At 41.9% G+C, this 121,142-nt stretch overlaps 10 protein-coding genes across 21 annotated transcripts in view; 2 read left to right on the forward strand and 8 right to left on the reverse strand.

Annotated features, from left to right (window-relative positions):
* Window positions 1-240: 240 nt before the first annotated feature.
* LOC310956563 (uncharacterized protein) lies at window positions 241-4,672 on the reverse strand. Its single transcript, XM_083926837.1, has 2 exons — window positions 3,655-4,672; window positions 241-2,205 (listed from the first exon to the last, which is right to left on the reverse strand). The coding sequence occupies exons 1-2, from the start codon at window positions 4,061-4,063 to the stop codon at window positions 461-463; spliced, it is 2,154 nt and encodes a 717-aa protein (XP_083782963.1). The 5' UTR covers window positions 4,064-4,672; the 3' UTR covers window positions 241-460.
* Window positions 4,673-13,334: 8,662 nt separating this feature from the next.
* On the reverse strand, window positions 13,335-16,761 carry LOC310956859 (CAAX prenyl protease 2-like; the record flags this gene model as incomplete). Its single annotated transcript, XM_083927234.1, has 8 exons — window positions 13,335-13,546; window positions 13,632-13,694; window positions 13,976-14,047; window positions 14,276-14,443; window positions 14,538-14,616; window positions 15,169-15,252; window positions 16,354-16,456; window positions 16,652-16,761. The coding sequence occupies 8 exons, from the start codon at window positions 16,759-16,761 to the stop codon at window positions 13,335-13,337; spliced, it is 891 nt and encodes a 296-aa protein (XP_083783360.1).
* Window positions 16,762-18,381: 1,620 nt separating this feature from the next.
* LOC310956447 (uncharacterized protein) lies at window positions 18,382-47,395 on the reverse strand. Of its 8 annotated transcripts, XM_083926662.1 has the most exons (32): window positions 47,047-47,395; window positions 46,862-46,973; window positions 43,182-43,239; window positions 42,694-42,789; window positions 42,386-42,439; window positions 42,123-42,301; window positions 41,915-42,033; window positions 41,716-41,805; window positions 38,945-39,745; window positions 37,441-37,506; window positions 37,191-37,328; window positions 36,820-37,056; window positions 36,500-36,668; window positions 34,427-34,765; window positions 32,277-34,286; window positions 31,231-31,503; window positions 30,539-31,048; window positions 30,074-30,172; window positions 27,874-28,944; window positions 25,203-26,006; window positions 23,976-24,222; window positions 23,730-23,878; window positions 23,444-23,492; window positions 23,026-23,350; window positions 21,497-21,567; window positions 21,257-21,284; window positions 21,067-21,119; window positions 20,564-20,675; window positions 20,307-20,406; window positions 20,131-20,204; window positions 19,815-19,929; window positions 18,382-19,566 (listed from the first exon to the last, which is right to left on the reverse strand). In XM_083926662.1, exons 2-32 carry the CDS (start codon window positions 46,963-46,965, stop codon window positions 19,479-19,481), a joined length of 8,628 nt encoding a protein of 2,875 aa, XP_083782788.1. In that variant the 5' UTR covers window positions 46,966-46,973; window positions 47,047-47,395; the 3' UTR covers window positions 18,382-19,478. The 8 variants fall into 8 exon arrangements, with proteins under 8 accessions (XP_083782788.1, XP_083782791.1, XP_083782790.1 ...); XM_083926665.1 differs by lacking the exon at window positions 34,427-34,765 and having other exon boundaries at window positions 46,862-47,395; XM_083926664.1 differs by lacking the exon at window positions 31,231-31,503 and having other exon boundaries at window positions 46,862-47,395.
* A 1,375-nt stretch (window positions 47,396-48,770) lies between these two features.
* On the reverse strand, window positions 48,771-51,421 carry fam89b (family with sequence similarity 89 member B). Its single transcript, XM_083927387.1, has 2 exons — window positions 50,911-51,421; window positions 48,771-50,750 (listed from the first exon to the last, which is right to left on the reverse strand). The coding sequence occupies exons 1-2, from the start codon at window positions 51,163-51,165 to the stop codon at window positions 50,493-50,495; spliced, it is 513 nt and encodes a 170-aa protein (XP_083783513.1). The 5' UTR covers window positions 51,166-51,421; the 3' UTR covers window positions 48,771-50,492.
* A 577-nt stretch (window positions 51,422-51,998) lies between these two features.
* znrd2 (zinc ribbon domain containing 2) lies at window positions 51,999-54,526 on the reverse strand. The gene is made up of 4 exons (XM_083927672.1): window positions 54,491-54,526; window positions 53,762-53,913; window positions 53,581-53,665; window positions 51,999-53,420 (listed from the first exon to the last, which is right to left on the reverse strand). The coding sequence occupies exons 1-4, from the start codon at window positions 54,504-54,506 to the stop codon at window positions 52,981-52,983; spliced, it is 693 nt and encodes a 230-aa protein (XP_083783798.1). The 5' UTR covers window positions 54,507-54,526; the 3' UTR covers window positions 51,999-52,980.
* A 2,154-nt stretch (window positions 54,527-56,680) lies between these two features.
* On the reverse strand, window positions 56,681-60,737 carry arr3a (arrestin 3a, retinal (X-arrestin); the record flags this gene model as incomplete). Its single annotated transcript, XM_083927235.1, has 15 exons — window positions 56,681-56,736; window positions 57,017-57,066; window positions 57,166-57,189; window positions 57,271-57,354; window positions 57,497-57,634; window positions 57,747-57,819; window positions 57,914-57,998; window positions 58,143-58,278; window positions 58,389-58,465; window positions 58,584-58,643; window positions 59,223-59,413; window positions 59,520-59,564; window positions 59,740-59,800; window positions 59,960-59,990; window positions 60,730-60,737. The coding sequence occupies 15 exons, from the start codon at window positions 60,735-60,737 to the stop codon at window positions 56,681-56,683; spliced, it is 1,119 nt and encodes a 372-aa protein (XP_083783361.1).
* A 5,594-nt stretch (window positions 60,738-66,331) lies between these two features.
* mcf2b (MCF.2 cell line derived transforming sequence b) lies at window positions 66,332-79,156 on the forward strand (the record flags this gene model as incomplete). The annotated part of the gene is made up of 26 exons (XM_083927155.1): window positions 66,332-66,382; window positions 68,209-68,343; window positions 68,595-68,711; window positions 68,935-69,084; window positions 69,185-69,309; window positions 69,448-69,562; window positions 69,659-69,778; window positions 70,506-70,697; window positions 71,021-71,212; window positions 71,291-71,471; window positions 71,747-71,835; window positions 72,459-72,559; window positions 72,811-72,877; window positions 72,959-73,074; window positions 73,217-73,286; window positions 73,361-73,453; window positions 73,661-73,753; window positions 74,100-74,225; window positions 74,968-75,183; window positions 75,286-75,378; window positions 75,575-75,653; window positions 75,912-75,957; window positions 77,934-78,106; window positions 78,359-78,474; window positions 78,856-78,968; window positions 79,075-79,156. 26 exons carry the CDS (start codon window positions 66,332-66,334, stop codon window positions 79,154-79,156), a joined length of 3,051 nt encoding a protein of 1,016 aa, XP_083783281.1.
* A 2,827-nt stretch (window positions 79,157-81,983) lies between these two features.
* On the reverse strand, window positions 81,984-87,673 carry f9b (coagulation factor IXb; the record flags this gene model as incomplete). The annotated part of the gene is made up of 8 exons (XM_083927236.1): window positions 81,984-82,543; window positions 82,885-83,029; window positions 84,220-84,659; window positions 85,712-85,843; window positions 85,980-86,093; window positions 86,201-86,225; window positions 86,343-86,512; window positions 87,586-87,673. 8 exons carry the CDS (start codon window positions 87,671-87,673, stop codon window positions 81,984-81,986), a joined length of 1,674 nt encoding a protein of 557 aa, XP_083783362.1.
* Window positions 87,674-92,422: 4,749 nt separating this feature from the next.
* fgf13b (fibroblast growth factor 13b) lies at window positions 92,423-114,155 on the forward strand (the record flags this gene model as incomplete). Of its 3 annotated transcripts, none has more annotated exons than XM_083927360.1 (5): window positions 92,423-92,471; window positions 106,513-106,623; window positions 109,648-109,751; window positions 111,004-111,202; window positions 114,016-114,155. In XM_083927360.1, the coding sequence occupies 5 exons, from the start codon at window positions 92,423-92,425 to the stop codon at window positions 114,153-114,155; spliced, it is 603 nt and encodes a 200-aa protein (XP_083783486.1). The 3 variants fall into 3 exon arrangements, with proteins under 3 accessions (XP_083783486.1, XP_083783487.1, XP_083783485.1); XM_083927361.1 differs by lacking the exon at window positions 92,423-92,471 and adding an exon at window positions 101,465-101,495; XM_083927359.1 differs by lacking the exon at window positions 92,423-92,471 and adding an exon at window positions 105,812-106,013.
* Window positions 114,156-118,647: 4,492 nt separating this feature from the next.
* The window catches only part of LOC310956394 (actin filament-associated protein 1-like 1), a 17,486-nt gene continuing 14,991 nt past the window's right edge, over window positions 118,648-121,142 (reverse strand). For all 3 annotated transcript variants that reach the window (XM_083926595.1, XM_083926597.1, XM_083926596.1), the window contains exons 15-19: window positions 120,789-120,897; window positions 120,405-120,572; window positions 120,135-120,301; window positions 119,679-119,804; window positions 118,648-119,457 (exon numbers count right to left, since the gene is read on the reverse strand). In XM_083926595.1, the coding sequence (XP_083782721.1) occupies window positions 119,431-119,457; window positions 119,679-119,804; window positions 120,135-120,301; window positions 120,405-120,572; window positions 120,789-120,897 (597 nt within the window). In that variant the 3' untranslated portion in view covers window positions 118,648-119,430. The remainder of the gene's footprint in view (window positions 119,458-119,678; window positions 119,805-120,134; window positions 120,302-120,404; window positions 120,573-120,788; window positions 120,898-121,142) is intronic.

Here is a 121,142-nt window from a genome sequence, read left to right on the forward strand (position 1 = left end):
CTCTCCTCCCCACTCTCCCCATTCCTCCCCACTCTCCCCATTCCTCCCCCTCCCCTGCTGAACATGAATATTGGCCTAGGAAAATCACCAGAGCCATTCATTTATTTTTACTTTTACATGCATCGTCGAGCCATAACCACACATTCTTTCCACACACTTTCATCTGTTCACCCCCGTGATTATACATTATTGTCTGATATGACATAGGCTTACAAACCACACAGTATTTAATCAGTTTATTGGTTTTATTGAATTCTAAAAAAACATGACGAGAAAGTGACTTATTTACAAGAGATGGGCAACAGAAAATATTACGTTTTCTTGAATGATGAATGGGAGAACCAGCTAGCTGCACTATATCCAAATGGAAGGTTTAGTGAACAGCCCTGCACCAAAAAATGAGAAATGTTAACAGACGTGGAGTTTTAACACATCTGTGTTTGCTTGTTTATTTTAAGGTTCATGCTTGGGTTTTGCCATCCCTCCTGTCAGGAGGCGTTGTAGGGAGTATCCAGCGATAGCAGTTTGAGAAGCTCAGGCTCTTGTCCACAGCACAGCTGGTGCAGTAGACGATCCCCAGAGCCAGCATCACTACGAGGAACACGCACAGAGGCACCAGCAGGGCCACCAGTAACCAGCTCTTGTCATGCTTTTGTTTTCCTGCATCAGATCCAGCCCCTGCCTCTGCTGTGCCGCTGACATCCTTGGTACCATCTGCCTTAGATCCCTCCCCCTCCCTTGACCCAGTGGCTGACCCATTTGCAGTTTCAACACTCACCCCATGATCAGCATCTCTACCCTCTGTCTTAGTTTCAGCTTCATTACCAATGTCATTGCCTGTGTTGTCTTTTTGCGTTGGGGATGGGGCTGTCTGATATCGCTTTGGTGATAGGGCATCCCATTGGTTCAGGTGATTGTCTGATCCATGACCCATGTCAGGGGAGGGTATTTCCGGGGCTTCTGTCAACCAGTCAACGTCAAAGTTAGTGTCAGCTTCAAAGTTTGGGTCGGGGGTGAATGAGGTGGACCAGGGAATATCATGGTCAGGGTCCAAGTCAGATATGTCACTGGGGTAAGGGGTCAGGGTGGAATATTCTTCATCATCAGGCGAAGGCTGGCAGGTAAGCCCATCTGACTGCAGGTCATAGCCGTTGTCACAGTAACACTGGTACCCTCCCATATAGTTGAGACACTGCTGCTGGCAGGGAGACTCCCCCACACACTCATCTACATCTAAACACTCTCCTCCACTGCCTGACTCATACCCGGGATTACACAGGCACGTGAAGGACCCAACTGTGTTTTCACAAGTGCCTTCACAGCTGCCCTCATCGAGGCACTCGTCGGTGTCCACACACTCGCCCTCATCATCTGGCTGGTACCCGGAGTGGCAGGTGCAGTGGAAGGTGCCTGGGATGTTGACACAAAGTTGTGGGCATGGTTCCTGTTTACATTCATCTACATCAGAACATCTGCGGCCATCTGGACCCATTTGGTAGCCTGGTGGGCATGTGCAACGGATACCCCGCAGAGTCTCCACACAGTCATACTCACAACCCATCTCCACACACATCTCCTTGATGTGGGGCTGGACAGTGGGACCAGCGGAGTCAGCTGATAATTCAGGAGGGTCAGTTTTGCTCAGGGGATCAGGCTTGCAGCTATACCCGTCCTCATCTATTGTAAACCCCTCGGAGCAGTAACAGTAGTAGTCTGTGTCTGTGTTCTGACAGAACTGCTCACAGCCGTGGTCCCCGTTACACCAGTCCTGGTTCTGTGTAGCTCCACTGGATGAGCAGAGTGGGGCATCCCTGGACCAGCCCACTGTCTCATCGTCTCTCTCCATGCACAGTACTGTCTGCTCAGTGGGAGTATCTGGGTCTGAGCCATCTGCAAGGCACTGTAGAGTAGCTACAGACCCATAGGGCACATGGGTCAGCAGTGTGCTCACGAGATGAAATGGGGTGGTGTAAACAGCTGGACCACTGCCCTCGTCCTCCAGTGGTGAACACATTCCTTTGTAGTTGTACTGGCAAACATATCCGTCCAATGGCAGTGCGCATGAGCCGTCAAGCCACCGGAAATTGTCACTGCTCTCACGCCCGCTCTCAGAAGTGTGGACGGTCATGGCCACACAGCGAGGGGCCGCACAGGTCCCAGGGGTGTCTTCACGGAGCCAGTTAGTGAACTGGCCATCCTGGTCTCCTGTCGGAAAATAAAGACAAGGACCAGGTCAGTAAAAGTACAAACGCCCTCTTTTTAGTTTCCGTATTTTATACGTCATTTCTCTTCTAGTATTCAGTTTGCTTTTTCAGATCTATTTGACATATTTAAAGTATTAACCGTGATTAAAGCTGCCATGTGTAGACATTTTAATGTGACTTTATGGGGGAAAAAGGGTGCAGTAGTCCATGTGTTGCCACATTGTCACCACATTCATTGTAATTTTTTTCTAAATTGGCTCCAGGAGGGGTTACAGCAGCCTGCATTGTTGTCTGCTACAGTGTCTTTTTTTTTAAAATATCACCACTGGGAGTCGCCAAAGTCACACCTCATCTTTCTTGCTCATATTCTAGCAGCTGGGTCATAAGCAGGTTGTGGTGATATATGTTCTGTGTGTCTGTGTGGATGTCTTCACATTGGAATACATCTCACAATATATAATAATATATATATTAAAATATGCTGCGAGCACCATAAAGAAACGTCCATTCATCTGCATTGTATTGGGGAGAAAGAAGAAATCTCTAAATCAAACCCTGGTTAAATAAAAACAAAACAAACCGCATTGCTAGATACCACCAGGGTAAGTGAGTAAACTGTTTTTTTTTTGTAATTTGAGTAAACCAACCAAGTTTAAACAATGGTAGATAGGAAAAAAAACTAAGCTGGTCACATAACTCTGTCTGTTCTAACTCAAGACCAAGGCAGACACTATGAGTGATAAAAAAAAAAAAGTCTGGCTTTGTGTGGGTTTGCATAATGACTAAATCAGGTTGAGGACTAGCAGTAAGGTCAAAAAGGGATTGAACTTCCCTTGTCGCGCCAGCTCCGTCTGTGTGAAACAAAAGTAGCTAATGTAATAACCATCCAGTCTGTGCAGAGCTCCAGAGGCTCGCTCAGGTACCAAAGTCTGGCCAGAACAAAATCTGAAAGTGATTCATAAGCTCTTGATACATCTGATATGTGTTTGAAAGTAGTAATATTGAAGTGGGCCTAAATAAATAGATTTAATGATTGTTTAGGAAAGTCTGTTCACAATCCCAGATGTGTTTAATGGTTGGTGGATTTTAAATCTACAAACCCTGCCACAACCAATTTCATTTAGTAGGTGGTTAAGTAACTATTTATTAAAAAAACAGATTTAGCCTTAGTAAAACTGATCAACAGATTTTCCATTAGATAATAGTCAAAAGGTTTGCAGTCAAAGTGTTTTCTTTAATACGCTTTGACTGTAATGATCTTTGAAAAGTTGACTGGGGAAGGGAAACTTTGAGGTTTAATTATAAAAAATAAAATAAAAAAGGAAACAAAGCATACAATGATGTACTATCTCTATCTGGAGGCAGTGTTAAACTTAGTTATTAAAATCCAATAAAATGGTTGATGTCAATAATAGGAACACCGAGGGGTGAAATGTCTTAAAGGTGACACCTGTGACCCAGACGAATCCTCTGAGTGGTCGGGTGGATGAACACTGGCGTGGAGGTCTGTGCAGCCCAATCCAGAGGCGAAGCCTTGACCTGGTCCCCTCGATGGCCGACAGCAGCTCATGGACCACGCCCGCTGCCTCGTGAGTATGCATCGTTGCCAGGGTACCACCTCGCTCTCTGCAGCTCCGCCCAGCCTCCCTAAAGGTCCTTTTCTGGAGGAAAACAGCGTAGCATCCCTCCTGGTGGCAGAGTGCGTCTCTCTCTTCCAGCTGAGACCTGGCTGCTGGCTGCTCTCCATCCGTCTCCCTCAGCCTCTGGCCTTGGCTTCCAGGAGCCAGACAGACCATCAGTAGCCACAGGACACACATGAGAGTCATGCTGCCGCAGCTGCTACTGCTCCGGCTGGTCATTTGCTTCCTCCACCAAGTAATGGGGTTTAAACTAGGCCAACATTCAAATGAGCACTCCAACCTTACTGTCAAGATAAATAACCTAATAAAGCAATATAACTTTTTTTTCTGACTTTCTATTCAAACAAATCTTACCTGAATTCACCCAGTTAATTTGAGAAAAACTAAAACTTTTTTCTATATCTTGTTATGAGTGAATTATCTTGTCTAATTGGCCTTTTACTCAAAGTAATCTGAGGCAGCTAACTCCAAAACTGACATCGGATTACCTTAATTTACCTTGGATTGCCCAAACCTTTCGACAAATATCCCGACAGTGCAGAATCAGTCAAAGTCCATTCATCAGCAAACTGCTGCCACAGTAAAGCAGACTTACTGATCATATATAAAACTAATAGAAACCAATTCAATCCAGTGGGATCCCCTAGAAAGCCCAGTTGAGTCCAGTAAAGTCCAAAATAAGGTCCAGTGAAGTACCGGTAGAGTCCAGGGTTCCAAATTATTCAATGGAGCAATCTGCCTTTCAGCTGAGTCCAAAAGAGTTTAATAGAGTCCAGATATGAATGTGATGAAGTTCAGTGACAGAAACCCTCTCCTGTATCTGATCCGGCCGGGGCTTTCTTGCCTCTGCAAAGTTGGCTCTCTGACTGAACCTCAGAAAGAGAGAGAGAGATGGGGGAGGGTGGGAAGGGGGGGGGAGGCTACGTAGAGGAAAAAGAATTGTGTGTTTTTTGGAAGAGGGGGCTGGTAAAATGTGTGAGTGTATAAGGGAAGGCTGGAGGGGTTGAGTGTGTGTGTGTGTGTGTGTGTGTGGTAACAGAATTGAAAACCCTCGGAGAGTTATGAAAACCATACGGCACCGCTCTGTCCCCCCATCTTGCCTATGGCTTTAGACACGCACATGCACCCTCATATAACACACACACACACACACACACACACACACACACACACACACACACACACACACACACACACACACACACACACACACACACTCAGCCTTCATGCATGCACAGGAGTGGAAAGTGTTTGTCAGCTCTGTGAGATGCTGAGGTCGTCTCCCCTTTTTCTTCTTCTCCTCTCCTTTTTCTCCTTCATCTTTTGCCTTTGTCTGACTCTCCTGTCCCCGGTCAGCCTCTCATCGTCTCTGAATGTATCTCCCTTTTAATCTCATTCTTTCTTTATTGCCCCCACTCTATTTTCTCTTCTATTTTCCTGCCACCAGCCCCTTCTCTTTTTCTACCAAGTCCATACCAACTGGGACTTCTTATAGTCCAGTGGAAACGTTGGAGTATGCAACAGTAATACCTGTGTGTGTGTGTGTGTGTGTGTGTGTGTGTGTGTGTGTGTGTGTGTGTGTGCGTTCATTGTTACACTGTTATACAATAACTTCATATTGGCACAGATGTCTAAGCATATGCACAAGTGTTCTTCAGTGTGTATGTGTGTGTGTGCGTGTGTGTGGCTACCACTCAAGGGCATATGGAGAAGAGGAAACAGGAAATGCCAGATGTGCATCAGCCTGACCTCTTAGTAGCTGGGGAGCAGGAGTGTATACTGGGTACTGGGGTACCTCCACTGCTGTCACATGATCCGTTCGCCATGAATGGTACGCCTGGTGCAAAGTCAAAGGCTGAGTTTGGATTTTCCGAAGAAAAATATGATCTTTTTCTTCTTGTAGCCATTCTGCAAGCAAAACCAAAGAATATTAAATGAAGCCGACAACTGTGAGGACCTGAGGATTCAAGCCCTGATGGGAATGATTTAAAGATGATACAATGCTTATTTTTGTACGTTCATACTTGTATTTTAGATTTCTACTAGAACATGTTTAGGCTTTAATGTTCAAAGTTGTGACATCACAACCGTAAAGAAGTCCTGACGGCTAGTTTAAAGGCACAGTTTCTGAATAAGGCTGTGTGCATTTCTCTGTGGATTGAGTGTTTTGATCCTTTCACAGTAATTTTATAGCACCTAGACTCGCTTCATAATAAAAAAAGACACGGTAATCTTACTTTTTACAATATGGGACCTTTAAAGCTGCTGGGGGACAAAAAACTTGGCCAGAGACTTTAAATTAAGGTCAACCACACAAACAAGCTGACTTGTTGAACAATCCAAGTAACATAAGTGGAAAAGTGCTTGAGCAAACAATAGTCCTTCACATAAATGCTCATTTTCTCTGTGGAAAGTGTGACCTGCCACAACAAAATTTAGGACAGCTTGATGTCGTTATCATGTGCCGCTGTAGCTTCTTAACACAGGATGATGAGATGGAAAAGTCATGTTGTATGTGCAGCTGAATCAGTTATTAGCCACAGCCTGTGTGTGTGTGTGTGTGTGTGTGTGTGTGTGTGTGTGTTTGTGTGTTCTCTGTGTAGACCAGATGCGTCGGCTGGCTGTGGCATGTTGATTTTGGCAGACATAATATATACATTCGAACGATTCAGTAGTCTCTTCCAGTTATGTAACAATCAATCGGAACTAGAGAGAGAACAAACATAAAACCTCAGGATCCCGGAGAACCTAAAGAGCCTTTTGGTCTTGTTCCCCACCTCTTTCTCCTCCTCCACGTCTCTCATCTTATCCTCAGATTTTCTTTTCTTTGGACTACCCCCATCCTCCTCTCTCTTCTGTCTCCCATCTCCCTTTCTTTGTTATTTTTTCCTCCCCCCTGTCCCTCCTCTCCGTTCTTGCATCCTTTTGCTCACCTCCCTTTCCTTATCTTCTCCCTACTCCCCCACTTCTCTTTAAGTCTCATTATTTGGACTCCCAAGTCAGCAATCTCTTCCCGAGAAGCCTATCTTTTACCCCAAACTCCCCACTCTTGGTCTGTTTATTCTATCATTGAGACTGGTTGACCCCACCTCCTGCTCAGGCTGCCACGCCCCCTCAGAAGCACATTCCAGAAATGTAATTGATAGAACAGACAAAACTTCCCTTTTCCATAGTCCTGCACTCCTAATTCCCCTCTTCCACATTAATCTACCTACAGTACCTCCAATCTGCTCTATCTCCCAACCTAAAGGGCCTCTAATGGAACATACAGATTTCTTGATTTTACATTCACCACCTCCTAGGTCACAGCCTACTGTCTACCTCCTTGACTCCTAGCTGCTTGCCACATATCCTTACTGGCTCTGATATACTCTCAGCTTCAAGCTTCCAGGCAGCTGAACTGCACCTTCCAGCTCCAAAGCCTCTCCGTTTCACTTCAACCACTAATTCTATTTTTCAGCAGCTGAATAGGCTGTTCTTGATTTGATGTTCTTTAGTTTCCTCTAAAGCACTGGCATGTGGATCAATAATACTTGAATACATACTTTGGGCCCTTTTCTTTCACTCTAAGAACATGTGACATGTGTTTAAGACTAAAGTCTGGGTTATGCTACAAAAGAACATGTCGTGTGACCACGTTGGAAAGTAAAAGTGTTCACAAATGGCCACAATCGAGGGCAGGGTGTAAAGTTGGCCATCAGAGAGAGGGGGAGAAGAGATAATTATTGGATAAAGGCCTTTTGGAACTATCAAAAACCTTATCTTAAAGCCCATGAACACCCACACAGGTGTTTTCAGTTATTCTGGCTGATTAGACCTATGCTTGGGTTGGAGGTGGGCGGGGCTTTGATCTGAGTTTGATGGGAATTTATGAGGTCATAAATGTCCGTCTACCACTAAGACTGAAAAAGGTGTACTTTGTCCCGCCTTAACAGGTGAAACAAAGCTAACAGGAGACTCAGGAAGATGTCAATCAATCACAGTGGACACACCCACATAGTCCTGAACAGAGTTCTAGTCAACTAGTTAATTGAAAACACCTGTGTGGGTGTTCAGAGGCTTTAAGAAAGTTGTATGACCATTCAGAGGCACTGTACATTCAGACATTGTCAGCCATAATTACAGCTGATAAGCGAAAAGGGAAAAGATGCCGATTGTGGCAGGTGATTGCAGGACAGAATCGGGTGAGTCACCCGTTTTTCTAAAGCTGCTGATGCTGTATCTGCATGACGACAGCAAAGTAAATGCTGACTAACGGTTGGTGGCTAGTTGGGTTAGCAAGCTAGTAATGAGTAGTCTGTCTGCATTTAACTGCTTTTAAGTGCTAAATAAAGTTTTCACACTCAGCAGGGAAGTGGACACAACTAAAACAATAAATGGCCATAACTCTTGGTGGTGTGTCCCACTCCTACCATTACTGTTGTAGTTGGAAATTGCAGACTGGTCCTGTATCAATGGATTAGCTGTCACTATTGATTGATCAGCATTTGTTGATGAACTTGACCAACTACCTATCAGATCTTGGGTGGCCAGCAAGATTTCAGGTTTGACTCTGGCCACCCAAGGCCACCCCCTTAAAATCGCACATTGTTTGCACCCATGTAGTTGCGAGCAGCTCCTTTATCAGCAGGTGAAACTCTCCTGGCTCTTGATCCCTTCTCAGGATTGGATGGACCCAGTATTTTCTTTTCTCTACTGTCACAAAGTCAGAGGACCACAAAATCACCATCAACTTCTTGACGACTCCGTGCTGTCTGGTCTTGCGAATAGAACCATAAAACGCATGTGACTCAGTGAGCAGAATGTAGTGCACTCAGTGGTTTCTATGCAATTTTTATTGGATGACGGATTTAAAAAACACATGAGAAAAATTGTTACTTACAAAGACTTGCTTGCCCTGCTTACACAGGGCACATTTTCAGACAGATACAAAACATACCTACTACTGATTGTCAATATATTACCACTGCATGAGGCTGTGTACGACCGGCAGTCTGGCAAGTAATTTGGGTCAATACAAAGTGTCAATACTTTTGCAAAATAAAAAGAACTGCTGTTGGTCCTGACCGAGCTTCCACACTGATGTCAAAGGAAAAAGTATTTCCTTGTTTGGTCAGTGGAGTCGAGACTCACACCATTCAGACCTATTGAACTGTTTGTGCCATGTCAAATACAGAAGGACACGTCAGTTGTTCATTTTTCCTAACCGCTGGTGTCTTATGTCATGCACACACACACACACACACACACACACACACACACACACACACACACACACACACACACACACACACACACACACACACACACACACACACACACACACACACTGAAGCAATTAGCTGCGGCCTTGTGGTTAAATAATGGAGTGTAGGCATTCCTGGTGATTTCTGTGGACTAGAGGAAAAAGACGATACTTTTTATCCACTTCTTCTACAAGGTCCATATGTTTCATCTTTCATAGCAGACATGAATGCCCTCCATCCACACCCAGACTCTCAACAAATCCTCACCACAAATATCTGCGCAGTCTGAGGTCGCTATCAAGCGGATGAATCCAGAAGGAATAAATCCCTGCCAGATGAAGTCTATAGTTACTTGAATCGGCTAAACGGGTTTGGACACTTTTAGAGGTAGCTGCAAGCTGGTTGGTATCTCAGCTCAGTTTCTATATGCCAGGTGACCTTTATTCACCTTTATTTAACCCTGGAATAGTTTACTGAGCATGTTTTTCAGCCATGTCCTTATTCCTTCATGCTTAGTTTCACTCATGTTCACACCTGGGAGCTACCCAGTACAAACAGAGCCTCCTCTTATTATCCAATGAGCAGCTCCAGTGGAACAAGTTAAGATTTTCAGATTGTGAACTGGAACCCAACTGGGCTCCATGACAAAGGGGATCCAATCTTCATTTCATTTACTAACTTGGAAGAAATCTGAAGTCATTCTCATTTACAAGCATTCTTTAAACTGGCAAAAAAAAAAAAAAAAAGTATGGGGAACGGAAAAAAATGAAAATCATTGAACAGCTGCTACTGAATTTCCAGTAAGAAGTCATGTGGCAAGTTTAAAACAAACATGGTTGCTGATGGAAACTGCAGCGGCCGAGCTTGTATCTGTACCAAAGAATTTTCTTAGCTTTGGAGAAGAAGTAGCAAAGGATTGGGTGACACAAACGCGTGATTGTGTGCAAATGGGGACTCGCACGTGTATAAACAAACCTCAGACAAACAGAAACTCTGCTAGAAAATCACCAGAAAATGGTTAAGGGTTTAAAGAATGGCTGAGAGAGCACTGCGAGAGGATAATTCCTGACAGCGTATTCCTTTACCAGATGATAGGCTCAACTTTTCCATAGACACACACATGCACACATAGACATCTTACACATATTTGTAGTGTCTTTCATGATGCAGTCATTTTTCTCCAAGGACAAAGCCGCGTGTGTGTGTGTGTGTGTGTGTGCGTGCGCGTGTGTGTGCGCGTGTGCGTGTGTGCAATGGTGAATGCATTAACAGTGGGGAGAAAGGATGACAAATCCACAAGAAAGGGACTGGACACAAAGGCTCGACAGAGCACCAGAGACAGGCAGACAGACGTCGGATGTAGAGGACCTTTGAGGTAACCAACCGCACGTCTTTCTTCTCTCTGCACCATTTCCTCCTATTCTCTCAGGCCTTCTCCTGTTGAAACTCTACATTTTGTATCCCACATCGACATCCCTTATGTGACCTGACCTCAATTTTCCCCATGTGCTTCGCAATAAAAAAAAATGCAGAGAAATCTTAAAGTGCTTGACTCAGCATCAGTAATATAAGGTAAATCACTCCCTAACCACAAATGTTAACATCTTCTGCAGACCATTTATGTGCAGGGAAGTCGAATAACAGCCTGTTTTTCTTTGCTCTCTAGTATTATTGCAGTCTTCATTTTACGTTCCCAACTGTGAGAGCAGCTTGTCAACTCAGAAGGAGGCTGCCAAATCGGAGGTTGTTACAGTTAATCTCAGTGTAATTCTCGGCTAAAAACCTAGGGAAAGGTAAATAGGTGATACAGTTGCTTTTGCACAAAAACGTCTGTCAAGCTTGATCCAGAGCAACAGACTACCCCAAATCCCCAAACTCTGAAACCAGCAGCTGTAGGCTTTGTTGTACTGGAAAGAACCCAAGTATGACTGAGTTTAAATGTATGAAAGTGAAGCAGAAAGGGAGCATGATGAGGAGTCAGCAGTCTGTCCTTGAATAAATAAAGATTTGAAAAAAACCCTTCCTTGTTCCCTTTAAATCTTTCCAACATTTCACAGCAATGAGCAGAAGATAAACCCCAGCTTGTGAACGGAGGTTAGTTGGCATTAGAAGTAAGGAAGAACTGGTGTTGTTGCACGCTCTCTGCTCAAACACACAGCACACTCCAGCTAGCTTAGTGTAGAAAAATAGAAATAGAAATAGAAAATATCAGTACACTTGAGCATCGCAATATTATGTTTCATGATACTGTATTGATCTTTAATGAATAGTTTACATGCAAAAATTTGTGGCAGGATCATTTTGTGTAGAAGTATTGTGATGTATCTTCCACATCCACGTAAAATCTTATGCATATGGTGGTGTGTTCTTTATAGCCTACTATGACAGATTTCCTAAAATTGAATTAATTAATTTAATGTACTGTATCTGTTTCCTCCCACAATCCAAAGACATGCATGGGTTAGGTTCATTGATGACTCTAAAATTGCCCGTAGGTGTGAAAGGTTGTCTGTCTATGTTCGTCTCTATGTGCCCTGCGATAGACTGGCGTCCTGTCCAGGGTGTACCCCGCCTTACTCGCCCAATGTCAGCTGGGATCGGCCCCCCCGCGACCCCGACCCCGGGATAAGTGGTTGAAGATGAATGAATGTACTGTATCGGAATAAATCCCAATGTATTGATTCGTAACCCCGAGTATCATGATACAAATTGAATTCTTGCAAATACCCAGCCCTAAACATCACAGAATCTGTCCACCGGCAGCTCTGAAGCTGTTAACCTGTTATGGCATTATATTACTTTACACCAGTAATTCCAAAGAGTCAAGCCAATATGACCCCCCCCAAAACAATGCATTTTAAGTTTTCTGTGTTGTTTTTTGTATGGATTAGATACAATATGTTATTTACTGAGCTTTAGAGGTGCAGGTAGACCCATTCTTTTGACTTTGGACTTTTTGACTAGCCCCTGATTCCAGTCTCTATGCTAAGCTAGGCTAACTGGCTCTTGGTTTCAGCGTACATATGTACACATATATACCGTAGAGACACGAGAGTCTTCCCATCTATCATAAATATATCATAAAGAAATCATAGAGTGTGGTCTGCTCTATATGGAAAGTGTCTTGACAAAACTTTTGTTATGGCACTCGATTTGACACTATAAATGAAAATGAAATGAATTGCATCGAACACTTCACGTCAAGAAGATGACTGAACGTATTTGAAAACTTGTTTTGCTCAGGACCCACTGTATATTGAAACCAGACATTAAACCATTTGACGTGTGTGGGTGAGAAATGAGAAATGAGAATTGAAATAAATGATGCATGTTATTTGGATGGGAACGTACTTTATCTCCCTTGGTTTGGGTTGTAAACAACGTTTTTATAATTAGCTCATCAGCCTGTCTCATAAATCTCAATCGTCTGACACAACCTTTCACCTCTGCTCTCTAAGTCTCTCCTCTCTTCTCCTCCACTCTGCTACTCCACATTCTAAATTTCCTTGGGGACGCGCTAACGTTTCCCCCTTCCTCCCCCTCCATCTTTCCTTTGCTGTTCCCTATTTTTCTCTCCTTTTCTCTTAATGTCTGTTGGCATTGCCTGTGTTGCTTCTGGCTGTAACTATTCTTTCTCACAAGCCTGTCTTTCATAGCTGTATTTGTCCTAACATTGTGACTTTACATAGCTGTCTCTCTCTAATTTGGTTCCTTTTGAGTGTTTGTTGGCCTCTGTGTCTGTGTTTCTGTCTGTCTGCCTCTCTCTGTCTGCACATGTCTTTCTCTACGGCTGTCTCCTCCAGTGCTTTCCCTTCTCACTCATTCACTTTCACAGTTCATCTGCTTTTCTCTGCCACACACACATTTTTCTCTCTCTAAGCCAGGGAAAGTTGTACTGGTGTTGTGTTTCAAATACAGTAGGAAATATCCAACCATGCAGGAAATGTCTGACGTGCGAGAATCGTTCTCCTCTCACGCGCGCACACACACACACACACACACACACACACACACACACACACACACACACACACACACACACACACACACACACACACACACACACACACACACACACACACACACACACACACACACACACACACACACACACACACACACCTATAAATGCAGACACACTTAATATAAAACACTGTTTTATTTGAAAATCCAACACAAACTGAAATCCATCGTAAAAAAAAAATTAGTTTTAAGAGCGGGAGTATGATTTCATTTAATTGAATCTAGCATGCAGGGGCAGCCAGGCTGCAGACAGGAATGGCACCATAGAAGAAGGGGTCTGTCAGTGGGAAGAGTAGCACCAGAAACAGAAGTAGCCCCATCAGATATGACCAGAGTACAGCTGATCGTTGAGGGTGTCGCAGGGCAGCGCTGATGTCAGGCAGGCCCTGACTGTTACAGAAGGAATGGCACAGAACTGGACCCACAACATGACCTATACGTGTAGAACCAGATTACAGATGTAACGAAATGTGTACTGCTGGTGAGTGTGTTAGAAAGTTAATGTGTTCATCTCTCACCAGTTCTCATGAATATAAAGGCAGTGAAGGCACCAAACACAGTTGTGTACAAGAATTGCATCCCTGCAAAAGAACAGCAGAAAAAAAAACAATTTCCATCAAACGTGCCAAATCGTAAAATCCTCTGCATAATCAATATGATTACATCTATTTCTAACAATTCCATGTTAAAGTCTTTTAACGCTGATATGATATAAATATGCATAGCATTTGTGAAAGTTAACTCCTGTTGTGTGATGAACTAAAAGACAGTTTACAATGTGGATTCCCCAAATTACACATGTATTGTTGCATAACTTTATGATTATTATTAATTTTGATTAGTGTTTTGAAAGCCAACTGACCTGACACCAAGAGGATGACACTCATACTGTCCTTGTGGAGGCGCCGCTGCTCTATGATATGGTGGAAATGGGCTAGAATGACACAATCACATAGCTATGGTAAAAACTATTACTATTACTGTGGTAAAACTGGTAAAAAGGATAATTTGCTAACATGTATTTAGGCAAGAAGAACAAAAATGTTTAATTAATTCCAAAGTACAAATGCAGTAAGTTATATCTGTTATGATCATGTCAATTTTTTTAACTATAAAAGAGCTAAAAATATATATTTACAGCCTGTAAATCTGGTTGCCGTACCAACACCGAAGAACAGCGGAGCCAGGAAGATGGCAGCTGTGGGTCCAGTGCAGGGCACCAGCATGGGCAGCATCGCCCCTCTGAACACCAGCTCCTCCGTCACTGGTGCCACCACCTGGTTCCTCAGCCACACTGCATCCCCTACACACAAGCTCAGTGACTGAACATCTGGGAAAACAAAGTCTTATGATGATATACACATTGAAGACATGCAAGCAATCATGTAAAATCCTGTAGAACATTTAGTAGACACTAAACTCACCCAGTGCAGACTGCAGTTCCCCAGTGAAGCCTTCGGGGTTGTCCATCGCAGAATGAACCAGGGGGCCGAGGTAAAATACCTTCATAAAATCAGTCCTTCATTACATCCAGTGGAAACATATTAAAAATAATAAAATAAATAGGAGGATCTAGAGACTACAGGGCACTTTTTTTATTCAATATGTGGTTTGAACATGCACATGGAAATGTAATGGAGGTTGTAAAGCCATGCTACATCATAGGGAATGGGAATTAAATCTCTGAAATGTCAAAACTGCTTTATGGCACCATTAATAAAATGTTCAAAGATGGAAACAGGATCTACAAAGTAACTTAACCCTATGAGTTCTCAGGGTGACTTAATATTTAGGAGGCTGAGAAAAATATGGCAGTAAAAGTAGTTTTAAAAGGTGAATGCTGTTTTGTGGGAACATTGGATAATTTATTCTGGTCTTAGTTTTTCTGCGGACCCTGAATCGCATTTAAGACTTCACTATTCAAAAAATGCCCTGTGATAGGAAACATATTGTAAAATCAAGTGTTTATGGTCTTGTACATTTAGGAATATTCTCTATAAAAAGTTGGGGTAGAAACATCGTTTTTTTTGTCTGGGTTGAGACCCTCTGACGTACCATGGTTAGCAGTAGTGGCAGTATGGCTGCAGGAACCACACCTTCCAGACGAACTCCCATCAACTCCAACACAGACACATCGACCTGGAGGGGCAGAATAGCTTTATAAGAATAGTTTGGACACTAAAGTGATTATAAAGTTAAGCCTGTGTGACCCTGGGTTTAACCTCACAAAACACCTTATGTGTAGTGAATGTGCCCCCAGGAGTGAGGACACGGTCCTTCACCTGGGCGTCAGGGTTCAGTCCCCTCTGTAAAGTGTCCTGGGCAGTGAATCCCTTTCAGCTTAGCTGACCCTGACCTTTGAACCTCTACCTGCCTCTGGCTCTACTGTGGTGGTGATCATACTGTTTGATGCATATTATAAGTGTATATACACTTAGTTTCCAGTTTAGTAGGTACACCTTGCCAAGATGGATACAGTCTAATACAAAAGTTCTGCAATAAATCCGTCCTTCATGAAGGCTCTAATGTTTTATAAAGGTGTTGATCAAACGGTTTCATTTTGGATGAACTTTCTGAGGTGATTGAAATGTCAGTATAATGTAATAGAGCTAGTGTATATCGCCTGCTGATCAAAATGTTGCTCTGTTAAATTCATAGATAATTATCAGTTAAGGCTTCAGATTTTTGTGTCATTTTAGCCTATAGGTCAGTGGTGGAAAAAATATTCTTTCACTTAAGTAATAATGCTACAAAATAAAAAATACTCTTTTGTAAGTAAAAACCTTTTATTGAAAATATCACCAGGAAGTTGTGGTGTGTGACTGTTTAGTCATTTTGGATTTAGTTTGTAGCTCTACTTCATGAGTGCCAAATTCTGGTCCTGGAGGAGGGCCACTGTCCTGCATGTTTTAGGTTTCTCCCTGCTGTAACACACCTGAGTCTAACGCTTCAGCTGCTTGATAAAAATCACATCATTAGAATCAGGTATGTTAGGTAGGTAAGAGCAGGGAGAAACCTAAAACATGCAGGACAGTGGCACTCCAGGACCGGAATTCCTGCACTTGATATTTCCCTCAATTTTCCCTCAACTCATTCCGAATTATAGTGGAGTGTAGCAGAAAGTGGAATGAAACAGAAATACTATAGTGAAGTGTTAGGCCGTGTTTACTGCAGTAAACTATGGAGAACTGAAGAGAAGGCGGATGCAGAGAATGGCGTGTTTTGTTCATGTGTACTCACCCTGACGTCAGCCCAGTGCATCCATGCCTTCACCACAGCAGGTGACAGTGCAGAGACCAGCAGCACACTGCCACAGCGACGCCTTATCACACTAGGGTGGTCCCTGCACACACACACACACTGACGGACTGTATGTTCTCTTAAGATGTGTTAACTACAAGGAGTGGATACAAGAACCTCCTGTAAACTGCATATATATCTCATATATCGTAGATTACATGTCATTCACACACATAAAACAACAGTTTAATATTCCACTCTAACAGTGCTGTAACAGTTCTGCTGGTGAGTTGTATACCTTGGTAAGCTGCTTCTCCAGACGTACAAACTGCCAACGTACAGACAAGCGAGCAGAAAGCAGCTCAGCACACACAACCAACACCTCGTATGGGTGTGCTCCACCTGCATTAGAGGACCATGTTCTGGTTGCAGCATGACAGAAAGTGAAGGGCGCTATCAGAGCTTCAGGAGGTTCTTCAGGTGAGATACAGATAACAGAGGGGTTCTGTTCTGTCTGTCATTTCAGATTAGCAGATCCTGATGAGGTGGAGATCTGTGCTGCAGAGTCAAGCTGATTAGCTCTAATACTCTACCGGGACCAGACATACGCAGGTGTGCACGTAAATACACACACACACACACACACACACGCACACACACACACACACACACACGCACACACACACACACACACACACACACACACACACACACACACACACACACACACACACACACACACACACACACACACACACACACACACACTGACTGTATGTTCTCTTAAGATGTGTTAACTACAAGGAGTGGATACAAGAACCTCCTGTAAACTGCATATATATCTCATATATCGTAGATTACATTTACATGTTTGATTTGATATCGTTTAACTCACAAAAAAAAAATTTTTTTCCAATGGGTAAGTTTATCCTGAGTTGGTAACCTCGTCTGTAAAGTGAGCCCCATAATTTGTCTCTGCCCCCATAATTATCTTGCACAACTGACTTTATTACAACACAGTGACTGTTGCTGCGACTTTTGACTTCAGTTTACATGGACAAATACAGTCACCCAGACTGTGTTTTCAGATTATGTGTTCTGTTTGTGTTGTTTTTGCTTCATTACACAGCCAAGCTATTTTGCACTATGTCAAAACTGCCAGTTGCCATTTACAATGTTATATTTTACTGCCACTGTATTGCCATGTACTGACTTTAATACTATTTTCATTATTTTTATACAATACTGCCGGATGCTGTTGGTTATAACATTACTGGCATTTTATTGCAATTTTTTGTTTACCTATTTGGACTTTCACCTTGTTTAAAAAATGTTTACCTTGGGAGATTGTAATCTTAATCTTGTTGTACTTGTGCAATAAAATTTGGTCCGTTACGATTGCTCCATTCTTAAATAAATAAACATTTAAAGAGAAATTATAACAATGAAGAATAAAACTGAATAAAAATAAAGAATAACATAGAGGAAAGGGAAGTTTGGGGTCCCCTGCTAAAGCTGCTGCCCCCGCGACCCGACCCTGGATAAGCAGTTGAAGATGAGATGAGATGAGATGAGATAGAGTAGGAATATGAATACCTATGTACCTACTTCTATCAACTTGTTTATGTAAATAGGAGCAAGAAATAGGAATTGTAGATGTAAATAAAATGAATGCAATTATGTTACTATAGTAAGTAGCAGAAGGAAATATGTGAAATAGGTATACTAAAATACAATATACACAACCGTTTAACTGTAATCGAGCAGAAATGATAATGAATAAAATAAGCTATTGTGCAGTGTCACGTTAATGCAGTATAATGTAATTAAACGCAGTATAATGTAGGTATAACCGGGGTATGGAATGACAGTAAAGAGCTTTAAAAAAAAAGAATAGTGTATTTAATCCGATGTATTTTAATGTTTTAATTATCTACCATAATGGCAGGAACTTTTTCTTTAAACCTGATATATACTGCAATTAAATGCAAAATATTCAGCCTCAAAATTACATAACATTTTGAGACTTTTGAGATTATAAGTTTCACGAAACATGTTTGTTGCAATAGCACTGTATCTGACTGCATTAGATTTCAAAGGTCCATGTTGTGTCCAAAAAATAAAAATACAGAATACAAATGTGTACACAACCAACAGATGTTTATGTTTCATCCACACATTTATCAATATCATTCATCGTGTCTTCACCTCATAAATACAGACAGCAACATCAGGTATTCGGTGTGTGATGGTAACGTGATGAGAAGCAGAGTACCACTTTATCAGCACACCTCAAACAGCATGCACACAGTAGTCAGAAGACACAGAAGTGAGGAAACAGGTTCATTTCTGTAAATCAAGCAGGCATGAACATCACAACCGTACATGTTACGGGTGATTTAAGGCATTCAGGGTCTGTGTGCACACAAGGTTTAATAACAAATAAAAAAAACCTTTCAACATCTAATATCTAAAAAACAATCAATATTGCAATCGTTTTTTTTATAAAAATGTGATGTTAGAGATCCTCCCTTTGTTGAAAACATGTACTCTCCATATTGTGAGTCCAGCTCATGACTTGTCACGTTATTTTCATATCTAATATGTCTTGGCAGGTTACAACCAATTTTACTTTCAGGCTGGAAATGTCTGAAATAGAAACATAAGACGAACATCACCAGAGACAGCAGAAAGGAGAAAAAAGGCACATTTTGGTTTTTAATCCAGCAGATTCTTACAAGCTCTTGTCGTGACGTCAGGGGAACCTATTCTTTATAATTAAAAAAAAAAATCCAGTGTTCAAACACTGAACAAACTCACAGATGAATATAGACACAAACACACAAAACACATGTGCAATAGATGTACAACAATCAGACATCATTTAAATAAATAGGAATATGTGAAAAAAATCAAAATAATACTTAAGATAGACTGAAACTTCAACATGAACAGATATTCATTTTCAAGAAAACATTTCCATATCTTGTCTTTCCTCATGATGGGTTTTAACAGTTCCCGGGGAAAACAAAGGCACACAAAAAAAGAGAACTATGGAGCCCCAAAAGTCCTGAACGATAAAAACCTCTTTCAGGACTTCATGGTTGCAGTAGTAAATGTTGTTTTCACTGTAGGACACATTTGTCTTTATTACTGTATTTTTGTCTCCTCATCTCCAGGCCGCGCTCCAGACGCTCATCCTCCTCCATTGCTCTGCAAACACAAACATATATCAAAATACAGTGCATATGAAATCAACTCTTGGCCATCTACACCCACACCTGTCAATGAATAAAAATATACATCATTGAACTACATTGAACTAACCACAGTTTATGTATTTCAGGTCAGCATCACATATGTACACATGTATACAGTATATAAATGTGTTTTTTTATTTGCTATCTCCCTATGACTCGTCTTTTTCACACAACTATACACCTCCACACACACACACTCACCCTCTCTCTTTGGCGTCGATGTCTCTGATGATCTCGTCCCGCTGGTTGACCAAAGACACCAGCTCTTGGAGGAGCAGCTGCTCCCTCTGCTGCTGAGTGGATGACTTCTGCCAGTCTGCAGGACGAGCAGCAGAACTTTATGTTATAGTTCATACAACCATGTATATTAAGGAAATACAGCAGTATGTAAAATAGTTTACTAGCTCCACCTCATCCAGCTACAACATTAAAATGCATTTTAAATGGAGTATTTTGCACTGTGACATTGCTACTTTTACTTAAGTGTACGAATCTTCCACCTTTGTTGGTTACTAACCTTCTATCGCCATCATGACCCGAAGTTCCCTGTTCAGAAGCTCAAACCTCCTCTCCAGATCCTGCTCCTCTTGTCTGTGGACACAGTCGATAATCGGACAAATAAAAAGAGGTGAGCGTACTGTCTGTGTACGTACAGGTATATGTGTGCACTGTGTGGGTGTAGAGAGGCCTCACAGGAGCTCCAGGTTGTCCTGTCTACGTATCAGAGCGTTCTTCTTGTTCACCAGAGTGAACCACTCCTGGATTAGTCTCTCCTCTTCATCACGGTCGCTTCCTGCATGAACAGAAAAACAAAAGAAGAAAGTCTATACAACTGTATATAAGAAAAACCTAAACTATTGTCTCCTTCTCATTGACTACTTCCTGTTTATTATACGTCAAATACATATATTTTGTGTGCGTGTGTGTGTGTGTGTGTGTGTGAGACCCACCTGTTTCCATGAGGCTCCGCAGTCGTCTCTCCACAACAGCAGCTCTGCTGTCGATGTGCTTCTGTTCCGACTCCAACGCTGCCAGCTCACTAAGCACATACTGACTGGTGTCCTGAAGACACTGACCACATGCCCCATCGCATGCGCGCACACACACACACACACACACACACACACACACACACACACACACACACACACACACACACACACACACACACACACACACACACACACACACACATTCAAACACACACACAACCCCACATGAACACACACAAGACGTGGCAGACAGGAAAAAGGGGGAAAGGGTGATCAAAGGAAAGAGGGAGGGAGTGAAGAAGAAGAGGGTCAAATGATTAGAGAGTGATCAAAAGGATGGAATGAACAACTTCTGTCAAGGATGATGATGTTGATTTGATTTGATCTGAGGGTGAGAGTCAGTGATAAAGAAAAGAGGAAGGAGCGAAGAGAGAAAGTGAAGTGAGAAACACATAACTGACCATTGTTTCCTCTTCCTGTTTGGGAGGCTGGGTCTCAGCTGCACTCTGCACCTCTGCAAGCACATGGAAACACACATGGGACAAACCAAAGTGTAAAGGAGAAAGGAGATAAATGACCACGGGAAGTTGAAAGAACATTTAAAATGTTAAAGAGTATTGTCTGTGAGAGGCTCAGGCTTCAGGTACCGACCTGTGACACCTGTCTTAGTGTCTTCATCCTGGACAAGAAACACATGAAACCATCACATACAGTAACTTTGACAAGGCTGACACACAGAATACATAAAGAGTATGGAAGTGTTTTTCTCCAGAATACAATGTAAAGGCTTTTTTTTTAAATCATCTTTTAGAAAGTGCCATCACAGATTAAACATGTTACAGCTACAGTCAGTAACAGTTAAATAAAAGATATATTTAGTGTCCTCTTTACCTGAGCCAGTCCAGGTCTGACTGCTTTGTTTATCGCCCTTGGGGGCGGGACTGGGGTTATTGACTCGTCCGCTAAAAACAGATGAGAATAACGATCAGAAGCTGGAGTCTTGAACCTAATTATTCCACACAATTCCACAAGTAACCATTCATTCTTAAAGACAAAATAAACCTACCTATTTCCATTGTATTATTTAACATAATTAGGTATTATTTATTTATAATGTAACACTACTCACTTGGCTTTTGATGGGTGGTGGTCTGGAAACATAGGGCTGGATAGTATAAAATCTTTTATCCTGATTTAATTTCATATTTCTATAACGATATATATATGGCATAATATAGCATGTTTTCTGTTTATTCAATAAATGAATAGTCTATATGAAATAACCACATGGTAAAGCCTATTTTGTTTACTCCTGTGTGAGTATTTTCTCATTTTTGTGCAAAATATAGACTCAAAATATTTCTCGTCAGATTTTCTGATGGGTTAGTATGCGCTTGTTATTATCAATTTACATTATGTAACTGTCAATATCTCAATATATGGCTTCATAACGGTGTTCATGTAGGACCTCATCACTCACAGGAGGCTGACTGATTTCTGCTTCTCCTGTTTTTAGGAGCTTTGAAATCAGATTTATACTCTTTATGACTCTCATATTGAAATACACACAGTAGTTATATCCAAAATATTTAGGGCTGCACCATGCCATTAAATTGAAAACCCTACATGTGCATAATTTTATACACATGTCCATTAAGTTCAGCATGACATATTTGGTATCTTTGGGAACCTTGTGAAACCTACTAGAATCTGAACTGAGGTGCTGTGAACTTGATTTATTGATTTGTTTATCCCTCCTTCTTGTCTCCTTAGTTCAAACTGTGCTACTTCACATTCCTGAGTTCCCTGGAGACCACAGCTTTTTCTCTCTCAAGGTGCTAATAGGGAGCTTGACCAATGGGTGGGGTGCTAAGAAAATAGTCAATTTCATGACTTCAGAGTTAAGTTCTTGTTTTTTCAATAAAAGCAGATCTGGCAAACCACACATTTTTAAACTAAATAGCTATCGGCCTAATGCAAGTGACACAAGGCGATGGCAAAAAACGCCTTTCATGTGCAAAGGTTAAATAGTTGAGCACCGGCACCCATGCAACCACTAACAACAACATTACAGCACAACACATCCATAAAGTGCATTTACTTTCCATATGCATAATAAGACAACTGCACATTGGTAATAATGTTTGAAATGAATAATGTCCAAACAAGAAGTGCTTTTACCCTTTGCTTTTCACATACGTGGCATGAGCACGCAGCCACGGATCGGATACGGATAGGGATCAGTGCCGCTGATTATTAACTTTTAAATATTTCTTTATTCAGAAATGACAAAAACTGCACAACTTGTTATAGTGAACTCAATAAAAGGTCTATATAAGCTATGGGGTTAATTTACAGTATAATATAAAGGTAAAATATAAGAAAGCTGACATTTTTAAAGGTGGACTAGAGGCTCATACCTTTAACCAGTCGTTTGGTCCTCGGTGGCGGGACGACCAACGTGCTGCTCCCTCCTTCCTCAAGGCTCACCCCTTCGTTTAGTCTGGCCATGCAGAAAGCGGCAGCATCGACATTAGTTGGGCCTGGACCTGAGAGGGCGAGTCCGTAGCTAGACTGGCTGCTGTTGTGCTCAATCTGCAGCACGCTCAGCTCCTGGTTGGTGAAGTGTGAGCGGATCTGGCTGAGGTAGGTCATGACTATGAGCCTGTCAGGAACAGACAGGAGAACCATGTCGGACGGCTCCAACAGGCGAGAGATGCCCAGCGCCTCGAAACCGTCAAACGCCTGATGTTGTCAGAAGGGAGAGACATCATCAGCAAATAAACAAAAATAAATATATGTTGAATAGTAAACTAACGACATGAGTTTCTTCTTTACCTTCTTGTTGTTGAGCTTGATGTCATGAGAATCCAACTGGTCAAAATCTCTAATGGGATAAAAAAATGGAAGAATATAATGAGAACATAACTACAGCAGGTTTACAACATTCAAATTATTAAATGGAAAAGGGAAACAGATCTTCACAGTGTCTAATAGATTCTAACAATGAATGGACTAATTGTTTCAGATCTAAAATAATGGTTTAGGTACTGAGCTGATATTCCTAACATGAACATCTTAGCTCTAAAGCTGAGACGCAGGATATTTTGCATATATGTTGTACATTTTATCTGGATGGAAGTGATGTAGGATGGCACAGAAGGCCAGGCCATTTCTCCAGGACGTGCTGAAGTTGGTGACCTTTACCCCGCGGTACCCATTGGTGATGTCCTGACACCACTGGAGCAGCGACTGGCTGGAGTTCACTAAGCCCTGCAGGAGGAGGAAGAGATGAAGAGAAAGAAATTCTCTTGTGGTTGTTTGTTTGGTTTTATCTGTAATTGCGCACGTCGGCATTGTGTTTATTTACTTCAGTTGCATCGTCCTTCCCGTCAGCCTCCTCTCTGACCATTGGAGCAGGATGAGGAGACTTAAGGTCTGAGGTTTCTTCCTCTGGTAAAGTAGGAAGTCGAGATGTGGCCATCTCACAGTGATGGGGAGGACTGATGTGTGTGTCAGTGCATTTATCTCTGGTGTGTGTGCTGGAGGTGTCTCCAAGCTGCGATGGCGGTTTCTTCTCTACCCCATCAGGGAGGTCAGATGGTTGGCCTTTTAGCCTAAGAGGAGACACGACATAAATAATAGACGTGTGATGAACAGAAAGACAGACTTTGTTCAGAGGAACAAAGAGAGATCGGAAAGCAGCGATTCGTAAATGTGAGCCAGAAAAATGCAAGCTTGCTGACATGACGGGTGGCCGCATTGACTTGATGTTAGAGGAACAGGGAGCACACAGCATTCAAGAAAATGGGAACCTATATTTTCAGCATGATTTCCTCAACACAGGTCTATGCTGTTTGTCCAATTCTTTATCACCTCGGATCAAAGCAGATTCACCAAACACTTGTATGTCAAACAATTGTCCTTTGCTTTGGATATTCAGTTAAAAACATATACACAAAGCTGCTTTTCTACCAACCAGCCTGATGGTCTGTGACTGACATGATGATAATGAAAAGGTAGAAAGAAAGAGATCCCCTCATTTTCCCTCTGCTTTACAGTAAAGTGTCTTAACAAATATAGGATGGATTTCTGTGACATTTAGTACAGAGATTGTGTCCAATACTTTGATTTATCTCCAAATATCTGGAAAACTAATGTCATTCCCATCAGCCTCAACTGTACTTTGTGTTAAGCGCTTTTTAGCAAATGTTAGCATGCTAACGGGCTAAAGTAAGATGTTAAGCATCTGTTTTACAGCATTGTCCTTTAGCATGCTGATGTTAGCATTTAGCTTAAAACACGGTTTATCCGAAGCAGCTACAGCTTCACAGAGCTGCTATTTTGGCTGTACACCATATGCTTATTTATATTTTATTAACTATTTTTCTGGGATTTTACTAGGTCCAAATGTTATACTTGAATGTTTTCACTTTAGTCTCAAGTCAAGTCAAATCTTTATGGAGTCAAGTGTCAAGTCAAGAGCATTTTTGTGACTTAAGTGCGACTCAAGTTTACAGCTCTGCATATAACATGCCCAAACAAACACAAGGCTTCAGTGGCATCTCAATATCTAGAGCAGCACAGGTTGACTTACACATCCTCCTCTACTTCTCGATTTTGCCCCGATGGCTCTTCTGCCTTGGTTAGTGATATTTCCTGCAGGGTATCACAGCAGGGTATCAAGTGCTGACTGTGATCAACAAGCTCTGTGGTGTCACAGTCGATATCACGGGGGTCAGGGATGAGAAGCTTCATACTGCGAGGGCCTGAGACTGGGGATGTGTCACCTGTCATCAGATTTAATTTAGCCAGTAACAACCTCTCCTCGTCTTGGAGCAGTTGTTCTTTGGTGAGGTGGTTGATATCAGAGCTGTGTGATTGTGTGTGAGTGCTGTTAATCTGAGGACTCTTTGCGGCGAATGTGTCCTTGTTTAAACTGGGGTTGCTCTTGTCTTTATCGTCCCTTATTTCAAGACTCTTGTGTGACTCTGAAGCTGTTTTGGCCATTTTTGTGTCATTGTTGATGTTATTGACGTTCGTGTCTGTGCGTATCTTGGTGTGTGGGTGTATACTGGCAGTGTTTGTGCTCAGAGGAAGGGGCCAGGGCACCACAGATGATTGAACAAGTTCTCCCTCCTCCTCCTCATCTCTCTGTCCTTTAGTTGGCTGTTTTTGTGTTTCACTATACTGAGGAGCAGGTTTTGCTCTAGTTGTCTGATTGATTCCTTCCTCTTGCTTAGCCCCTGAAGGAGGCTTAGGATGAGGATGGTCTTCCTGACCGGTTAGAACGCGTTCAGGTTTATTTGGCTGACTGGCAGCAGAGCTCTGGTAAAAGGTTTGTCCACTGGAAGGGAGTGAGGAGGGCTTCTGGGTAACAGCAAGGGACGGGTGGCCTGGGCTGAAGACAGAAAAGGAGATTTCAGAGCTGAAGCTAAAGGCTGAGATGCTTTTGAAAAAACTTGATCCTTGTCATGCTCCATTCCCCTCTGGCAACAAACCACCATTCATCTCACGCAGCCAGAGCTCCGTCTTGTTAATCTCACAGAGGTCAGAGGAAATTCAAGCATTAAAGTTGTTTAGAAAAGACACTGTCGGTTTTTCAGCATCATTTAAACCAATTAAGGGTAAACTGAGGCTGAAGCATGGTGTTTGTTAAAGGAGGACACTCCAGCTAACCTCATGGCAGTCTGAAGCTTTCCAAAGGTCTTTACATCCCCATTGTTTCCACAAATTTGACAAGACGTCCTGCTATTCGAGATTATACCAAACTGGAAGTGTTGGACACATAAAAATATGCAAATCAACCAAATTTAAACATGCTCCAGCCGCCACTGAACTGATTTTCCAATGACCAATCCAATCTATTTATCCATGCTACTTAACATGCTTATCAGCTGCAATGAGTACTGAACAAGGAGCCTGGAAATATTCCTTGATGTCAGCCGTGTGACAATCACAGTAGACACACACAGTAGATGCCGATACGTCCAATACACTGCTGTCCTTTTTCATGCTTGCTGCACTTCTGCTGCATCTTTGACCAAATCCTTTCTTTGCTAATGACTACAACAGCAATATAGGACTCACTTTCCCTACACAGGTTCCCTTAATCAAACAGGCTTCATCAGGGGTTTTCAAAGAGACAGTGGGTCTCCCCTCAGACACAATCGAAACAACTGTGACCCTCCTAACCCCACAATGCTTTGGGGGATGTAAACAGGAAGTATAATTGTTAAGCATGTATTATTTGTTTACATTTTTGGCAAACTAGCACCATTAAAAGTATGCCGAATTAGCTATTAGCGGTTACTGTTCGGAACTTACAGATTACTATTACGTTACGTTGATACTGAAGACACTGATCATTCTACCGGAAAAGTTCTGGAGTTTCAACGAGTGGCTTTTTTTCTGTGATTTCTATCTATGATTTGATGTTGTTAATATCTTTGAAAAGTGTAAGTCTCACTGAATCTAAGTATCATGTCTGTGTGTTCAGATTTGATGAACAATTTATATAATTGGAAGCAAATTGTGCGTAGAGTTTTAAAACACCTACATTGTGTTGATGCGTGGGCCAAATCAGCGTCCAAAATACAATAGTGTTAGCTTCGTCCTACTTTGTATTCATGAAAAATGTATTAATTGAGTTTGTGTATAGTTTTTTTTCAACTTCATGTATTGTTACTTTGTTCTCTGTGTTTTTTTGTTTGTTTTTAATCTTTGTGTTTGTATTTATTGACATGCTCGAAACAAAAAAAAGAAGAATAACTAACTAACAGTTGTTTCTAGATCATCAGCAACACCCCGTCTCTTTCACATGATGCAGTATCTCACCCTGCCGCCCCCATAACTCACTCACCCCTCTCTATCCTCACTTTGAAAATTTCTGTTAGAAGTAATAACCAAGGCAAGATGGCAAGAGGAAATTCCAGTTTCCTTCACAAACAACATAGTAATTATGTTGTTGAGGGGGCAAATAAAGTGCATGACTCATATGCAAACACCGAACTCTTCTTGAGAAAGACCTGCAGCAAAAGGCTAAACCCTCAGCAAATGAAGGACAGTAAGGCTTAGCAATTATTATTTCCCTGGCGATAATGAGTCAAAGCCTCGGTTATGTGAGGACGCAGACACCGCAAATGCACAGGCAGTCCTCTGATCCACAAGAGGCAACAAGCAGATCTCTCTCATGTAGCCAACTCGTTACCGGTTACTCACCTCTCTCTCCCTGCAGCTATTTATCCCTCTCACCCACTCTTACTCACCCTGCTTCCCTTTCCATGTACAGCTCAGCCAGCCAGACGGAGCCGAGATCCTCCTGTCCTCTCTCATACTCCACCTCCTCGTCCTCCTCCTCCCTCAACCACACTGGGATGGCACCAGATTTCAGGTTGGAATTGCCTTTTTTGACTGATCCCAGACCAGGATTATCAAAGGCTTTCTTAACGGCAATTACAGAGTTGTCGGGTTTGACTGATCTGGAGTCGAGTGAGTTTCTTGGTCTTGCAGGGAGAGAATCTGCAGGTCTGCTCGAAACAAGTTTGACTTCAGTAGTCTTTTTCCCTTCTTTGGGATCCGACTTGTTTTGTGACTGCTCTTCATCACAGTGTAGCCTCTCATCATATGCAATATCATCCAACTCTGCTTCCCTTAGAGGAGGCCAGTCATTTGATTGGTTGTTCATGACTTCCTGTTTGTTTTGCAGTGACACAATGTTCTCTTGTTTCTGCTGTGGTTTCTCACCGTTGCTATCCTCTTCCCTTTGCCTAACAATGTCCTCCTCTACCTTCTTCTTCTTCTCCCTTTCCATCGTTCTCTTCCTCTCTTCAGTTTCTTTCTTTTCTTCCTCAGTATGCTGCTTCCTTTCTCTCACTGCCTTTTCCCTCTCCTCCCTTTGATTGTTCTCAAACTCATCCCTCTCCTTTTTCAACCTCTCTTTCCTCTCTGCCTCTTCTCTTTCCTTCCTGTCTCTCTCCTCCTTCTCTGCCCTCTCTCTTTCCTCCCTCTCCATGTTTTTGATCCTTTCCTTCTCCTGCTCACTCGCTGCCAGTCTCAGACTTGCCACCAGACTTAGCCCATGTGGAGGTTTCTGAGCCAATTCAGTCTCTTCACCAATTGTCTGGTTCACTGTTGCGTCAGAGAAGGCCGTGGGTGGAGAAATGTTCACAGCGATGGGAATCAGTGGGTCATCGTCTGGCTCAGAGGAATGCAGAATCTCTGCATCTACTTCATGTAAAGACGGCTGATCGTCATTACTTATAAGGAGGCATGGTTGGTGTGGATGACCTGCATCAGTGGGTCCAGTTGTCTGCAGCATGGAGGTCACTGTCTCATAGCTAAAGGGGATAGACACGAGGGACAGGAAATCTCTGAGACCCTGAAATGACCTCAGCATGCTCTGAACACTTTGACAGAAAGCCAGACAGCATGCTTGATTAAGTAGTTTCTTTTGGTCAGACTTTGTTTTGGTGCTTGTCCAAAGCACACAGAGGAAACATGTATTGTTGGTTGCACTGAGAACCACCCTACATTTCTTTTCAACCTAGTGCACAACACAGTTGAGTCCAGTGGCATTTCCACCACCTCTGGCACGATTAGGAGAAGGTAAAAAAACAGTCTGGTGCCATGCAGCTCAGAGAAAGATAACACAGCTAGCCAATAAATATGCACAAGACAAATTCCCTTTGACACGCTGAAATTAACAGCAACAATTGTGTACGGCAGCACACTGAGTGGATTATAACCAAATGATCGCAACAATGGGAGATCAACTACTGGGATCAACAGGATGGTGTATTATACTGGTAAATGGTGCTTTTAAGGGCATTTCTTAATCTACAGCGTAGGGCATTAAACCAGCGTTGAGCACTCACTGTATGTTTAATGGCAAATGTAGCAAGCAATCTAGAATAACTGCCATGGAGTCATCAAAATGTAATAAAATGTATGACAAGTTTTTTGAATACTGTAAAAACGTACTGCTACATTTACTGACCATTATTAGGGTGCAATGTTTATCTTTTAACACAACTTTTGATAAGCTCTGATATAATAATGACGAAAAACTAAAAATGTTTTTTTATCTTTTATCATCCTACTTCAGGGTTCCATCCATCCATCTTCAACCGCTTGTCCCTAATGGGGTCGCGGGAGGCTGGAGCCGATCCGAGCTGACATTAGTCGTGAGGGGGGGTACACCCTTGACCCTATCTATCACAGGGCACCCTCCCAGGTTGTATTTCATAAAGTAATAATACTTTGTTTTGTTTCTACCTGTTTTGTGCCACATTTAGAAGGATGTTTTATTGCATTTGACAAGTTACTGGATTATCCAAAATTATCTGATTATTAATAATAAATGGCAATATGTTCTGACTGTATTTAAGCTTCGTCTACAAAAACTTTTTGCATAATGCCTCACACTTTAACAATTTATTTGAAAGGCAGGCAGGCAGAGAGACTCACCCTCTATACAACACCCCAACCACTGCTGACATGAAGCCAGCAGGCGCCTCCATCTGCTGCTCTGCAACGCACACATCTGCCTCTGTGTGTGCACTACCACTACCCCCCCCCCCACACACACACACACACACAGACATACACACACACACACACACACACACACACACACACACACACACACACACACACACACACACACACACACACACACACACACAAAATTTACTCTCAGTAAGCTCTCATCAAATAGTGTCCGTTTAAAAAGCCAGTCTAACAGCATAGACAGAGGTTGAGATGAAGAGAACAGCATCAGATGAGGTTAATTGCAACTGAACACTGGATAGGCTGCAGCACTACAGAGGATCATTAGTCAGCACATGTGCAGGTGTGTGTGTGTGTGTGTGTGTGTGTGGTGCATAAGCGGACATTTCGTGCCGTGCTGCAAAGGAACCATCACTGACTCACCCCCCTATAACACCACCCTCCTCCTGCTTCTCATCTTTCTCTTCAGTGCTCTCACTACTTTCCATCCCTCCATCCGCTCTCGTCTCCGCTGTGGTCTCCTCCACCGTCGCCCAAAGCTGATTTTCTGCCTCGCACACTGGCTCCTTATTGTTAATGAAGCTCTCCTGACCACCAGCCACGACTTCGGCCGGTTTCTCCTCATCTGCTCCCTCCTGTTGTTGTTTTCCTGATAACTGGAGAAGTTGTTCTGGCTGCAGTCCTGGTTCTGGTTTTGAGGGAAGCAGCTCATCCAGTGCCAAAGCCATACGGTCGACGGCTGGTTTGGGGGAAACCTCGTGTGAGGTTTCTGGTTCCATGCTGGGTCTCTCTGGCTCTTCAGGCTCCTCTTTTACTGGTGGTGCGCCGGGTTGAGCAGGAGGTGGGACTATTTGATGTGCTTCTGAGTCTTTTGTTGTTATTGGCTGGTGCGCCTGCCTGACAGAGGTGTCCACCGCAGCAGCAGCATCTTCTCTGTGTGAGCCAGAAGAAAGGGATAAAACACATAAAAGATACAGCCGTTACAATTTTACATTTGCTATCTATGACATCATCAATAAGCTAGACCATCAGCAAAGAAGGCAAACACACAGATGGTCAGAAAGAAAGATAAAGCAGACAGACAGACAGACAGATGTCCCCTCATCCGTTCTTACCCTCTGCACAAAGGTTTTGTACCCTCCTTGGCAGAGATTTTGTCAGGTGTATCTTCCCCACATCTCCATTCTAGCGCTTTCCATAGAGGAACCTCTGCATCAGACAGCCTCTGTGGAGGTGGCACCAGGGTCAAGACCTCTAATGTGAATGGTTTATCCTGTACACTGGGGCCTGAACGGATGCCAGGCGGAGTACATGTGGCAGATATTTTCTTTTCAGGGGCGGCAATGTTTGACAATGAACCCTTCTTTAAGAGAGAGGGTTGCCCCAGACTGGAAGAAGGGGGTAGAAACAGAGGAAAATGTAAAAAAAAGGAAGAAAGGGGAGGCAGATGGAGGCAGAGGCAAATCAGAAAGAGTAGAAAGCCATACAAAAACAAAAGCAACAGATACAACGTATAGTAGGGGTGGTTGTGGCTATGTAATACCACAGCCACGGTCACAATTATCAATAATGTTTTATTATTAGAAGCTACTGTACGTGTGCCATGATTTATGAGGTGAATGCATTTTTAACAGGCTACTTCTAAATACATTTTAATCACTAAATATTTGGCGATTAGTCTAATCTTTTGCTTCATTAGCCACATGCATGGTTAAAGGCAAGACAGATTTTTATGCTAAATAGCTAATGTAAATTGTGAAAATACTCTGAGCTAACACATGCACACACAGCCTCAGTAGACAAGACTTAGTAGTGGTAGCATCATTACTTTGGGGCTCGATCTGCCCACCCCTACCATATAGATAATCAATAAAGTCGAACACGAGCAGAGAATAACAACACCATCACCACAGAAGAACAGAGAAATAATCAAAATAGAAATTTTGAATGATTCAGCCCGCTTCAGTACAGAGTAACAGCACAAAGGCTGATGTTTAAATCATTCGAAAGTGACTTTAAAGTGACTTTTTGCGCACAGATTGATTGACTTTATTTGCTGATTAAGAAAGCAGAACAACCATTTTAGGTATAAAAACAAAAAGAAATCAACACCCACAGTGAATTGCTTTTTTATTCTTATTATTTCAGTGGTGTAACTCACCGCTCATTGGAGGCAGAGCTTGGTTTATTATCTGACCGAAGGGCCGTCTCTCTGTCTCGTGATTGGCTGAGAATTTGTGAGGTCAGCTGTTCGGGTGTGACGCTGGTTTTGTCCGGAGGAGGGAGGTGGGGAGCAGGAAGTGTGTGTGTTCCAGCTTTAAGAGTCACGGACGACTGTGTGAAACTGGGAGGAGCTGGCGAAGAAGACGTTTTCATCTTCTGCTTGTCCTCGTCTGACTTGTTGGCCTCCAGACTGCAGACTAGAGCTGCTCGATCCTCCTTCCTCCTCTTGTCTTCCTCCTCCTCTTTCTTCTTCCTTCTTTCCATCTCTTCCTTCTCTCGGAGAAGCTTCCTCTTCCGTTCCTCCTCTCTCTTTTTCCAGTCTTCCTCCTCCTTCATTCTTTGTTCTGCCTTCTGTTTCTCCTCTCTCTGCCTCTTGTCCTCCTCTTCCCTCTTTTTCCTTTCCTCCTCTCTTTTCTTCTTTTCTGCGTCCTGCCTTCTCTGCTCCTCTTGCAGTCGTCTCTCCTTTTCTTTCTGCTCCTTCAAGAGTCTCTCTTTCCTCCTCTCCTCCTCTTCACGTCTTTTCTCATCCGCTTTTTTCATCCTCTCCATCCTCTCCTTCTCTTTCTTTAGGAGTCTCTCATTCTCTTTCTCCGCCCTCAATCTTTCCTCCTCTCTGAGTACCTTTTCATCCTCCTCCCTCTTTCTTCTCTCCTCTGCTTCTTTGACTCTCTCCTCCTCCTCCTTCCTCTTCCTCTCCTCATCTGCCTCCTTTTTCTTTCTCTCTTCCTCTTTCATTCTCTCCTCCTCCCTCCTCTTCCTCTCCTTCTCTGCCTCCTTTTTCTTTCTTTCTTCCTCTTTCATTCTCTCCTCCTCCCTCCTCTTCCTCTCCTTCTCTGCCTCCTTTTTCTTTATTTCTTCCTCTTTCATTCTCTCCTCCTCCTCCCTCCTCTTCCTCTCCTTCTCTGCATCATTTTTCTTTATTTCTTCCTCTTTCATTCTCTCCTCCTCCTCCCTCCTCTTCCTCTCCTTCTCTGCATCTTTTTTCTTTCTCTCTTCCTCTTGTAGACAGGTTTTCTCCTCCTCCCTCTTCCTTCTCTCCTCCTCCTCCTCTTCCATTTTCCTCAATAATTGCTCTGCCCCAAGTCTCTTCTCTTCCTCCCTCCTAAGTTTTTCCTTTTCCTCCTCCACCTCCAGGAGTCTCCTCTGCTGCTCTCTTTTCCTCTCCTGCTCATCTTGATTTCTCTTCTCTTCCTCTTCCCTCTTCTTCCTCTCCTTCTCTGCCTCATTTTTCTTTCTCTCCTCCTCCTGCAGATGTTTTTTCTCCTCCTCCCTCTTTCGTCTCTCTTCCTCCTCTTTCATTTTCTGTTCCTCCTTCTCTTTTTCCTCCTTCAAGCGTTTCCCTTCCATCTTCCTCCTCTCCGCCTCTTCCAGGAGCCTCTTTTTCTCTTCCTCCCTCCTCCTTCTTTGATCCTCAAACACTCTCCTCTCCTCCGTCCTTTTCTCCTCCTCCTCTTTCATTTTCCTCAAAAATCTCTCTCTCTCAAGTCTCCTCTCTTCCTCCCTCCTACGTTTGTCCTTTTCCTCCTCTACCTCCAGGAGTCTCCTCTGCTGCTCCCTTTTCATCCTCTCCTCCTCATACTGCTTCATCTTGTCCTCCTTCTCCCTCAGCTTCTCCTGTTTGTCTCTCTTCTCCTTCAGTAGTCTCTCCTCCTCATATTTCTTCCTTTCCTTCTCCTTCTTGACTTCCTCCTCCTCCTGTAAGAGCCTCTTCTTCTCCTCCTCTAACAGCCTCCTCTTCTCTTCCTCGTGTTTTCGCATCTCATCCTGCTTCTGGAGAATTACTTTTTGCTCTTCCTCTTTTCTCGTTCTTTCCTCTTCTTGTTTTTTCTCCCTCTGCTTCTCCTGCTCTGCCTTCACCATCACCTCCTTCTGTGCCGCTGCTCCCTCTAACTGCTCCGTCAGTGACGGCTTTTCTCCACCGGCCTTTTCACTGGTTTTCTGTTCAAGACTGCAGAACATATAAACAATATTCCTTAATCCTAAATATCTGTGCGTGTTTCTACTATCAGCACTATCAGTTGACATTTTCCAACACTTTTTTTTTCATATTCTGGATCTTGATTTTTAGCTGCGAATATAAATACTCACCCTCGAGGACACCTTTTGATAGTATCCTGCTTAGAGTCATCCTCTTCCAGAAACAAGCACCCTGATTCTTGTCTCTGGTTAAATGACTCAAAGATGATGTCGTCAAAGTCAGGCTCGAGCTCAGGCTGTGCCAAGGGCGGCTTTTCAGCCTTAAAGGTGCTACTATTACTCGTCTTATTGATTGGCTTTTTCAAATCGATTCCCCCCTGAGCATTTGGAGTTTTAGGAGTGATAAATGCTGCCAAAACATTGGTGGAGGGCTGCTGAGGGGTGGAGCTCTCACAGCAGGAGAAGGGCCATGGAGGGGGCGGGGCTATTATCAGCTCTGACTGGGCAGGACTGGGGACAGAAATATTGCAGGTCAGGCTCGAAAGACGAGTGGGGGAAGTTTCACAAGGCCGTGCGTGCAGGAGGCGATTAGGGGTGGAAACAGGCAGGCCACAGAGCAGACTAGACGTGATTATTCCACTGCTGTGTATTGGAAGGTCAGTGCAACAGGAAGCAGGGTACAAAACACTGCAACTGTTAGCACATGTTAGCATCAAGGAAGCCCAAATACCGAGCACATAGCAAATGTGAGGCATTGATTGACGAATCTCTTGATCAACAAACACAAATAAACTGGTACTCGACCACACACATGTCAGTACGCTGAAGCAGTCAGCACTAATGTGGGTTAGCTTGTGCTCATTTGAACCATAATGAGTTTGATTAGGTGATGAGGAGTCCAAATGGTGTTAAATTATTAATTACAATTAAATGGTGTTCCAAAATATAAATCATAAAATGTTGAAGGCGGAATAAGGATTCGCTAAATTTTCCTCCTAATCTGTGATGCGATCTGAAGCGCCTTTAATGATACGTTGATATGAATTCGCTAGAGTAATGTGAATCTAAGCAACATGAAAAAATGGTTTGACATTTTGGGAAAGGCACTTTTTCACTTTCTGGCCAAGAGGAAGAAGAGAAGATTGAGACCTCTCATGTCTGTCCGTTAGATAGGAAGCTACCACCAGCATTTGATTAGCTTATTTTGGCATTTAGAACCAGTGATTAATATATCACATCTTGTTTGTATGGGACTATTTCTTGGCCAGGTGCAATGACCTCCTGGACTTTGTGTTCTGTACGTATTAACCAAACAAGATACAATGTGATGATTAGTCAGCTTTAGAGGTGCTGGTAGGTGGATTTTGTTAGCTGTGGATAGAGCCACAGCTTTTATTAGTATTATAATATATTATTATATTATAACCCATGACAATCAATGTTTTCATCTCATTTTCAGCAAAAAAGAAAAAATGTGTATTTCCCAAAATGCTGAACTATTTTTTGAAGCAATCATGAAATTTCAAGCAGGCAGCCCATCTCAAAGTGTACAGATGTGCTCTCTTCACTTGCTTTCATGAGTCTTTCACGAGTGTCTACAGCCGGTTTCTTGTATAAACTCTGGACAATGTCTGGTGAAACAGGTGTGGACATTGTCTGAAGTTGCCCTTTCACACATGTAGCACACAGCCGGAGATTCTCCACGTCAGATGTGCTCTCAATAACAGAAAATACTCAGTTTAGTGAAGGCGAGGATGGCGCCTTGGGAGAGCGTGTGTCCAGACTGGATATGATGAATTTCAACAAAAACAAGTCTCTCCCTATTTCTTGAATTTGTCTGGCATCAGCCCTTACCGAGGCTTATCGTTGCTACCTTCTTGTAAATCACCCCTCTCTCCCCCCGTATGTTTGTTTTCTTCCGTTTTTTTGCGTGGGCCGCATGATAGAAATGACACCAACACGCCCACTTGCCCACTGTGAATTCTCTGCACAACGAGCAGCTCTATTCACACATAGGCTCAATCAGACAGACTGATTCAGACATTTGCGTTCTCACATACAACTCAGTGCATGTGTGAAAGGTGCTTATGTGCCTCAAACTCTGCAGTGGTCTGTGCTCTTCACAATGCCTCTTCAGCTGGGTTACCACACAGCGTTTCGGTGGCCACACATACAGTACATCTAAGGCAACAAACCAAACGATCTAAATTGAAACAATCGTGTGATATAATCCCATGACCTTACCTCATCCTTGCTGGTTCAACTTTGTTTTCTGGGATGGTTTTCTGTGAATCCTGGGGTGGTCTGATTGGCTGGTTGGATACTCGGATGTTGCTGTGAGAAGAACTCTCGTCTCGACTGAGGGGGCTCGGAGTACTTTCCTTGTCCGCTTGAGTGAGAGGGAACATGGGGCCTGTAAAGAGACAATATGATTTTTACAGTATGAGTAATGTTTGCAAGAAAGAACAATTCCAAATTGGAAATTGTCACAGAAAATGAGTGAGGGTAACTTTCTGATATAAACAGTGACAGGAGAAGACTATTTGATTAGTTGGCCGATGTACCTGACTGACAGGAGCTGATTGGAGCGGGAGGAGCAGAAGGAGAAACAGCGAACTGAGGGTGGGGTGAGGAGAATGAAACAGAGGTGGAAAGAGAAGAGGAGCGAGGGGGTGAGGAGCGTGGAAGGGAGGCAGTAAGGGCTGGAGCTTCGGGGTCACAGAGGGCATCAAGGTCAGGAGTACTCAGCAGAGGGACAGTGGCGATGTCGCTACCAGATGCCAACCACGCCCCCTGAGCACCTGAGGAAAAGAGAGAGGAAGAACAGGGAAGATGAGCTTGAGAGGGAAATAGGAGAGATTGGATGACGCAAGTTTGTAGTAATGAGTGGGAGAAGACGGAGGAGAATAACAGGCATATTTTTGACATTGGTTACCTGACACTGAAATAGAGGGGTGAGATACGGGGAGAGGAGGCATTGGCTCAAGAGAAGGGGCATCAGCGGAAAAAGGAGAGGGAGAGGAAGGGCGAGCGATTGACTTGACAACCTGAGGTCTGAAAATGTGAGAAAGGCCTAGAGAGGACATGATAAGCAAACAGAGCAGGAGAGAAAAGATTTTTTTCAAAGATTTGAAAAGTATATCATTAGCAAAATAACATCTCTTTAGTCTAGTGTAGAGGCAGACCAGAGACTGAAGTGAGATCATCTGCAGTTTGAACCTCCGGGGGGCGCCGTTGATGTGAAACAGGAACTGAGGAGGAGAGAGGAAGGTAGAAAGAGAAGCAAGGAACAAAAGAGGAATAAAAGGAAACCCATAAATTGTCAGCCAGACGTAAAGAGTGAAAGGGGAACAGCATGGCTGATTACACATCATGCATTTTACTTATTGTATTACACCACATAAGTGATCCATATCTGTCAGGAACAATGTTTGCTGCACTCTCAACAGGGATTAGTGGTGTCAAAGTCATCAAAATGCTGTTATTCCACTACAATATTATAAGAAGGCTGGATTCAATATTTGATATTCTTAATGTCCAATACTTCCAAAAAGTTTGTTTAGTAATTCACTCTCAACCCTTTATGATATACATGTAAGGATGTAAACAGTCTGTAGAAGAAGAAGAAGAAGAGTATTGTAATAGCCAGTTAAGCCCATATTTGTATTGAATATATTGTTTTTGTTACATTATCGATGTATTTATATCATGTAAAGACATACAATAGCTTTTTGTTTGAATAGTGAAGTATGGGTATACTACACTAGATTATACAATTAGATTTATTCTTATTATTTATAACAGCTGATAGTATTCCAAACTTTTGTATTAGAGCCACCTCCCTGATGCTGTGATCTAAATATTCAAAGGAACCTTCATGTCTTGTTTTTCTTCATGTCCTGGATTTGCTAATACACTGGTTTTAATTCACAAGAACGTTGTATGTAATCAACACGAGTCAAAACTGAGGCAATGTTATTGACCTTTTGAAATTACAGTGAGGTTGTTTAAAGCATTGACACTTCCTCAATACTACATGTTTCAAACAATACGATATCTACATTTTACAGTATCGAAAGTACCAAAGCTATAAAAAATAAAGCGGAACTACAATCAGGTTTCTAATGCAAAGCTGCACAGATGAAACAACAGGTTGTTGTTTATTTTAGTTTTAAAGAAGAAATTTGTCTTATTTTTTGCTTTTTTGTCTTTTTGCCATAGTATTGAAAATGTTTTTTATACTAGTATTGTATAAAAGCTTAAAATGATGGTATAGTGACAACCTTTATATCATTACAGATACAGTGAAACCTCTGAAAACATGACTGCAGCATCAAATAGACTGAATTCAAAATTAAAGAGGAAATACATGGGGAAAATCCTTCAAAAACAAGCAGATACCAAATGCCTCAAATGGCTACAAAACGTTCCTTTGTTCTTGTTGCCTGAGGTACTGCAGCATTGACAAAATGTTCATATTTTTAACCCTGATCTAAATTCTAATAGGACAACCAGACCTTCCACACAACACACCATACTGTACATACTATGTACTATTTTTGACTTTGCACAGTAACATGGGCTTTAAAGCATGTGGAGCACAAGGTCAAACCAGACTATCGCACATTAGAAATCAGTTAGTGGGAAGCATACAGCATGCCTATCTGCCAGCCATGTTGATACCTTTACCTGAGCCTGATTGGAAGATTCTGGGCAGAGAGGGAGGCTGGGAGAGGGTCCGGGTGAGTGGAGGGTGAGCGGACGGAGGCTCAGAGGACAGGGGGGGATTTAAGGGAGGGGAGGATTTAGGTGGGAGAGGCTTGGAGGCAGTAGAGATGGTCTTATGGGTCAGAGAAGTAGATACAGTGATAGAAGACTTTTGCGGAGCTGTGGAAGATGATGTGATGATATTCTGGGGGGATGACAATGCAGGGGAGGGAAGTTTGGGAGTTAATGAGGTAATGCCTGTTTCGGAGGCCAGCTCAGAGGGAGGATTCAAAGAAGAATTCAGGGGAACAGAGGGCGCTGCTAAAGAAGGCTCCACTGAGGCAGCAGGTAAAGCAGGCCCTGATTCAGAGCATTTGGGGGATGGAGGATGAAGGGAAGGGGAAATGTTTTGGGAAGAAGTTGTGATGATGGGTGCTTTGGAGGATTTGGGGGATGGAGGATTTGCAGGGGCCACATCAGAAAGAGGCAGGACACAGGATGCACTCTGGATTGAGGGAGTCGCTGCTGGGAGCTGGGAGGTTGGAGGATAAGGTAGAGGGACAGAAGACGCAAGAGCCTCAGGGAGAAGAGGGTTGGTCAATTTTTTATGCTTGGATCTAGGTGAGGGTTGAGGGGAGGGGCCGGGGGAAGGGTGGATCTCTGACTGGACAGGGGTGGTGGTGAAGGGGTGTCGGCTGCGACGGGGCGAGGGGCGAGGAGCGAGAGGTAGAGGAGGGCGGGAGTGGAGGGCAGGACTCGGAGGACCGCCGTCACGCCTGCAGGCTGGATGAATCGATGGATGGATGGATGATTGGAAGGATGGAAGGATCAGTGAAAGTTGATTTTTTTTTGCAGAAAGAGAAGTGATGAAAAAGACAGAAGGAGAAGGTCATGAGTTGAGAATGACAATGAAATGAACTGTGACTTTTTTAAATGTCAACTGGGAGTCGATGACAGTTGACGATTTGACTGAGTCTGTAATGCCTTTCAGGTGGAAATGTGTGCACATCAGTGGTTGAAAGCAACACGGTTCATTCACTCATAGTACCGCACTTATGTTCAACTTTGAAGTATAAGCTACTTTATAGTATTCATGCTTTCTTCCTATCTTTATTCTTCAACTCCATATTTCAAAGGGAAATATTTTACTTTTACTTCAAAACATATATCCGATAGCTATAGTTACTCGTTAGATTATCAGATTTTACAGATTATTTTATTTTACTTTCTTTTTAAAAAATGGAGAAAATGTAGAAGGGAATATTCCAACCTGTGTTAATGCAAATTTATTCTTTTTAAAATTTCCTAAAGTAAATGTATTAATTCTAGAGTAGCAACAAATCTTGTTCTTCTTACAGCATTTATTTATTTATTTATTAAAAACTTTATTTTGCATTGAAGAACTCTTCGACAGAACTGTCTTGAGTGGAGATTTTTGCAGATTGAACTGTACAACATTTATGGACATGTATTTAAAATAACCTCGACCAACAGCAACAAAAATGCTGCTCACACATTGATCCATTAGAGATAATAAACCTATATGAAAGGGGCTCAATCTGCTTAATAAGTACTTTTACTTTTGATACTCTACAAGGACACTGTGTAGCATTTTAAGTAATGTATAACCTCAAATCAATGTCTTAATTCATAAATAAGTCCTCATGAAACCATACACTAAACTTGGGAACGGTATTAAAAATATAGACTACAATATTCTTCAACATTACCTCTGTCAACAATCTGACTTTTCCTCCCGAGTGGATAATTTCTTATCTGTATTTACATAGGACAGGTAAGCCCTGTGGAGGCTTCATTGCCCTCCCGATCTATAAAAAAACTATGAACGGCCTAGAGGGACATAAAGCACTACGTGGTACAGGTAAGGCTAAACGCGTTTTTCTCAGCGAGATGTGCTTGTCACTGCCCCTGAAAATTTGAAAGCCACACTGCACTTTTGTCCATAATGCAAGATCATACTTATGCCACGCCACAGGAGAAGGAACCCTCATCGCCGAAAAAAGCGTAAAAGAGTTAAAAAGGCAACGTGACGAGTGAATTTAGAAAACCAGGGTAAACAGCTTCTTTGCACATAGCGCCTACCGTAGTTGCAACCAAGCTGCAACGCAAGTTTGAAAAAGCGATGAGCTAGAGAACACTAAACGTGTGAATTTACCACAAGACGGGAGAAAAACCAACACAGTGCTCCTTTAAGTGTATTTGGCTATCAATACTTTCAAAAGTGTTGCGTTACGATTTCAGCTGAACTAAATGATTTGCATACTCCTTCCACCACTGGTGCCTTGCAGATAACAAAGTACAACTGAAGGCCATATTTTTAATTCTCTAAATATTAACATTTTAGAAATACACCACAAAAATGTAGAATTAATTTGGAGAAACATTTGAAAAGGGCCATGAACATGCGATTTCATTCATTCTACAAAAGAAACATCCAGGACGAGCAGTCTTTTGTCAGAATGATGGTGATTTGAGGTGCTGTTAGACTTAGTTTCCATGTTGTTACTGTAAGGTCTCTCTGGTTGCAGCTGAAGCTTTTCATGCCTTCAAACAAACTTCCAATACATCGGTGGCATTAGTCTTTCATCACATGATTCTCAGTAATGTCGAGATGAGAAATATGTGGTATGCAGAACAAATGGCATGAATGTGTGAAATGCTGTTATATAAACGGAGCCTCCCAATAACAGACGAAGGCAAAGAGGGTGATAGAAAGGGCAAGAGGAAGCTACCTGAGGCTGGAAAAGTGGATCCAGTGGAGTCTCGCTTGTCAGGTGGAGGGGGAGCGGGGCGATTTGGGCGCGTAAGAGTGTGTGGAACGGCTGCAGCGGCCAGAAAAAAGAGGAGAGCAGGAGAAGTGACAGGAGGACAAGGAAGGTGGAAGAAGAAGAAATGTGAGAAGGAATACTTCAAAGTGAAGACAAAGCCTACCTGTAGCAGTGAGAGACTTCTTGTCCTCCTCTTCATCACTCTCATTGAAGTCGTCCAGGTTGCCGATATCTGTGGGTTTGACGCTCATCAGGCTGGCCAGACTCTGCATGTCTTCATCACTGAGGAACAAAAACATGAAAAAACACTAACGTTCATTTTTCATATGTATTGTTAAAGCACTACTGTCTGGGATATAACTACTACTCACGTGGCTTTCCCCTCCCGAACAAAGACACACGACAGTGACAGCTTGAGCGTGGCATCCACCACTTTGACGGACAACGGCTTCAGCTTCAGTGTCAGGTCCGTCTGGGTCGGGGTCAGACTAGCAAACCGCTTCAGGTTGATGTCTGCTGATGCCAGCACCTTACGATGCCCCTTGTTCTCCTTCACAAGGCCAGATATGTATAATAATTTGAATCATATCGATTTAAAGAATCAAAAGCAGAGGAGGAGTCAAGAGATACTTACACCCTCAATGACAAAGGTCCACTCTTTGTCCTCAAACTCATCAGCGTTGACCTCCTGAAGGGAACAAACATCATCTGCAGTCAAACATCTTCTCCACTCATTATATGCAAATACATGTGTATGTGTATGTGTGTGTGTGTGTGTGTGTACACTGTTTCATACAGCCATCTCCTTGCCCTGGGATCAATAAAACCCTGTGAACTCTACTGAAGGGATCATGTATTCTTGCATGCATTGGTTGTATTTCTCCATTCACTTTTCCCTCTATTTTCTTTCTGTATAGTGTAAACAGTGTCTGGTGTTGGTACCTTGAAGAGCGTAACAGAGATGTCGATGTTCTCGGGGACAGGCCACACCACCATGCCCCTGTAGGGGTTTTTGATTCCAGGCTGCCAACTGTGGAGCTGCACAACAAACAACACTGGTGAGACTGCCAGCCGTGGAAGAAGTACTCTGAGATTTTACTTTAGAAAAAGGTTGAAAGACTAGGAGCTTAGCCCTGGGTTGTTCTTTAAGGGCCATTAATGTAGTAAAATTGTGTTATCCTATTTCATACCGTTCTATCTTGCCGAGCAATGAGAAGGCTACTTGTTCATATGCTTAGTTTTAATAATCAGAATCAGCAAACGTAAAGCTTTAAAATATATGTAATGCTGTAAAAAGTACAATATATTCCTCTGGATGTAGTGGTAGAGAAGTATGAAGTAGCTCAAAATTGTTCTTAAGTACAGTAGGTTACTTGAGTGAATGTATTTCCGCCACTGAAGTGTGTGTGTGCGTGTGTGTTTGTGTTGACCTTGGAGCACATGCGTCTGTTCCTCCTGGTCCACACCACCCTTAGCTTGTCTGGTTGCCTACGGAGACAAAACATAGATCAAAACACAGAAATGACGTCTTGACACATGCTCTTACTCGACAATATTACTGATGATGACATCATCCGCTTCTCTCCGAAAAAGACACAACTTTTGAAAAGGTCTCTGCAGAGTTTTTTTTTAACCCATTTTATCAACATTAGAAAATCTACAAACCCCTCAGTGAACAACACATGGATAATAAACATTTGTCATTAAATTATGTCTCCAAACAAAGCGGATATTATACAACGGATACTTCACATGGTTTAACAGAAGTTCTTGTGAGTCATTGAGATGAATAATAACGCCTAAAAGTTAAAAACTATGTGTATGTTTGTGTGTGTGTTTATGCAGATGATGCTATTGGTAAAGTTGTTCATGTGTTTACAGCATGGGTGTGTATTCATGCAGTGGTTCGTCAATAATGGTACTGTATTTAGGCTACACAATGCGTGCCCCTGTCTTTTTGTATGTGTGTGTTTGTAATGTGTCCTCTGCGGCACAGAAGTGAAACTGGAGTCATGTGAACTGAGTCTATGTGAATGTGAGGCGACATACACAGGAAGCAGGAAACCCATTTACAAGACACACACACACACACACACACACACACACACACACACACACACACACACACACACACACACACACACACACACACACACACACACACACACACACACACACACACACACACAAACACACCAAACAAATGTAAGTTCTTTAGAATATTAATAGCAATAGTTTATAGATGCTGAATATTGTCTCAAGTTTCAGTGTATCAGTGTCCAAGTATAGCAAAGAGGGCATGTGTGTGTACATGTGTTTATGTGGCATGTGTGTTAGCGGGTCAGGAGTGGCATCAGAAATAGCATCGCGGGCACAGAGTGAGGCTAACGGAGGGGAGAGAGGAGGAATAAGAAGAAAAGAGCAGCAAAAACTGGAGACAAGAAAGTAGATCTTCTGTACCAGCGAGCTCAGTAACAATGGGTTTTACACGGGCGAATATTCAGGGTGTGATGAAGTTGAGTAACATGTAATTATTGTAATTGTGGCTGTGGTTTTTGTCATGCAGCAGACAACTGATGATATGATTATCATTACTCCTATTCATGTTGAAATGTTTGTTTTATACAACGTTCAGTGATAATACTGTAAAAACAGAACGTACCACATACATTTGCACATTTATAGGCAGTAAAACGTACTCACTAGACCCCTAAATCTCATGTTTTTGTCGAATAAAGCATTCCTCCTGTTACTATAAATATATCCTGGTTCTACGTCTTTAATTATGTCTGTGCCACACTAAACTGTCTCTGATGACATCACTACATCATTTTCTGACTGTTGTCAAACAGTCCGGCCTTCTTATCTTTGGCTCCTCTGTATTTTTGTTTCTTTTGTAGAGTTTGTGATGGAAACAACATCATTTTTACAGTTAAGCTTTACACATTTAACAGTTACGGAGCATTTTAATCATTCATTTGGAGTTGTGTTTGTGGCCACATGAAAGCATGTCCAACATTCACTCTCTTTTCTAGTCAAAGTCAAAGTCAAAGTCAGCTTTATTGTCAATTCTTCCCATGAACAAGACATACAAGGAATCAAAATTGTGTTTTTCCTTCTCCCATGCGTAGACTAGACAAGACAAAAGACAAGACACAATAAGTAAAGTGCAAGACACAATTAGTAAAGTGCAAGACACAATGGTGAGTGATACAACACTTTCACTGTTTTTCGTTCTCTACCAGCTCCTTAGCTGCATGTCCAGTAGATCTTTAGAGCTTGAAACAGCTGCCTGATGCAGCCGAAAACAACACTACGAGAGCAGTGAGAGTGAACATGGTGTGGACCGGACACTGCGCTGACACTCGTTATAGATTAAGGTGATAATTCTCACCAACGACGACTGTTTTCATTGTGGCATTGTCATCTGATACATTGTTATCATAAAAATAATTATTATTGCTATTTAATCAACACTATTATGCTACTTTTAGCTGTGTGAAAATCACCTCATGCAAAGTCTTTAGTATGCATCTCAGTAACACGTCTGTGTGGGCAAAGACAATGGTCCTAAATTAGAACAATCCCCCAAACGCACACAACTTGTACACAAACATTTGACTTGTGACACATTTTCAACCCCCCTCGTGGTCAAGGGTGGTAATCGGATGTTTGATGTGATCTTTACGTGTCAGCAACCTCTGACCTTGAATACAGAGTTTAAATCACACAAGAACTACAGGATGACTTCCTTTTCACAAACGACACATGCCTAAAACAATAAGACTTTGGATTAATCTCCAGTCTTGCCTCACTTCCTCAGCTCCTCTGCTTCTCTCTGTGGTTCCTGACTTGTGCCTCCCTGTGTGAACAGTAAAGGCTTATAAATTCGGATTTCATCATATGTGGGTGTTGTCACTCTTTCTACATCACTCTGTCCCTTCTCTTTGTCCGGACAACACTCGCTCTATTAAAGCTTTATTGATGAGAGACTTCAGTCTGTGTTTCTTATCGTGCTGCTGACAAGCCGCTTACACAATTATTCCATACTAATCTGGACAGATAACAAGGTGCAATGTGGGCCAATCTGACTGTTAAATGTGTTTGAAGTTTAAAGATACTAGAAAAACATGTTTGAAATATATCAAGACTGTAATTGTTATATGTTTTTAAGATAAAAAAACTAAGTTTTTACAAATAGGCTCCAAAAAAGTCAGTCATGCTGCTGATGTTTGATCCTAGCTCAGTTAAAACTGACCGCATTGATTTATTTTTCTGTTCATTGTTGTGTCAGTGTATGACAGAGATGAATATTGCTCCACGCTGCATCACCTGGCCACCTGCCAAATGTTCTGTACGCCAGGAAATTGCCAAAGTAGGGGAAGCCTACCAAAGCTTGAGCACTATGAAGTGATTTGATTGCATCTTTGAAATGAAATAACAATGAGACAAGAGAGTCTACTGATGTGCTTATTATTAGAATGACAACTGACTAAATGTTGATGTTGAATCTTAAACTAAACAAACATGCAATCTACCAGACACTTGGTGTGATTGCCTGCATTTACTAATACATAGGGGATGACTGTGATAATAAAACATTAGCAAGACACAATGCAAACTATTCAGTGTCATAATTTCGATCAAAAATAATGAGTTGGCCTCTCAGAATAATGGGGAACTTTCACAAAGCTAATGTCTCATTATTATGAGATGTGAACACATTACTTTGAGAAAGTTTCATCACATTGGTGCACAAAGGGCTTCTATACAGCACAGATGTTCATTTTCATGTCAACAGATTTTAAATAGGTTTCTGTAGTCAAACATGAGTCTTTAAAGATCAGTGAAGCTGAAAATGGGCAGACAACTGCCTCTCTGACGCACGCATAAACCCTAATTACAGACGGGGTCGGGAATCGAACCGGCATCCACTCGCCCTCATCATTGTCAGTGTAGCGGAAAGACCCACAACATGAGAATGGCCAACATAAAGTCTTATGATAGGTAATAACACAATAAACAGGTTATTAAAGGGGATTATTTACATGTCAAACAGTGAAAATCGTCTATATGGGACACGGCAGAAAAACTTTGTCTCCAAACTCACCATTTCTTTGTACACTCCAACGCGAGTTCCTGGTACGAGGCAACAAACTGGAACTTTGACGCCTTTTTACCGACACGCTGCAGTCTTTTCCACACCGAAGTCATGACTTACTCTGTCAAGAAACCGAATCTTAACAAACAGGAAAAAAGAAAGAAAAACACTCCTCCGCGCAACAATAATCCAACCTTGTCCGCTGACTCAGTTCCTTAAAAGGTCTTCTTCTTCTGCTGCTGCTGCTGATGATGATGATGATAACTTCACACAAGCTGCGACTTGCGCTCATTGGAAATAAGTTGAATCATGCTCAGAAAAGTCGCCCTATACCGAACAGAAAGAGTCAGAAGTTGCAATTAACCCAGAAGCAAAGAGGAACCGAGGATTCCGCCCTGCTCCGCTGTCATCCAAACACCCGGTACGCGCCTGGGGTGAAGCTGAAGTTTCAACCAAACAACAACTGCGGCGGCAGCTCATTGACAACTTGTCTTGTCTTACTGGCACTAATCCACATGGACACAGTCACCGCTTAGTCAAACCTTTTTGTAATAGATCTACTGCCTCGAGTTCACCCTCCCTCCTTCCTTCAGTGACAACAGCCTGTAACAGAGAGACATGCAGAGAGAGAGAGAGAGAGAGAGAGAGAGAGAGAGAGAGAGAGACAGGATATGCAAAGACTACTGGTGATGCAGCATTATGCAAAAGGTCTTTATCTTTGCTGCTTGTGTGTGAAAGCACTAAGGCGACAATCATACCTATAGACTTTGATCCTCACTGTCTTTGTCACTGGAACAGGCTTATCTGACTATTTCACTTAATCAGCTCTGCACACTCAGATCTGGCTGCAGGCATATGTGCTTTTCATGCAATGCTTTCCCAAATGCTTTAGCATGGAATACATATAAACACTTTGCTCATAAGTCAAGTCACTTCTTGAGTTTTAAGTTACGTAATACAGCACTTTCCAGAAAAGTGTGTTTCATCCAGTTAACTGCAGAGGAATAGTTTCCATGGAGAGGGCCAGTCAGTGTGTGTGTGTGTGTGTGTGTGTGTGTGTGTGTGTTATAATAAGGTCAAGGTATAGGGATTTTCCTCAGTGAGAGCAGGGGTGTATTTTTAGGTGGGGGAACAGGGATGGATGGATGGACAGAGGCAGCTGGGGTGGTGTAGGCGTGCAGGTCGGCAACAGGGGGAACAACTCTCCCATGACTCAGAGTTGGTCTAATTTTACACTGAGGGTCCAATAATCAGAGAATATTGCGTTATTGCTCTGGACAGATTCCACTTTTCAATAAAAAGACCTGACCACGACACTGGGCTACTATATACTTTTTTATTTTATCCACAACAGATTATATTGAAACATTAAACCCAAGCCCTTGTTCTCTCTGCTGACATCCACTGCACTGACCTCCAGTCTGATGTCTATTTATTTTAATAATCACTCGCTGTAATGCACTGACAGCACTTAGAGTAACTTTGTGATGTGATAACAACAGTCATAGCCAATAGATGGGAAACATAGAGGAAAAGAAAGAAAGGAGAAGTAAAAACGGTCACTTAGACTGTCAGACAGAAGGATTCTAACACGACACATGTTGATTATAAATAGAGAACAGCATGAGGCCGTCTACAGAAACGCGCACCCCTCCATTCCTGCGCTCTCCTTCCACAGCAAATGGTTTTCCCCACTCTGCTGCTTTCAACATGACCTCAGAGGAGCAGGCCTGCAGGAGTGACGGAGCTCTCTTGACTGGAGACAGTGTGTCCCCTGTTGGTCGTATTCTGCAATATCATCATCTGATTACCTTTAATTCAGACACAGAAACACTGCACATGACTGCGATGTACACTGCAGTTTTATTGGCTTTAAAGTGTTTATGTAGAAAGCTGTAATACATTTAGTTTGATAAGTGTTTTAATCCAAGACTGAATAACTGTTCCCCTGGGCAGACTGTGCCACTTCACTTCTTAGAACAAAGAGTATAACAGTTAGAAGCTTTGCATTGTTTTAAATGTTTAGGATTAAATAAAACACAGATTCAAAGTTTGAAAATCGACTATGACAAAAAAGATATAAACTGAATTAAGGAGTTCATTTGAACACTACTTAAGATAGAGAAGCTTATGATTTGCATCTACGCATAATCTAAGAGGCCTTGTTTTTTTCTCAGGTTTCTTATGAGTCTTGAATCGAGAAATCTCAAGATGATTTCAAATGTATTTCACTACATGTATACACTCAATGGCCACTTTATTAGGTACACCTGTTGGACAATATAGTACAATCCAATACAACTATTCTGCCAAAGGTGGAGGTTTATGATGCCTATAGTGTTTGTTGACACTCTCAAAGCATTGAGGTTACATACTGTTATATTGCAAGGTGTTTCTAATATTCTGCCCCCCTTACATGTATATAAATAAGGAGGAAAAAACATTATAAACAACTATCAGTATAATGTAGTTCAGTACAACACCACCTCTGCAAACTACAACCTCAATAATAGACTCATTACCGGTCTTTAAGTTACATATTCCCAACAATGTCAGCAAAAACTGAACATTATTAACTTTGTCAAGGTAGAATTTATGGCAGTGCTGTTGCAATGAATGGCATTAGATTGTACAGGTTTACCTACTAAAGTGAATATAACTGTAAAATTGGTTTCTGCAAAAATTGTATATGCAGCTAAGATACTACTTATATAAGGTACTGTACATTTCATACATGTCATAGCAGGAAATGTCATATTGGGAATATTCATAAATGTCTGGTTTTACAAAATGACATGTTAACATACTTTTCAAAATAATTCCTCCTTATATCTGGGTCAGAAAAATGCCTATCCTGTGTCAAATGCTCATAGAAATAAAGCAAAATGCAGATTATTGCCTTAGAGATATGGTGAGGAGCTCAGACATCTGGAGGGAGGTCGGAGTAGAGCTGGTTTGGGGATCTGATCAGGATGCCTCCCTATAGAGGCATGTCCAGCAGCATGTAGAAGGCACCAAGGTCGACCCAGAATACGCCAGAGAGATTATATCTCATCTGGTCTGGGAACAACTCGGGGTCCCCGTCAAGAGCTGGAAAGCATCGCTGGAAAAGGGATCTGGAATACTCTGCTCAGCCTGCAGCCCCTGCGACCCGGCCCAGATGAATATGGATGGATGCACAGAACATTGATTGACCGCTCGTCTGTTTTTCAGTCAAGACACTAAATGGCAGAAAATACTGTGCAAAAGGGAAGAAAATGCTCAATGTGCAGAACGGGGAGTCTGACAAGTCTGGAATTATCAGGAAACCACAAACAGGCATCAGGTATCAAAAGTGGAATGCGAGTTGATAGTGCAATAGTTCTTAGAAATATTCAACCCAGCTCAGATTCAACCACAAGTAAGCAGCATGGAGTAGCATGAAGAATATGCAATACAGAGCAAAAAGCTGAAAACATCTAGTCTTTGAAATTGCTGTCATTTCATTGGCCCACAGCCAGAAAAACAATCTGGACAAGAGATGCATGGCATAAAAATGAGGGTGAATTGGGCCTAAAGGTACAGCAAGAGACATGAGCTTTGAGGAAATAGTTAAGGTGTCTCCACAGTGTGCATGTATGTGTGTCCATTTGTGTCTTTATCAGGGAATATGAAAGGAGTCTTTGATCCACTGGTCCCTGGAGTTGCTGCTGGGTGGAGGCAGAGCCATGGATGAAGAGGAGAGAGGCTGTGAGAGAACCCCTGTCAACTCCTCATCTTCATCCTCCTCCTCAGAAGATCCATTATCAGCACTGAGCGAGGCCTCGGACAGGAGCGAGGAGCCCTTGTACTCCTGGACGGCCTCGTGGAGAGACCACAGCTGGCACAGCAGAGACATGTCCAGCTGACGCAGACCGACCTGTTACACACAAACACCAAACATCTGTTCGGACCATCAAAGATACACAGAAAATGAGGAAACTTTCATTGTTTACTTTATGAACAGCTGCACCGGACATTTAATTTGAGTGCTCTTTAGACAGACAAAGCATTATTGGGCCAGTCGCAGGCCACCTCACCATCTCTTTCCGCAGCAGAGCCAGAGCAGCGTCCAGTCCGCCCGGTTTGCCGTGACCGCGCGTCGCGTCCATGCCGCCCCGGCTGATGTCGGCTTGGATGCGCGCTCTCTTGCTATGCACTTTCTCGATGTCTCGCCACGACCCGCCGCTGGAGTTCAGGATGCCGCTCAGGCCCTTGGGCAGCGGCGGCAGCCCATCCACTGAGGAGACACCGCCCACCTGACCATCCGCCGCGCAGCACCGACTCCCGTTCATCTCGACACTTTACAGCCGACTCAGCAGGAGACGCAACGCCACACTTTCTGCATGGATCAATCGAGAGAGATCACTTTCAAATGCGCGTACAGTCTGATAACCCAAGTGTGCTATTTCCTCTCTCCCTGCAGCAGCAGCAGCAGCAGCGGTGTCGCAAGTGTTGGAAACGGGCTTTTCAAAGGCAAAAGCAAGTCACTGCATTCCTGTTATTTTCTGGATGCAAGTCGGCCACAGTAGAAGCAGTGAATTCCGAGTTAATGTCAGGCTTCCTGGCTTTGTTTTGTTTCCTCTCCTTTGTGTGGGAGAGTTCACCGACAGACAGCCCCCGGCTCCGCCCGGCGGTGACCGCGCCACGCCCCGCTACAGTCGTTCTTGTCTGGAGGGGGGTTCGTTTGATTCTACCGGATTACTGCTGCCACGTTAGACACAAGATCAAGAATTACACTCAGGCTAGTTAACACGGTCCTCCTAAACAAGTCTTTGGTTAAGTAGACTGGTAAATTGATAAATTAACCTCATTAAGCAAAACATTTATATGATTGAATCTCCCAATGATACTTACCTTGAAACAAATAAGGTAACATAAATACGACTGCACATATAATTTCGATTCACATGACACACTTAAAATAGAAATACTATGTACATGTTTAGTAGACTACTTAAAGTGGTGCATGGTTAAATACAAGATTTTCCAATTAAACTTTACGTGGTTTGCATTTGGCGCCCTCTTGTGGAAATAAACAAACTGCAGAACTCCTGAACAGGCAAAGCTTTATTCAGGCACATAATTAGAAAAGTCTAACTGCCTTGAACAACACTGAAGCTGACTTTTTATCTAATATGAAGTGCTGCCTATTGATGTACAGTGCAGTTTATTTGCTCTAGACGGTTTTAATGAGTAAGGAACTGAGTCTGTCTCCTGAATGTTGCCCCATCTGAGCATCACTGAATCACATGACCATCATCGTCATCACCATCATGTATCAAATATATTTACAATAAAAACCTCAGAACTGCCATCACACAATGACAATATTTGCATCACCAGAGAGTCAAAGACACCAGAAATGTGTGTCAGACTGAACAGTCCATAGAAAGATGCACCTCTGATCAGGACTGCTGAGTTTTACAATATACTGACAGTCTGGTAGTATGTTGAATATCAGCATGAACATTCTTGCATGAGCAGACACACAATTACAGACATTTGTGCGATGGGGTTTTAGCTTTAGTTTGAATTTTGTGATTTGCAAATCAGCACCATTTTCTGGATACGACTGAACAACCAATCAGAAAACAGAGGTAATTTTCCCAGATGTTATGTGGTGGCCATTTTGGATTAATCAAAGCCATTCAACTATGGCAATACATATGCAGTCTTTTACTGGAGGATATAGATAAGATACATCTTATATGAGTCTTATGTTAAAATGTTTTAATGGCCAGATGGTTTTAAATTCAAACCAATGATGAATGTGCATTTAGAAATATTCAGTTCTTATCATCATAACATAACTTACAAATTGACCATAACAGTCAAATGCTCAAACATTTGTACTTAACATATAATGAAACAATGTAACATGGTATTTCTGCCAGCCATACAGCTATGTTAACTCAAGAGTGAACTTTTGACATGTTAATCCTATTTCAATGCATTGCATTTCCTGACCGATTTTGAACTCATCTCTATGCAAAGATTCAGTCAAAGAGAGATGCTGCAAAGCAGCAAACTAGAGTCAGTATTCCAGGACAGAGGCAAGTAGAAACAGCATTCTCGTGAATCCAGGATTTCAACCTTTTCCATAATGGTTACTGGCTGAGCTCCTTGAGGGTGCGCAGTGAGTTGGCACAGCTGGCAATGAGGCTGCAGAGCTGGATACTTGATTCCATGGAGGCCGAACTCTGTAGCTGGTTAGTGGCCCAGCGAAGTTTGATTAGAACTGCATCCTCAGCTTCTTGCAACACAGTTTGGAGGGCAGAGATCTGTGGACTAACTGGGGGACGAGTTGGTGCCAGGGGTGGGGTGGTGACAGGAGTCGGAGGAGAAGGGACAGCAGGTGGAGGCAGCAGAGCTCTTCCCCCTGCGGCTGCTCCCTCACAGTGCTCCGGTCTGGGCTGAGGAACTGACACACTTGCCTGACTGCCGCTGGCGCCTGCATTGAGGTCAGGGGCCTGGGACGGTGCAGCAGCGGACTGGGCTGCAAGTTGTCTCTCTCTCACTTGGGACAACGCTGCCTGCGCATTCAGAGCTGAGCGGAGAAAAGGTAGACATGATCAAACACAAATATAATTGACAATAGGCCCCAAGGCAAGACGAGCAGAGATGGACAGGAAAAAAAAAAAGAATATAAAATGTGGGGATCAAACAGAAGACGAAAGTCATAAACTGGATTATTTGTTAGTGTATACCAGGGTTGTCCTTGTCAACATCAGAGTCCAGCTCCTGACATGAGACACAGTAGTTTTTCTGCTGTTTGTCTTGGAGAAGAATGGTCTGTAAAAAACACAAGAAACATATTTCAGCACTCATGTGTTTGATAACTCCACCTTTTCTACACGATTAAGGCGCTACCATTGTAACAACACTCACCCCACACGAATCACAGCACTCTCCAAGCATCTTGTATCCTTTGAGCAGGTAGTCTCCCATCAGCTTGCTGATTTTGTCTTGTCGCTCCCTGCGAGCCTGGATCACCTTCATCTCTGCCTCTGTTGGAGGCTCCCACTCAAAGTCCTCATCACCTGGGGTCAGTAACAAAGAGCCGATTTACTTTAACTGTATTCCACCTACACAAAAACTGTACTGCACTTGTATCCTCAAGGATAATAACAATCAACATAAGGTTCAGTTTTACCTTTCATTATCATGTGCAATATTTGTCAATCTCAATACCATGGGCTATATTATGTTCATTATCATGAGCAATATATGTCATCATCATGCTATGCCATTTACACTTTACTCTGTTGTACAGTTGTTAATCTATGTTAGCCATGTCTATTTTCATTAAATCAGATTTCACAAGACGTTTGCACTTATTAGAACATTAGTACAACACTTTCTTTCGCCGTGTTGTTATAAACCGTGATTGCCGCAGTGCTCTGCTAGGAAGTGATGATAAGCTAGCTAGCTAAACCCACCGGGCTAACGTCAGCTAACGGTTATCTGTACGGCGGTGACGACAAATCTTAGTAAAAATAAAAAATACACACGAGAATCGATGCCTTCATTTACGACAACATAGTTCTTTATCGACAGCAGGGCTGAAGGAGATGCACGATAAAGTTAACTCGCTTATAATCTCATAAATTCACAAACCTCCATTCAGAGCCATGTTGCTTCAGTGCTACACGTTGTGCGTGATGACGTCAGAGATGTCAAGCGCCGTTGCCGTCTTCTTCTTTTGAGGATTTACGGCAGTAAAGTCGCGTTACTGCCCTCCCTCTGCATAATAGCCTTTTTCAACTCTGTAATAAAATAAATCTGTTTCTGATATGATAAATATTATTTTACTCTTGAGTAAATATCATCTTCACTGTTGCAAGTGGTGAATCAGTGAACCCTCCTTTAACTGTAGCAGACTGCAAAAAAGATAAGTAGGCCTACAGACTTTTAAAATTCATTGTTGTTTTGAATGATGGCTTTACATTGGATCTGAATATTCTCACTCCATCTTAAATATTTTGATGTGCTTTATGTTTTATTTAGAAGTTTATTGTTATATAAATTTCACTACTTAAACCCCCTCATCCTTTTTTATTTAATTAATCTATTTCTCCTTGTCTTCTTCTTGAATATTGTTTTTTCTTGTGTATTTGTTATGCTTGTACATCTTCTTTGAGATATTGTATGCTTCAATATTCCATAAAAAACTACAACAAAAAAACTTTATTTCTGGGCTTAAATAAAGCATCTAATATGACAGAATATGTATACACTAGAATAATGAATTAGTAGTTTTACAGTTTAGTACTACAAATTTTGACTTAAAAAGCTATAATTTAATAACACAAAGTGAGTCATGATTAGTTTATTTTAGAAGTAGACATTGTAGTTTTTCTATTTAAACTATAAAAGCACCAATAGTTTTTGAAAAACTGCAGTTCCCCCCTGTGACTTAGGCACTGCCAAGATGGTGATGAACAAAGCCACAGGGAGGACACATTTTTTTCCCCTTATGGCAAAGTCATGACCTGCCATACTATGCCTGTGATTGGCTAATACTTGTTACCTTCATTGGTTGGGTTGATGAGGAGTGAGACTGGCTCAAGTTAGGATAAGAACATCAGGGTAAACCAATCAGAGGCAGAGTAGGGTCACGCCTTCACCATCCTTGGAAAAAGATATCGCCACAGGGAGCCACAAACGTAAACATTCATTTGGCTCATAAGAAACCTATGGGTAATGTCACAGATACTAAGTCCATATGTTATACAGTCTATGAGTGCAATGTGCTGGTCCATTAATACAAAATAAACAGTTACCAGACTCGAGCAATGTGTTGTACGGTGAATCTGAAATTTCATCCAAACTTGTGGTGTAGAGTAACAAAGTACAAGTAGGCCTAATTAAGTAGGTTTTTTCTGAGAGAAGAGAGGGAGGGAGTAAGATTAAGGGAAGGAGTAGAGCAGAGGGAGGGATGGAGGAAGTATAAGGAGCGAAGCAATAGAGGGAGGAATAAATACTGTTAATAAAGTTTAAATTGAAGAGATGCATTTCTGGCTGTTTTGTTTCTTTGTACGTTGATACTTAAGTTCATTTTATCTCATCTCATCTCATCTTCAGCCGCTTATTCGGGGTCGGGTCGCGAGGACAGCAGCTTTAGCAGGGGGCCCCAAACTTCCCTTTCCCGGGCCTCATTAACCAGCTCTAACTGGGGGTTCCCGAGGCGTTCACTGGCCAGTGTGGAGATATAATCTCTCCACCTGGTCCTGGGTCTTAATACCTGACAAATACTTTGTACCCACTTACATTTAATGTAAGCTACATTAAACATGATAACATAGAAAATGATAGGCCAATCTAAAACAATATAAACAAAGCCCACACAACAATAATTGTTTTACAATAACTTTATTGTATTATGGGTTATTCAAGTTGACATCAATCACATAATTTGATACATTTCACTGAAAGAAAAGAGTAGATATAATAGATGAGTGCATCACTGCGGTCAAGAGCAAGGGGGGCTTTTCACTTCAAACGGAGCTCCCAGCTCCCTTTACTCATGCTCTGAAGTGAGATGAAAATCTTTTTTATTTTCCATATGTGTGGTTCTACAGATGTGTTTGGTCTCTAAACGTTGAATACTATCTTTCCACAGCTAAGTTACATCAATTAAACAACACAAACAACAACAGCTGTGAGGGAACTGGTGCTACATCTGTTCATATGTCATGTCCTTGGTGTGTTGATAAGGTCATTCTCTCCAGTTACTCAGTTGTTGTTATTTGGATTCATTACTCCAGTCACATCCTTATTCTTTTTCATTGTTTTGAATCCCTTCCCCTAGGTGTCTTCCTGTCTTTCTGTAGGTTTCTTCTCAACCTCCAGGGTAACATCCTCTCTGGGAAGAAGTAAACACAAAGAGAAGTTCACAACACATACAGTACAGTATGCGGACAAAAATAGCACAAACCAATGAGATTGTTTCGACATGGTACTGGGTGATAGCACCAAAAATAAAAATACTTACGGCGATGCGAACCCTTTACTCTGCCGAGTTTGGGAGGATGGTTGATGAGAAAGGAAGAAAAAAGTTAAATAATTAGAAATAACAGTGTTATCAGTAAGATATAGTAAATACAAATATGTTGTTTGTTTCTATGAGTCAATAAAAAATACCTTCAGGTTTCGGGTGCATGAGCATTAATGGGAGCTCCACTGTGACATCACTGCAGGGAAAACCAACCAACCAATTAGAACAATACATGTTATTCATGATCATTGTCAATTGGCTGCTTGTGATATGACTGTAAATAAACCTTGCTTACCTGGCGGTGAGGCCACCGAGCAGGCTACACGAAGACAAGAGAGTATGTTTTAGTTCATTTAATTTCCCTTGCAGCAAAAAAGCTTTACCAGGATCAGGCACTTACCCTCCTCCGGACACTATGAGGTTAATTTTAATCTTGTAGGAAACCAGGATCCCCAACACATCTTTTTCTAAACCCTGCCGTAGCCTGTGGAGAAGAGAAATAACAAGGATTTGAGGGAGTTTGTCTGTTTAAAGATAATAAAACATTATGGAGTGGCAAGAAGAGCTACATGAATACCATGTAAATTCTACTTTAGTTTTCCTTTCTGCTGTGTTTGTGCACTTACATAGTGGTGGAGGCCAAGTTAGTGTCCTCATCCTTCAGTCGCCCGTCCAGTGCAAGCCCTCTCTTCTCCTTGTTTTCAGACAGCAGGGGGGTGATGCTCAGAGTATTTTCGTAGGTGCCGTTGGGCTCCACTGTCTCTCTGTGGACAGAAACACAAACAAACCCATTCTTAGAAATACCAAGCATGCGGGCTTGTTTGTTCCTGTGATACTTGATATTTTACTGTGGTTTTCAGTTTTCTGTCCACTTACGCAAACTCTTTGCTATAAACAGCCTTGGTGTATTTGTCTGCTGAGTAGAGGACGATATCTGTGGTTTGCTCCACTGTGAAAAGAAGGAAACGGTTAATGATGTTGAGTTCTTAGTAACAGTTATATTATAACTACATAAAAACATTTCTGTTATCAGAGGTACCCACCAATTGTACTGAATTTCTTGACTGTTTTGTTGCTCTCGTTATTAATCTTAATTTTGATTGGGATTGTTTCACCGTGGAAGTAGAGCTGTGGTCAAAACCAGGAAACAACCAGTTAGTGGTTGGAATGGGGAATGGTAGAATAAGCTAGTCGGGAAAACAATCTCTGCAATTAAACTCTTAAGACTATTAGAGTAATGACACTCTAAACAATAAAGATTTTCTACTGTACATCTTTCTCCAACGAAGCTTCCACGTGAACTGGCTTGTCGGACATCATGAAGCTTTTGCAGAGATCAGCCTTGGGCCCGGCGCCTACCTGAGAGGGGGCATATTGGATTTTACGAATGATAAGGCGAGCTGTGTCCCTGTGGGCCAGAATGGGACAGAAAAAGGAAGAAGAGATGCAGGAGAGAAAATCTTAGTCAGGCAGAAGAGCGAGGCAAACAGTTGAACATTGATACTCAATGATACTCACTTCTTGTCAATATTCTCATCAGGGTTGGACTTTTCGTTGGCAAGGTATGTTTTGACCTCAAAGTCGACACCACAAGCCTGCACATCAAACATATAAAGTAAGCAGCCATAGCAATGAACAGTGACAACAATGAACATACTTGCTTACCTCTGGACAACTACAGACAAGTGAATGACAGATCAGCGCAAGGCTTACCTTCCCGTTGTCATCTGGTCCCGGCTGCAGACCAATTGAGCATGGCAAGTCTTTGGGGATCTAGAGAAACAAAGAAAACATTTCTAACTCAACAGAAGAGTAATTTTATATCGATGTACTCAAAGAATAAAAAATACTTTCAAAGTCTGCATTTAAAACACTTAATAGAAATCAGAAGTTGAGACATATGTATCATCATTTTCTGGCCCAAGGGCCCCATTATATTAAAATCTTTATGAATTACAACAAATTGTCAAGTTGTCATGTACATTTGAAGATTGCATACTGTTTTATTTTGGGCAATGGTCCCTTCCCTACATTCTACCTCCCGCCTTCTAGCGCCCTTGCTCGGGCCACAGCCTTCATTTTGATCTAAATGAGGCAAAATCTGGCCACAGACAGACATTCAAACATGTGGCAAAATACTTAAAACTGCCTCTGTGGTACAGTTACAGTCTCACTTTAAATGTAATAACCTCTGTAATAGTCCATATTTAAAGGATATATAAAATAATGTTTAATAGAAATGTTGTATCCATGACCCAATTTGTAAAACAAACATTTAATATCAACCTGACCACAAAAGGTAGAGTGTATGGTTGAGCAGGTTTCAAACTCCTCACACTTATCTAAACATACTTCAAAACTGAATGGGACTGCTTTGTCTCCAGCCTTCTTCAGCAGGGTGTCGTGCATGGGGGACAGAGTGGGCTTGTGGTCCTCAGGGTAGATCTGGAAGCGCTGGATCCAGATGTCCTTCCTGAAGCACAGGCCTATTACATCCAGATCCTCCGAACCGTAACGGAAGGCACATGCCAGCTGCACAAACACTGTCAACACATAATCATATAGATTCATTATTTCTTTACAAATTCCAAATAACTCAACTTAGTGAGGTTTGGGTTTTGTTAGGGCTTTGAAAATTAATGATGTTACCTTTCCTGCCTGCGAAATTTTCTGTGTCCAGAACTACAACACCATCTGTAAAGGTAACAGTGCAGACAATATTTTATTTATCATCCTCGTTAGTCAGACACACACACACACACACACACACACACACACACACACACACACACACACACACACACACACACACACACACACACACACACACACACACACACACACACACAGAGAGGAAAGTAAGTCGTACCAACTTTGTCCACTTCAGTAACGTGGTCCACATAGTCTCTCTTTCCCAAGTAGAGGGTCAGCTGTCAGACAGAAGGAAGGGAAAACAGCTGAGTGCTTCAGACCCTGTTGAGAGTCTTTATCCAAGTACTGTATGTTTCACATATTTTTCATTGATAAAATATCGTAAAATCACGACACAAATTAAAACAAGAGAAAAATCCGAAAAAAATGTAACGTACCCCTCCGTTTTTAGAGGTCTTCTTGAAAACCCTGGGAAAAAAGAATGAGAAACATCACTTTAAGACTATTTATTATTGGTGAAAAGTTGAATGTATTTGCAGAATAACAGTTTTGTAATAGTATCGCAAATCTAGTAAGGTAGCGTGTGATTGTAAATAAGAATACATCCATTGATAGAGTTATTGTCTGGATTGTCCAGATAAAATAATGACTAGTTTTAGGCCCTGAAGGTAGAGTTTGTTCTCACAAACAGCAGAAGGGCCAGTAATCCCTTATTCCCTTTTATCCAGTTAGGAACAGCTAAGTGTGAAGCAGCTTTATCTCATCATGCACGGATTGAAAGGCTAGTCCAGGTGATGGAGCTACAAATGCTGTGCCAGGGTTCCTAAATAGCTGATTAGCTCTAGTACGGTCTGAGACGACAATTGAATGAAAGCATCAACCGAGTAAGCCTTTACAAACCATGAATAAATACTTTCAAACTACTTCTAGACCTTCTAGGCGTTGGCTGATCCGAAGCAAAGTCTGCAACTTCAATGTGCTAGTTTTAAACGTGATTACGGGTTTGAATGTCTGTGTTTCAGCTCTTTTTTTGAGGGGCAGAGGAAAATCTAATAATAATAACTTTTAAATATTATTTTTTGGGAAGTCATAGTCTCTTTATCTTATCTGACTCTTTGATTTTTCAGTTTGAAGCAGATAAGGTTGAAATAAGAGTACTACCTTTGGGGGGACAGAAAGAAAGTGACAAAATGAAAACAACACTTACTTTGCCATCTCTGGAAGATCTTTTGAAGTGTTTTGTTGGAAAAATAATACAAAAGAAGCAGCTTTAGGTTATTAGGAAGTCATAGCATAAGCCAGATGTTATCATTAAGACATTGATTCTTCACCACTTCTTAGCTTCGGGGCAGACTGAGTAGTGTTTTGTTTTAAAGGTACAGAAGGTTAATCCTTTGTGATAAGATTACATCATGAGTGTTCGGGCTCCTGGTTTATCTGTTATTCCGAATATCCGATCTGTCTAATGGACACAGGCAAAACAAAACTCCAGATTTAGACGGCACACACCATTATATCACAACGTGTTTCTCTCAACAGCAGTAACAGCAGTGCCAAAGCTGTTCAAGGAAAGTTAAATAGATCAAACCCATTCAGTGACTTGTTGTATTATTCCTGGATTTAATGAGTCATTACATCCTAACTTCTATAGCCCAAAATAAGAGAGATTACGAGAGCTGTAAGCCTTTGCTTACTTATTTTATTCACTTGTGAGTTCAGTTGGGGGTTGGTGCCTTGCTCAAGAGCAATGTATCACATCTCCCCCTAAACTGAGCTGAGGAACTGAATCTGGTATCTGTATTTGGCACAGTGAGAAGGTCAATCATTAAGGCGGCTTTAATCTACAGGAGCCAATCTATGACCCATTATGGTTAGCCTGGTAAATTGACACAAGCATTAAGGAAAAAATATGCATCTTTATCTTATACGTTAGAAACTGGAAACTGGAAACACATAATGGCCTGTGAAAGACGGCACTTTGATACAATTAGGATGACTACTACCATTCCTACTTAAGTCCAAGTTGTAACATATCCAATTATAACACTGATTTTCATCTTATTCAAAAAGTAAAACTATGCTCCAAGTGGGCTACAGGCAACATCTGTATTTAATCCTAGTATCATTACAATATTTATCAATCTATTCTCATCCATCTTTCAATCCATCCCTCCATGAAGATAAAGTCTTACCTCGTCTCAGTTGTCTGGAGCTTGCTTGAGTGTTTCACTGTAAGTGAAGAGTGCGGTCTGCAACAGTTGATCTGCCTTTTTATACATGCAGCTTCTCTCTGAGCATCATTCAGGCTTGCCTGCTTCATAATCCAGTTAAGCAATCAACGGATAGCTTTTTTTGGACTACAAAGGGGTTTAATTATACCAGCCAGCTACATCACATGGACAAACATACAACAAAACAGTTGCTTCATGGCTGTGGTAGTAGTAGGCTGATAATCCCATCTGTACCTTCACAAAGAAGGAAATCAAATCTCCTTTAATTTGGAAAGAATCAGGGTCATACAGGTCAGGTCACACAGGCCGGGTGTCATGGCAAGAGGTTTGCTATTTATTCATTTGTTTAATAATAGCCTTTATACCTTCTATTATCAGCCTGGTCAATCTAGGAGCGGCACCTGTTTTAATTGATGTGTGTTGCATCTAAAGAATCTTTCCTTATTGAGTTATAGGTTAAAACAAGCAAGGTTAAAGGTAAAAAGGTCTAAAAACAACTAGACCTATGTGATATCATTTGTTGCGTTGGTATCCTTAATGTTTTATTTGGTTGCGCGTCAGTGTCGTCATATAACCTTTACCACTCCAGTTGCTCTAACTCCCAGGAAAACACCATGATAGCCTATATGTCAGAGAGGAGCCTAATTGTAAATCATATGTTACCGAATTATAAAAGAAATACAACATTTTCTATATTTGTTCAGAAATTGCACTCCATTTTGCAACACAGTAATCCAATAGCAACCTGGCTTTTCACTTTCGATCCATCCTACAAATGTGCTACAAGCTAATGCTTTATGCTAGGACGGCTAATGCCAGCCACCAAGCTCATGTGTAGGGTAATGTCACAACAGCATTTAACACACTCATGAGCATATGTTGTTATTGTTTTTACAGCGCTAGGGTACACAGCAAATTGAATTAGCCAAATGATGTTGGCTGCAGTAATTGTATAGGTAGTTGATTTATCCAATTATAAGTTAAAAAGTAAGCTAGCTAGTGCACCCTGCAGTCCCTCACTCTCCGCTGCTAGGTGACTTTGGTGGGAGGAGAGTGGACGGCAGCTGCAGCGATGGACCCTCAGTTAGCTACTATAGCAAGTTGAATTAAGCTAGTGCGAACCCCAACTGACCCTGCAGCTTCCGCCTCAAAGTCTAGCTAATTCTAATGTTACTCTGTGGGAAACATTGTGCCTATTTAATAAGAATACAATTTTTTGAGAGGCCCGCTAGTGCTACTGTGCCTTTGAGAGACATTTCTAGATGAGGAAAGGATGTGTATTTGGTCAAAGAAACAACAGTAACTTCCGGAAACTGCTGTTTGTATTATACATTATTTTTCTCATAGAACCAAATAATCTGATTCACTTTCTGAGTCATTTTAAAATTCAGTAACAGGTAAACAGTTGGTGCAAAGGTTTTATAGCTAGGTCTTTGTGGAGCAGTGTGGAGATCCTCAGTATTGCACTCTGTCTGATCCCAGCAGATTAAGGGCTCCACTCCCATTCTGGAGTGGATGATGGGGGCATCGCAGGCAGCGCAGGAGTAAGCTGTCTTATTCAGGTGTCTCATGAAGGTGCCAGAGATTATCAAGAATTAACACAAAGATTCCACTTTGACCTTTGAAATGATATAAATTGTTCAACGGGTCCATTATAATCAACTTACCTGTAAATTCTAACTTAGTTTTAAATCCCAGTCAATATATCAGTTTGCTGTTTTACAACTGATGCATTGGTACAGTCATATGTGCCTTGTGACAAGCTGAAACAAGCACATACAGAATCATTTATGTGACACATAAGGGCCAGTTTAAGGGGATTGATAACAATATAATGGTTCAGATGGTTGGATATTGTTCTGTGACCCTGACACAATGATGTTTGGGGTAATTTAGGTTAATGGTAGTTTGGGATGATGCCCAGAAGAATGCATGACGGATAAACACATTTCTGTTACCATCATATGGAGGCTTGTGGGCTCAAAAAAAAAAGATGATTTCAGAACATGTTGTATTTAATATAAAATATGAGTAAAAGGGAGATAATGAGTCTAGTTGGAATCCAGCCAGCAGAGGGACCTCCGGGCCACCCGGGCGCCCCACAAGGCAAATGTCACTGTGCTATAATAACCCTGGCTTGTTCGCTGCACTCAAAGAGGCCGTACAGGCGAAGCGTTATGTGAGCACTTAATAAGCTTTGCTCAGGTTGCTTTAATTTGACGTGACAAGCAGTTATTTATTAAGCATTTCTATGGTTGTATAAACTTTCTTGCCTTCACAACATGAACACAACTAGTCGGGATCTGGGCAAGTTAAAATTAAACAGGTGTAGTAGGCTCAGGTTTTATTCAGACAGTTACAGTACATTGGCTCCACGCTAATCACTGTTTGGTCTGCAGTTTGTTTCCTGGAATCAGTGTGGCTTCTCTGGCTCTCAGCCCTTTGATCACTGACCTAAACCCAACGTGACAGTGGTTCCCTCTGAGAAGGATTTCCCTGTTGAACACATGACTAAAGACTCACATTCTGGGGTGGCCGGTGGGTGAGTGGTTAGAGAAGGCGCCCCATGTAAAGAGGCTGAATGTCCTCGCGGCAGCCCTTGCTCCCTGTCTCCCCCTCTCTCTTTAACCCCATTTCCTGTCTATCCTATCTAAGAAAAGGCTTGAAAAACTGCCAAAAAAAAGAATCATATTCATTTGTACACAAAGAAAAAGACATATTGGTGTTGTATGTAAATCTGTAAAATTCGATATATACAAAATCCACTTTATTGTCTGTATTCGATTGAATAGACTGAAACTGAGGCTGATGGTTATGTCATTAGTTTAGCAGGTATTTGGTCACAAATAAAACAGTGATGCAAGATGAAAAGTCAGGGATTGACCAAAGTCAGTAGGATTCGTCCTCCTGGGACCATAAATGTTTGCACAAATTTTAATTTAAATGCATTTAATAGTTGTTGACACTTTCAGTCTGGACCAAAATCTCTTGTCTGTTGTTTTTATAACTAGGCTACTACTAAGGGCTACTTCAACTGCACATCACAACAGGGTCGCATCTGTTAAAAACCCTTTATTTTAGTGAGTACAATTTAAAAAACACCAACACGTGTCGGCTTGCACCTTTCTCAGGGTGTATATACATAGACATCCCGAGTTTGTGTTTTTTAAATTGTACCCACTAAATTACAGGTGTGTAGTTTGGCGTTGCGGCTGGTCTGATCCCATCACAAGATGGTCTCTAGTCCCAAAGTTTTGTTTAAAGGACCTAAATCCAAGCCACACAGTCCCGATCAAGTAGATTAGATGAGAATGTGTTACACTCTGTATAAATAAAACCTAAAGCAGGATTTTTAATTTGACCTTAAATATGTTGTTTGCTTATAGTAATGTTTCCTTGACTATGCAGGGTTTGAGGGAGCTTTATTCAAGTTACCCCAGGTTTGGTTTACACACGGAAGACCTGGTTACATGCAGTTTTAGTCCAGCACATACGCATATTAATGAAGCTGTTTATAGTCTGCTGTGTGTGTCTGTGTTTAGTGGGACTGTGGAGGTGACAGGTTATAGGCCTAATGCACAGAGAGTGGGAGGTATGTGGTAGGTGGATTGGGGGCCAGTCAATGGGTGCTCAACAGCAAATCTTTGTTCTGAGCCCTCATTACAGGTTCATCAAACCAGGCTGTTTCCAGAGGTGGTTTAAATGGTAAATGGACTTGTACTTATATAGCGCCTTTCTAGTCATCTGACTACTCAAGGCACTTCACAGTGTCTGTCACATTCACCCATTCACACAGACATTCACACTGATGGCAGTGAACATCTACATACCATCTAATCTGATCTAACCATTCACACCACATTCACACACCCATGCGCAGCACGGGGAGCAATTCGGGGTTCAGTGTCTTGCCCAAGGACACTTCGACATGTGGACCGGGGGGAGATGGGGATCGAACCACCAATCTCTCAAACATAGGACGACCCACTCTGCCTCCAAGCCACAGCCGCCCGTGGCTGTGGCGTTTAAAGTATCCTGAGTTTCGAGCGCCATCTAGCGGATCAAGTAGAAATGAATCAACACACACACACACTCTATGTCCTTACAAAGATATATAGGCTAGATAATGAGTGTTTTATCTGCCCGTTCAACAAACAGGTAGAAAAAAAGTGATCTTCAAGTTAAGAAACGTGAAGATCACTTATTTGTCAAAGCAGAGTGATGAAGGGTAGCAACCACCGTATTTCTCCTAATAAATATTAATAGTAGCCTCATAAAGTCATTGTTTGGCAGGCTATTACATTTTCAAAAAAAACAAAAGAAAAAAAGATGAGCATTTGTGCAGCGCAGCTATGGAGCAGCAAACTTATTTTGGCTTTGACGTCAGGTAGGTGAACACACCCCAGCATCAGAGCAGAAGTGCGTCTGCTGAGGTGCGTACTCAGCGCGCAGCCCGGCCCGCCCGGACACTGCAGTAGGTTACCGTGCCATCGCTGCGGCTGCTCGCTCCCGACACCACGTCCCGCTGCAGACGTCCCGGGCCCGGGGAGTACAGGGCAGAGAGAACCGCTGAAAGCCATGGCCGAGTCCAACACGCCGTGGGGGTTCCCCCGTCTGCGCCGGGCCGCGGTAAGCTCCGCCGGGAGGAGGAGGGGAGATGGGAGGCTTCAAACTGGGCGGCGAGGATACTGCAGCAGACAGAGGAGCAGAGAGATAAACGCGCTGTTCTTAAGACAGTTCAGTACTGCGACACAGAGGTTGGGATGTTCAGTACAGTGCAAACTGCATAGATATTTAAAATGCCTCTCTGTGAAGAGGCTGGTCAGATTCAGATGGCAGTTAGGCTACATTTTAAGAGTCTGTGTAGGGTACCAGGACAGACCAATGACAAACGCGTTGTGTGTGTGTGTGTGTGTGTGTGTGTGTGTGTGTGTGCGCGTGTGTGCGTGTGTTGAGACTGCAACTGCAGGTACAGAACAACATGAGTCTATCAGCTTTGGCACTGCAGTCTGTAACTGTGGAGTGTTTTCAAGTTACGCAGCTTCATGTAACACATTTGGGAATATGTGTTCCAGCCTGCAGATGTTCTGACAATTCTGCAATCATCCAATAGCATCCAGCGTGGCTGCTAGATGAGTATATCCAGGTTTATATTGACACTTATGACTATTTACTTGATAGCGTTTGTACAAAATGCTATACTGTTAGGGAAAGATAGGTGTATGGGAGTGATATCATTGACATATTTGTTTTAAGGTCAGCAGTTTCCTGTTAAAATATCTAGTTGGGATGATTAAAATGTTTCCTTTTACACTGTTGAGAAACTGGGTGGATAGCAGGTAATTTGGAGGAAAAGAGAGGATGATAAGTGGAAAATATGGCAAGCAGGCGAGCAAGGCCATCACAATTGGTAGATCAGTTGATTGGTGCTTGGCTTATATGGCTGTTACAGTCACACACCCAATCTGGATTTCACTTAAAATCATCACTGTCTTTTAATCCTTGTGCCACTGCGCTCAATACAGATTTGATTTTTTTAAGCAAACACACCAGTGTATTTCAGCAATTTATGGGACGGAGGTAGGCTCACCAAGGGCCGGGGGTTGAAGTTCCTGCCCAGAGCAAATAGCGTGTGTGTGAGTGTGGACTGGTAGCTGGGAAGTTGCCAGGTCACTATCATGTCATACTTGAGCAAGGCCCCCAAACTCCAACTGCTTGGGGTGCCATCTTGTGAGGTAGCCCCCTTGCACTGACATCTCTCCATACATAATGCATGTGTATAGGTCCTGTTTGTGCATGTGGGCCTGCAATTCCTCAATTAAGTATACCTTCTTCTCATTATTATTATTTTTTGCTGTATTTCTAGATAAGAAATGAATTGAAACCACAGACATCCACAAATGAACAGATCAGAAAAAAATGGAACCATAAGATAACAGTAGCCACACAGAAAAGTAATCAATAATTGATTTTGACCAATTTATGCATTCACTGACACTGTACAAAAAAAACAAAAACACTAGTGATAACAGAAGAGTTAGGTGTTTTACAGAGAATCAGAAGTAAGACTATAAGGCAGTTTGTCATGAAGAAGAGTAAAGAAGCAGCAGACTCAGTCAGATCAGCTGACTGTCAGACCTGCTGAGGTGCTGTAGAGACCGACAGACTTCCCACATTGACACAGAGAGATGCTGATGCTGTGTTGAGCTCTGCTCGACTGCACGACTAACAGCGCTGAGCTGTCAACAGTTCTGACTGACTGTCCGACACCTCTCATCCTGACCTCTTCTGCACTAAGCCAGAGTTGCAGTGAAGGAAAAATCCACCAAAGTGTGTTTACCACATTGAAAGGTTGAGATAAAGAATTTCCCTTTTCTTCCTTTTCCCAGTCCATAGCACACTTGCGTCTTAGTGTCTAATAAACAAATGAAATAATGCACTTCTTCCTCTTTCAGACCTCATTTCCAGGAAATCTGCATCTGGTCTTGGTGCTCCGCCCCACCGGCTTGTTAAGCTCGGCCCCCAGTCCGTCTTCAAGCACTGACCTGGGCTTCCGCTTCAGCCAGGATGACTTCCTGTTAAAGATGCCGGTGAGAGAATAGAGTGGGGGAACATTTTAATCCCCTCTATAAAAAAAATGTATTTTACTAATCTGATGCAGCACAATCCTGTCTCTGCTCACAATCTTCCTGTCCATTTTGATAAACCTTTCTCCTTTCTCTCTGATGATGTGATGTTTTTTTGTTTGAACAATTCATTGCTCTATAATGTTAAAACGTCAAACACAGTATAGAGCTGACCAGGTGGCTGCTATAGATACCTTGTGGCTCTGTGATTTTAGGTGGTGATGCTGCGTTCGGTTGGTGACCTGCTGCGCTACATCGACGAAAACCACCTGACATCAGACTTCACTGCAAAAGTGGAGTACTGCCAAAGTGACTGGATCGTCCTCCGTACGGTATGCACTTCTGATACTATTCCACCCACCAGATCTTGGCATGCTGTTGTTGAAAATAAAGAAGTTAGACTGCACACTTCCTAATGGTGTTTGCAACTAAAAACAAAATACAAGAAATTAGCCCTTTTTACAGGCCTTATTTGTGTTCTTGTATTTGATCATTTGGCTAGAAATACTTAATTTAGTGTCTCTTTCGTATGTGTGGAAATGTGTGTGTCTGCAGGCCATTGAGACCTTTGCGGTGACAGTGAAGGAGATCGCCCAGCTGCTGCAGGGCTTTGGATCAGAGCTGTCTGAGACCGAGCTTCCAGATGAAGCGAATGCCATCGAGTTCCTGCTGCACTCACACACACACCGATACCGACAGATGAAGGTTGTCGCATGGCTCCTCCTCCTTTCGTTCCTCACTCTCCGCCAATCTACTTTTCTGGCAGTTTTTGTATTTGATTTATTCCTTTGCTGTGTTGTTTCAGGACAATATCCGGAGCGTGCTGAAAGAAGGACGGCTGCTGCTGTCGAACCTGGAGACCGTCAAGGCCTCTAAGAGAGATGTGGAGGAGGAGAGGGACCTAAAGTCGGACATGAACACTGTTCAGAGGTACAGCATCAGTGCATGAATGAAGTATAGCCTGAAAGAAATGACTTAGCCGCAAGACATATTCTCATTTTGACACCAACATCTTATTAAAGCTTGGTGGCAGCTTGCGTGGACGTCTGTTTGCCATGTTTGTTTTAGGCTCTTGGCTCAGCTCAACGACATGGAGGAGGCATTTGATGGTTTCTTTGAGAAACACCACCTGAAGCTGCAGCAGTACCTCCAGCTGCTACACTATGAAATCAGTTTCCAGCAGGTGTGATCATTGGTGTTTGATATATTACTGACTCCATGTTACACTGCTGTGAGGATTAACTGTGTGTGTGTGTGTGTGTGTGTGTGTGTGTGTTAGATGGACGAGGTGCTGGAGAGGATCACTAACCAGGAGATGGACATTGCTTCTGTGGGAGCCACGGTGGTTCAGACAGAACAGCTACTGATGGACTTGGAGATACTGGACTCACACGCTCAGGTCACAAACAAAATGACACAACATGCACACGATTACAGTTTGAGATGTGGTTTGAAGGAAGTGACGTAGCAGAAGAAAATGCATTAGAGTGTAATTCCGTCATAAAAGCATCTCATGGTCTTTTTCGGCATGAATATACATCAAATAAGCCAATGAGTTTTTTTCACCTATAAACAGAGAAATTCCGGAGAGTTGCTAGCAGCCAGTCATGGCTAACACTGAGTAGCTCGGGGCTGGACCATCCAAAACAGCTTGTTTTAACCACTAATACTGTCTAAAATAGCACTAAACCTCTGCAGTAGCATGATAACAGTCGCTACACAAACAAAGTACCAACAACGTAGTTAGCGTACTCGGAGTTCATTAAAAAAGACTGTTTTACAATGCTATAAGCCTTAGCAGCCGGCCACATTAAGAGGCGGACTAAACAAGTCGATTACCAAATGCACTGCAGATTTGTTTTTTAAAAGTACATTTTACTGAGGAGGAGCACTTTTGGGGTTGCTAGGCCTTTGGTGTAGGCTTTTTTTTTTGCGGAGTGTCTGTTTACATCTGGGGTAAAAGAGCCTTTGCTAAGTGACTATCAATCAACTGATTTGAACTTTTTGTTGTTTTTTCTTGTTTTCTGTAAACCATCTTCTTGCATTAGTAAAGGACAACATCTGGATGTGTGGGAACATGAAACCCAAATGGAAATCAGTCTAACCTTTATGTGTTTATGAATCAGGAGGAGATGGCTCGTGCCCAGGTGGTGATCCTGCATGGTCATCAGTTGGCCGCCAACCACCACTACGCCCTGGCACTTATCATCCAGCGTTGCAATGAGCTACGACATCACTGTGACGTTATCACTACTGCCATACGCACCAAGCGGGCCTCGCTCCTTAGAGCACGAGACCTACTGCTTCGCCTTGAGGAGGTAACAACGCTGACACGACAGACAAACATTAAAACAATAATTCATTGTTGTGTATTTTTGTTTCACTTCCCCTTTTTTGTCTGTGCATGCTCTGCTTCCCCTGTTTCCAATGCAACTTTCAGTACAATCCCTAAAGTGTTTGTATTGAAATTAAACTATGAGGGAAAAAAATGTATTCTCACAAGTGTACAAGTGTACAGTGCCACCAGCTCTGAACCTTTTGGTCAGCTAAAGTTTTATTTGTGTCACATATGAAAGAAGGGGGTCAAAAATCTCAAAAGCACAATTGTGTTGTGTCCTGCGTTTGTACTCGTGTGCACTAGGCCCTTCGGTGGTGTGACGAGGGGGCTTATCTTCTGGCGAGTCAGATGGTGGACAAGTTCCAAACAAGAGAGGGAGCACAGGAGGCTTTGCAGTACCTAAGCTGTCACCAGGAGATGGCGCCGTCTGCACTAAAAAACAGCCAGGACATTGTTAGCCTGGAGTTTGAAGCCATACTCACCCCGCAGCTGCAGGTAACCCACCGCTACTGAACAAAAAACACACAAGATGATCTGCATCTCAACCTCAACCCTACGCCTCTTTCTTTCTAGTCCCAAATTTTCATGGTAACAGAGAAGCTGAACTCGGTGCAGTCAATGATCAGAAACAGAGAGCAGTGTCTGAGGAAGCTGGCGGATGTACAAGTCAGACCGATTCAGCTGGTGGCCCCCAGGCCTGAGCCCGACCAGACGCTGCAGCGCTGCAAGTCGCCCCTCTTCTCCCCCAAACATGGTACGACCCCCCTCCAGCTACCACTTATCTCTTCCAGTCGCTTCTTTCCTACTTTTATTTCTATAGTGTGGATTTGTTTTCATGGTTTAGATTCTGTCCTCTATCTTTTGTTGACTTCTCTTCTTATAAGCCCTACTCACATTCCTTTTCCCACTTTTACTCCCCTTCTGGTGGCATTTGACATTAAGCAACATGTTTTGTTTTATCTGCATTTCCCTTGTGCTCTGTTATCACCAGTTGTATTTGTATTTGAGTGCGTGTGATTCTCTCCACAGGTGTGGACTTTAACGTCCTGAACTCTAAGTTCTCCTTTGACCTGCTACCTGGCAAAAGAGCTGCGAGGAGGAACAACAGCCAACGCAAGGTGCGTGTAGCCTATATTTAGCCAACTGTTGGTTGGATTGCCATGATATTTTGTACAGACATTCATAGTCCCAGAGAATGAATCCTAACAACTTTGTGCAATACTTAGACTTTCCTATCACCAGGAGGTTCACATTTGTGGTTTAGAGTGAAATGTCTCAACATCTGTTGGATGGATTGTCTTGAAATTTGATACACACATTCACATCCCTTTCCAGATGAATTGTAATAACTTTAGTTTCCTTAACCTTTCATGTAGTGACATCATCAGGTCAAAATTTAAATTTGTCCAAAAATGTGATACTTAATACCTGAAATTAATTTCCTGCTTCTGCTGTACTTTGTGTTTAGTGTTAATTAGCAAATGTTAGCATGCTTAACGCAGTGGACATGGTAAATATCATATCTGCTAAACAACAACATGTTAGCATTTTAATTTTAGCATGTTAGCATGTTGACTTCAGCATTTAGCTCAGAGTGGCACCACATTTGTGTATTCTTATTAGTGAGGATATAACAACATCTGCAGCATGATGTTATTGATTGAAATATGCTATAACTTGACTTATAATTGTGAACTTCCAAGGCTCCAAGCTGATACTTGTTTCATGTGTGTTTTTTCAGATCGAGGTAATGCATGATTTCCAAGGCAATCGCAGCTGTCTGTATGGCTCCACCACTGAAACAGATTCAGAGGCAGAAGACAATCCAGAGCAGGTCACACGGTATGCAATCTTTCACCTGTCACACGCCAAACCTGTGACTCTATCCTGACTCTGTATTAATCTGCAGCTGTGTGTGTGTGTGTGTGTGTGTGTGTGTGTGTGTGTGTGTGAGACACCTCATTGGAGCCTTTCCAACTTATATTTGTGCCAAGGTCACAGTGCCAAGGTCACAGTGTGCACTGTGGCATTAAGTATTTTCTTTAGCTTTGCATTCATTTTTTTTGTATTTGTCCCATTCTCACTCTTTCTAGCCATGTAATGAAGGAACTGATAGCAACAGAGAGGATCTATGTGGACGAGCTGCTCTCTGTCCTTCTGGTGAGGTTATTTTAGATTTTTTTTTTATGGCATATTGTATTTCCTGTTTTCTCCTCTCAAATTCTCCCCTCCTCTCCTCAGGGCTACAGGGCAGAAATGGAGGACCCATCCATGTCTAATCTTCTTCCTGCAGCTCTACGCAGCCAGAAAGATGTTCTTTTTGGCAACATGCCAGAGATTTACCAGTTCCACAGCAGGCGAGACACACAAACACACACACACACACAAACACACACACACACACACACGCGCACACACACACAAGCTGTCACAGAATTGTCCTTGTCTTTCTGTCTTTTCATACAAATCCAATTTCCTTTCTTTTGCTTCTCCATTTAGGATTTTTCTCCATGATCTGCAGGGTTGCCTGGAGACACCAGAGACGGTGGGGGCTTGCTTCCTGCAAAGGGTGAGGAAAAATGAGGATAAACTTTACGTGACGTGATATGAGATAACAAAGCTAAATGTACTTTTGTGTGTCAGAAAAAGAAGTTCCAGGTATACGAGCGTTACTGCCAAAACAAGCCTCGCTCTGAGTTGCTATGGAGACAGTGCTCTGATTCACCCTTCTTTCAGGTAGTTGCATACCATATATTTATGATGCATGAATACATGATCCACTCATTGTCTTGTATTCAGTCATTTGGATTATTATTGAGGGCAGACATAATCCTGATAGGTTTGCTCTTAAAGCTGTTGTTTTTCTCATTTTCAGAACACAATCATGTTTTCAAATTATGCATTGTGCATTAAAGCAAATCTAAAATTTCGATGTCTCCACAGGAGTGCCAGAAGAAGCTGGACCACAAGCTGGGTCTGGACTCTTACCTCCTGAAACCAGTCCAACGCCTCACCAAGTACCAGCTGTTACTCAAGGTTCTGTTCATCTGAGTCAGTCAGTGATGGAGAGTCCTGTAGAAACGCAGCTCAGATAATGACACGCATGAATAAGTTATATAGTTTTTAGGCACAGTCATGAAGGCAAACTGTTTTGAGATTTCACGTACATCATTTCAGAAAATCCTCACATCTTTTTGACTCTTGAGTTTTCGTCATGATGAGACACAGCAGAGGTGAAGCTTGATCATACCCACTGAACAAGTCATCTCTCGTCTCGCACAATATATGAGAGATTTGTCTACACAGATGTTCATGCAGGCAGACTGGATTAGATAAACTGAAAAACACTGACCTGTCAGCCTGTGTCTCTGTCCTTGTTCAGGAGCTGCTGAAGCACTGTACGGAGGAGCGATACCGATGTGAACTCCAGGAGGCTCTGGACTCCATGCTGGAGCTTCTGAAGTCTGTCAACGACTCCATGCATCAGATAGCCATCACTGGATATCAGGTACCAGCCGGTCAAATCAATAGACGAGATAGAGTGGACAGTCATGTCAGAGAATGCCAGATTTATGACTCATCATTATGTTTATATAAAGCGGTCCAATCCTCATTTAATTTGCATCATTATATTTCACATTGATTTTATTTTTCTACTACCGCAGGCATAAATTAAATGAGCTATTTAATGGATGAAGAAGGTTTTATGCTCTTGGAAAATTTCCAGTTAACTGGATTTATCTGGACTGAAGGAAGATTCATTGAAATGTCACTTAATTCAAAATTTTGTGGTTCAGTCTGCTCAGGAAATAGAAAATAAAACTTCTTCTATTTGCCATAATATATTTACTATCAGCAAAAATTAAAATATTACTTAATTAATTTTTCTTCTTCTGTATCATTGTGACCTCTGGTTATCCTAAATTTATTGTGGAACTAAAGTGCAGAGACAAAAAAACAATGTTTTTTTTATATTCAGCACTGTTATAACTTGATGCAATTTGTATGACACAACTGTTGTGCATAAACAACTCAAATTTCACTTCACAAAACTTACAAAAAGACCTGAAAGACTGAAGCTCGAATTGCATTGCTAGATTTGATTGTAAACCAATGCTGCAGGGTGAAGGATGTTGAACTACAAATAGTTTCCCTTTTCATGTTTATAATTATATTTTTGCAATGCTATGAAGTGATGCATTTTCTCACTTGGTGTCCTTTGTGTCCATCTGTCTGTCTGTCTGTCCCAGGGAGACCTCAGCCAGCTGGGCCGCATGGTGATGCAGGGAGGCTTTAGCGTGTGGATCAGCCATAAGAGGGCAGCGGTGCGCATGAAGGAGCTGGCTAGGTTCAAACCCATGCAGAGACATCTCTTCCTCTATGACCTCGCCCTGCTCTTTTGCAAGCGCAGGGATGAAGACACTCATGACAGAACGCCCTTCTACAGCTTCAAATCTTGCCTCAGAGTAACAAAATATAATCTTTTCTATTATTATTATTAGCTACATCCAATGCAATCCAATTCAACTCAGCAGTGATAGTGAAATGACTTCTCTCTCTTTCTGTAGATGAGTGCAGTGGGAATCACAGAAAATGTGAAAGGAGATGTGAAGAAATTTGAAATCTGGTACAGTGGCAGAGAAGTAGTGTACATAGTTCAGGTATTTGATATTTGCCTTCTCTTTTCTATCTTTTTGAATGGTGTTTCCTCTAGGTCATTCACGCAAACCTCGCTTGTGTTATCTTCTTTTTGCTCTGCGTGTGTGTGTGACTGTGTGTGTGTGTGTGTGTGTGTGTGTGCTTGTGTGCGTGTGTGTGTGTGTGTGTGTGCGTGTGTGTGCGTGCCTGTCTGTATAGGCTCCCACACTGGAGGTCAAAGTAGCCTGGCTGACAGAGATTAGAAAAATTCTCACCAACCAGCAGAAAATGCGCCAAGGTTCCTTTTACTACTACTAACTTTAATTAATTTGCCTCTATATTGACCTCTTTCTTTGAAATTGCTATTTTTATTTCATTTATTTTGGATTCATAGAACTGTAAATCTGTTATTTAACCACTTTCACTGTTTTTACTGTTCATGCTTTATAACAGTAACTTTTTTTTTAGTTTTAATGGATATATCCCATAAATATCAGATGTCTGACTGTTCTCACGAAGGTAGAATCCAGCACGCTGTCCCTTCTCTTTTTCTCAGATGAGGCTCATTCTCTTCCACTTTCAGACAACCATCTCTCTGACAGGTGATTCCCTCGGCATGACCTCCTTATTGTCCTCTGTGTGTCATAGTTTATGACCTCCTGATGTTTGGTGGTGATGTTTAAATAACTCTGCGGTTTAACCCATGTGCCATCCTAACTATTTTTTAAAACAAAGCATCATGATTACGTACGCAGGATGTTTAAGATGAGTTTGTATGTGTGCAGTGTGTGCATACGGTATGTGATTGTATTAGCATATCTGCCGTTACCCTTGAGAACACGTATTCATGACTAAGCCCTGCAGATGGCTTAACACTGTCCGTGGTGCTGAATATCCACAATGCTGAATTTCAGCACCACGGAGAGCGCTATACACTGCATCAACCGCATCAACCTAAATTCTGCACCGGTGCAGTCAACATTTTGCCGGGCTGTTTAAACAGTTTGACAGTTATGTTGGTGATCCTGGGGTTGAGCAAGTAAATGTGTACATATTAGATGTTTCTGAAGAAACAACAGTCAAATTGTAAGACCTTGGAACGCTATTAGAGGCTTTCCAAGATCTTACAGTTGGTGCTTGGATGTTAGTTAATCATTGGAAGTACTGGTTCTCAGGGATAGTGTCAACTATACAGTGGGTTGGTGTGTGTTTGTGCAGTTTTTGTTGGAGATATTAATATTCTGTTTACTGGTAGCATGCCAGCATGTTATACATTTGATGAATGTCTGAGTCTTCTGATCTAGACAATAGATGACAATTTGTTCAGCTCAATATGCAGGAAAATTATTAACATTGGCACAAAGTTTTTTTTTTTTTCGGAGGGGCGTCAAATAGTTTAAGACCATGGTGTAACTTCACACCGTAAAATATTCTATAGATTTATTTTTCAACCAATTCCAGGAAAAGATCAAAACCAACAATTAGTTGATGCCACTTAAAGGTGTTTGTGTATCCAAATTGTGATGTAGCTTATTCCCCTGTTCCATAGACCTTCACTATTGTCCGAAAAATATTAAAAACACATCAATGAGCCACACTGTTGCACTGGGTGACAAGGGCACTGAATCTAATGTAGCCTATCCCACATACTTCCTGCCGTACTAGCGTACTGAATACGTATTAATCCATGGCTGAAAGTAGTACCCAGCAAATGCACTACTTCCCTTCTCTTTAGGAAATGTAAGAAATTGCAAAGACTTTTTGAAAAATGAACTGTATACTTGCTACCCACATTTAAAGATTTATGTCTTCAGTCAGGAGCAATGGGCTTAGGAGAAGTCAGAAAGCACAGAGATGGACTTACACATTGTTGGTTTTGATCTTTTCATGGGGTTTGGTGACAATATAAAATAATGGCAACCTTATATTTTAAGTGTGTACATTCACAAAGACTCTCAGTTGCCAAAGTATCGGAGCACGGGATAATCATATTTCATTCACTGTATTGTTTTGTGTGATTTTTGATTCTTAATAACAGGTGGAGTATGAGTTTGTCACTTTTTGAATGATTTGTGTACATGATAAGTTTAGGCCAAATAGCACTTGTAAGTAATTAAAGTGTTAGCAGATGCGTGGGCTTTTACATATTCAGACAAAATGAGTTTCAAATAAGTATTTATATAATATTTGAACAGACATAAATATTTTATATAATTGTCTTTCCATACGTTGGATTGTATGGAACAAATTGCACCCATCTACTACCTAAAGCCACACTATAAATTACTTGTAAATGCTGTTAAGTCAAGGCCTGGAATGCGTGCAGAATACTGTTTACTCAAAGTAATATTTCCATATATAGCAGCGATCTCTGATATCATTTATATTCGTGTTATAAGCTCAATTGCCTTTGAAATCAGACGCTGACATATATGTGATTGTGAACCTACTGGAATGCTGTTTTCATTTACAGAATGTGGATGAGCTTGTTTTGTGACACCGTGGATGTTGTTGTTGTTGTTGTTGTCCGTTTTTGTTTGTTTTGGTCGTGTTTTGTTCCCATGGTGATGTGGTTTAGTGCATCAGGGATGTGTGTGTCGTGGGGCGGAGCGTCGGTGGGAGGCTGCTCAGCGTGTCTCACTGTTCCTCACAGCTCCTCGGCAACGAACCACTCCCACAGGCTACAGGGGGAGGAGTCAGCACACACTAGCCCCGCCCACTCAGACCCAGTGGTTAATTCACCGCGACGCAGTGAGTCACATTACACACAAAGTAGAAGAACTTTATTGCAGTTTTGTCTTTACAGTGATTATTGGCCACATTTTCTTTCACTTTAAAGTCACATTACATTTCCTAAAGCAGAATGTTTGTGTTCATAGTTCGTGATCACCCTGTGTTTGTGTCAGTTTTCATAGTGGATACAAATCGATTACAAAAAATTAGTGATTAAAAAGGGAAGCCTACCATTTTTTAAGTTGTTTGAGCCGTCTTTGTCACCAGCAGCTTGGCCTGTTCCTGCCCATTCAGTGGCGATCTGTGAGGGCCTGGAGGACTGGGGCGCAGCTACAGACCTCTCCAACTTATCGGACTCAGACGATGAGGATCAGCTTGCCCCCCTGGTGAGAGTTTGTTAGTCATGGTACAGGTGGTACTGGAGAAATGATTTGTTGTTATGTCTTGGAGCATTTATGAACACTTAGCCTAGCAGCTATACCACCTACTAACAGACCACAACCAGTGCCATTGGTTGGTTCATCAAGAATACAGGTCCGACTTGCGATGTCTCCCTCAACTGGGCGGAGGGATTCCTCTTGAATTCCTCTAGCAACTAAAGCAAAATACTTCCAGGATGATGGCTAGAAATCTAAATCCTTAAGAGTGGCAATTGGATGGCAATGGAACCTTACTCTGTATATGTACTGTATATAGATATAGATTTAGGACTGTTGGAAAAATATTGATATGCACTGTTCTCTTGTGTTTTACTTATCTTGTTTCAGGTGGCGGGCAGGTACAGGGTTATGGTAGAGAGCAGCATGGCCAGCACTGATGACATCATCTTTAACTGCGGTGATGTTATCCAGCTGCAGCACGAGGAGTCGTCAGGAATGTGGTAAAATAGTCTGCTTCTTTCAGATATGTCAATTATGCACACTTACTAAATTGTAATGCATTCACACCTGGAGATGAAAAGTACTTAATTTATGTTAAAATCACAGGATGGTGAAGAATATAAGTCGTGGGGAAGAAGGGCGTGTTCTACCTGAGGACCTGCACAGGATTCTGGGAGAGACATGCTAAGAGCCAATCAGAACAGAGGATCGATGACACAGAGACTCACAAACTTCATCAAGTTCCTGTCTAAAAGGAGGCGTATGACTCTGCAGAGATGTTCAGCAGATCATCAGATCGAAGCACATCAACGTCAAACTACTGTGATACTTTCAACTCAGAAGGCTGTAAACTACAGAACGGACCTCAGAAGACTGTAACAATGCAAAGCACATGGGACCTATTTTTTTCTCAGCATTTTCAGCAGTAATGCAGTAGATCATTTGGTATCGGGGTTGTAACCGCGGACAATGAACAGAAGCTTTTAGTCATACATACAGAATGGACTTTTGTTCTTCAAGTTTTATCATTTCTATTTTCTTATGAAATATTACAGAAATCATCCATATGGCTACTAACATATCATCACTGTTCACGTGCCAAATGGCTCAGATAATTCTTGTGGCCTCTTTTTGTAGAACACTGTCCCTTATGGGAAATAGCTTTACCTTGTTTACCCTTTTTCTTTCATACAGCAGCCAGCTACGTCTCCAGGGGGTATGCATGCGTTGTTACCGTATATGCTGAAATCGGCATGGTTACTCCATCTCTTAGTAGCAAGCAAACACACGCTCGCAGGCACGCACGCACGCACGCACGCACACACACACACGCACACTCACACACACACACACACACACACACACACACACACACACACACACACACACACACACACACACACACACACACACACACACACACACACACACACACACACACACACACACACACACACACACACACACATAATAAGGCAAGAAAAAGAAACTTGAAAAATATTCAATGGAGGTCCTCGCATTCATAGCAGCCTCAGTGGGTTTGTTTTGCTACTAAGTGGGGCTGGTTTGGAGTGTAATAAGGGAAAATGTAATTGCATGCCCTCTATAGCTATTTCTCAATATATCAGAGCAGGAAAAGTAAAGGGGTAATGAATAACATTAGTAATGGCTGCCTTGATCTGCTGCACGATACCCGAGTGGGGGATTTCAATGGAGCAGAGCCTTCTGTAATGTTCGTTAGTTCCACCTGTTCTTCTCCTGCTGTGACAAGTAAAAATGTTTCCTGTGAAAAAAAGGTCTATTGATGCAGCACTCTGTCAGTTCTCTGGATAAACTGTCAGGGGAAGAGTACCGCAGTACTTATGCAGGATAAGCGCAGTGTACTACTACACGATGTCTTCATTGGCTGTAGCTGGTTGTGATTCAGTCAATAACAACCAGCAACTCGCAGATGTTAAAGCAAGTTAATTTGCCGATTTATTATTTTGGTGATAACGTGTCGACTATTTTTGTCAACATTTTTTCTTTGTAATCTTATTGATTATTGATTGGTGAGAATTCTGCAACTCTGTATTCCTTCTTTGCTGCAGCTGTCATTACCACTGAGATGGGACGCGTTTTATGTTTCCGTTTGTTGCTCTGCATGGATGAATCACTGCACATGCCTGTGGCTTTATTTCTGCCTGTACCGTTATTTTACAATAGGGAACATGCTCAGTGTCAGGTAGTAACTGTTAAAAGTGTAGAATTATAATTACCATCTTGACTACAGTATAACAGTTACATTGTGGATTAGGTGAGGAGACCATTTTAGCTTAAAAAACTAAAAACGGAAGTGGTTTTGAAAACACTGCCACTTTAACGCCATATGTGCTGAGGGTTGATTTCTGAAGGTCGGACAGATATAGTATAATTACTTTAGTAACTGACAACTTTTCAATTAACTGTGAATATGTGAATGGTAAAATTTAAAGTTTAGGTGTTAAACAACACGTTGGACAATTGTCATCTCTCTCACTCATCTATCAAGAGAAAAAAGGTACATTAGATTCCTGCAGTATTTGCTGCATCTCTGGACTGTATAAATATAAACATTTTCACCCACAGTGGGAACATTACAGTCACTTGATAGTGAGTGCTGGTCTGTTTTATAATAATTTATCAGATATCTAACCAACACATGCTATACTGTAACATCAGCGGTTGTTAATAGTCAGGCTATAGCGCGTCTTCCACAGTACCTTTAACTGGTGTTTGCTGCTTCTGCTCGTTTTGCACTTTTTGGGTATTTTGAATCATTGTGAAAGCTTGTAATATAATGCATAATGTATATGATTATTTTCCAAAATATAAGCACAGGATTATTCGATATGATTCAACCAGACTGATTTCTTCCCTATATGATACAGTTTAGGCTTCATAAATTGAACTCACAAAGGTGTGTTAGTTATCTGTTAGTTTAGTTGCACCTGTTTGTTTGTCTGACAGTTTACTACAGTTTGTTATCGTTTCATCAACATGGTGAACCATGCTTCATGGTCGCACTTGGTGCACAACATCAAATGTATACTTCTAAACATGTGTATTGCTGTTGCAAGCCATGCATCTTACTATCACGTTTCATATTGTTCAGTGGAATTTGTCCACAGTCTGAGTAAAGTCAAGACATTTTTTCCGTAGAAATTCATGTACAGCTGTGGCCAACTTCAACCTGTGCAGAGGTCTTATAAGAAAATAAGTGAAAACAACTCGGCCCTTAAGATTCAGGAACATAAAATTAAATTTTACATTTGCTTTAGCATCTCACGATCACATTCAATACTTCCTCTTGCATAAAATTGCAATTAAAATATTGGGTGTGGCGCTACAAGGTATTATTTTCGCTATATTTCAACAAAAGCATTCAATACTCAGATCTTTTAATTATGTTTTATTGTAAAATGCAACTTAACATTATTCAGTATAGGAGACAAATCTTCTACTTCCTCAACTGCTGCGTTACATCGCTCCATTTGTCAGTTGATAATTTTGATCCCTGTTCTCTGACTGATCCATGGGTAGTACCGGGACACTCGAGTGTAGATGCCATATTTCCCGTCCTTGGCACACTCCTCCCCCCAGCTGACGATGCCTGTCAGGAACCAAGTGCCTTCGTAATTGGTAACGTGTGGCCCCCCGCTGTCCCCCTGGCATGAATCCTTCTGTTCATTCCGGAAGCCAGCACAGAACATAAAGCGCGTGACGTGGTCCCGACTGCTCTGTTTACACAAAGTGCGTTCTACGTAGGGGACCTCCAGCTTCTGAAGCTTGGTGGACTCTAGGCCTCGGAACTTAAGCCGGCCCCAGCCGCTCACCAAAGAGCCGCTAGATTCCCTCAGTAGATTCTCTATAAAGTCTTTGGGGCCCAGGCAGATGGGACGCCGTTGGTTGGACAGTTCCACTGGGTTGGCGAGCTTCAGAAGTGCAATATCATGGTTATACGGTGACTTCTTGTTATCGTACATGTGGTGGATATGCTGCTCTGCCACAACATGGTCTCGCTCTGGACCCTCATGCTGGGTGACATCATGTTCACCTAGAAGCATAGATTAATTTATATGCAATGTGATGGGTCTAGCATCTTCTGATCTTAAATCTCAAATGTGAAGAGATTCAGTGAATGCACCATCAACAAAGACCGTACTGCATTACCACACAGTAATAAAAAGCATTGATACAAGCAGAGTTCACTGCTGCATTGTCTATCTCAAACAAGTGTCATGTATCTGCAAGTTATTTCCTCACAAATTAACTGTAACCAATGGTCGCCTGGAGGATAGAAAACTTATGCTTTGGAAAATAGTCAACGGTAGTTGTAGATATTGAGATAAAGCATGCAAATAACCGAAACAGTCCCTTAAGAGTTGTTTTTCCTACCCAATCTGACGAAGAAACCCCGCTGTATGACAGCAGGGTTTGTCAGACAATGGGCTGCAGTGATGACCCAAAATTCACTGAGCAGAGATCCTCCACAGAAAGGCTCCGCTCTTTGAAGGACGACTGAATGAGACATCAGGGCAACCTGCAAACACACACACACACACACACACACACACACACACACACACACACACACACACACACACACACACACACACACACACACACACACACACACACACACACACACAATAAGCACATAATGACAGAGAAGCATCACAGCACATGATGGCTCCTTGTATCCTTCCAAACTTCTGAACGTTTTCATTTTTTCTTCTCCATCCGCCGTCTCTCATCACCACTGTAGTCTATTATTTAATCGCTTTGCATTTGAGAAATGGATTAAATCAAGAATGGTCAAAATTGGTGGAGCAGAAATGAGCTCCAAAACCCCCCGCATCCTACATGTCCCATAATGCAACTCAACAGCATACTTTGCAGAGTTTTCTGCTTGGATAATGCCCTCATCTTTCAAACCCCTTATGCCCAGATGCCTCTTATGCCCCCCTTATCCCCAAGAATTTTAAATAGGGAATGTCCCTTTAAAAGGCCCTTTTAGCAGGCCTAGGAATACACGTGTACAAGTTAAATTCCACATCATGTGTTTGCAAAGGCTGTTGTTGAATACGGCACTACGCCCTTTTACTTTACCAAGGAGGTTTGTTGTTAAATGTTCACATGAGATGTAATCTTGCCCATCCAGATCTCTGACTTATCAAACTCATGTGTGACGTAAATCTAGACCTCAAAAATCCAGAAGCAACTAGTTAACAGCCGGCTATGTCCCTTTTTTTTTCTCTCCTTTTTTGTTTTCTCCAGACTTATAAGAGGTATGTTGTAGAGTAGATTGGGAATCATTATACATTTCAAAACAAGGAAGTAAAACACATAACCAATCGATATAATATTGTTTACTGTTTGTAGGCGACCCATATTAAGAATTAAAAAACAATAATGTCAGAAAAGAATTTGACCCATTCATTTTCTTAATTCTGACTCCATTCTTTTCCTTCTTTATACCCCATCCTCTTTGCTATGATTACTTCCTGAACCAGTGACCTGGAAATGCTGGAGTGGAAAGAGACAAAGATCTGCACTAGTAAGCATGTGCAGGAATCCCAGGAAGGAAGCTTTTTAGTATTTCCTCTTTTTTACCTCCCTGGAAAGAATAAAATGAAAACTTGGCTGCCTAACTGCATCCCAACTGTGAATATCATCCATTTGCCTTCAACTCATTTCCATCTCTTTGTTCTGCATCCCACAATGCAGTACCTGCCAAGGTATCTCTCCAGGCTTGGCCTCGTCGCCTCCCACAATCCTCTGGTCAGTGTTTTCTTCTGCTGTTATGGTGGGGAGTGTGGGGTAGAAAGCCCAGTAAGGCAGCTTCATTGCGGGTTTTTCAGTGACACTGCTGGCCTCCCCAATGTTCTTGACAACCTCCGCTGGATTTACTGGGACGCTTGAATCAGATCTCACTGATCGTATTTTTACCGCAGAGTCCACAGAGATGTTGGAAGGGTCTGAATCATTTCCATGGAGGTCGTAGTAATCATATTCCAGTGTTATATCGTCGTCATAGAAGACCTCCTCTGGGGTGTCGCTGGAATTGTGTTTTCCTCCAGAGCTGTTCATTGTGCTTGATGACCGTGGGGTTATGATGGTCCTTGTGACGGCGGTGGAGGAAATGTTCACACGACCACAGCTGAATTGCCCTGAGAGGGAATAAAGGCAAAAACAAAGAAGGTATATATATAAATATGTATATATATATATATATATATATATATGAAGAGCTCTTTCCAAAACGAGATAAAAGCCAAATTTTAAAAAAATTAGTTTGTCATGCCACTTTGCTGTATACAGAACCTTTTCACTGCTTCATCAATGTTTCATGCCAAATCGCTATTTTTCCTTGTTTAAAATGGTCTCAAGATGCAGTTCCTTTCTAAACCACAACCAGCGCCAAACCTATTTTTAGCCTAAATGTGATACGTCCTCTCGACCAATCAGAATTCAGTGAGCGTTCTATGCGATCCAACATGGCGGCGCTCTGAAGCGGGAGAGATTTTTGTTTGGTCTGTCAGTTCAACATGTTCAGACTGAGCCATAAACCATTTTGACAAGATAAATTGAAAATTAACCAAATGTGTGGGTCTAGGTAAAAAATGTAATTTCCCTGAAAACTATTAAAATGGATTTATAGTGTTTTGGAAAAGAGCTCCTCATATATATATATATATATATATATATATATATATATATATATATATATAAATGCTGTTTTTCCGTGTGGCTCTCTCCCCAGAGTGTTCACCCTGTCAACAACGCACATAAATTAAGAACTTTATTTGACAGCTGTAAACTGTAACGCACAGCTTACGAGGCACTCCGCAATCTCTTAATGGAGACCAAAGGGAGAAGGAGAGTAACATGAAGAGTCCAGCTTTCTGTCTTATTGCTGTTTAAAAGACAGTTTATAAATCACACTGAAGTTCTGGTTCGTGCCTGTCTGTGGGTGAGGAGGTTTATGTACAGCATCTTTATGACAGTAGGATTTCATGAGACAAGTGTGATTTAATATAAAAATGTATACAGTGGGGATCCAGTATATATATTATATGTTTGGGCATTATATTTCATAAGCTATGCACTGAATCAGGGCTGTGTTGAGACATACAAAAATAATAGACAAATGCAAAATGAACTTCTAAAGATATAACCAAAACACCTGAACAACTTTGCTGAATGTATCATTTTACTTTACCTGCTGGTTCACAGCTCCTCTTGTCTGGCCCGAGTTTGTAACCAGAGGCACACTGACACAAAGTTATCTCTGCCTTCATTGCACAGAAATGGGAACATCCACCGTTGCTGACTGAACACTGCTTGGTGATCTCTGGAAAGAGGCGGGAAAGCAGAATTCATCTTGCGTGTGTTGCTGTTAATCATCTTAGCACCCACGCTGATGAAATAATTATAAGTTAGCAAAAACAAAGACCTTTGTTTAAGTTTTTATCCAGTCTGTCACTCACCGATCTCACAGTTCTTGCCGCCGAAGTTTGGTTTGCACCAGCACACATATGAGCTGATTCCGTCTTCGCACATACCTCCATTTTGGCAGGGGGGTGGCTTACACTGGTCACCATCTACACACAATATGAAACACACACACACATACACACACAGACAGGGGTTGACGGTGCTTTGAATTCAAAATTACTGTATGAACTTGAACAACCTTCGCCTGTCTTACCGATGTAGCCGGCCCAGAATGCCATCTGAAATAGAAATAATGAGAAAACTCAGATTTCACCTAAGATTTCAGTGGGAGATTGGATCGTGTGTGTGTGTGTGTGTGTGTGTGTGTGTGTGTGTGTGTGTGTGTGTGCACCTACAGTTTTGTCATCATCTTCGAACACTTCCCTGGCCTCCTCCATCGTGCAGGTTTCCTCTATACACTCCCGTTCCAGGTTGTCTTTTTTAAGTTCTTCAAAATGGCCGCTGTTGTACCTGCGCAGGCGACGCAGCACAGTGTCTGCGGCCTGCTGAGACACAAACACAGCTCCTAAAAAAGGCAACAGCAGACAAAGAGTAAAATTATCGAAACAGTCTGCCCCAGGGCAGCTTTGACTACTACCGTAGTTAACCACCACCATGTATGTCTGTGTGAATAAATGGAACCTGGACTCTGTAACGCGCCTTGATTACTGAGAAAGGCGCTATATAAATCCAATCCATTATCATTGTTATTATTATTATTATTATTATTATTAGCACTGACATTATTCTCTAGCAACAGCCCATAAAAACTTTGTTTTTAGGCGATGTCAGGGGTTCACAAAGTCAAATTGCAGAACTATCCATTAGCTGCTCATGTTTGCAATGTGCCCATGGGTATAGAGAAAGATATCACTATTACAGAAAAAAACTTCAGTTCTCGAGGTACATGGAATGCCTTTTTTTATGTTTTATACGCAAATTTGTGGACAATTATTCACGATGGACAGCTGAGATAGATGTCACAAGAAAGTGAGAAAGTCAAACTGAATAAAACAAAGATGTGTATCACGTCTGTGCAACCAAATAATTTGGCCAAACTACAATAACTTACTTTTACACCAGCATGTGCCTGTCCCTTTCACCCATGCATGTATGAAGAGGGCATTTGTATGCTATATCACCAGTATCTAAGCCTCACTTATGCCTCTCCCTTTGTATAAGACAGATATCTTAGTTTTTGGAAATATTGATCAACCTTACTATACATTAATACTCCTGTCAAAATGCATATAGCACTTGCTCTCTCAGGAGCTTGAGAGGAGAAACTAAATCAGACTCCTACTCTTTTGTTGAGTCAAACACTCCCTCTTTGTAGACTTAAAATGTCAGTGAAATGTAGTTCCTCCATCGTGGAGAACAGCAGCTTGAGTCATTGTTAAATCCACAGTGGTTACACCGGATTCCAATGGCCAAAACCACAACGTTTTTTACATACACCTTTCAAAACTACAGGGTATGCCTTTTTTTAGTGGCGTCACAGACTTTAAATGACCACTTGACCTCGAGCCTCTTCCTTTAATTTGACATCTCTGACGTTTGGCGGCCTCCTTGACCTGCACCTGCTTCTCTGTCGTTTACCTGCGTTTTCCTGTTTGATGTCAGCAGCATCTCCATACACTTGAAGCAGTAAACCAGCAATAAAAGCCAGTAAACAAACTCCGGCCATTTTGTCGTTGTCGGTTGTCTGTCCGCTTTTGACTGTAGAGCCTGAGCCTAAAATCAGAGCATGAGAGACAAATCCACCGCTCCAAAGTACAGAAACACACTGTTTACTCACCTGGGAGACTGCGGCACGCGCGCGCGCTTGTGTGTGTGTGTGTGTGTGTGTGTGTGTGTGTGTGTGTCTGTGTGTGTCTGTGTGTGTGTGTGTGTGTTTGTGTTTGTTCACATTTGTGTGTGTTTGTGAGGGTGAAAGAGAGAAATGGGGAAAAAGTGTGAGATTTCAAACTTCTATAGAAGAAAGAGGTATTAAAGTGACAAAGTCTGAAAAGCAGATATCAGTCATGTAGGATTGAAATTGAGCAACATCAACACACACACACACACACACACACACACACACACACACACACACACACACACACACACACACACACACACACACACACACACACACACACACAGTCCTTCACCTTTAATAACCATAACCTATATCTAATTCTATCCCTAAAGAGTTTCAGAGAGACTATCTGTCACTAAGGTGTTTCAACATATATTCTTCCTTTTACATAGAAAAAGCAGAATTTATGAGCATTTAAACACACACGTATGTAAGGTTTTGCTGTCACAGCCTTATTTATTCTGCAGTAGCTTATGATGGCTAATGTTAGCTTAATGGATAGATATTGCTCTATAAGAGACAAATCACTGACTTTTTTGACTAATCACTGGTTTGTGCTCCTGTTGCATTTAGAGTTATGACATAGTTATCACTTATGGCAACAGTGGCTCTGTTAAGCATCATTTTCTCTCACTTCACAGTCTTACTTCAACTCTCAAGTTTTAATTTTCAAATGGCCTTTTGAAGAAGTGTTGACTGGCCACAATCTCCTCACTTTCCAAAAATGCAAATACATACACGTGCAGGCACGACTAAAGACTAATGTGTGCAGATTTTAAACCGTATCACTATTTTAGGGGACACATGTTACTGTAAATTCCAGCAGGAAAATCAGCATAAAGCCATTTAAAATACAATAGAAGAGACTGAAAATATAACTTTTTAACTGGTGCGGCAATTTACTCACTGCAGCAAAGAACACCCAAACTCCTAAGCTTGATCTTGAGGAGTGAAGGCTGTTTGATTAGATTGGGTTACACAGGGTGTGGCTGTGGACAAATCACTTTGACTGACAGTTGGGTCAGTTGGCCTTGAGCCAGAAGCTCCTTGGCAATAGCGGCCTTGTGGTGACTTATTGGCTGAGGGTGATTTAAATGCAAGGGTTGAATCCCTCTTTTTTAAGGCGATTTAAGTAAGCCATTAAACTCATCCCACTTGCAAAGTATAGGTTTTACAGCAGGTAAAAAGTGTAAGGAAAGATAACAACAGCCCATTTGGTAAAAATCATGATTAAAATCACTCCCTTCTGATTAGTGTCCTGGGACCAGATTTGTCGGTGCTGTGAGCAGTAGCTCGGCAGTGGAGGAGGGGGCTGCTAACGTCAAGAATCTCACATGTAAATACACAGAGAGAAGCAGGAAAAAAGTGCAGAGCAAAGTGGGTTAAAACCAGGAGGAGATGCTGATGGGAAAGCTTGTCACCAGTGTGCAGAATCCCATCCAGACTGTGTATTGTTACATGACTGTTTATCAAACATAAGCAACATTTATATAATCTGACTGTCTTTACTGTGAGCAGCCCGTAAGCTAATGAAGTAAAAAATCATCTGAAGTAAAAACAGGCATAACTAATGACTTTAATTTTCTGCATATAGGAAGTGAAAGTGTGTCTCAAATCACGGCCGACAATAAAAGTACATGGCAAGTTTTGAAACTCAATATTAATTGAATTATTGTGATTGGTGTTGTATATCTTTTTGTTGCAAGCATCATTTAATATGTATTACATGTTTTCATTTTGTCTGCATGGCTGTTGACTTGTTTGACAGTGCTCCCTTAGGTCATCATAATTGTTGAGCTAGGTGGTGTAAATGCAGAAATGGTGCAGTGATGACGACTCGGGATGCAGGCCCGGGATCAAGTCAATAACCTTTCATGTCCCCCCGTCCTAAATCAATAAAGAAATGTCCTTTCTCCTTCCCAGCATAATCACACAACTGTTTTTTTTAGCCTGTGACTCAACGAGGTCAACGTCTCCCTCGTCAACACAGAGTGGTGTACAGCCGACCGTAGCAGCTCACAGTGCAGAGCAATTATGATGGCTGGCAAGTTACAGAGCAAAAATGTGACTTATGTACCTTATGGCTTTGACAGGTTTTTCTAAATTAGCTCAGCGTTTTCGGCCGTGTGGAGGATTAGGCTAATAGGAAAGAGGGATATTTCACCAATGACAAGGACATATTTCAGAGGCGGTTCTATGCTTGACACTTCCTCTGTCATAATCTGACTTGGTGTGATTGAATTAATTATATGCATTATTTCCTGTAGAGTTAAAAAGCTCATCACCTTCTATACAAACTGTATTTAAAAGTAAATATAGTCACTTACTAAGTTGTCAATGAGGGCCTCGTCGGTTTGCATGGATCCTACTTTTCCGGGAGTATTTTATGCAGACTGGGTTCTGCTGTTAAGAACAGGAGCAGTCATATGTGGCACTTTTTGCTCTAATAGAGCAGCTGGTGCCAGAACAGTAATCCTCCAGGGGAGGCTCTGGTAGAGGGCCAGCTGTGCTGTGATCTAATGATTCATTTAGTAGGTAAAAAAGCCACAACAACTTGACGTCACAGATCTGTTATACAAGAGTCAGAAAGACTGGTCATCTGAAACCATGAGCCTTACGCAGGAAGCGATATACGAACAAATTCCTTCTTATCGTGGTTCTTACTTTGTTAGTACCCACTGATTTCTGGGATTCATATTCTTAGTTTGTATTCATTTTGAGTGTTCGAAAGCACTCTTAAGAAACGTACGTAAGAACAAGACACCGAAATTCAAAGAGTCAACTTTGAGTTATTTTGTAGTAATTTTGGGTGTCTTTGCGGTCCTTTTAGGTTAATTTTTAGTTGTTGTGTATGTCATTGTAATTACTTTGCATCTTTCTGTGGTGTTTTTGCATCTATTTTTAAACATTTTGTGTGTCTGTCATCATTTTTGTCTCTATGTGGCCGTTTTGTGTTTGTTTTATGTCATTTAGCATGTCTTTGTGGATGTTTTGCTTCCCTTTAGTTATTTTTTGTCTTTCTGTGGTCCTTTCCAGGTCATTTATATTTGTGGTCATAGGATCGCTTTGGGTCATTTTGTGTTTTTTCTGCAACATTTTACGAGTCAGGACCCCTAACTTTGAGGGCCCTGGGCCTGTGACCGGTAGGCTGATTCAGTAATCTATCTATGCATCACTTGCAGCCAAAGCCTATGGTGCAGGGTAGAGAAGAGAAGTTGCAGGTTTTTCAGTCTCTAATGTGAATAATGGTGACACGAGTCAATAAAGAGATTTGTACTGTATTACCATTTTGATCTCAGAAAAACAATAAGCATGAAGCTGTTTTATACAAATGTTGAAAGAGACTTTAGATCATCTGAAACACACCGACACACCCAAAGTGTAAGTGTATCCCACTCCTGCCTCTGTAAAAAAAAAGCCATTTTATAGCACCAATTGATTAAATGATCAATGAACTGAGACATTTGCATAGTGTTAGACTGCTGAATTTGCAGGTTAATGTGCATTTATCGGACTGAAGACAACCTCATGAATAGTGAGCTTCTTTAGGTCAGCTAAAATGTGCAGCAGTATCGGTTTAATTCTACCTCGGTATTTAGAAAGGGACTTAGAATGGCTGCAATGTTATGGGTTTATAATTGTTATAATCAATCAATAATCAATTCAGTAACACTTTCTAACAAACATTAAGAGAAGCAAGGTTTATATGATGTAAATAACAGCTTTATTAAGGGTTAGTCTACTAATGCTAATCAGTTAAAGGCCATTTAAAAGAACAATGCCAATCGGATCTTAGTAAGACTCGCTAAGTCATTAATGACTCACAAGATTATTAGACATTAGTAAATTATTTCCATGGGTGTCTCACTCACAACAGTCAGTCATACAAATGTTATTAAAGTCATTAATAAACAGTGGAAATGCCTTTCACACTTTCTACTATGCCATCAGAAACAGTTGTCAGTCGGATTTTCCACAACCTCGCAAGGCAAAGGTCTTTCTTATTAATGGATTATAACTAATAATCTATAAAGCATTAGTGAGTTATGTATCAACCATTAATAAAGCCATTAGTTACCGCATTTAAGCCCTTTACATGGAGCCCTAATAGAAAGTGGTGGGTTACCTTTAATTCTTAAATAGTTCTTATAGGGTGTGTGTTTTCATAGGTTCGCACATATTTGGGACACTTTCTTTGTCTCTCAATGTGCGCGTGCGAGTGCAGTTTTTGCGCGCGCACGTTTAGGAGCGCTCCTGCTGGTGTGTGGCACGGGTCCTCAGATAAGAGTCGGGCTGTGGTGGAGAGAGGTGGAGAGAGAGAGAGAAAGAGAGAGAGAGAGAGAGAGAGAGAGAGAGAGAGAGAGAGAGAGAGAGAGAGAGAGAGAGTGAGAGAGAGAGAGAGAGAGAGAGAGAGAGAGAGAGGACGCACGGCTTTGGAGAGTTGGAGCGCTACCTGCGTGTGTGTGGAGGAAAGAAATCTGACGAGGATGAGAAAGTAAAAACGAGATCCTGCATCTCTCACCTGAAGTTTGATTCAACAACCAGCTGCAGCAGCAGCAGCAGCGGTGGAGCTCCATGAGCGGAAAATCGAAAAGCAAAGAGGATAAAGACCATGCCGCCAAAGGTGAGTGATGATGAACCCGAGTCCGATACAAGGAGGCTTACAATCTTACGCGTTTTTTTCTTTTCTTTCCTTATTGTGAGCTCAAAAGAGGGATAATGCTGAGATCAGCATGCTCCCTACTTATTCTTTTGTCCCCACATCCCAGTACAGAAAACAATAGATGGGACTACTTTAAAATATCGCTGAACGTATATTTAAAAATCAGGCCGTTAAAAACATATCCAGAAAATGTAATTGTATGTATTATAAATTATGTTTATGTTGTGTTCTAACCGCTTTATTACCACAAACAGGAGGTGACCCATAAACCATGCGTGTTGTGCTCAAGATCATCTAATATACAGTGTGTCGATATTATAAAATCACTGACACAGGCTGCTTTTTTCTCCGCCACAGAAGGGTTTGGGGGTCTCAAATGTAATTTCAGCGTCCGACACACACACACACACACACACACACACACACACACACACACACACACACACACACACACACACACACACACACACACACACACACGCGAGAATCCATTTTCTCCCCCCCGGGGACAGCAATAAAATCAGCGCGCAATACACCGCAATGGAAACTGGGAAACTATCATCGCCATGGAAACAAAAAAGGGAGTTGCCCGGGTAATGCATGACACCCGTTATTCATTCATAAAAAATACATTTAAAAAAAAGCAGAGAGATGCAGCGTGTAGGGGTTCTCCTTGTCCATAATCTTGGTTTTTAAGAGTATTCTTATTCTATAAATAATATTATGGCTGTTTCCCCCTAAAAATCTAAAATTGTAATTGATGTTTCTTCACATTGGCTGTCTTTGCAATGATCTCAGGCAGAGGTTAGTTGATTCAGTAAGCCATTTATTATGACTGCAGAAGGAGTTTAATTAATCACACATCTTCTGTCCTCACTGTGCATGTAGGTGCAGAGTTATGAGACAAAAATGTCCAATAAAATCTGAAGACAGCAGCTGACCTTTTAGATTTATACTGGACACAAATGTGAATTAGGTTGAAAATGAAATGATAGGCCTGGTGATTATGAATCAGAAAACAATGAGATTCCATAAGTGAGAGTTAGACAAAAGGAAGGCAAAAATGAAACAAACAAGGAATGGATTCACAAAAGTATACACCTTTGTGTCCCAGTTTATTTCCTGAGGCAGTGAATGACATCAGCTGACAGGAAGTAAACCAGGACCAAGGCTGTTGCCTAGCAATAGCATTCCATTAAAAGGTCTATAGATTAAAGGTTGAATATGGAGGATGAGCAGAACACCGCCATCTAGTGTCTCAAGATTGTAGTCGCAACAACAGAAAATAATTTCACCACTCAAGTTGCCAGGTTGGTCAGACCCGGTCCAGTAGCCTAAAGGAGACCCGAGTCATTTTGAGCCTGTTTTAGCCCGTCCCCTCCGGCAAATCACACCATAACAACAAGTATTGCAGAGGAGTTTAACTGACAGTTAACGTTAGTCGTTACAGCAAAGTAAACATGAAAGTTAGTTTACCGACCAAGGAGAAACATAGTGATTTGGGCGTGCGTTTTAATGCCGTTGAACTCCTTAATCTCAGTCCATCCAGTGAATGCTTGGCCTATATTGACTCTAGTTTAGTCTCCGGTCTCTCAGCTGCTGGGACAAATAAGCAGCTGCAGAATTGGCAAACTCCATTTCACCCAGTGCCAGCCTAATGTAGCTGCACCAAACAACAGACAACTGGCAACCCGCAATGCCGGCTGCTACAATGTCAACAGAAAGTGATAGAAAGTCATTGTCAAACCCCTCAAAAAATGTTTTGAATATTAGTTCTGACTAAATATAATTTTTTTATGGAAAAGTAATTCTGTAACCCTAAAAACGCCCCATGAGTTTATTAATATTTTTTTAAATATAGCTTTTAATAAAGATTCTACATATTCAACCTTTAAATAGTTGTCAAATGTGTTACAAGTATCAGCAGTAAAAGATCAAGACAAGTCCCAGTAGGAGGTGTAACAGTAACAGTATGATCTACACTACACTACAGAGTCCACAAGCTTAAAAATAGCATCAAAATATGTGTTTGCTAAAAGTTGTGCCTAGCATAAAAGGGATAATTGGAAAAAATGGTACTTGACAAGATCCTGGTTAAAGATTACAGCTCTTTTTAATGGAATGCCTGTTATAGGGAAGGTTTTCGTTGCCACCGTGCTCTACGGGGGAATTGTTGCGTCTATGTAAATCATACATAAGTCACAGAGTGTGGTCTATACCTACTCTGTAAAGTGTCCTGAGATAACTTTTGTTATGATTTGGCACTATGAATAAAATTGAATTGAACTGAATTGAATTGAATTGAATTCCATTGCTAGGCAACAGCCTTGGTCCTTGTTAACTTCCTGTCAGCTGATGTCATTCAAATACACAGCAACAGGAAATAAACTGGGACACATTGAGAATGTTGATGTTTACATGTTTGAAAAGGTCTATAGCGCACATTCACAAACCTAAAGGGTCTTCAGAGTAGAGCTCGGCAGCATCACAGAAAAACAGTCAAAAAAATAAGAAATCTGCCGTCACACAACAGAAAAAAGGACAAGCAGGCCTACCTTCTGGCAACGCGGTCACAGAACTGACAGTTTGACTTCAGCTGCTACGGAACTGTGGCAGCAGGGGTTGCTATAGCAACAGATTGCCCGATTGAAACTAACGCCTGCTGGCAGAATAGTAATAAACCTTATTTATGGCATCCTTAGCTCATAAAGCACCTTTAAAATGGATACAAAGCAAACACATCAATAAAGACAAAAAGCAATAAAAACAAGCCAATAAACAAGAAGGGGTACTTTATAAGATGATATATCCACCGCGAGAAAAGAACAAGAATATTAGCTGTGCATTGGAAGGGATTAAAATACAACATAGTCTAATTAACCTAAAATAAATTCTGCCTTTGTGATGCCAAACATTGTGGTGCCCAATATATGACATTTTGGTATAATATTTTGCAGTACAACTTCACCACAAACCATAGTCGTATCAATAAAACAGAAAAAGTAAGTACAGCAGTATTTGTTGAAGCATTTCATTACTTTGTGTCTCTATAGATTGCTCAGTGTAGTGAGCTTGAGCTAAAGGAGCATCACTCCCAAATGGCTGGAATAGATTATGACTTTTTAATCTAGTTTTTAATGATGAAAGTTACAATAAACAGTATGTAAGTCAACACTTTCCAAAATAACGATACAATTCATTTTTTCTTCAATGAAACTCTTACACTGTATAGTTTAAAGCAGCACAACATAACAGAGTCAAAGGTTAGCTGCAATGTTTGCTCTTGCAATCACAGAAGTACTTCACGTCTGATGTGCTTTTTATATCTTCAGCAGTGATTCACTCTCCCACGGGTGGACAGACACGCAGCGTTATATGTCACCTTGTTCTGTTCTTTATATAAGAAGAGTGGCATTAAGGATTACGTTTGGGCAGAACAAGAACTCATTAACATCTTGTTCTCTAAGAGATTAGGCTTATAAATGTGGATTAAAACTACTTTCATGTGTACGTCTGCATACACACGCACACACACACACACACACTCACGCACACACACACACACACACACACACACAGACACACACACACACACACACACACACACACACACACACACACACACACACACACACACACACACACACACACACACATTCACCCTTGAGACACTATAGTTAATTAACCCTGATTGTGACCCAGCAATACGGCAGCAGGGGTCAACATTAAGGCCCATCGCTGAACCACATCTGATTTTTCACTGATGTAGTGATGTCAGCATGTAGTCCAGAAATAAAAGCACTAATAAGCACAACACTTGGAGAATTGTGGCGATCCCCTGACTCCCCAACTTTGTTTATAACCAAATATTTGCAAAACTAATGACTTTCACGTGAGCAAGTAGTAATAATTTCATAAGAAACCAACAAATAGAATCAATACATTTCCTTTGTTGGTTCTTAATGGTCACGAAGAGAGGAAAAACAGCTTTATCTCGCCATGGTGCTATAATTTGTGAGTACAATGTGTGAGGTCAGGAAAACAGTGGAAACATTTCATAGCAGAGGTTCTTTTGGACGGGATTAGTTTTCTCACTGTGTAGTTCTGTCTGAATATGACCCTCTGTAAAATTCATGTAGTTATTAGGTCATATTCTGTTAATATGTAGTTTCCACATTTTTTTGAGCACGGAGGCACTTGAAGAAGCACTCTCAATGCGACTTGTTCTGAATGTTGTTCTTTTATTATGAACAGACATCTCAACTGGTAGAGGATTGTATCTGAAATACTATAGGGTGTAGTTTAAAAACAACTATTGATTGTTGTTATTGTTCATATTGTTCATATCATAATTGAATAAAAAATGCAAAGAAATCATTTTTCCTTTGCTTTTTTCTTGGTGCGAACCTTAAAGGGTTAACTTCCTATTCCGTCCTTTAGTTTTGTGTTTAGTTAGTTTTGTGATATTGTTAATCCCGTGCAAATTGGCCATTTATATTGAAGACGTAAACAATATTTTACCCCACATCCCCACGTAAAATTTATCCCGTCTGAACAGGGCTTTAGTTGTGACAAACTAGTCCACATTTTCCCTGACATATGCCAAAGTAGATGAGGCCTGTTATTGGACTCCTGGCAGTTTGAGAGTAAGGATGAAATAAACATGTGACCGGGACGTGATGGAGCTCTCAATGCAACAGAACTCTTTCTGTGTAGTCAGACAATCCAGCCAGCAAGTCTGATTACAGTTTTAAATGTTTACCCATCTAAAAACAGCTATACTTAGATTATTCCGATTACTATGATTGTTTTTTATACAGTGAAATAAACGTTTGGCAATAAAACAAATGTATTGGCCTGGGAACGCCTCGGGATCCCCCAGTTAGAGCTGGTTAATGTGGCCCGTGAAAGGGAAGTTTGGGGTCCCCTGCTAGAGCTGCTGCCCCCGCCACCCGCCCCCGGATAAGAGGCTGAAGATGAGATGAGATAATCATTATCATTAGAAGAGATTGTAGTGACATTAGTGTGGCAGCAATCAGGCTCTTTATTATGATAGTACTCTTTAGGGCTTGACGGTGCGGTATAACAATACATGTCCGAATATAGCATGTTTTCTGGTAATTCACTAAATATAGCTAAACTAAACTATACTAAAAATAGCCAATTCTATATGGTAGAGCCATAATGTAGAGTTCTGAGTTTCTCATTTTATTAAAACTTTAGTGCAAAATCAACACAACATTTTCAATTTATATTATATGTATAGGTGTAAACTTGCTTTGCTTACATGCATGCACACAAACAGTGGATATGAAAACTGAACTGCAATATTCAAATATATTCCTTCAAAATACTCAGAAATTTGTGTATGTACTATGTGATTACATACTAACTCCTTACTTAGTATATGATTTCATCATGATATGATTCCATTGAAAGACAATGAATTATAATATTGAATTATCAGGCCTAGTTCTATTTAGATATTAATAGCAGTGGTAATAAGCTTTTTTCTACAGCTCAGCCAGAGGCACGTGAAAAGAGAAATGTTTTTAACCTGGATTTAAAAATTGCTACATTTGGTGCCCCTGTAAGCAACTGGAAGCCAGTGTAAATATTTAAAAACAGGAGTCATGTGCTCGGTTCTCGGGGTCGTGGTTAAAACTCTTGCAGCAGCATTCTGAATGAGCTGCAGCTGCTTAATGGTTCCTTTGGGAAGAGCAGTCAAGAGAGCATTACGATAACACCACCCTACTGGAAATGAAAGCATGGATGAGCTTCCTTTGGATATTTTGGGATACCAAACCCTGGATTCTGGCTCTATTTCTGAGATGATAAAAGGCTGTTTTATCAGCTGTGTTTGCTTTGATATGGCTGGTGAAAGTGAGATCCGAGTCTATTTGAACGCCAAGATTCTGATCTTGTTCTTTGGGTTTTGGGACCAGACGATAGAGTTGTTTTTTGATACTCATTCTCTTTGTTGCCAAACACAATAAGCTTGGTTTTGTTGCAGACTGTATGGTGCACGTGAGAAAGGAAGAAACATCTGTTGGCTCAGATACAGAAACAGATTCTACCCATTCAAGCCACACACACACCTTTACCACAATCTCCTCTTTTCTGAAACATGATAATATGGCGCCCTCTTGTGGCCGATAGTGTGAATCACGAGTAGTGAATGACAGCTGATGCTCTCCAAAAATCTGATGGGAAACTTAATAAAGTTTTTTTTTAAAACGGTGATTGCTACTGGCTACCCGCCCAGGCTGTTGGCTCAGGAACCTTTGCATTTGTACCTGCTGGCGTCTTTGTGGTTTGCTATTTCAGGCCAAGGCTACAAAGCTATTTTGAGGAGGTGTGTGCTGTCTTTGTTCGAAGCTAGAATAGTAATCGAGTAGAGCCGAGACAAATGGCGGCAATAAAGAATAAAAATAAATACATAAATCTGAACGGAGACCAAGCAAGTGACCCAGCCAATCTCTGTGCTTGACCTAATGGAGTTATTTCCTCATCACAGGCAGCCACAGCATTATGATACAATTATGTGGGCACGAACGACAATAAAATTGTTTCCCTGAAATTGTTTTTTTTTTGTTGCCTCACAAAGATTTGGAAAATTATAATAAGAACATTTCTTTCAGAGATACGTTTTTCCGATAAGTTTCTTTTTTTTTTTTATTAGCTTTACTTTTAAAGCTGCCGAGTGTGCATTTTCTTCAGCAACATCCTGCTTCACTGCCTTCAGCTTCTTTTATAGGCTCCTGTAAAACACACACACACACACACACACACACACACACACACACACACACACACACACACACACACACACACACACACACACACACACACACACACACACACACACACACACACACACAAACACACACACACACACACACACACACTTTTACAGGCTGCTTCACAGGAAGCACTGTAACAGCACAACATCGTAATGGGCTTATAATATAGAGTTATTGGTGGCTGTGTAGACTCTGTAATCCTGGACTGGCAGCATTGTGATGAGTGTGGTTACTATACAGTAATGTGCTATGATTGTGTGCAGTGAGGACAGCCCACAGAACCACAGAGATAGTGCAAAGCCATTAGGCGTGTGTGTTTCTGTCTGCTTTCCCACTGTGTGGGTTTGTGTCTATTTTAAAAAATAATTCAAATCACGGACATTTAGCTGGTTCTCTGTTTTTTCTAAGGTGTTAGATGAGGTTTATAATTTATTTGTTCATGATTAGAGTCTTAACATGCAGTTTCCCCCTAAAGTAGCTTTAAGGTTGTAAAATCAACTTAATCCAGTGTGAAAGCATCTTGAGGCTCCAGTTGAGGCGGTGAGTGCAACGAATCACAATCACCAAGGCAACACTTTACAGAGACACTTTAGGTGTTGCAGCTTTTACAGAGCTCTATCGCAGTTTTCTTAAACCGAGTTAGAGCTAAAATGATTAGTCACTGAACTGATTAGTTAGCAGGAAAATAATTAGCAACTTTTTTTTAAAACCGATCAGTAGCAAACATTCCCTCTCTCAGCAAGTTGTGAAAAAAGGCTGATTTTCTTTGTCCTATTCAATATTACACAGAATAGAAGTTGGTATAAGTTGGACTGTTGGCTGTGGAAAACATGCAATGATGACGTGACCTTGGGCCTTAAAGTGAAATTCCGGCCTTAAATCATCCAAAGCAAATATCTAATAAGCCATCTAGACATTTTTTTCGTGTAACAACTATTAACGGAGATTTACAGCTGAGTCGCTAACAGTCCCTAACAGCTAGATGCGGCTAAAACCCTGATTCGCTCAGGGCAGCATGGTGAAGGAATTTAAATGACTTCTTTTAACCACCAATACTGCTCAAGATAACGGCAAACCTCTGCAGTAGCATGATAAGAGTCTTTTCACATTAACTAAAGCACCAACAACGTAGTTAGTGAACCTGGAGTTTATTAAAAGAGTGTTTTGAAAGATTTACCTCTCGACCCCGGTACCAGCTCCTCTCGTAGTAAAGTCCATTCAAGTCAGTTACCAAAGTCAATCCAAAAGGAAGGAGCCCATTGGTGCTTCGGTCAATGTGAAGGGACTCTTCTCATGCTACTGCAGAGGTTTGAAGTTATCTTGAGCAGTATTAGTGGTTAAAAAAGACGTTTTAATGCGTTTATCGTGTTGCCCCAGGCTAATCACTGTTAGCCGCATTCCACTGTCGGCGACTCTTCCGGATTGCTCCGTTAATAGTTGTTAAACGAAAAAATCGTCTGGATGGCTTATTTGATGATTGTCTTTGCTGAAAAAGACCTTGGGAAGATTTTACCCCGGAATTTCACCTTAAGAAATTGTGAGGCTTTTTTTTTTTACTATTTTATTACATTGTATATCAGCAGATTATTTTATGATGAAAATAATCCTTAGTTGCAGTGCTAAACTAAGGCGGTCTATAGAGCACTGTGCAACAGAGTACATTTAAAAGGGTCTTGAAACACTAGAAAAATGTAATCTGGTGAGGAGATACTGTACATGGCTATTTGAGTTCTTGGATTAAATGTATGGTCTCATGGAGTGGTTAAAGTTAGAAGTACAGTAATGCTCTCTCTCTCTCTCACACACACACACACACACACACACACACACACACACACACACACACACACACACACACCTCGACAGATCCTTGGATTTGGGAACGGCCTCCTGGCTCACTCCTTCTCTTATTGTGCCAGATCAGCGGGGCCTTGAGATGAATCTTTAATGACCGGTTCCAACGGCTTAATGGCCTCTAATGTTCTGTAATGATCTCCCGTCAACGCCATGTGCGCGGCCTTAATGGATCCAATGCCGTGGAGAATTCTCTGGTTTGAACTTCGGTAATTCCTCCTCTTTTCGTCGAGCAGCGCACAACAGGAAGTGCGAGAAAACCATGAGCACAAGGCTCCGGAGCTCCACGGGCGCAGCATGAGTTTCCCTCTCCGCCGATCGACCTCAGGTAGGACCTCAGAAACGATCTGAAATAACGAGATTTATTTGACCCGGGCTATAGTTATCCGGCTATAAAATTATTAGACAGGAAGCTGCAGGAATATTAGCGCAACTTGGCCATCTGTGTACAAAAAGCTTTGGGAACGGGATGTTGTAGGGGAGAAGGGAGGTCAACAGAAGTGTCTACCTTGGTGCTCTTGTCCATGTTGCAGATATAGTTGTTTTCTCGACCCTAACATATGATCAAGATATTTAATTTTCGATTTTATAAAGTTGCGTTTGAAATAAGTCCATCGTTTTTGGTATAAACTAAAGTGACGCGTGTGTTTGAAACTCAATTAAAACTTGAAGCGCTGTCCGTGGTGCTGAAAGCAGCGCCGGGCGCGCCCTTCTGCTGGCGGGGACTGCTCTCTCCAAACAACACCATGTTATTATTAGATACAAGCACTCGTTTACACATTCATAATGCATGGTGTTGTAATTTAGACTATGGGTATTGTATCCTTTGCGTCCATGAGAATAAATTCATCTTTAACGCATTTCAGGAATTGAGATCCTGAACTTGTATCTGTGTCCTGGCCCGATCACAGGGCGGATTTCCCAACTACAACTTTTTATAATAGTACAGAACACATGAGTTTACACCAACCTGAAGAGACCCTGAATCAAAAGTCTCAGCTCTCTGCACTATCCCTTTACTATCATAATCCACGCAGGCCTGCAGTGCGGTTTCTTACCTCATTTACAAAAATAAGAAGAACCAAAATAACTTTTTAATAATAGGACTGGGATATGGAGAAGTTCAAGTATCGCAATAATTTGTGCTTTCACAAAATATTTACAGTGACATTTTTCATGAATAATCATCAGTAATGTGGATATAATAATACTCCAAAAATGCTCTAACCAGCATTGTTAATATGAGCGTTTTGGGGGTTCACCAGAACACAATATCTGACCTATTTTCTAGGTAGATATTAAGGGAAGCCAGAGCCGTCCTTTCCAACAGCTCTCACCCTCGCAGAGTTCCAGTTTCTGCCTTCAGGCTCTCAGCTCAGATTTCCTCCTGTAACAACCAACAGAAATCACAGTACTCCTTCATGCCTTCAGCCATTTCTCTTTTGCATGCGGGTGAGTGGAAGTCCTACTTGACCTGAATACTGGTCAGGTGTTGATGCTGTCTGTATATGTTTACTTGGGTTTTGTACTGTGTCTTTAACATTTAGAATAGACCTATAAGTTCAGATAATTACTTCACTAATGCAGCCCTTAAAACCAAGAAAAGAACACTTAAGCCATAATACGATATCCACAATCTAAGCTCATATCTAGTAATTTACAATTTGACCTTAACTAATGTATAGCTCTTTAACAGATGCATACATTTGTTATAAACATGTATCATACTGTTCACTGCTGCTTTTGATGGTCTACCTTCAACAAGGCCTCAGCGGTTTGTTGCAAAGTGTTTAACTCTTATGAATACTGCCGCATGCTGCTGGGTTTATGATTATACTCTAACTGGCATTCATGGTTAGACAGAGAATCACACACACATAAGGGCTCTCTCTGAATATTAGCTGTAAAATAACAATGCTCGATAAACTCCCTCTTCTCCAACCCTCTCCAGTCTGTAGGGGGCGTTACAGAGCTCTAACAAAACCTTTTAGAAGTTTACACACTTCAAAAAGACTCCATTCAACAGCTCAAATGTATCTTTTTAAATCCCCTACTGTCATTTGATTGTGTAACTGTGATACAAGCGATGCAGACTTTGTTTATTCCGTAACTATTCAACGATATCCGTTAATTTAACTGACGTTTTTTTCATCCTAGAAAAAAAAAAGCGGCACTGATTCTTCCCTGTGTGTAATTTGGCTGTTTATTTATTGACTGATTATTTGTTTCCATTGATTTGACGTGTTTTCTGTAACATTTTAACTTATTTTTTGGGCTAAAGGGTGAGAACTGGTAATGTTTAAGTTCTTCAGCGTCACCTTGTATCAGATATGTTTGTCCTGCAGCTTGTAGCGTTGCATTCTGTTACTTCTCCTTTGTGCGGCTTTTGCTTTTAGGGGCACGTGGTGTGGGTTTAAAAGCAAGGAGCTCATAAATGAAAGATGAAGGCCTAGCTTTCAGCCATTTCATTACAGTGGTTGTGTGTGTTTGCCCTCATATTTTAATGTTTTTAGATGACACCACACAATTGGTTATGAAATCTTTTTATGGCCGAAGTGTCGTTTCTCTCAGGGGAATGCACAGCATGTGGGTTGAGCTGTGCGGTAACGCCTAAACTATATTTATCTTTACATTTATAAGGGTCTTACCTAACCAGGATGTCATAGGTGTAACCTCAACTGCTTCAGTCAAAGACAGGCTCAATGCTCCACTTCAGTGACCAGGTCCTGACCCCAGTTTCTGTCCACAGTCCATCACTTTCTCCTCCACCCACTGGCTTGGGCTACAGCATACAGAGTTTCCCCTCCTCCTTCAGTCATGAAATTTACTGCGCACCACATCCTCTTTCCAGCCATCGATTTTTCACTGCCTTTTCCACTGGCAAACAGTGTGCATTGGCTCTGCCTGCATGCTGCTCGGCGCCAGGTGCCACAGGTCGACCTCCGCTGTGAGTCAGTCGGCTCTTTGTCCGACCGCCTCGTCTTCTTCAAAAAACACCAGTTGGAGTTGCAGTTGCCATGCGCCGTTGCAGCTGTATCTACCGCTGACAGCTGTGCATCTGTTTTTCCCTGCAGGGGCTCGCCTGCGGCCAGTCGACATGCACAAATTGGCTGATTGCTGCTCTGTGTGTGCCTCTGCCCTGGTGCAAATGCCAAAAGGGAACGCACTCATCCAGGACTCAAGTGCTGTCTCCGTTATTCACCTCATTCTTGCAAGCTGCAGCCTTTCAGCAGTGGTGAACCTCTGCACCAAAATAAGATGAGAGCCCCTCCTTTATCCACTTTGTCTCTCACACACTCACCGGGTCTCTCTCTCTCTCTCTTCCAGTACTGTCCCTTCACTTCATTTACCTTTTATTTCTCATATTGTACTTTATTTCTCTGTGCCTTCTCATATAATAGATTTCTTTTCTCTCCAGCCCATACCCTCTCCCCCATTCACTGCATATCTCTCTCTCACTCTTTTGCCTCCCTTCATTCATCTTTCCCTTTTCCCAATCCATTTGAAGGTTGTGCATTTTCTACAAGCCTCTCTCACACACACACACACACACACACACACACACACACACACACACACACACACACACACACACACGCACACACACACACACACACACACACACACACACTCACACAAACACTATCTCGTTTTCTTTCTTCCGCCCCCCTTTTCCATTATTTCTCCTCTCATTAATTCACCTGTCTGTCTCCTCTTATCGCTATTCTCACTCCTCCTCTCCTATATTACAGCCTCCACTCCTCTCCCTCTCCCTCTCAATCTCCCTTCCTATCACACATCAGTATTCAGTGTAACATGCAAATATCATGCCACGTGGGGTTCAGGGCTACAGGTGCCCTGTGAGGAAGAGCTGCCCCAAACGCCCCTTATCAACCCAACGCCGTCCGACCCCTTTCTAACAGAGACACACACGCATGCACGTACACGCATGCACCCCCCACCCTCCTCTTCCTCCTCCACCCCCCTCCATGTTCTTCTTCCTCGGGGCGGGCAGGGCTGCAGCAGTTTTATGAACGGCACGGCTGCATCATGATCCCTTTCCCACTGAGCCAGCCCCGAGCTGTTTCATTGACAAACATTCCGGTTGCTGCATTTCTGTCACGGACAGTGTCGAGGAGCGGAGCATCGCCCGGGGAGCGGTGCAGAGCAGCAGCAGCAGCAGCGGCAGCGGCAGCAGCAGAGGAGGAAGCAGCAGCTGCAGTGAGCATCAACAACAACCCCCGGTGTCGTTCACACCGGTTTATAAGCTGTTGATTCGCCTCTCGGACCCGGACTGGATCCTCACGCACGCCCTCTTCCTCCTTCACGTTCTCTCGGGACAGCCAGAAGAATCACCTTAGGGGGAATCACTCACACAGCTTTGGCCACTCGGACCCTTTGGGGGACGTGAGGCGGCGTCGTTGACACTCACTCACTGGCACATTACTGGATTTGTTTGACGACTTCCATGAAGCGCCCGGACGCACCGATGGAGGATTCTGCGGACGGTGTGTGATGCGAACTGAGCCGTGGGTGGTGTAGACTCCCTCCCCGCTTCCCACACACCCCCACCGCGTTATCCGCGAGCACCCTCCACCCCTCCTTAACGGGACGCATATCTTTGTTTCACTCCACTGTGGGAACATGTCCCGGGCAGCGGCTATCGCCAGCTCCCTGATCCGCCAGAAGCGGCAGGCAAGGGAGCGGGAGAAGGCGAATGCCTGCCGCGGCAGCGGCAGCCCGAGCAACAATCAAGGCACAAACGAGAAGCCAAGCAAGCTGAACGTGTTCTCGCGTGTCAAATTGTTTGGATCAAGGAAGAAACGGAAGAGAAGGCGACCACCAGGTCAGAGAGCTGGGGCGAGAAAAGTGGGAAAGCCACGGGCTCCACCACCACCACCACCTCAACCATCTTCACCAGCGTCATTTACATCATCATCACCACCAACCAACACCATTTTCTCTCATCACTGAGGCTGGTCCTAATAGTTTACTCCTGGCAGGGGCTCAGGAATTAATCCTGTTGCATGACACTACAAACATCACGTGAATAACTTTGTGTCGTCCTGCAGCAAAGTGTTGTAACAGCATGGAGAGCTCATTAGGGTCCCAATTTAAACAGAGCTTGAGCTACTCCTATTTTGTTACCTTGTCAGTTGTTCTTTGACTTGTATGCATGCAAAGTACAAGGGCCAGGGATCGACACTGGGCCCTTGAGGCCCAGTAATTGGAATTATAAACATCTGATACTTCTGGCTTCTTGGAGAAGACTGATACATGTGATGACATGACAGTGATAAGGAAGGATTACAGTTAATGTGTCCCCTCTTCTCTGCTCCTCTCAGAGCCCCAGTTAAAGGGCATTGTGACCAGGCTTTCCAGTCGCCAGGGCTTCCAGCTGCAGATGCAGCCTGATGGCACCATTGATGGAACAAAGGATGAAGACAGCACCTATGGTGAGTCTAACTGCATGCGATCCAAATGTTTCCATATCTTCTGATTTTTTTCATTTCCCTTCTGTTTCAAAAATCAGCTATTTCCATTGTAGATCGATCTGTCGATAGCTTTCTCGACTAATTGATTCATTGTTGTTTTTGTTGACTTTTAAATGTCAGAAAATAGTGAAAAATGGAAATCATAGTTTCCCAGAGGCCAAATGTTCAAAATGCTTGCTTTAACCCAAGGACATTCAAATGTGACAAAGAAAAACATCAAACCATCACATTTGAGAAACTGAACCAGGCAATTCATATGATATTATTATGAGCAACGCATCATTTCAGCTCTAAAATCAGCTTTAGAGAACTTTAGTTAAATGTGTGTCACATTGGTGTGTGGCAGCAGTGAAATTATAAATATAGTATTACAAATGCATGTTAACTGCTTTACTGTCCTGCTATGGAGAAGTACATTGAAAATGAGTAATGTACAGTAGAGACTGAAACCATGCTTTCTTTTGATCTTGATAATCCATACAACGTTGCAACATTAACAATTAACAGCTAGCAAGGTCTGATTTGATTTCATTCCCATATACCTACTTTGGTGTTATCAAAATCAGTTGAAATCCAATTTAATGATAAACTTAATTCTGCGAAAATCTGTCTGATGTGAGGATTTAATCTCAGCAACTTGACAAGTGCTGATTAAATTAGGAAACTGGAGGCTGCTTTTCCTCCACGTCCGATGGTATCGTGGCCGTCGATCGATGTTAAATGTTTCCTGGTTAAATAAATCGATTAAATATCCACGGGATGGCCATTGTAAAAGATAGACTAAAGTGATTCAGTGAACAAATACTCTCTTGCTTGCTCTTTTCTCAACACAAGAAAACACACGTAGGCTACAACGCGTGATTGATATGGCTAATTCAATTCTGCTGTTTTGGTTCAGACGGCAATCACTTTCTGCCTTGTGCACGGCCGATGTCGCCGGCACTGGGCATTAATCTCTGCTGCCACTTCTCAGTCCATCAACTGCTGTGTGTCCCAAAGAGAAAGATAAGGCTACAAAAAAGGTAGCATGTGCTTTAATTAGATGATTACATGGTGTAAACATCATGTTAACGGCCAACCCGTGTGAAATCAGTCGACCGTGACTGGGTTTCGGTGGATAATCCATGTAATCCACGTTTCAATGTACTCAAAGAAAGAACATGGTTGGCTAAATGAGAGTAATTAAAATAAGGGCCTGGCACACAAACGACAGGGAATAATTATGTCCTTACTAGAGAGCCTTTTAATGTAGAAACATGTTTTTCTTGAGCCTACTTAATACACCAGTGGAGAAACAACAACCAATATGACAAAAATAGTATCGATATACCCAAAACTGTGTATATAAAGAAGCTTTTAATCATTTTGTTGCATCTGTAGACGCTTGATCTGTTCATAACACACACATGTAAACACTTTTACAGATCAGACAGTCTGTGCTTTAATATCATACCAACTAGGTTCCACACTCTTGATACATTACAAACAGCTTAACATTGTTTAAGGTGATAATATTTATCAATCGGGCTGTCAAACTCACACAAATAACCATTGTCAAAGCACCTTGAACCTAACAGTGTCAACATGCCTGGGAATCTCCTCTTTACATGTTCAAAAGTTGGAACTGCCTCAGAAGATGAAATGGTCGCTCAATTAGTTAATTATTGGTTGATAGAAAATGATTCAACAACAGTTTAAATCATTGCTTGCTCCTTTTTATGCTTCTTGATTTATATCTGACTAAAAGGGAAGGACACTCTGTCACTGGTGTATTGAGACAGGAGCACTTTTTTATTATTACAACGCCAAACAGCGTCCCGGGTACAGCTTGCTCTCCGTCGCTCGCAACAGTTTATTCAAGAACAGATGAAGAGAGGGATAAGGGAGGGAGTAGGTGAGTAGCAGAGAGAGTGCAGGGGCAGAGGGGTTGTTTAGTTGTCTCGTCCGCCAGACTCGTTGATCCTTTATCTGACTGAGGTTTGTACAGGTTAGAATCTATACTCATGGCTTTCTAAGGTTCATTCATGGTGCTGAAGGTGCAGGCAGATTTATAGTTGCAACCTCTTCTGAGTCCCTCCCTTCTGTCAGTTGGATCTATAATATTCTCTATTCTATTCTCTACTATAGCTAGGGGATTATTGAAAAATACAGAATCAAAACAGTCATTAATGGGGCGGTTCACGGGTGAACAAAATGGACTTGGAACTAGAGATGTTACATTATAGCAAAGAAACATTTCATGCATGATTGATGTAACACTTTTGTTTCCTGGACATAGCCCCATCCCAGATTGGACATAGCCCCATCCCAGATTGCTAGCTGTTAGAAAATGACACGTATAGTCTAGCAGGAGATGCTCCTACAGTATGGATCGGCAGGTTTATCACCCAGGGAAACGCAGTGTGCAACGTGAGGTTATCTGGATGAGCAGGTCTCAAGAAAAGCTGAATAATGAAGGCCAAGCAATCAGCTTGTTCCCAACAGGCACCACACTAATCACTGTGGATTTAATGTACTGCTCGAACAAAACAAGCCATTTCAAGACATGGTCAACACTGCAATATATCATGAACCAAATTATTAAAACAACTACTGGAAAACAGTGTTGACAGATTATCTGCTTTTTTGTAGAAGTTGTAGCTTCGATAGTAAGAGTTTCATTTATAATAGTAGAAATAGCTGAAAAGTGACAAATGTTTTCCAAACTCTAATTCCAACCTTTTCAACCGACGCTCAATATCGCCCGCTAAATCATTAAAGTCATTCAGTGGCCTTAGCGCCTGACTGACCTTGTAAAATAGCTTCTCTGAGGCAAAATGGAGGTGTCATCATAACAGATGCTGCATTGATATTGATGATTTTTCTCTCTGTTTCCCTCCATGTTCACTGTCTGAGTGTTCGTTTGTTTGCTGTGTGTGTGTGTGTGTGTGTGTGTGTGTGTGTGTGTGTGTGTGTACTTGTGTTGGTTTATGTGTGCATATATAGCTGTTTTCAACCTGATCCCGGTGGGGCTTCGGGTGGTGGCCATCCAGGGCGTCCAGACCAAACTCTATCTGGCAATGAACAATGAAGGCTTTCTCTACACCTCTGTAGGTCACCAATCACTCACAGACACACGGCGTCATCACCATCGCCATCATTACTACAGACCATTAGGGAATGAAATGTCTTCTTTGGGTCAGGTTGAGTAATGAAGCAGCAGCTCTCAATGTGACCAGTCTCATTATCGTCCTATCACCACATCAATACTACAGCTTCAGTGTTGCCTTGTGAATAAGCTGCAACTGGGTGTTATAATCCAGTAGCTGAGCCTCCCTTATCTATCTGCTGATATCGTGGCTTCATAGGATTGATTTCAGATCACCCTCCAGCCTCCTTTTATTCATCTCCCTCCAGTCGTTCTTTGATAGGAAGATTGCTTTTTGGCCATTTATGCACAGATTCTGAAATTTGTTTTTTTTTTGCCTTCTCCAGCTACATTTACACATGGATCACACACACTCACTGTGCATATATTTCCTCAGACCAATCAGATTCAGAAGGCAGTGTTGGCTGCAGCGCAGTGCATTAAGTGCCTCACTTTACCTCTTGAGCAGTGATGGTGGGCGGTATAGATGCAATAACAAAAAAGAATCAACAACACACACTTCCAAAAGTCTAAACTAGCCTGGGAGACTAAAAGATGAATACCAACAGAGGAAATAGAAAAATGGCCCAAACCTAGAAGTAATAACAGCCAAGCTGCTACGCTTGTGCAGTCACGTAGACCACCTCAATATCTGGCCCATCATGTCCAGTCTTGGACTCATATCACTTGTTTCATCTTCTCAACTGATATTAAATACACAAACACATAAATTATGTATAGATAGTAGATATAAGTATACAAACAAAGCACAGTTCATACTGAATCTATTTGAAGGTCATAAGTTCACAAAACTCAATTAAAACATTAATAGATGACAGAGAGGAAGAGCACTCTTTCTGTATCCATCCGTTTCCCCCGGCAACCTGGGCTCCATCTTTCTCTCGGTGGGATGGTTGGTATTCAAGGGAGTAGCTGGTTACCATGGATACGCAGGAATAAGGAAATGCAAATGTCAGCTGTCCTAAGTTGGTGCAGTTCGTTCTCGGAGAGTACCGCCCGGCCGAGATAATGATTCAAATAGAGGACCAACTGATGCTAATGTGCAGGAATGATTGAACACTTTTTAATGGAGTTGTCCTCACTCACACCTTCTGTGACTCGGCTCCTTCTCTGCAGCTAGCCCCCCCCATTAATTACCTTTTGTCTTCATTCTTTTATGATTTGCTCTAATATCTGTCACACTGTCCCCTCAGGAACATTTTACCCCGGAGTGTAAGTTCAAGGAGTCGGTGTTTGAGAATTACTACGTCACCTACTCCTCCATGCTGTACCGGCAGCAGGCCTCAGGTCGGGCCTGGTACCTGGGACTCAACAAGGAGGGTGGAATCATGAAGGGCAACCATGTCAAGAAGAACAAGGCCGCAGCACACTTCATCCCAAAACCACTCAAAGGTAATGCAAATGAGGGAGTGAAGTGCACTAAAGTAGCACAATGTCTCACAAGCAGCAACATAATTGAATATGAGTTGAACTGAATTGCTGAATTATGAAATTGTACTATTTCTTAACTTTAAACTATTTTAAAGCAGCAGAAAACCTGATTTGAAAAGAACTTCCCTGTAACATTACAGAGTTTGACACTAGAAAGCTGTTTTCACATTATTTTGCTGAAGAGGGAAAGTTTCTCTGTGCTCCCTTTTAATCTCACTTTTAAGATGTGTACATAAAAGCAGGATTTTGTGACACCACAGCTAGTTTGGAAGCCAATCGTGGTCCAATATTCAACTTACAGCCATGTGATAGAAACCTGCAACTTCCAGGATGCATACAGAAAATGGACTTTTCAGTAGAGGAGGAAGATTTTAAATAATGGGAAAGGGTAGTAGTTTACTGATCCAAAAAAATATTAAAAACAAGTAAATGTATGTCATAAGCCCTATTGAGAAGGGATTAGTTTTACGTGGGGACGTAGGGTAGGTTAATTCTCACCAGAGGTTTTAGTCCCGTCCAAATCCGCCAAGTCAGTAATTATTCTGGAGAATGTCAGTAAAAAGTAGGGTGATAAAATGATAAAAAATACCACAGGTAATATTTATCCAGTCCGAATATGACCCTCTGTAAAATGTATGTTTTTGCAGGATCACCCTGAACGCCTCGAGTAAAAAAAAAAAGAAAAGTTAACAGAGCAGAAAAGCGGCCAACATCATTTGCATGTTATCTTCCCCTCATTGTCTAACAAGATGAATTGAGATGTGGACAGGTGGTGGAGATCGCAGTAACCTAGCAACAACTTTTTTTAAAAGTCCCAGAAAGCTGTTTTTTTCTTCTTTTCATTTTATTAAAAAAGCAGCGCGGTGCACTTCACTTTTTTGCAATTTGCAAAAAAAAAACCCTGCTACGTCTGATCGAAGCCTTATACAATAGAATATGTGACATCACATTTGTCCAACTGAGCCATGTTCATCTCAAACCAGCGTGAAAAGCATTGGCAAAAACAGAAATACTGAAATATCTCATGTGAAATAACCAAAACTGTGCCAAGGTTGGCAGAAAACAATGCATTCATCTAGGATCCCACCATTCAAAGTAGGAAGCCGACTGAAAACATTGGTTTTCCGGTCCTTTACAACATATCTGGAGGGGATCGTAAAATATTCATGTTTAAATGAGCAACAATCAACGTTATGTTTGGAAACGCATCCTTAATTATTGTTTATAAATTAACATAAACTAATCTGCTTCATCGGGACTCTGCAGGTGTGCTTCGATCAAATTTGATTGACAGTCTCCTTGGCAACATAATAACACAATTCACCACAGTCAACACACTTCGACTCTGATTCGTACATGATCCAAATATAATATGAAAAATTCCGTTTTAATTTGTGCATAATCACCTGAAACTAAGAACCATGTTTGCATTAGCATAGAATGAGCCCGCCATGTTGCACCGCCATGTTGCACCGCCATGTTCCCACAGTAACCCTAAATGGGCCTTTCACTAGCAGAGCAGCATTCAGCTGGTTGCAATCTACAACTTCACCGCTAAATGTCAATTAATCCTACACACTGCTCCTTTGATCGTTACTTTCATATTAACAATGGTTCACATGACTTCACTATTGTGAAAGCTCTTTTCAGTAAAAAAGTTCTTAAACCCAACTTAATGCGACCTGTCCATCACCAAACAGACAGACAGACAAAGATGGCGACTAACTGGTGACCACAATACAACCTTTAGCAGCTAAAGAGCCAGATTAGTGGAGAGCACAACAAAACTGAAAAGGAGAGTGAATATTGGGCATAAACACAACTCCAAAAAGATGATAATGTTGCTCCGTACCTGCTGGATGTACATGGGCCATTGTCTTCTGAGGTGATCTATTGTCCATGATGCATTACTGATTGTACCTGCTGCATGCAAATTTAGCTTTTGCAGGTTTAAGGGGAAAAATATGAAGAATAATTGTGTTTTCATAATTGTTAAAGACTAAGGATAATCAATACTTATATTTTCATGGATCATTACATTACAGCTTAACATTGCAGGAATTCCTATTTGGCAGTAAAGTCTGAATTACTGTCAAATAAAAGCAGGTTACTTATGTTCAGGGGAAATGAATGGACCTGACTGAACGACATGCATATCAACAGTGGCGTGCACAGACTTTTTGAAGGGCAGAGCGAAAAGGAAAAAAAAGGGCACATATAGCGCGTCCTCGCCACCGAAGAGGGCACTTTAGCACCAATTTCAGCTCCTAAGAGGGAACTTAATGCGGATTTTGGCCCCTAGAGGGCACTTAAGCACTGATTTTGGCTCCAAGAGGGCATTTTTATGCACATTTTGGCTTCCAAGAGGGCACTTTAACATGTGTTTTGGCTCCTAGAGGACACTTTAGCAGGCATTTTGGCTTCCAAGAGGGCACTTTAACATGTGTTTTGGCTCCTAGAGGACACTTTAGCACGCATTTTGGCTTCCAAGAGGGCACTTTAACATGTGTTTTGGCTCCTAGAGGACACTTTAGCACGCATTTTTCAACAATTGGGCCCCCCCGGTGCACGCCACTGCATGTCAAAAATGAGTTATTCAGCTAGACCAACAACTTAATTAATAGTTTAACTAATTATTCTTGTCTTCTGTGTGTGTGTGTGTGTGTGTGTGTGTGTGTGTGTGTGTGTGTGTGTGTGTGTGTGTGTGTGTGTGTGTGTGTGTGTGTGTGTGTGTGTGTGTGTGTGTGTGTGTGTGTGTGTGTGTGTGTTTGTAGTGGCCATGTATAGGGAGCCCTCCCTCCACGACCTGACAGAACTCTCACGGTCAGGCAGCGGCACACCGACCAAGAGTCGAAGCGCGTCGGCCCTACTGAACGGTGGAGGGAAGTCGCCCAGCAACAATGACTTATCCTAGCCCCTGACCCCTCACACCTCACAAACACACAAACACACACACACCCACAGACATACAAGCACACACACGCACACAGATCTCAGGCCGACATGCCCACACATCAGGCTGGCGAGGAGAAAAACGAAGGAGGACGAGAGCGTGTTCTTCCAATAAGCGGAGCCCACTGTGACTGACTGTGATGTAAATAATATCAAGGACAATCAATCCGTCTGGCTCTGCAGAGGGACAGGACCTGTGAATCTCTCCCCTTGACTTCTCTTCCCCGCTATAGCATAACCAGAGACAACAAGGGAGGGAGAAGGAGTGCGAAAAGAGGGATAGAGAGAGTCAGTCAGTCACATAGTCAGATAAACAGACTGTTACAGAGAACCAAAGAGCCCAAGTATTAACTAACTAAAGTTACTGCAGTGAAAAGGAAAACTGGCAAGAAAGTTAGAGTGACAAAGGAAGGAAGGAAGTCTTTATCTATTCTACCGTATGCTATGTTTACACAGAGCTCATGGGGTTAAGTCATATTTTTAAAATTGACGAACGTATTCCTTGTACACGTATGAGGACCGACCATTCGTTTGCATGCAGGTGCGCCTGTGTGTGTGAGAGAGTGTGTGAGTGGTCAGGTTCACACTGCGCTTGCATTAGGAGTGTGCGTGTGCGTGTGTGTGGGCAAGCGAGAACGAGTGTGTGTGCGCACGCATGTGTCTGAGGGTGGGGTGGGGTGGGGGGGGATTTTAACTTTTTAAGATCTGTTGTATATCAGACAAACCTCCTGAGGGCTTTAGCAGGTTAAAATAAGGTTTACTGTATATGCTTCCATGCTTACTTCTTACAAGCAATGCTGTTGTTTATCTTTACGTTTGTTGTTGTTGTCCCTTGCCGTTTGTTTGTTTGTTTGTTGTTGCATGGAAGCTTGTGGACCTCTGCTCAGTAGCAGCATGCCGAAGGTCTGTTTTTTTCTGGTCTTACGTGTTCCTGACCTAAAGAGAGCACTAGTGAGCCAATAGTGTCATACCAGAACACTAGTGAACCAATGGGAGGGTGTTGGAACACTGCTGCTGGACCAATAGTATTGCACCAGAACATGAATGGACCAATGGTGTTGGACCAGAACCAGAACCACCTGGACCAATGGGAGCACAGATTAACTTAATATTTTGGTTCCTGCTTTGGACAAACTAGAAATGCACTAAATAAACTATTTCTAAAGAACTCAGTGTCTTATTGTGATGACCCCCCCCCCCCCCCCACAATACTGAAGTAATGGTGAATGCTTTGAGCCCAGATGATTAGAGAGTCATATATTAATTGATTGTTTTTTAATGTAAGCTATTATACTTAGGCCATATGGTCAAACTCAAAGAATGTATTTATGGTTGTGATCATTTGAATTCTGGGCCGGTGGTTAGCACGGTCGCCTCACAGCAAAAGGGTCCCGGTACGAATCCCGTCTGGGGCCCTTCTGTGTGGAGTTGGTATGTTCTCCCCGTGTCTGCATGGGATTTCTCCAGGTTCTCCGGCTTCCTCCCACAGTCCAAATACGCGCAGGTGTTAGGTTAATTGATGACTCTAAATTGCCCGTATGTGTGAATGGTTGTTTGTCTGCGCCCTGCATTTACCCCGCCTCACGCCCGATGTCAGCTGTTCTCGGCTCCAGCCTCCCCTCGACCCCGATAGGGACAAGCGGTTGAAGATGGATGGATCATATGAATTGAAAACTCATGTAGATAGATTTTCGATTTATAATTGAAATCTGTAGATCATTGTGGTCCCCTCCTGACATTTCTGCCACCCCCTCACTACAATGCAGTTGAATGCAATTTAATTTTGAATTATGAAAACGTATTAATGGCGACTTATCATACAGAGGAAGTATTGATTCAAGTGATTTATAGCTAAGTGATTTATAGCCGATTTATTTTTAATACTGAGATTGCATCCACTTCCATTGTACTGGAAGGTGACGGAAATCCTGCTCGAATGCATTTCAGTTTCTGGGAAAACAACATCGAAAGTATCCTACCACAAGAGATGAGGTAGGCAACATTTCTTTTGTTTAGCTTTTGTGAGCTGACACTTTTATTTTTCAAGTATGATTCTGTTTTCATTCATAGAGAGCGATGCAGCAGCACCTTGGGTCATTTCCGAAATTCTAAGCGTTTTTTGAGGATGTAATGTGTTCACACTGGAAAGGTATGTATTTAAAAAGTACTTACGCTGCTTGGTCTTTACAGCTCTTTAAACGATCCACCAAACTTCTTCAATGTCCATATAATCCTTCAGACTGAGCAGGTTCATATATAATGTTAGGGTGATTCAAACAATCATAACTACTCCAGACTCGAGCGTTTGGAAGTAGGGAAACCTGTGAATGTTCTCATTCGTTCAGGTCATCGTTATCCCCAAAGCAATTTCAGTAAAAAACAACTGGACTGGTTGTTTGTCTGGGAAGACGTTTCACCTCTCATCCAAGAGGCTTCATCAGTTCATGTACGCATCTGACCAGGCTGGACCAGTCCCAGCTGAAATTGCTTTGGGATAGGTAGGGAAAACATTAAGGTCCATAGAATAAATATTTATGCATTCTCTTTCAAAATGAATAACGTGTTTTTGTCAATGCGGAAAAGCTACAACACATGGTAAATGGACTTGTACTTATATAGCGCCTTTCTAGTCATATGACTACTCAAGGCGCTTCACAGTGTCTGTCACAATCACCCATTCACACAGACATTCACACTGATGGCAGTGGACATCTACATACCATCTAATCTGCAATTCAGGGTTCAGTGTCTTTCCCAAGGACACTTCGACATGTGGACCGGGGGGAGATGTGGATCGAACCACCAATCTCTCGAACAGAGGACGACCCACTCTGCCACCAAGCCACAGCCGCCCATTTGTTGCGTATGAACTTTCTAGCCAAACATTCCCACTGCGGTCAAACCCCGTTTGCTCTGCCGTGTGCCACACACGGGGGTAGGCCCCCACCTGCTGTCTGTGAGAGGTGCAGCACGCGTCTGTAGGGCCCCACCCGGCCACAGTGTTAAACATTCACTTCACATTTAACTAATGTTACTTAAAGGTTGAATATGTATTTATATATATTTATTTTAATAACACACCCATGGGGCGTTTTGAGGGATACAGGATGAAAGTATTGCTTTTCCATAAAAAAATTATTTAGTCTGAATTAATATTTATTTATTTTTGAAGGCTTTGACAATAACTTCCTGTCACGTTCTGTTTAATTTGTACCAGCCAATAGTGGCCGGCATTGCGGGTTGCCAGGGTTGTCTGTTGTTTGGTCCAGCTACTGTAGGAGGTTCAACTCTGTATTTGTCAGTTTACCCATCCCTCTATATTCAATATCCCCACGCTACTGCCTGACAGATATCTTATTGCAAACCTCAGTCTCTCCATCTCTCCATCTCTCCATCTGCCATCAGCCTCACTCTCACTGCTGTGGAAGCTGCTGCTCTGCTCACGCCGATCAGGCTACAGACTAATACTAATACAGAATAATTTTGAGTTGAGTGCTAGCTAATATATTACACACCACTCAAAGAGAGACTTCCCGTTGAAGGTCACGTCAAATACTGTTGAAAAATGTATTGATTAGTCCAAATTAGTCGTTATCCTGTATGCTTCATCCCTTGACATGACACAGGCTGATCGCTTGACATACTCGGCAACGAACCTGGCAACCCGACTGCTGGAATTATTTTTTGTATTTGCGACCATGATCTTGAGACACTAGAGGGAGGTGTTCTGCTCATTCTCCATATTGAATCTTTCACTAAAAGTCAGGTACATGTAATAAGGTATTGGAATTAAAAGTATTCAATGCAGGAAAATCCTCATGTTTGAGAAGCTGGAAACATATTTTTTGTATGAAATTTGACTGAAAGTATCAAAAATAGTTTCAATAAGAATCGACTAATTGCTTATTCAGCCAATTATTTCAGGCCTATATATTGTTCGGTAGCAACCAACTACATATGTTTAATGTACAAACATCCTAATTTGTAAAGTAACTAGGAACTAAAGCTTTCAGATAAATGAAGTGGAATACAAAATACAATATTTCACTCTGAAATGGAGTGGAGTAGAGGTAGCATGAAAAGAAATGATTTGAGTTAAGTACAAGTACCTCAAATTTGTACTGAAGTACTTGAGTAAATGTACTCATATATTCCACCACTGCAAAAAAGTTAAGACTGCAGAATATAATGAGGCAGCTCTATGAACAGATCAGAAAACTTTAAAAGTTTTGGATCATATTGTATTAGTCAGCAAAAAAACAATATCTGAATTAGTTTATACAGTAATGGCAAAAGTGTGAAATTTGGACACCTTAACAATCTTATACAATCACCACTAGATGGCGCTTGTAGTTCAGAGTTGTATTTCTACTGCTGGTTTCTTACAGTAAACTTGGACAAAGGCACAAAAACAAAGTTTCTGGATAAGGTAATCATTTACTCCAACATGTGTGTGTTTGTTCATATTTCTGTGATGAAAGCAGACACAGGCATTTGTCCTCGCGATTCTGAAGTGGGGTGCTAATTTCCATCACATTTGTGTAATCACAAAATACAACAAGATAAAGTGCAAAAGGCAAATATGAAAACAAATATATATAATGGCTATAAACCAATGGCTTCACATTGCAATAATAAACGTTTACTCTGAATTTGTTTCAGAAACAGTGTCATACTCAATATGCTTTCATAAGGGTTTAAATAGACCTCACAAGATGTGGGATACTTCTCTCACTAATAAAGATAACTTAAGGTAATACTATGGATTTATTTACTTTAGTTTTTCATTTTTTATATTGACAAGTATCCTGTAAAAAAAGGAATAAAATCAGTGGAAGTGTTGCCTGTAACTCTGAACTCACAGTGTTGATGAACCACTCTCCCTTTGCGAAGTATTTCTATGAAATCATCACATTTTTCACTTTTTGCAGCCTTGTGCAAATGTAAACACACATGCAAACTCACACAAACATATATCTTTCATGTTCATAGTGATCCACATTAATACTGTACTGGTACATCAGTAAAGTCTGTCGTATTTACAGTGTGCCTCCTCTACTTGAGGGAAGATCGTGTCAATAAGTCCTTTTCCCCCTTTCTCTTCTTCTTCGTCTTCTTGCTCTTCTTGTTCTTCTCAGTGCCAGATGTCTTCGTCTGTTTCTTCTTTTACACATCCTCCAGTCACAGCTCAGTTTTCTCTCTCCATGAATTAATCTGTCGATCCATTTATCTTCCGTCTAGGTCCCCTTCTTTGACTCCCACTCCTGAAATCAGGACACAGCAACAAGTTAGGAAAGCATTTCTGCTGTAGCTGACACACACACGCACGCACGCACGCACGCACGCACGCACGCACACTAACACACACACACACACACACACACACACACACACACACACACACACACACACACACACACACACACACACACACACACACACACACACACACACACACACACACACACACACACACACACCCTACCTTTGCCTTCTGCATCACGTTCCCCTTAGAGGAGGCGTAAAGAGACGGGGGGCGTTTACGAAGCTCTGTTGCTGAGTTGATCGGCACAGTCTCATTGTAAACCTTTTCAACCTTACTGCCCTGTGCCTGCACACACAAACACAAATGTCAAGAAATATTTTAAGATTCTGGGTAAAACTGTCTTGGGTTTGTGTCCAAAATTACATATGAACATACAATTTAGTAGCTAAAACAGTATGTAAGGTTTTTAAGTATGTCTGAAACCTTAGTATGAAACCAATTTAAAGAGATTTAGTAATAAAATCCAGTGATGTGACACATGTCTGCCACATAAGCGCACTTAAGAATCTGACATCTGGCAAAGGACAGGACAAATATACAGTATGAAATAATTGAATGCCTCTTCAGTTTCCTATAAGAATGATACAGGAGAGCGTCTCTGCTGTAGCTGCCTACCTTGACGCTGATCTTGGTGTCAGTGGGCGGACCCAGTGCTCCTCTAGCCAATGATTTCTTCAGGTTTTCTTTGACCTCTGTCAGTCTGAGCTCCAGCTCCACCCTCTCCTCCTCTTTCTGTTTACACAGCGTCTCCAGCGTGGCTAACCGCTGTTCAACACCATGACCTGCAAACACACACACAGACACACACAGACACACAAACAAACGCGTTAGTGCGGCTACAAAGCTGAAGTCTAAACAGTGCCGTGTGTGTGGTTTGTCTCTGACCTGTTACACTCTTTATCTCCTCCTTCAACTCCCTCTTCTCCCTGCGAAGGGCAATCAGTGCCTGTCTGAGCTCTTCCTTTTGCTTCTCCAGCTCCTCCTTCTGAGTCAGGTACCGCCTGGCGTCCTCCTCTGCTCGCGTCTTCCCATACCGTCCATACTGATTTACATCTAACAGAGTACATAGCAGAAAATAAATGCTGGTGCAATTTTATAAGGAGAAAAAAATGTAATTGAGCTTCTAACTATCCACTTTGACAAACTTTTACTTTTCACCACATTCATGATCAGGGGAAGCCAGATGTAACGTCACTTTTCAGCCACATTTTCTATCATATCATTTTTAGGTAGCCAGTCTAATCAATTATGAAATGAAAGTAGACTCACTGGAGGCGTGTCTTTTGATGGCGGCCTGTTGTTCAGTTTTTTCAGAGTCCCTGCTAGAGAAGGAGGCATGACGTCTCACCTGTCCAGCTCTGCTCTCAACATCTCCCTCCTGTAGGAGAAACAAGTTCATTTTTACCAGCAGTGACAGCGAGGCTGGTATTGTTGTCACCTTGTGAGTCTGTGTCTGTGTGTCTAAATGTGTGTGCGTCAAAATGGGGCCCTGGAGACGGTTTTGAGTATTTTGTTAGGTGTCACACACACACTCCACGCCCATGGCCAGTTTTGGTGATAGGATCACAACTGTTCAAGACACAGTAAGTGAAACTTAACGGGTGTGTGGTTGAGATCAAAATG

Source organism: Echiichthys vipera (assembly GCF_963691815.1).
Source record: "Echiichthys vipera genome assembly, chromosome: 14".
Taxonomy (NCBI): Eukaryota; Metazoa; Chordata; class Actinopteri; order Perciformes; family Trachinidae; genus Echiichthys; species Echiichthys vipera.

What these genes read in the sequence shown, in the direction of transcription:
- fam89b (XM_083927387.1), bottom strand. Translation starts at nt 51,165, where the DNA reads ATGAACGGGAGTCGGTGCTGCGCGGCGGATGGTCAGGTGGGCGGTGTC. An exon ending in CTCTGCTGCGGAAAGAGATG is followed by an intron (nt 50,751 to 50,910) that starts GTGAGGTGGCCT and finishes TGTGTGTAACAG; the next exon opens with GTCGGTCTGCGTCAGCTGGA.
- LOC310956563 (XM_083926837.1), bottom strand. Translation starts at nt 4,063, where the DNA reads ATGACCAGCCGGAGCAGTAGCAGCTGCGGCAGCATGACTCTCATGTGT. An exon ending in AGGATTCGTCTGGGTCACAG is followed by an intron (nt 2,206 to 3,654) that starts GTGTCACCTTTA and finishes ATTTTCCGACAG; the next exon opens with GAGACCAGGATGGCCAGTTC.
- LOC310956447 (XM_083926662.1), bottom strand. Translation starts at nt 46,965, where the DNA reads ATGACTTCGGTGTGGAAAAGACTGCAGCGTGTCGGTAAAAAGGCGTCA. An exon ending in GTTGAACCAGCAAGGATGAG is followed by an intron (nt 34,766 to 36,499) that starts GTAAGGTCATGG and finishes TTCTGTCCCCAG; the next exon opens with TCCTGCCCAGTCAGAGCTGA. An exon ending in GGAAGGACGATGCAACTGAA is followed by an intron (nt 23,879 to 23,975) that starts GTAAATAAACAC and finishes CTCCTCCTGCAG; the next exon opens with GGCTTAGTGAACTCCAGCCA.
- znrd2 (XM_083927672.1), bottom strand. An exon ending in AGTGCTGTGATTCGTGTGGG is followed by an intron (nt 53,666 to 53,761) that starts GTGAGTGTTGTT and finishes TGTTTTTTACAG; the next exon opens with ACCATTCTTCTCCAAGACAA. An exon ending in TGTTGACAAGGACAACCCTG is followed by an intron (nt 53,421 to 53,580) that starts GTATACACTAAC and finishes TTCTCCGCTCAG; the next exon opens with CTCTGAATGCGCAGGCAGCG.